We start from the raw sequence: 110,699 nt of genomic DNA on the forward strand, positions 1-110,699 counted from the left end.
GTGTGATTTGAGTCGTACCGTGATGAATACCGTGATGATGTGCATTTTATGTGCATTGTGATGATCGATTGAGTGAGTAATGGTGAGATCCGTGTGATTGTGAGTCGTACGTGATGAATACCGTGATGATATATCGTACCGTGATGAATCCTGCACAGACGTAAGATATTCGTACATATCTTCGTATATATCCAAACCCATTTCATCCGACTGTGTTGTGGTCGTTGTCTGTTTCTTATCCCCTTCAAATTTGTCTGTCGCGGCCTTGTCCCCAATACCATCCGATGCTAATGTGGCTGCCCTGTTGCCGGACCACCACCGGAAACTGCGATGTTGCCGGATGCCATACTGCCACCGGTCACTGGACACTTTACGGGACGCGGGACATGCTACTGATTGCCCTGTTCGTGCGTCGTGTCCCGCTTCAGTGGGTGTCCTTTTAAGGATGCCGGCGCATAGCTCCGCTTAAATTCCTCGCGGAACGTTAGCGACCTCAGCTGTTACGTCAGGGATCACCGGCCACAGCCTCGTCCGGATTAGAACAAGGGTCTCCGTCGCGGAGGCCGGCTCCTGCCCCCCGAGCTGACGCGCGCCTTATTCCAGGGACTGCGTGGCCCTGCCAGGACCCGTACTGCGCGTGGGACCTGCGCCGCCAGCGCTGCTCCTTTGTGGACCCCGCAGCGGTTACACGGGCCGGAGTTGTGCAGAACGTGCGCGACGGCGCGTCGCGACAGTGCCCCGAAGGTCAGTGGGGCGCAGGCCTCTACAGTACCCCTCCCCCTGTGGATGGCGAGGCTGGATCTTCACAGCCCCACCCCATCCCACTATGGACAGGGTGGGGGGGGGGGGGGGGGGACCAGCGAGTTCTCCATGACAGAGAACAAGCTTGGAAGCTTGGACATGACCGCCTGGACGTTCTGACATCGTCGGCTTGCCCGGATGACGCGGCCTCTGCGCGGACGCTGGTCCGCTTCTTCACCACCCGCGCTGACGGGCAGCGCCGCGTTCTCGCGTCTGGCACCTCGCCGGCGGCGGGCCTGACGCCCGTGACGTCACGGTCCGACGGCTGGTGACGTCACTCAATCACGTCTGCGAGCGGCCCGAAGCGGTGGGCGATCTCATGCAGATCCAATGCCTGTGGAATCGACATTAGCATACAGATTTGTTTGATCTGGGCCCGAGGCTGGAGGATGAGCAGTCTCGTGAATGTGGACTCGCCGGCAGAGCATGACGAGATGAGCTATCTACGGCCTTTGCATAAAATCTTGAGAATGGGGGAATTTGTGCGTAGGGCACTTCATTCGCGTATTTTGCATTTTGATAGGTCGTTTTGCGGTGGAGTGGTTGCCAGGATGGAACGTACTACCGATTGGACGCTGTTTTGAAGGGAAATGGCGACCGCTGGCTAGGTATCTTCCGCCTTATGACTGTGGCGGATGGTCTCGTATTTCTTTCCGCGTTTCTGGAAAACACCGCTCCACTCCCATTTTCTGACAGCGGGCCAGGTGATTGGTTGTAAATATGCGGAGTTGTGTTCATTTCCTGGTGTTCTGTATGCTGTTTCGTGAGATAGATTTCGTCATCGCCGGGCTAGGTGCAGGCAGGGTGACTCGCTATCAGCCATACGCCGCCACCGGGATGTACGTGGGTCAGCATCGGAAGTTTTAGATATAGAACCGCCTGGGGGGGGGGGGGGGGGAGGGGAGGAGGGAGAGGAGAAGGGATGTGGTCGCAATTCCCTTTCCGTGACCCAGATATGGTGTGTTGTTTTTACAGGTCTAATGCTATTTCTTAATTACTAGCCCTGACCCTCACGACCTCCCCTCCATGGACTCTCCAACCGTGATGTGGTCTCTCCTGATAAACTGTGACCACCGAGGGCCAAAACATGGGAGAGCGTGGAGCCCCCAACTGGCAAACGTTCCCCACTGCGGCTCAGGGCACACATCATTTCAGTAGAAGAACCCTCGGAGACATTTCTACGAAGCCCGGCCCCAGGTTATCAGTATGACGATCTGATCATCTGCCGGATAGCCTGTCTGCCCTTCACGCATCTTGAGCTTGATCGTAGAGATTAAATTTTCAGTTGATCGCTCTTCAGGTGACCCACCTAGTTTAGAGCGGAGGCGTTGAACAGTCGCCAAACCCAGTTTAGAGCGGAGGCGTTGAACAGTCGCCAAACCCAGTTTAGAGCGGAGGCGTTGAACAGTCGCCAAACCCAGTTTAGAGCGGAGGCGTTGAACGGTCGCCAAACCCAGTTTAGAGCGGAGGCGTTGAACAGTCGCCAAACCCAGTTTAGAGCGGAGGCGTTGAACAGTCGCCAAACCCAGTTTAGAGCGAGGTCGTTGAACAGTCGCCAAACCCAGTTAGAGGCGGAGGCGTGTTGAACAGTCGCCAAACCCAGTTAGAGCAAAGGCATTCAGAGCGGAGGCGTTGAACAGTCGCCAAACCCAGTTTAGAGCGGAGGCATTCAGAGCGGAGGCTTTGAACAGTCGCCAAACCCAGTTTAGAGCAAAGGCATTGGGACGGAGCCATTGAACAGTCGCCGAACCCAGTTTGGAGCGGAGGCATTGGACACTCTCGTCAGGGAGGAAGTGGCCACGGTACACCATCAGATCACTCGTCGGCGACGGAGTGACCGCGAAACACCATCAGGTCACTCGTCAGAGACGGAGTGGTTACCGTACACCATCAGATCACTCGTCAGCGACGGAATAGCCACGGTACACCATCAGATCGCTCGTCAGGGACGAAGCGGTCACGGGACATCATGAGGTCACTCGTCAGGGACGGATTGACCACGTGACACCATCGGAGGCGTCACCGCCGCGAAAGTGCACCGCCGACAAAAAACCCATCTATGTTGGAGTGGCACCTGGAGAATATTCCGCACGGACGTTCCAAACGAGCAAGGACAACCGATTGTGCAGTGGCAGATGGGAAGCCAAGCCTAGTTGTTGGTTGGGGAACAGGATTGGAGTAGGGGTGGGGGTTGGTTGAAATAAGTTCACTCTTTGCACGGGGCGTTGTGGATCGCAATGTGTAATGTTAGGATTATTGGATGGAGGTATCCTCCCCCTAGTCACCAGGGCAACCGCGTCCGGCGAGCCGAGTGCACGTGCAGGGCAAAGGGCACCGACACCGATCACATTACAGCTCGGAGCCCGACTGCCGCAGGCGAAGTTCGGCCTGCTGACCTTTGTTTGACCCCCGCGTGCTCCTGTCGAGCTGCGACCCCGGCCCCGGCCCCGGCCCCGCCCCCGCCCCGCCCCCCGCAATGGTGACCTTTGACCGCTTTTGTTCGCTGGTATGACGTCATGGACGGAATCCCCGCAGGTTCGAGAGATGTCCCGTCCATTTGGAGCAGAAGTTTGAGTAGTGCCGCATGTGAACGAATCATCGAAAGGTTGAGGCTGGATACATGACGCTAAGAGTGCTACGCTAGGTCTGAGCAGTGATAGTTCTATTAAAAAATCCTTTTGTAGCGTGGGAAGCAAGTTCTGTATTCCAAGCGTTCGTGTCGAGCACATGTGTTCCCGCTTCATATCAGCACAATAACACCTGATGAATGATAGCGATGTGGAAAATCAATGCAATTATTACGAAACGTCTTTGGACTCTTTCCCACTTCGTAGCGTATTTTCATATACTGTGCTTTTGGCGATTGTCCATTCGTATGCCATTGCTTCTGTGGAAGCATTTCCTAGACCAATGTTCGCTATGAGCATAAAAACTCATCCCCTGACCTTATATATCTTGCGAGCTATGTCGGACAGACCTTGTTTCCTATCTTTACTATCCAGTAACACAGATCCCCCCCCCCCCATTATATCATATCTTTAGAGCTGCCGAGCATCAGTGGTGCCTCAATACCAAGCCGCCCGCCGTGTAGCGAAATTGAAACACAGCTGACAATGTTTCATTGGCCGCCAGGCGTTCCCTCACAAATGCCGGCCTTGACCGGCTGGCTGCCACACCGGCGCCGCGGCCTCTGACGCGCCACGTCTGCCGCAGGAGCGACCAAGCGCAGCCGGCTGAGCGTGGAGGACAGGCGCTCCGGGGCGAAGTTCGGCTCCGACCAGCCGCTCTCCTTCCAGTCAGAGCAGGGCAGCCGGCGGCCCGACCGGCCCTCGTCCTCCCATCCCGCTGGCGCCGGACAAGGTCAGCACCGGGCAGAGGTCACCGATGGCACGGCTCAAGTTCGTCACGGATGGGGCACCAGGGTCGAATGGGCCAGAATTCGAAGTAGAAAGGGTTCGAGTGACGAGAGGGTTCAAGGTTCAAACCAGTGTGGGCTATGTTTCAGGGTAGGGGTTCGAGATTACAGGTCAAATCAGTCAGATGTCCGACTTACGTGTGGTCTGGGGTCAAAATAAGAAAGATCAGAGAGGTTTCGAGACTAATTCCAAACGGGCTTGGATTTCGATGTTTCCTGAAGTCAAGTAGCGGTAAGATTGGAGGCAGAGGCGGTGTCGGAGGTCGGAGGTCGGAGGTCGGAGGTCGGAGGTCAGAAGTCGGACTTGTTATGGTGTGATGTGCGGCATGATTCAAAGGCTGGGATTGGTGTGTCCTGTGGCAAAAAAGGTCTGAGTCCCATGCGAGGTATATTCCAAGGTAGGAGGCTCGGGCCAGGCGGTCTAAGATCTATGTCTCAGTGGTGGGACCGGATTGAAGTTAGAACCAGGGAAGACAGAAAGTAGCGGTTACAAGTTGCGGGTGCTCAAGTGTCGGTAGCCACCGTAAATGCTTAACGTCAGGGGCTTGGCAGCCAACGTCTGAAGTCACACCCAACGGGAGGGGTGGGAGAAAATAGCCCAGGCGGCAGCTAGCTGAAATAGCTCATTAGCCTGTGGTCGCTTGCACGACTACTGCAACTGTTAGTGCTCTACAAACAACCTCACGACGAAGAGCGTCCGCCCGGTGGCGGCCTCGCTGAGACGCTGTCCCTCGTGCCGCGTGCCAGGTCCCAGCAGTTCGGAGACAGTCTCGGACGAGCTGTTCACGGCCGGCACGCTGGCACTGGCCGTGCTGATCACGGCCATCTCAGCGCTGGTGCTCGGCTTCGTGGTCGGCCACTACTGCGCGCGCCGCTGCCACAAGGACGACGTCAACATGCCGTACGCCGACACCGACTACACCTACTTCGACCAGCGGCAGAATGTCAACACAAGGTGCGACGAGTGGGTGGTGTTTGATCGGGACTGGTGCGGAGCTTCACCACATGGTGGGATCGGTGGGTGCTGCCCCACCGATATCAATGACAGAAAGTCACCATTCGGCGAGATGCGAACCTCATGCTGAGATCGGCTTACAAGCGAGCTCACCAGTCAGCATGTGGCGCCGGCGTTAATCTCGACCTCACAACTCAGTGGCAACTTGTATGCGTCAACTGTGAATGCCCAGGTTAGTCTTGAGTTAAGCAATCGTTTCGCTGCCCGGAGAGCAAGGTGTGAATGTGTGCCGGAACGCTACGAAGGCGCCTCGCGCCCGGTTCCATCCCGCAACCGCTCTCAGTCTCCGCACCCCTGAGGCGGTCCTGTCCGGACCGCTGACCGTGTCCGCACCCCTGAGGCGGTCCTATCCGGACCGCTGACCGTGTCCGCACCCCTGAGGCGGTCCTGTCCGGACCGCTGACCGTGTCCGCGCCCCTGAGGCGGTCCTGTCCGGACCGCTGACCGTGTCCGCGCCCCTGAGGCGGTTCTGTGGCGACTGCTGGCAGTCTCTGCGCCCCTGAGGCGATCCTGTCCTGAGCGCTGGGAGTCTCTGCGCCCCTGAGGCGATCCTGTCCTGAGCGCTGGGAGTCTCTGCGCCCCTGAGGCGATCCTGTCCTGAGCGCTGGGAGTCTCTGCGCCCCTGAGGCGATCCTGTCCTGAGCGCTGGGAGTCTCTGCGCCCCTGAGGCGATCCTGTCCTGAGCGCTGGGGAGTCTCTGCGCCCCTGAGGCGATCCTGTCCTGAGCGCTGGGAGTCTCTGCGCCCCTGAGGCGATCCTGTCCTGAGCGTGGGAGTCTCTGCGCCCCTGAGGCGATCCTGTCCTGAGCGCTGGGAGTCTCTGCGCCCCTGAGGCGATCCTGTCCTGAGCGCTGGGAGTCTCTGCGCCCCTGAGGCGATCCTGTCCTGAGGGCTGGGAGTCTCTGCGCCCCTGAGACGACCCTGTCCTGACCGCTGGGAGTCTCTGCGCCCCCGAGGCGATCCTGTCCTGACCGCTGGGAGTCTCCGCGCCCCTGAGCCGGCTTTGTCTCGACCGCTGTCAGTCCCCGCGCCCCTGAGACGGTCCTTTCCCGTGCGGCCGCCCCTGGCGCTGAGGCGGTCCGAGTGACCACGAGTGACCGTTCGCCGATGACCTGACCGCTCCGGCAGGCTGGCGCAAGACCCCCACACTTCTGGGCGAGGAGGTCACCTACTCAGAGCCGGTGTGCTCATACCCACAACAGCATGGTCGGCACGCTCTGAAGAAAAAACCAGACGGACGGGCACGCTGCCGCTCCAGTACTCAGGTCAGGTCAGGTTAGGTCAGGGCGCCGGCTCGGCCGGGGACTCCGGCGCAGCCCGTGATGGCCTTCGCGGACAGGGTAGCTCGCACTACAGCATGTTACCAACGGTATACCTGTGTGATATTTGTGGAAAGGGCCACGGCTGAAGAACGCCATGAGATGATGTCTCAGTATTGCCATTTTAATACACATCATGCGCCTGTGCTTTGTGAACATGAAACAAGTTACTCAGACCCCCAGCCCCCCCAGGCTCCTGCCAAGTACGGTTAGCTTTGTTTTCGTTATTTGGCTAGTGATGGTACAAGCGATTCGGTATCCGTATCGCCATCGAAAGAATTCATCCATTCTCTCTCCCCTGTTGTCCACGTTAGTACGAGCCCGGCTGACCCCATCTCACTCCACCTGACCTGAGGTGCCCCTCTGCAGACAAGTACGAGGGTTCGATGCTGCCGCTGCGTGGAGACGTGTACGGCACCCACCATCGGCAGCTGCGCGGCCGCCCCCTCCAGCTGGAGGACGCAGGTACGCACGCAGGCTGGAGCTTGTGGTGTGGGGTACCCTGAACCCTGGACTACTGTACATACTCCGGAGAGGCACGATGTGAGGTGCCCTGGACCATGGACTGCGGTACGTACTTCGGAGAGGTACGATGTGGGGTACCTTAGACCCTGGACTACTGTACGTACCCCGGAGAGATACGGTGTGGGGTACGTTGAACCGTGGACTACTGTACGTACTCCGGAGAGGTGCGGTGTGGGGTACCTTGGACCCTGGACTACTGTACGTACCCCGGAGAGGTACGGTGTGGGGTACCTTGGATCCTGGACTATTGTACGTACCCCGGAGAGGTACGGTGGATCCCAATGCTTCCGAAGATACATGGCATATTCTACCGGAGAAGACACTACCGGTAGCATGGCCATCTTTGCAGTGTGGATAAGGTGGTCGCCTGCACTCCGCCAGTGACATTTTCTCTCTTGCTTGGCGTATCTGTGGACGCAGAATCGAAGCTCGTTGGTACGCTTTGAATGGATCGATATCTTGGAGCTGGAAATAGTCTTGTTTGTGGACAGATGTCCGATAATAACATCATTTACGTTGGTATGGGCTTCGATTAATGACGTTCCAGCAAGCACTTAAACTCCGACCTCATAAATGCAAGTCGACCGAACCTGGTTAATTTGAGAAAACGCGGATGTATCTGCTGCAAATGGCCTGACAGCGGCTGAGTCTTAGCGCCCGAACAGGCGGGCGCCGGAAGGAGGTCAAGGTCACGCCAGCCTCCATCGCTGGGTGACAGGGGTGAGCGGGCGGCGGCGGCGTTCCTCGCCTCCGAGGCGGCGGCGTGAGCATTAAGACCGAGCCCCCGGCGCGGCTGAGCCCCGCGCCGGCGCCTCCGGAGTACCCGACGTCCGTCCCGCCAAATATAGACCCGCGCCCGGTGACTGGTGGCCAAGTTATGGCCGAGTAGCGTGCGGCCCATCCCTGCGCTGAGTGGCGTGCTTGGTGACGGGGTGGCGCTCCCGCTTCGCTGCGCTATTGAATTTCTAACGGGACTATTCTCGGCGACAGCGACTGGTGGTGATTGCAAACGAGCATGCGGACCCATCCTCGTCTGTCCCGTGCCAGTCACGATAACTTGTCGCGTCCGATCACGTGCCACGTGAAGAGGGCCGTGGCGATGACTGAGCGTGCTCTGGCTTGCCACGGGACGTGATGTTATGGGATGTCGTGAGCGGAAGTGTAGGATTGTGTGCGAGTTGGGGAGAGGAGCTCAAGGCCTAGGAAATAGTAGTTCAGCCCCCTTCCCCCAACTTCATGTGCAGCTTTCCTAACCCTCCACATTGTTCATCTTGTTCACGAGAAATATAGCAATGTAAACCGAATGATATGTGTAAGATATTTGTACACCCTCCGAATGACAAAATAAAAAAACCGAATCCGAGGCAAAAACATGATTTGCTGGTACTTTAAATTGAACGGTTAAGCGCGGAGTCCTGAATCTGCCTGGCCAGATTACACCCTTGATTAAAGGTTTAAGCTGATGCGTTTTTGGTGTGCATATGAGGCAACGACGTAATTCGCTGCTACTGATGACGTCACACGTAGTTACTGCACACGGGATATCAGTGTTATACAGTGCGCTGACGGGACCTGAGCGTGCTGCAATGGCGCCGCCTGGGAAATAATGGGAAAACGCTGCCTCGCCTTGAGCCATGGAGAACCAGAGTCAGCCCCAGCAGGTCCAATGCATTCGAACGTTCCGGGGTCATTATCCTTCACCGTGGGATAACCCGTTCGAGGGTAAATGGCATGCATACGCTGTGTTGTGGGTAATGTGTCGCGATCCCTGATGCTGACTGATAATGCCGCGGTTTGACGTGTGGCATAGCGTGACGCGCCTGTTGTCTTTCCTCAGGGATGGCCGAAGAGCTGCCGTACCGGCGAGACATGACCAGTCGCCACGAGCCGCCGATGAGCGACGGCTACGCCACCACGCGGAGCGTCCGCAGGGTCTACCTGTAGGGGCCGCCCACAGATGGCAGGCGCTTCGAGCCCGGGACTTTGCAAATTTTATAGTGGCTAACGTGTCAGGCCGTGCCTGATGCTGCTGGACTTCTCAGTGGACTCTGGTGTGCTGCTGCTGATTCGACATGCCACCACACGATGTGGCACGGACTCGGATCCGCGGACCACCTGAGAGGATGCTGAGCTCGCAACACCGACAGGTTGAGTGCATGCGTCCGTATGTGCAAGTGTGCGTGCGTGCCGTTTTCCTTCTTCATTGATCTCAGAGATGCGGCAGGTTCGCCGACCACGCCGACCACATCACTGTGGAAGTCGGTCCGCGAACGGCCGCGAGGCGACGTGTGTGGCAGCGCCGCCCAGCGGCCGGTTGGACAACTTCAAGTGCCAAGACGCACAACTAGGCGCCGTCGCCGATAGTTTGTCGGTGGATTAGAAGTGGACTGGTCTGTACGCGCTAGAGCGGAGTGTCCGTCTTTGCCCTGCAGTCGACGTTTCGTGTGTCAGCGCTCCCGTCTGCCCGAGCTCCATACACAAATCGAGTATACTATGTACATACGTGGTGGGGGAGGGGGAGGGGCTGGGCGACTCGGCGCGCGCCACCGATTCCGACGCACCCCCCGCCATTCTTGACTCGAGGGAACGATGTCTTAACAGCCCACAGTGGTGACATATCGGGTCGCCTTGGTGTATTATTATGTACATAAGCCGCTGAGCGGATTTTTATGCACTGCTTTTGCGTTCCCTTCGTGAGATGGGAGGCTTGACAATGTTTTCCTGTTCGCGATATGTTGTCGAAGTACAAAGTGGCCTATGGAAACTGGTGACACCGCAATCCTAGTAATTTTTTAATGACGTGTCCATTTTGTTTTCATTTATTCCTTGCTCAACCCGTTTCATGCTACATTTCTTGTATAACGGTGAGACCTAACTGGCTGCGAGAGCCGACCATTTTGCCAGTTTAGTTTGCTTGTGCAATGTGATTCATTCACCGATCCCTCGCCGATATTACTCAGCCCGACCGAGTTAACTCTCTAGTACAGCCGGGAGCGTGAAGCCGGGTGTCCCCCTGACAAAGCTGCTGTCAGCCTGGCCGTGCTGCCCAGTAGGAGCCCGTCCGACAGGCGGCAGTCTCGAGCGGCCACCGGCACCATCAGCCTCGCCGTGCTGCCCAGTATGAGCCCAGTCTGGCAGGCCGGCAGTCTCGAGCGGCCACCGGCACCGTCAGCCTCGCCGTGCTGCCCAGTAGGAGCCCGTCCGACAGGCGGCAGTCTCGAGCGGCCACCGGCACCGTCAGCCTCGCCGTGCTGCCCAGTATGAGCCCAGTCTGGCAGGCCGGCAGTCTCGAGCGGCCACCGGCACCGTCAACCTGGCCGTGCTGCCCAGTAGGAGCCCAGTCCGGCGGGCTCGCAGTCTCGAGCGGCCACCGGCGCCGTCAGCCTCGCCGTGCTGCCCAGTAGGAGCCCAGTCCGGCAGACCCGCAGTCTCGAGCGGCCACCGGCACGGTCGTCAGCGGTCGTGTTCTGCCGATCCCCCCCCCCCCCCCTCCATTTTTCCTCCCTCTGGTACCGTTGGGGATCGAGGGTGTACTCCGCGTGGTCGACCCATGTAGTCCCCTCACTCAATAGCCCTCCGCCCTACCTGTACCCTACCCTGGTTAGCTGGGCCTGCCCTCTGCCTGCCTTCGGTCTGCTTCTGCCCGTTCCGGTGCCCATCTCTAATCTGTTTCTGTCGGTCGTGTTGCCCACCTCTAAGGTGATCCCGTCAGCCCTGGTGCCCACCTCTAGGATGGTTCCATCAGTCCTGGTGCCCACCTCTAGGATGGTTCCGTCAGTCCTGGTGCTGACCTCTTCTCGGTGTCGGTGTCTGCCCCTTATTGAACGGTTTCCTGCCTAGCTGCCGTCTCCACCTGCGGTTCTCTGTCTGTGATGACATATACACCGAACCCGCTCCAACAACTCCTTTGGCTCCCAATCAGAGCCTCTCTCACCTCCCATCTACCTTCACCCCGCGGCACCCTTTACTCTCACTCCGCTCACTCCACTCTTCGTCACCGTGCCGGTCAGAGCGTGACAAGTCTTCCAGACCGGCCCCCTCCCTCCGCCGCCGCGTTCCACCGCCCCCCCCCCCCTCCGTGGGTCTAGCGCGTACAGTCGCATCCCTGTGTTTGTCTTGTCGCCTGTGATATTAGCGTTGGTATTGTGGTACCTGTCCATAAGCAGCGTCTCGTGCGGCCGGCGCCGTCGCCTGAGGCGCCATTGCATTCGAATGGTACTTGCCTAGTGATACAATATATACATATATAAATGGGGCAATTTTGGTGAGGTGAGACGAAGCTTCGGCACTTCGAGTGACAGCTTTTGATTGAATCTGGGAAGTCTGCATTTTCTGTATTGTGCGTGGGATTTATGACTCATCTGCGTGCGAGCGGGGTTGTGATCACTACACGAAGTAACAAATTGTATAACGCAAACATCCTAGAAAAAACCTTGTTCCTATGGAGGACGGAGTACATACTAGCTCCAGCAGGTTAGAAATTCGGCAATTCATTATCACATGCCAGCTCCCTTAAAAGTGTCTTTACAATATCAGCATGTGAGGAGTTTGCTGAAGAGGATGACAGGGCCTTTCAAAATGCGTTTTTGAACAACAATTTCCGAAGTGCACGACATGGGTGCCGCTCGTGATCGGCTTATGGCGAATATATGAGAAGAAAAAAAACGTTCTGACGAGTACAATATGTATCCGTCTGGTTCTGTAGTATGATCGCGTTTCGCCAGCACATCATGTTCGGTTAGCTTGTATAGGTTGGAGTTCGCAACTATACGACGCAATTTTTTGTGCGATTTGTTCATGAACGGATCGATGAAATGAAGCTATGACAGTGGTTCCATGCCCCCAATAATAAGGAAAGAGGACTACCATTTTTATGGTTGATTTTAGGGTAATATACGGCTCATTGGGACTAACACTCAGATGTGTCACACTAGTCCGCCCTCATCTGACGCCCACATACCACGCGTTGTTTGATGCGCTGCTGTGAGCCCGGATGTGGAAGGCCGATTGGTCTGTGAAATGAATAGGCACGTTCACCGGAGTCTGAGCCTCGAAAATCCACGATCCTGGAATCCGCTCCGAGTTTGGCTGCGCTCGGAAGGCCGTGCCGACTAATGCGGCTGTTTGAAAGCGTCGTTGGAGGGACATGTGTGAGCATGCACAACACACGCCGTGCAAAAAAGCGATGCCTTTGCAATTCTTTCGTATGTTCAGAATTAATACAAAGGCAGGCCCAGCTGAGAGACTAAGTATCACTGACTTCAGTAACCACGAATCTCCAGGACTCGAGTGCTGCGGGCATGCCAACCCTCACCACAAACACTACGGCAATAAAGGCTGATGGATTTCCAAGTCATCATCCACCAGAGTATTTCGTTTAAACATGACATTGCGACCCTTTGCTGCAATTTGCGATCATTCGCAGCACCAGTGTTGGGGTGCTGCTGCTGCAGCTGATCCGAGCGGGAGGTCAGCTGACCCGAACGGGAGTTCAACCGAACCTAACGGGGGGTCAGCTAACCTGGGCGGAAGATCAGCTGACCCGAGCGGGAGATCAGCAGATCCGGGCGGGAGGTCAGCTGATCCGGGCGGAAGGCCAACTGACCTGGCGAGAGATCAGCTAACCCGAGCGGGAGGCCAGCTGTCGTGACGGGTTCCAGTTTCACGCGAAAGCCGTCGAACAAAGCTGAACTGGGCCCACGGGTCGGCGCTCCTAGCCATTGCTTAGCTTCACGGGACTGGGTGTGCGGCGAAGCCCGTGCGTTCGGGAGTGAGCTCGCCGTCACGCTGTAGGCGTGAGGTGAGGTTATCTCCGGTGCGCCTGACATCACGTTACCTTTTAATGCAGACGGACACTTTTGCACATCTGAAATTCCCGTTTTGAATGTTATGACTGCTAGGCGAACAAGTCTGTCACTATGTTTACCTGACAGCTGGCGGTTGGCGATCGCGATCGATACGAGCAATGTGAGACGGGCTCCTGCATACGGCCGGGACACTCACCAGCCGGGTACCGGCGTGCACGGAAGCGGCTGCGTCCAGACAGGCCGTGACACTGCGGTGGCGAGCGACACACTAACGAGCCCGCTGGTCTGTCCGAGTGGAAACGTCCGTCCAGACAGGCTGTGACACTGCGGTGGCGAGCGAAACACTAACGAGCCCGCTGGTCTGTTGAGTGGGACCAGCCATCTGCTTGAATCAGCCTGAACGAACACAAAAAGTTGCCTCATGAGCTCCCGGCACGAGCCGGGAGACTGCGACGCCCAGCACCCGGAGACGGCACCGCGGCAAGGGACGCTATCCCTAGGGCACGCGCCTGCCAAGATCCAAGGGCCACATCCTGCCAGGGAGGGACCCACGTGGAAACAATCAGGGGGAGAAAGGGGGGTGGGGCATCAATGCCGGGGCACGACGAAGCCGATAACAACCTTTCCTTTTTCCTACAACCTTCCTTTGCTTTCCTTTCCGTGTCCACGATATCCTTAACCTACTGCGGCGATTCCCCTGGGTAGGGGAGCGTGGGGCTGCCCGCGCCTCTGCCCACGACCAACCAGCTCGTTCCGCACGCACACCCCACCACCCGTCCACGCCAAAGCACCGTGGCACAGTCCGCAGTCACGTGACCCGGCCGGGTACGTGACGGCCGGGTCACGTGACGCGCGGCTGCCGGCGGGAGGTATGTTTATTGTGCGGCGCCGGCGGCCTGGTGACGCGGCGCTCGTTCCCGGCGGGGTCAGAGGTCAGCAGTGCCGAGCAGGACGCCGAGGACTTTGTCCAGCCGCGCACGTGCCATGCAGTGTCCACGGAGCCGGCATCGGTGGCGTGGTGACAGTTGCCAGACGGTTGGATCGGGTCCTGCCCGCAGTTCCGCAGCGGGGGTGGAGCGGGCTTCTTGGAATGCAGACCAGGGATGAACTTGGAAGCGTCGGGCGGCGTGCAATGCTTCTGGAGCGCTCGATATGGCACGGCCTATTTGTTCTCTGAATGCGTGCTGAGATTTTGCTCTATATTGGACAAGATGGGATAAAGGTTGGAGTTGGAACACGAGACGGATGAATTTTGGAATCGGTGGGTTAGACGCAAAGATGCACACACATTCCCCAAGCGTACCGTAATCAGTTGGCTGTTAATACAAGGCCTACTGTCTGTTGAAATGAACCACGTCTCGACTTATTCCAAGAGTAGCAACACGTTTGGGATGAAATGAAATCACACAGGGCGGCGATTCGAACAGCTAGTCGGCTGACTGAAAACTGAGAGTTTGGTCGGGAGACTTAAAAGCGTGCTGGGGACATTTGGACCGTAAAACATCGCACCTTTAGAAAGGGATACATTCGAAAACGTACTGGCAACATTGTGTTCATAGCTAGGAAAATGTGTTAGTTCATAGTTACCATCACGTCCCTTTTTAGAGCAATGCGAAACTGTGCACTTGACTGCATTCAATATCAATTATCAAAAGAATGGAGCTTCCGTAAAGAACAGCGTTCCGTCTTTTCTCATTGACATTGATGACTTTCATTGGGTCGTTAACATGCAAACTAAAATACAGTGATACTTAAAGAATCTATGTTGAATACTCGCCTCTCGTAATCGTTTATATTGAAACTAAAACTCCGTGCAGTGATAAAAGCATGCATCTTAAATTGCCGGCCACGAAATATGCAATCAAACTGGTAGAATGTTGTGCCAGCTCTCACATATTCCATCCAGACCTGATTTTCCGCTGGCGTAACCATTTTAAACATTTCGGCTTCTAAAAGAAAATTGCAACGCGACAAAACGGCAATTCGTGGAGCGTTGGGAAACACACCGTTCCCATCGTTCAATATCCATAATCTGCCGATTGTGATGCTGCTACCCGATATACATTAGTTAGACCACAGAGAAAGCGAAAACCAACGGTGCATGAAATCTGACACAGCTGGCAATGCATGCAATGGGCTTGCTTTTGCAGCCCAGGCTTGTTCCAGACCCTGTCCAGCCACTGAGCTATGGGTTACGGCATTTTCTCGGAGGGTACACACACAGACGTTTTTACAATGGTCGTTTTTTGCTGCTGAGGCATGAAGTCAGTACAGAATGATAGCCCTCGACCCCACAGGTCACGTTGGATAGGTCAATATGTGTAACTGGCAAGCAAGGTTGATGTTATGCTGTGAATTTGTTTTTGCTGACGCTGGCTTGGACCACGTTTGAACCCAAATCTTGATCGGAACAAAGTTGTGTGGCTGCATGTCTTAAAAGAGTCCCGCTGTGCCTCGGAATGTTATGCTTTTTTCCAATCATGTCCAGCCGTTACTCCTTACTGTTTGAGCTAGTCGTAAAGAATGAACGCTTGTTAAAGCCCCAAACGTGAGATTTCGCGCAACCTGAAAGGCTGCTCGCTCATGGAAACTGGTTAAATTCAGCTTCGTCGAAATGCTCAAACAAGAAAGCACCCATCAGTTCGGGTTCTGTGACTGTTCCTCAGCTCCGTCTTTGCCCCCCCGTCCCACTTTCCCTCAACAACCCCTCTTTAGAAATGAGACTGGTTGATCCAGCATTGTGGTGACTGATGACGTAGAACCATACCGACGGAACTCGTGTGTAAATTCGCGGCAGCGAAACCTGAGGCGACTACAACATTTCTTCCAAGCTGCTGTTCGGTGTGGTGCTCGGCGTAGTTTCAGCGACGTTTTGAAGCATGGTTATGATAATGCAGGATTTTGTAGGTAGTCGATATTCTCTGATCTCCAAAGAATTTGAGCAAGATAACGTGGCAAGCTTTGATCCTTATATAACTTTCCCGTTTTTAAGTGGACTTCTTGCGGCTTAAAGCAATGATCTTTGAAAGGCATGTTTGAGACATGCCTGATTTGCACCAGTATCGACCGACTTAGATGTTTTTACTATAGTATTCATTAGCTGCCTGTAACATTAGAAGCTACGGGAAACATAAGTGCAATTATTTACGGCGATCTTCTACAAACGGCCGTCTCCCAAAAGGTAATACGGAAGATACTTAGGTAGAGACTGTTATTCTTGTTCCGTGGTCCATGCGTCCTAAAGCTTGAATAGTCCAGTGTGGATAACCTTTCCACCCGTATTGCCGCCTGGCAACGGCAGGACCTGCATATATGTTAGGATATTACCAACATAAAAAACAGAGTTTAATAATTACTTTTGTAGTGGAAAAAGTTGCCTGGTATCTATAGTTACGCTGGATAGGTAATCATGTATATATATATATATATATATATATATATATATATATATATATATATATATAGCAGACACTATCACTTAAACCAGCTCCATCCTTTGTCACCACATGAAAAGAGAACCTTCGAATTTAAGATCCGTCTCCCTGCTTCCTGTCTTTGTGGATACACTAGAACGTTTGTATACAGGAAGCAGCTCCGCCCCGCCGGACCTGTTCTGCGCCCTGACCAGCTCGGCATTCCTCCCCGGCGTTCGTGTGGCTCGATACCGGTGGCCTCCACCCGGTGTGGCGGACCCGACTGGACGGATACCAGACGGATAACACATGTAGTGGCCCCTCAGCTGCTTTTCTGAGGTAAATCGCCAGCTCGCTGTTCCCAGTCCGAAGCACTTTTGTCACTTGGAGGAGCTTACACTGCAGTGGTTTGTCTGATGTTTATCCGACAAGCGCTGAAATGTTTTCCTCAACAGGAGAGTTTCCAATAGGCGTTTGACTGTTTCTAATATTCTGGAGGGTTGGCGGATTGCTCATTTTCTCTATGTGGGTCGTTCTTAGTGGTGGCCATTCTTTTAGAAACTCTGCGTCTGTCTGCATCCTTGAGATGGCGAGACGTCCTTTGCCCCCCGCGTTTTTGCGAGCACGCAAAATTGCTTGTCTACCTTTGCATTATTTGAACTGACGACTAGGTCTCTTCTTTGGTGTATGCACCCTGTGGCAGCCACCAAAGGTAACAAAGATATAGATAAATAAGAGATACGGGTAAGAATACATTAATCTAGACATTCTCAGGGCAAACGGAAAGGTTCGCCATCTCTCTCAGCTCACCACATGTGGCAGGCAGTGACAGAGAAACGACATAACGAAGTCACAGCGAAATCTGAGAGAGGAGGCAACGACGGAACCACTAAACAAACATCTATGAGCCCGGGGGAGTGACCAAACTCCCATTATATCTCGGGGACTATGACCGCCACGAGGGCCTCCCTTGCCGCATTGGAGCCTCCATACTGGGCTGAGAGGCTACACGGTCGTCGGGACCCTCCTCGCCGTTTTTGTGTGTAATCGCTTGAAAAAGACCTCTTGGTGGTGTCGATGATATGCTGTTTGGAAGCTGTCTTTAGCCCCACCATCCCCTCACACCGATGTTAATCATGGGCTGATCAGAACACCACCCCATAGCGCCCAGACCAAATACCATCCCCTCACACCGGTGTCAATCATGGGCTGACCTGAACACCACCCCATAGAGCCCAGACCAAATGCCATCCCCTCACACCGGTGTTAATCATGGGCTGACCAGAACATAGAGCCCAGACCAAATATTATCATCAAAAGAACGACTCAAATGCATAGTAAAATGGTTGGGCCCAGAGTTCGGCCCCGCCCAGAGCCTTCGGATTTTCCAGAGTTCGGCCCCGCCCAGAGCCTTCGGATTTTCCAGAGTTCGGCCCCGCCCAGGGCCCCCAGATTTTCCGGCAATACGAGCCCCGACATTAGGTCAATTCAAGGCCCAGGGCATCCTGAAAATAATTTGTGGACTACATTATAGATTCCCCGAAGGTGGAACTGCAGAAACAACTGGATAAGTCGCATCAGAACGGAGGTTTTGAATTGTTTATCACATCTATGTGCCTGAAACGTATCGTGAAAATGGCACCCGGACAAACTGTGCGATGGTTATGAGCAGTTACGTGTGATCCTGGATGTCGCAGTGGCTGCCACCACATCATCTCTATGAGGCATGATTTGTTGAAATTGCTATTAGTGAAACCTACAACTTGCAGAATCAATGGCCTGAAACTTGTGGCGGCTAAGAGTAGTCATGACCTACGGCTCGCCAGGTCTTCAACGGGATAACCGAATTATACAATGCTAGATTCATACAATTACACAATACTATATATTATACAATTATACAAATAACCGAATAATACAATTATACATGTGCTATCCTAGTGTTTTTGTTGCACGGCAACTTGCGAGTGATTCGTATAATCATAACCGCAGCGCTAAGAGCTCAAGCATTTGTCATCACTCTGGAATGGCATGATGTCAGCAAATCTGCAATGGGACACACTCTGAATGGATTCCATGTTAGCATGAGCGCTCGTGGCTGATCAGTCCAGCTGCGCCCTGGAAACAGGGCAGGCATGATGACATAGCCCCGGCGTCGCCGTAATCTACAGGCCCGGCCTGGCGGCGCTGTGCTGACGACCACCTTTGGACGGGGCCGGCGCCTGGCGCGACTCTGTTTACGCCGGGCCCCGATGGGGCACCGATGTGTTGCCGGGTGCTGACCTGTCGCCGGTCGGCTGTAGCCGGGCCAACGGCCAGCCTCAGTATGCTATGAGTCAAGACGAGTCAGACAGGGAGCAGCCGTGAGTGTGGCTGGACCCGCCGGGTTCCGTGGCACGCTCGTATCCAGATTAGCCGTGAGCACGGCTGGACCCGTCAGCTCCCGTGGCACGCTCGCATCCGGATTAGCCGTGAGCACGGCTGGACCCGCTTGGTTCCGTGGCACGCTCGTATGCGGATTATCCGTGAGCACGGCTGGACCCGGCGGGTCCCGTGGCACGCTCGTATCCGGATTTGGTGCCCTGAGCGGGCACGCTGTGCAGCTGTTCAGTTTACAGCATGAGAGTACATGCGAGAGACGATATAATCGGGTCTGAGACGGATAATTCAGCCTGCTATTATTGTACCTGAATCAACAGCATTAAGAGAGGCGAGGGCTGAGGAAATGGTGCAAGGTGGCTCTACTACTGACGCTGTTGAGTTGCTTGGGCTGCTACCAGAGTAGCATGCCATTAATCCGTTCTTGTGTTTGCCAGTTTTATGTGCTGCCGACTGGGGGAGGGCCCGATGCGTTACATTATGATATTTCAGGATTGCTATAGAAGGTGTAAAGTGCATGTGATAGGTTGATATATGTAAATATCTTGCAAGTACATTTGCCTAATTAAGAATACATCAAATTGGCACATATCTAGGACATAAAAACTGCGCATGTAACATCATGTAGCACCGAGGTCGGGCCTCAAGGGTCGAAGGAAACCTAAGGACACCGTAAGGCTCCTTAACTATCATGAGTCACTGGAAAATAGCTAGCGGATCCATAAATCATCAAGGTCACGAACTTGATGCATTCGTTACCAAAAATTCAGTGACAAATATCGTGACGTCAGCGACTATATTTCGGAATGAGCACAATTCTGCTGAAAGCAATAACAGCAATCTAGAAGTTAAACAGCATTGACACAAATTAGGGTCAGGGCATGCTGTGTTTCACACGTACATAAGCATACGTTAGGAACACATATTTGGAATGTGCTTTTAGGACTGAATCAGACCCCTGCAACTAGTGCAGACTGGCTAACTGTACATGTAGTGTGGACGAGGTTTGCTCAATACAAAACACATAGCCTTCTCAATATGCCAGTTCCAGATGAAAGCCAGCAATCGCTCGAAAAGCGAACGGCTTTAAGTCATTCAACAAAGGGTATACACACCTGACATTAATTAACAACTCGTGCTCACGTCCTAATAGCATGTAGAAACTCTTGCTTAACCGTGGCAGCAAAGCATGAGTGGTTAAGAGCCCTCACGTAATGTGGCAGAAGGCTGTAGTCGACCGGAGCCCGATAACTAAACTGTCGTTTGCCACTATTCCGACGGGCCGTAGGCAGCCTAATGTCGGGCGCTTGGCAGATGCGGCTTCCCGTGGTGTCGTGCTGAACATATTCGCCAGTGCTGGTGGTTGTCCCACGGTGATAATCTTAAGACGAAAGGTTACGTTGTGGTACTGTATCAGCCGTCTCACATTATGGACGGGGTTTTTGCGATCAAAACTTCCGGCGGCCTGACATTACTTTCGTGCAACAATTCAAAATTGATTGAACCTGTATCATATTTGACTATGCGCTGCAAGTACACAGATATGCAGTTACGAACAATGGAGATGACCAAACTCTGTACTATTGTCCCCACATGTTCACTGGGAAGAGTATGCAACATATGAGACAGGGTCACAAGCAGCTCATTGCAGTGTACTTTCATGCTGGCTTTCATGCAATGAGCGTCGAGAAGGTGAGCTGTCGGTCAAAGGTCGGCCCAAGGTTAAGTGCCGTACCGCTATCCTCGATCATATTGTCGCCGAAGCGGATTGAGACGGGCGGCACGTGCCACGTCTTTTGCTGAGTGCCGATGGCGATAAGCTGGGTTTTGCTAGAATTCAGTTGCAAAGGATGTTGCCCAAACCGTACAGTGTGCAGACCGCTCTTTCCATTTTCGCTGTAAGCTTCGTCAGTTCTAGCTTTCTACCAGCTACGATTATTTGCGCATCGCCCGCGCACTGGACAAAATGGACGCCGCCAAAAGAGAGAGAGAGAGAGAGAGAGAGAGAGAGAGAGAGAGAGAGAGAGAGAGAGAGAGAGAGAGAGAGAGAGAGAGAGAGAGAGAGAGAGAGAGAGAGAGAGAGAGAGAGAGAGAGAGAGAGAGAGAGAGAGAGAGAGAGAGAGAGAGAGAGAGAGAGAGAGAGAGAGAGAGAGAGAGAGAGAGAGAGAGAGGGAAAGAGAGAGAGAGAGAGAGAGAGAGAGAGAGAGAGAGAGAGAGAGAGAGAGAGAGAGAGAGAGAGAGAGAGAGAGAGAGAGAGAGAGAGAGAGAGAGAGAGAGAGAGAGAGAGAGAGAGAGAGAGAGAGAGAGAGAGAGAGAGAGAGAGAGAGAGAGAGAGAGAGAGAGAGAGAGATATATATATATATATATATATATATATATATATATACACAATGACGGCGTCCATGTTGTCCAATCCGTGTGTATGTATGTATGTAATGTATGTATACTCCCATGGTGGGGTGGGGACCATTCGCCCGAGGTATGAACAGCACGCCCTGACCTGGCGTGTCACAGATCACATGCGCTCATTGGTTACTTTCGGCGCACAGTTTACTCAGGAGGGTACTATCCAGTCAAGCGCAAGCTTTTTCCCACATCAGGTGGCCATTATGCTTACACTGTTCAGACAATATTGCTGTTGGATCTGCAACATTCTGCCATGTTGTGGACTGTTCCGTGAACTCAGTCCGGGGGAGTTCGCTTTTGATCCAGTGACATACTTTCATTTGCAATGGAAACAGCAGCGCAGTTTAATCCCACCTTGCGAAAATAAATCCACCCAATATCAATACAGTGAATGACAACTTCACGAGATCATGACTATGGAAGGAGGGAACAGGGGCACTGCTACAGGCACTAAGCAACTACGAATATGAAAAAAACGTAGATATTTTTTAATCGATGTTAAGCCTTCAGGCTCTTGTGTAGCCCACTTGCGTGCGTCTCTAGAAAATGACAACTTGGGTATGGTAATTACTCAGAAACGCTTACTCGGTAACATTGAAGGTAACCAGAACTACAAAACAGCCACTTCAAGGCACTGACATGGCCTACCATCGGCTTACGAGGCTTACGTTTTCGACGAAATTGAGTACAAGAAAGCTGGAAAAAGCGTAATGCCGTCCAAACCTGGTAGACAAAAACAGTCAAAGTATCGTACTACACACGGACACTCGCTGCTGACCAAAGACCATTCCAATGACTGAAAACCCAGAAGTGGTCTCGTGGACGCTTTGTGTAAACTAACCTACCGCAAAGTTTGCTTTTTACCCTCGGACTACGAACACGGGCGGTCTTTGAGCGGCTCTGCGTCGCGTCAGAGATCACACCACCCTGCCCTCCGGTGATGACCTTTGACCTTACGCCGGGCGAGCGACGCCCACCTCCTCGGCATTGTATAAGCTCAGCTGAATAGTGCAGTAATGCGGATAGTGATGACTCTTCGCTGCACCAGTCACAAGGATTATGGTTTTCACATGTGTTTCACCCCAGGAACCACGCAGTGCAATGTTCCGCGGTGTGGTTTGAAATACACTAGTATTTGTCCGATTGTAGACTCGAGGCAAACAGTCAAATACTGATATTTGCGCCATTCGACGACCACGGACGCCTCTGTCAAGTGTGGATGGTAGTATGTGCCACACTGGAGTGCAGACGTGCAGATAAGTTTATTGGGTTTGACACTTGTTTGATGTTCGTCGTTGTCATGCCAACAACCAATGCGTTTTCATGGCACCAACAGCTATCTCCCTGGGACTTCTAGCATAGCAGCAGCGATGGATAGCTCAGTGTCAAATCCAGTGAATTCGTTTAACGTAGACCATAATGTTAACACTGGGGCTCCACACAGGCTCAGGAGATCTGTAAACATCAGTGCAAAGCTAGCAGAGGCGCTCACTTTCGCTACAAATGCCGATTGTGTAATCGTGCAACAGTAGATGTCACATACACGCTCTGGACAGCAAAATCCTAAAACCCATCGATTGATCCATCACTGACTGAGGGAATCATTCTTGCCCTACTGGGGATTTTACAGACGTGAAATGAACTCCCATGCGGGACCCTTAATGAACACTCCATGACTTTTCTGCATCATTCCTGCTATTCTTTACACAGGTTTGAGCATAAGCTAGAGCATTATAGGGGTATTTCCCCAGTAGAAAATTTCCAATGGTTTTCAAGGTTTTAAGATTGATTGCTGGAGAGATCTGATGCAAATAATGTGCACGCATTTTTGATTTGAGGAAACTGGAAGACATACGCTCGTTATTACGCATATCGGTTTGCTTTCACTCCTTTACCTCCAGCTGTTGTATGACAAGTTCTTCACTGGTACTTACCACTTTATTTTCAGGAAAGGAGATTTGTCGTCATAAACAAGAAAAGGCGGGGATATGTTCACCCACTTTGTTGTAATAGTTTAGCCTTAGGCTCATGTTGATGCATGAACATCATTGGTTTCCCAATGTTTGATCCGACAATTTGGTCCATCAATTTTTTTTTTGCTTCTGAACCACGGATGTCCTCCAGAAAACATCCATTCCATAGAGGATCCTACAACTGGAGGGACCTGAGCGTCCTTTTGTCGAATGTCGCTCAAGACCTCAAAATTGAAAACACGCAAGCATATGGTGCCAAACGGCACGTACAGATCATTCCAAAGTTAAAACACGCAGAGTAAATGCATTGCAACATACGCAAAACGGAACCTGTGATCAGCTAAACCGTCCAGCCTATGTCTTTGTCCACTTCGCAGCGTCCCTTGTTCTTGTGATACTTAATCGTCACCAAAGCCATCGGGCGACCTAGCTGGAGTTTGATGAAAGGCCGAACGCACCGTACCAAGCCTTTAAAGAGGGGTCGTAGTTATGCCAACTTCACACGCGTGTGGTGATAAGCTATTTTGGAGTTTGCGCGCTTCTCAATAAATCATTTCAGCTTCGAACCTGGGTTTCTGTTCAGCTTCTGTGCGCCTATTGCCGTGCTATCAGCAGACCGCGACTAAATGTCAAAAGACAATACTACGAAGCCGAAATGCAGAATATATCGGACGCGATCCAAGCATCTACAGCGAGGACCGCTCAATATTGTTCATTGAATCATTTACAGCGAGGATCACCCAATATTGTCCACAATGTCGTTTCTCACATTATTGATAAACAGGACGAGTTGAGGACAATGAACTGTTTTCGGCGCAGACGCTTAGACGATGAGATGAGCTTCATGGACCAAGTAGTCTATTTTTGTGCTCTTGACGGGGATAAAGAGACATAGATGCGTCCTGCTTGTCCACCTGCCTTTCAACTGGACGTAATGCGTTTCTGTAAGCTCTTTCCCCATGGAGAATCATTTGTTAGCAGTATTTGAGACGTTTTATTGGATCTGTGTAGGCATTCGGTTCGGATAAACTATGTTCCAGGAGGTATGCTTTTCAATGACAGCTATCTGGCACATGAAAGTATATTACCTTTACATCCTGGACACACATTACAAGGATACACACATAAAGTATATTACATTTACATCCTGGACACACACACATTACAAGGATGTAAACGTTGTACAATAGGCAAATGGTAGATTTCATCATTTTTTATAAAACGTAAGATGTTATCACATTGAGCATAACGTGTGCAGCCCGGAAGTAAGAAAGCTCAAAAATGTAAAAGCTATAAAAACCGCTTGGGAAGACCCTGAAACATGGTAGTGGAAAAAGTCAGAAAACCGTCAGGAAAAAACCGCATCGGGTAATCCGGTACAATGGCGCAGGCTCAGCTCAAAATCCAAACAGAAATGCGAGGATGTTTGGCAACAGAAATGGGGGTACTGAACCGCCTTTAATGTCATTCATGCAGCTTTGACGGAAACAATTTAAACACAGGTAAAATCACTGGTGCAACTACGCTTCTAAGATTGACGGGCAATCAAGACTGGAGAGGTCGATCTAGAAGCTGGGAGACAGCCTGCCCCGGAAATGACATTTTGAATTGGGGCAAACTGGTCGAGCAAACATTCCAATTGCAAACTTGGAGGGAACAAGTGCATTTTTTGTAAAAAAACGAAACAAAACGAAACACTGGAAACAAATCCCCAGCCACCCCTGCCCAGTTGCTACATACGTGGTTTAAACAAAGTAGTAGGCAGTCAGCTTAGTCATCGTCTCCAAACCGGTCGGCCACCCCTGGCTGACCGTGTAGCCTGGTCCGTCACCCCTGGAACTACCTGCCGCGGCAGCGCCGCCGCGTGCCGCCCACCTGTCCGCCCGCTGACGGCATCGGCTCTGGCTTCGGGCACGGCGCGCTGCCACCTCCCCCGAATCGGCGCCGGCGCCGGTCACGTGACGGCCGCGAAGACCAAAACAAGACGCCAGGAACGCGGTCGCGCGAGTGTGCGAGTGTCGCTGCGGAGGGTTGCGGACCGTCGGAAGTCGAGGTGGGTTTTCTCCCTGGCCGACCGGCCAGCAGTCGCGGTGGCCCCCGTGTTCAGACCTCTGCTGTCCGTGCGCGGTGGAGGGAACTGGCCTGTGGGTGTCGCATCCCTGGGTCCACAGAAACCACCTCACCAGCCGCAGGGCGCAGGCGGCCGTCATAGCAGTGATGGAGGCACTGTGACTGGCGGCGTCCCTCTTCAAACCTATTCAGGCGTTTAGGCACCGGCCTCTTGCCAGCCATCTGAGGCGCTATGGGGTCCACCGAGTCCTTAAGAGGGGCCCCTCCGACCAGAAGCATCCCGCCTAAGGAACCCCGGAATGGGTCCCCTGCGTTCACCTGGACGCGCCCCGCGCTCGGGCCACGTCCGTGGGCCCGTCCCGCGCCGGGGGTCTGACCGAGTCCCTGGCACCCGCCCGCCCGAGGGTCCCGCCAGGGCCCTGGGACCCGCCCGAGGCACGGAGCGTGGCGGGCCGGCGCCTCCGGGGCCTGCGTGCCTGGTGTTGACGCCGCGGGGTCTGTGGCCGGTGCCTGACCCCGGCCCTGACCCCTAGCGCCGGTGGCGCGCCCGGCGCCGGCGGCGGCCGACCGGTGCCGGCCGGCGGCGGGCTCCGGCATCAACCCGCGTCTGACCCGCTCCGTGGAAGCCGCCGAACGGGTCGGCCCCTGCACCGGCCGCCGTGCACCGCCGCTGTGCGAGTCACGCAGAAGCCCGTCCGGTCGGGTTGCGGCACCGGAAGTGACGTCAGGTGGCATTTCCAGTCACAGTGGTCGTAACTGAGATAGATGGTTTATGGTTAAATGTTTCGGCATGCGAGCAGGATTTCTTTCCTTTTTGCTGGCCAAAAGCTATGGACGTGTAAGCTAAAGCACTGGCAGGTTGAAGTAATTTCATGCGCAATCACTGCTTTCCTTTGAAAGGAGCAATTTGCTTCCATGAATGAGCGCATATTACTCTCGGTAACTTAGTTTTCCCAGGTAAACTGGTGTTCGCTGGCAGGCAATAAGCCAGTAAACTCGAAGGTAAGAAAGCACAAAACCTCGAATAGCAAATGTGTACTGGTCATTCGCATGTCTTGTCTTCATCCACCCACCAAAAATGTCGTTGGCTGGCGGCGCCCAAGAACAAAGCAGTATGGGATGGATCATACCAGGGTTGCAGTGAGTGTCCGGGCCGGAGAACTGTCAAGTCTGTGTACATGACATTTGCTAGGTTTGTCTAGAGGCATAGATGAGAACATCAAGTATGTTTCTATGGAAGTTTGCCAAGGTCAACCAGTTTATATCCCTTTTGCTGGAGTTTTCAACGCACATTCCAGTTCATATCAGACTGCATCCATGGTAGCTGTCTGCAGGGCTCGGCGCTCTGCACAGCTGAGCGAGAGCTAGGGCGGCGACCTTGCACAACATGACTGAGCACAGCCTTGCCGGCTGGTTTTTAAGTTACCACCCACATGAAAGCACACTGGACCCGGCGTCCTTGCAGGATGCACCAACGGCGTTTGTGCTGCGTGTGCAGCGGCTTATGGGTGAGTCACACGGAGCAGACAAAAGCGCCGCTGGCGGCCGACATCCGGAGATTTATCGGGAAAATCTCCAGAGGTCGCAGACTTGTAGGGGTCCAAACCTGCCGCTGATCACCAATCAGCACATTTAGCTAAGTACGATACTTCTTGCCAGGTGCGACATTTTCGTGCGTACCTACCAATTTAGTATCGTGACATAGTTGCTCTATGTTACGGAAAGGGCAACGTAGACTGTCATCACTGATTTCATACGAACGAGGGATAGACAACATTAGTGAGAAGTCCAGGTCGTTTAACACACTTTGCTTATATCAGCGTATCTGTAGATGGATGGGTTGGATGGGAAATGTATATTTTCGCCAGCAGCGGTATGATATTGCTTACTAAATCAAGATCACCCGGCACAGGGCCCCAAACCGGCTGCAGGGATTTTTACCGTCGATACTGTAAGCGACCACTCACTCGTGACATACATCCAACCGATCCTGGGCCGTGGTTTGAAGTCTGTGATGAATTCTCAGCTTTCGTGCAGTGGAGGCATGCTTCTACCGAAGAGTGTTGTCTTTTTTGGCCTTTTTTGCCAAAAAAGGCCTGTGACCTTTTTTGGCCTTCATGCACGTTTCAGTGATATGGTACGGGACCGGTAGGAAAATTTTTCTATACCGAGGCCGTTATTGTTTTCCGCCCGAGACTGGATGTCAAGGTAGAAAATTCAGTGCGAATCGTTCGAAACTTCGGAATTCAAGTCACGAAAAATATTTTTGCCAACATATGGTCCGATTTTTACCATATGTCTTACGCGGTTTGTCGTTCGGAGGAGCAAGCACCACATTTCTCAGATGTTCTTTTGCATTTCGCGTAGAAAAGTTACTCATTCACTCCGAACTTTTTTATGTTTTGCTTAGGGCGCGTCTGTTTCTCTGTCCCGTTTTGCATGACGGCGTGCACTGTTCAAACGGCAGGTCGTTGAATGGTAAAATTTGGACAGGACGCGGGGGCGCAACATGGAGATACTCCACCGGTGGATCTCGAGCCGCTGCGGTCCAGGGTTCTGGTGGAACCCGTGGCGGATGGACCGTTTAAGGTCCATTAGTTTTGCACGGGCGGCTCGAAAATGTGACAGGCAACAAAGGCGGCGGGCAGCCGTTTGAGACTGTGGCCACATCTCGGTAGCCAGGCGTCGGAGCGACAAGCAATTCACACGTGGAGGTAGATAATTGGACGGGGTATCGCTTGGTGTCACGCGCGTGGTCGCACGTGCCACGTGGCATGTGCACAGAAGTTGCCAAGATTAACTTGACGGGATTTTACGTTTTGTACTGTATGTTGGCAGCCAGAGCGTGTGGAGACGCGGATGCAATATCAAAGTGTCGGCTGGTAAATTCATGTGCCCACCAGTTTATGCGAGGAACGGTTGCGCCAGAAGTCGTTGCGCAAGCCGGGAATATTGATATTTTGAAAAACAGTGCCGAATACGACACGTTGTCGTCGAAACTTTAGCCAGAGTCGTGACCGAATTTGCATCACCGCGTGCACTAGTTCATCGCCTGTATCTGTCACGCATTGATTTATCGTCATGTGCCCTGTCTTGTTCATAAAGCAACATTGCCTAAACAGTCGCAGTTCCATATTTTCGCGCGGCAAAAATTCCCACGGTTTGATCGCACAGTCGCCGGCGGCCAGTGTTTTAAGTGAAACGACGAAACGCGCACGCGCCGGATGTTGCCGGCGTCCGGCAGCAGTCATTCACTTATTTATTCGTTCGCTGTGGTGAGAAAGGTGCACCATGACCATAGTGACGATCACATGCATTACCCGAGCTCCTTGCTTTGAGAGATACCAGAGAAACTACACACATTGAGTAAAGAATGATCTGCAACGGTTGTGGTAAGTGGAACCACGAAATGCAGTAAGATTTCGGCGAAGTTCACTGCCACAGCAAAACACCCCGATGGGCTCCGCGGGATCTGCTTTTGAATCGCTAGAGAATCTCACAATAAAGAAACATTACGGCACCACTGAGCAAGTGGCAGTGCTAATTATTGAAACCTGGCAATTGCAGTCGTAGGTCGTGCGGATTTCTGGAAATTTTGGAATGCACAACAGCTTAAGTAATAACGATGCCTAACGCACCGACGACAGAAATCTGGAGAGCAAGATTTGGACGTCCGTGGTTGTCAGCACATGACGCATTGTTCTCGTTCCCGTCTGCAGACCGTGCAAACCCTACTTCAGCATGACGCAATGCTGAACTGGACCGGCCCGCTCGTCACGCGTTCTGGAGGCTAATACCTTTGCATCCGCTGGTCTCGAGCCGATGTTGATTTCAGCGACAGCAACGACAAGCTTTTTTCAAAAAAAGGCTGTATTTTACACGTTGTCAGGCATTTGCATGTATGGTTTGTGGCCAAGCCGTTTGTTCTTCAAACATTGCAATGCCGCCACGATCTGATCTCCCCACATTCTATTAACACAGAAAACGTGAAATGGTTTAGTTTAAATTGATTTGGAAAAAAGATGAAAAATGACAATTTTGAGTACTTTTACAAATTTTAATTAACAAAAAACTGCGTCATGTGGACCAAAACTTGTTCACACCTTGATCATCCGGCGTCGCAATCATACCGAGACGAACTGATTTTGATAAAGTAAAAACAGACAGTTGTATCATAGAAGTATGAGCCGATGTGCGCACCTTCGCGCTTTTGTGCGTAAGCCATGGGTGCGAACGTTTGAGGGCACTTCATGTCAGCGCTTGGAGCTATCTGTCAAATAGAGCATATGAAGTGTGAAATGGAGCATATGAAGTGTGAAACGAAATGCACGTTGTGGGAAAGTATACTGTCCGCAATGGCTCAATAATATCAAAACTGTCAGATCCATAAGCGCGTCAGTAAGATACGCTGGGGCGGACAATCCACCCTTTCCGAAAACGACTTTGGGCGCAAGCTGCTCTGGCCTACATGGAGAGAGTTACGACCTTGCAAGTTGCATGGACTTGTAGCTCTGTTCATTTGTGGCCAATGTGCACCCAAAGCACCATTTTGTTAAAAAATTCGCTCGCTTTTGATAAGAGATAAGATGTTGCAAGTTCATCAATTTCGTCAACTCAAACGGCCTAGCCGGGCAGGCTTGAAGCTGGCAACTTTTCAAACAATGTTTATCATCAGTTGGTGCACGGAGCTTGGCATCAGTGGACCTGCCTCCCCTGGTTAAAATTTGCACGAAGGGTGGACTTCTAGGAAAAGTATTGGTATTGGTTTCCGAAGATGTCTGTCTCCTTCGGCTAAGTTTTTAGCATCATCTTCATAACAACGGACAACTCTCGCATCTGTGTGGCATAGCTCATCCCACCCCGTGCGAGGCTTCCCAACGAAAGAATACGCTACATGACAGCAATTAGCGATTAGCGAGAGGATAGCGATTTAGCATCCGGCGTATTTTTGCGATGTGAGAAATTGTGGCTGCTGTCAACGTTTCGAAGCGTTTAAGGAAGTGCTGGAGAATATGCGCGTTACAAGTACGCCGGAATGTGAAGGGGGTTCTCATGAATAGGAAACAGATGGAAGTGGCGGGGTTTGAGAATGTTTCCGTATTTATGTTTGCATCGGCGGCCTGGCCAACTGCATGTAGTGAGCATTGCGGTTGGCCTTTGCTCGTTGCGAAATAGGTACTGCCGAAAAGTTATACAATGAAATTTGCGTAAAAATTGTCCGGAAGATTTGGTATGGTGACAGCATCTGCGTCCGCTTCGAAACAGGCGTTTCTGCACGTAACGTGAAGTTTTGATGTTTCATGATACAAAGAAACCGTACTTTTGCAGATTTTAATGTTGCAGGCGACGCAATTAATCGCAAAACGGCGATAATCCTTAAGATGGCCTGCACCAAACGCTCTGGATATTACAGCGCGCCATAAATGTATGTGATTTTCAGGTTGCAATGTCAGCCTGAACTTTCCGCAGCCATTCTCTTGGTGTGATCGCATGCCTGAGCTATGCTCTACGCCCACAATAGACGCCGCAGTGCATAAACGTGGTGCATTTTCACTGACGCAGGCGTGCCCGAGCCGCCCTCTTCGGCATTCATGTGGTTGCTCCCATTACGACGCGATTCCACGAGCCGCCGTCTTTGACATGCTCATGTGGTTACTCCCGTCCAAGCCCAGTTCCACCAGCCGCCGTCTTTGACATGCTCATGTGGTTATTCCGTCCGGGTGCAATTCCACGTGCCGCCGTGTTTGACATGCCCATGTGGTTACTCCCGACCAAGCCCAGCCCCACGAGCCTGTGCGCGTCACCGATGCGACGCTGACTATCGCGTACCGATCGTCCACTGCGGGCAATGTGACCTCGTTCACAGAGAGATTGGCTCGTACGCCACTGGGCAGGCGCGCGGCGGGACAGCTCGCGCTCCAGGAGATCCCCGATCTGTGTCAGGCGAGGCCGACCGGAAATCCGCGGAACGTGCCTGGAACGGAGGGGTTTCCGAGACGGGGAGGCTGGCCGGAACGTGCCTGGAACGGAGGGGTTTCCGAGGCGGCGCGGCTGGCCGGAACCTGAAAGCGTCTCAAAAGGGAATGAAATTGTTTGCCAAGGAATTGCCTGGCACCTGGAGCTGTCGGGTCAGTCCAGCAATTGAAGCCTTAAAAACAGAAGACATTTTAAACTGGGAATCTTCCGTAATCTGCGAGATCCCACGGTTAGAAGAGACCAGGAAAACTGGTAGCGTACGCTGCTTCGTAGCGTTAGTGTAGAATGAATGAAACGTCCTGGACATCTTTTCCCTCTAATGTGTACAGTAACAAAGTATAATCTTGATGGTTCCGTCAGAAAGTTGACAAAACGAAAAGCACCGATGATGGGCTTCTGTAATCTGAAATATTCTCTAAGAATGCTGGTATCTGTAGGTGATACGTCAAACTCAATTGCCCAGATCCACCAGTGTCGGCGTTGTACCTTTGAATTGCTCCGAACTGTGTTTGTGCCCAATGCTTATTCGGGCCCTTTGAGAATTGCACCAAATCACCAAAAAATTGCGTGAACCTCTGAAACAGCAAAAATACCAAGATAGTGAGAACATTGGGTGTTCGCCCTTCCCTAGTTACTTTCAGGAAGCTGCGGCTATGGCTGATCAGTTTTCAGACTGGCTTTGAGAAGCTTGAGCCATGGATTGTGAAGGGATGCCCGTCAACCTTAATAGTTAGATTTTCTGTAAATATGGGAACTGCCCAGAGCAGTGTGATGACGTCACGTAAGCTCAACACGTGACTTGTCATATATGCACCAGTCATGCGATCATGGTGTTTGAAATTGCAGTGCTTCACGTACTGTCCCAGATTACTCTGAAATCCGAAGTCTGTGGGGATTTTCGCACTTAGCAATCTCATTACTCACGCCGTTTGCGGGGACCTCTTCGTACCAGACCCCGACATACCACAAGAGAAGCCGCAAGATCATATCGCGAAATATCCTGAAACCACAAGAGCCCTGCGCTCGGACGTCCGCTCACCGGCGATCACATCATACACGCGCCTGGCCGATGTAGGCCATTGGTAGCCGGCGCGGACGGGCAAGAAACGACCAACACCTGGCAGCCAGCGCTGGATGACCTCGATGATACGCTGCTGGAGTCTTGGTCGACCGCTCACGTCACTGGCTCGAGCGGCGACGAGCCGACATTACCCCGCACGTGACCCTATAGTGTGCAGCCATTGGTGCAGCTGCGACGGGCCTGACCAATCAGGGGATGAGTATTGGCGTTTATTGTCTCCGACAAACCAAGCAAACTTAAGCAAATCACAAGGACAACCTAGCTCAAACCCTGCGGAGACTGACCCTGTTTGGAATGTTTTGGAAGGCATGTGGTCGCATTTTAATTTGGTCACGGCCAACGCCTCTGTATTAAATACTAAAATCCTGTCGGTCCGTCCAGTGTCCGCACAAGCAGCCGAAGTCGTGCTGCTGGTTCGCGCCGTCTGTCGGCGCATGCGCCGTGCGCCGCCGGTGTGACACGGTTCTGCCGGCGAGCGGCTGCCACGGCGCGGCTTGGCTGGCGGCCGCGTCCACGCCGGTCCGTCACACCTCAAGTGCCGTGGCCTTGATCGGACCTGAGCTCTCTGGGGCGGTGAGGAGACCTGGTGCGGGTCCCGGGACGCTGCTGGGGGCCTAGTGCAGGTCCCGGGACGCTGCTGAACTCCTAGTGCAGGTTCTGGGACGCTGCTGAGGGCATGGCACAGGTCCCGGGACGCTGCTGGAGGCCTGGTGCAGGTCCCGGGACGCTGCTGGAGGCCTGGTGCAGGTCCCGGGACGCTCCTGGAGGGCTGGTGCAGGTCCCGGTACGCTGCTGAAGACTTGACGCAGGTCCCAGGACGCTGCAGGGGACCTGGCGGGGAGCCGCTGGGACCGCATCGGCCTGGCGCGAGGTCCATCGGTGTGCGGACCGGACGCAGTGTCCTCCCGGCACAGGGTCCTCCCGGCACAGGAGATGTATCGAGGACCACGCTGTGGCGGGGGCGCGGTTGGCTCGCTCGGCGTTGTCCAGGAGGCACGATGGATGTCGTAAGGGAGGACCTGCCACGGCTGGTCAGTAGGTCAGTCAGGTCTTCAGTCGGACGAATCCCAGCTGTCCTCCCGTCGTAAGGCTGGAGAGCAGGAGGGCGTCTGCACTCGGCCCACCTGAGGCATTCCTGTGACGACGCAGGAGTGCCCGAGGTTACGTGACGAGAGTCACGTTATTTTTGTAAGTGTGACTGGATCGACTCTGCAATTGTCGGTTGCTGCCTGCATGAGGTTCCAAAAGCCGGTGGTTCCCTATGGTGGCAGCGTGACCTGATGGTCCGTTCCAGGGTGTGCAGCAGCTCGGTGTACAGCCTCGCCAGTCTTTGGTGAACCGACTCGTCTTCTACAAATAGACCGACACGATGCGATGTGTTGAGTTTTGATGGGCTCATAATTGGACCTTATCATACCGTGCTGCTACACTGTCTGACAAATACGGTACGATCGCTCGGCCACACTGAACTAGTCACACAGTTATGGAAGACTGAGCCGGCTACCTGCACACGTCCCGCGAAATGTCGTGTTGGCCGGCTCCTCTTTGACGTTTTGACGCATTCTATCTTGGCGTAGTCGCGCACGGTAGGCATCAGTGCTCCGACGTCGTGCGCATCGACGCAGTCTCCAGCTGATTACTGTACATCAGCAGAAGCGTGCGATTGTCGGGACGGCGTTCTGTCGCCGCGGCGTTCTGTCGGCACGGTGTTCTGTCGGCACGGCGTTCTGTTGGCACGGCGTTCTGTTGGCACGGCGTTCTGTCGGCACAGCGTTCTGCCGGCTCGCTGGTGATAAGGGGAACGCAATCGTGAGCGCGCGGGATTTTCCCGGCCGATCCCCGGTGATACCACGTTACAATCGATGTGGCGCATCCGTGGCCGAGTGCTCTTCGCATTCCAGTCCGCACGACTGGCGTTGTTTGTGTGCTACATTGCACGTGCGGCTCCCTCTTGGGACATCGGCTTATCCTGGATCAAAAACCGGTTTGAAACTGTTGTTTAGCATGTTAGTTATGGGAGCGTCTGAAGTCGTTTGACTGCACCCTCACTTCAGTTCGGTCCGGCTCCTGTGAAGCCGCAGGCTGGTGTTGCAAAGCTCGCTCCGTCGAATCGGGGACACAGCTGGAAAGCTGAGTCCGTGCCGTTTTGAATACCCTGGAGAGTGATGATCAACGAACTCCGTTCCTGTTCCCAGAAACAGCCGGCCACATTGGGACACTTTGCTGGCCTGGTCTGATGTTGTCCAAGTCTGCTTTTACTCACCGTCGTGGGCTGGGACTTTCTTGATGATGACTCCCCGGATGAGGTGCTCAAATAGGGCCACTGAGTCGCCATGTTTTCATTGGATGGGAAGTTTGTCGGGGTGCCTAGGTTTTGCGTTGCTTGCCGTGGTGAGCGGATTGTTGCAGTCCACCAGATCAACTTTCCTTCCGGAATGAACAACTCGCAGCAGCTACCACACCACCCTTTCTTCCCCGAGTGAACAGCTCTCCGCGAATCCCAGATCACATCTCCTTCCGGAGTGAACAACTCGCAGCAGCTACCACACCACCCTTTCTTCCCCGAGTGAACAGCTCTCCGCGAATCCCAGATCACATCTCCTTCCGGAGTGAACAACTTCGACGACTCTCAGATCGCCCTTCCTTCCCCGAGTGAACAGCTCCCCGCGAATCCCTGATCACATTTCCTTCCGGAGTGAACAACTTCGACGACTCTCAGATCGCCCTTTCTTCCCCGAGTGAACAGCTCCAGCTGATCCCAGATCGCCCTTCCTTCCCCGAGTGAACAGCTCCCAGCGGCTCCTCGTTTCTGCTGTGCGTTAAAAGTTCCCAGTTTTCAATTTCTGCTCTAGGTGGGAAGCCCCAAGCGGACCAACACGCCTTGTTTTTTTTCTCCAAAAAGTGCTCCCAGCGATGCGAGCAGCCATCAGTGGACTACCGTTCCCGCTGTGGGTAAACTGTTCAGCTTCTGCCCGGTGCCTCCCGTTCCCGCTATGCGTGACCCTCCCAGTGGCTACCCAGTTTCTGTCCGGCTTCTGCTCAGTTTCTGCCCGGTGTCTCTCCGTTCCCACTGGGCGTGAATCTCCAAATTTCTGCCAGCCTTTTGCCCGGTATCTCTCCGTTCCCGCTGTGCGTGACCCTCCCAGTGGCTGCCCAGTTTCTGCCCGGCGGCTCTCGGCTGCCGTGGTGAGTGAGCAGCTCCCAGCGACGGGCCTGACCGGCCGGCTCGGCCGCCACGTCCGCCCTGCCCGGGACGCCGCGGCCTCCGGCGGGACCGGTTCCGCTGTGTTTATTACGCCACTGCGCCGGGGTCGCGGCGCGCCGGCGCGGGCGACCTGGCTTACCTTCGCCTTCGCTGGCATGTCAGCTCGGCTCGCGTCAAGGCTGCGCGGTCGCCCCGCATCTCTGGTGATCGGGAGACGGGATTTTCCTCGGGCGTGGAGAGTTGGGTGGGCAAGTTCGTGAGCGGTGTTGTAGGCTCCACTACGTCTCGCGCTGTCTTAGGCAGTACAGAGTATGCGATATGTATGTCTCCTTTACGGCGAGTTTAGAAGGAAGATTGGGTTTATGACTTCCGTATTTACAGCGGTATAACGTCTCGTTCCTTGTGGCGTAGTTACACAGAATTAAGCACAATGTCCCGTCAATAATTAGTGTCCAGACTACGCGGCCCAAGCTGCCTCTCTATCGGTCCAGGAGGCGAATTCACTTTCAAAACACCTTGGCCCATGGCTATGTTGGGATGGCTCGTTTTAAATGCGTAGTCTGCCTGTTTCGCGGCCTCGCGTCTTTGCGGTGCAAGCGCTGCAGTGCTTGAACGGTATGAGGTACGTGAGGCCTCATGCAGGTCGCCCGTGTTGCATGGCCAGGTGTTGCACGACGCCCGGTCACGAGGCATACCAGTGTGCCGTCAGTGCATGACCTTGCCGGACCTCGCTTCGAAACATCGCACCAAAGGGACGCCGAGTCATATGCTTCCTCTCGAAGAGCATATGGAGGTGGGGGCGGGGGGGGGGACCTGGAAAGTGTATGGTCTACGGGATGTGGCGGTTCATCCGGCTGGTTCAGTGTGGGAAGAACAGCTGATCAGCTGTCCGTGCTGGCCGCTCGCGGGTGCTGTGCGCTGCTGGTTCGTGAGCGTGTGCTGGTTCGTGAGCGTGCTGTGAAGCCTCTGTCGAGCGTGGTAGTAGGGGCGGCGCCTCGGTCCAAGCCCACCGATCTGCCAGAAGTTCTCAGGCTGGTGTAGCCCAGGCGGTCATGGTACTCAAGCGCAAAATGGCTGTAGCTGTTACGATGACTTCTGTTGTTCTGGTTGTATGCGTTGGACTCGTTTGATTGATTTCTCAGTCTGGACCAGTCGCTCCGGCCGAGCTCGTTAATCTGGCTGGTCATATCGCGCCATTTGGGCCCGTCAACCTTGGACCCGTTACCCTACGAAGACTTATCTCATACAGACATAGTTCTCTGTCTGGACTGAAGCCAAATGTCAGCCCGCCGTCCGGACGACAGTTAGTTGCTTGGTCACCTGTCGTGTCGCTGAAGCCGGCGCTTCCGCGTCCCCTGGACGCTGCCCGTCCGCTCCCAGGTCGTGAGTGGGCGGCGGACGCGGTTCGCCTGGTGGGAACCCGTGAGTCGCGCCGCCTGCTCGTTCCCAGGTCGGCCGAAGGTCACGCTGGGTGATCGCGGTTCCCCACTTCCGTGAACGGTTATTGATGGCGCCGCGGAGACAAGATGACTGTGGTGGTTAGGTCAGGTTTCATGTTCGCCCTCGCGCCGAGTCGCGGCTCTGTGACGCGGGCGCTCGCTTGAGCCCCGTTTGCCCCATGACCTGGTGCTGGGTAAGCTGGATCTACTCGAATGCCATCGTAGACTAGCGCTGTAATGTTGCCGCGATCGCTGAGTGTAGTCACATGCGATGCCGACTTGGCTGTGGTAATCTGCTGCGAAATTTCGACCACTTGCGTACTTGTGAGACTGCCACTTTGTCTCCACTTTCTCGAACTTTAGGATGTGGGATGTGGTAATGTATTTATAGTTTTGTAGGCGGACTGCTATAATAGGAGCAAATCTTCAAGCGCATTTGCTTCTAGTTGTTAAGCTTTCCTTTTTGCTGCCGCCCTTACAATAAAGCTCTCCCCTCGTACATTTAAACATCCAGATGATCCCACTTCTGTCTGTCATTTTTTGGCTACCTCGGGACCATGTCATTCTTAAGCTACCTCGGGACCATGCCATTTTTTGGCTACGCTGGGACCACGTCATTCTTTGGCTACCTCGGGACCATGTCATTCTTTGGCTGCGCTGGGACCAAAACTTTCCCACCACGAACCTTCGTGGCACGGGCCAGAGTGTGACCGTGAGGGGCACCACCCGGTGGCGTCTCAAGGTCCCAGCCCGAGCCCGCAGGGCAGCGGTCGGGGCTCTGGGCTGCACCCCGGCAGCGGCGTCACGTGGCGGCCAGGTGACAGACGTGACGCCGGCGCAGCGCCGCCAGGTGCCGCAGCGCCGCCGCCGCCGAGGTGCAAGGTCAATGCCACGGCGCCTGCCGGAGCCGCCGCACACCGCGCCGCTTGTGCACCGGGCATCTGCCGCGCCTCGGTAATTGGCTGTTTTATTGCTAGCCGCGGGCGAGAAAAACGATGGAGAGAGGCTGTCGTGTGGGCACAAACAGCGCCTGCTGGCGACCACGTCCGGCTCGGAGGCGCCCCCTGGTGCCGCGCGCCACTCAGGCCCTATGCTGGGAGCGCGACTCCTCGAGGCCCGCTCTGCCTGGCACCTAGCATGTCGGCATGTTATGTGTGCTTCGCGTTTTGGTGCCGACGGAGTTGCTACATTGGCTGTTCACTGCGCGCATTGAGTAACGCGATTCTGGTGTCTTCACCTGTATGTCAAATTGTGTATCATTTGTGTGCATTAAATCAAAACTGCTTCTTAAGAGCGGGCTGAGGTCTCCTTCAGAGGCAAGGTGCATCCGTTACTTATCACAGATTTGGCGTAAAGCGAGTCGCACGCATCGAAACGGTAACAATAATTGGTGAAGATGTTTGTTAATGAATTAGCTGCACCAAAACGCGACAAAGGGCTACGTTAATAGCAGAATAACGACCGGTGTTTGGATTTACAGACATAATAGTGAGCGTTTTTTAAAACTATTAGGAAACGGCGATTTTCTGGCGGCCTCTTCTGATAGGTACAAAGTAGACCAAAAATAACCTTTTCACTCCCGACGGTGCTTTTTGGGAAGGCATGGGATGCGCTCATGATATTAAGTCTTGCGTCTTTATCCTGCCTAAAGAGCAAATTCGCATGTCAGGCGATGTATAAGACTCTTGCTACGTCAGCCAACATACGCATGCAATGGTTGGCCTTCCCGCTGGCGCACTGGTTTTCCCCAATAGGCGCGTTTCCCGCCGGCGTCTTTCCCCGTCGGTGCGCAGTGTGCGCTGTTCTGACCCCCTTCCACCGCTGCCATGCAGTCGGAGGTGCCGCTTGCAAATCCGCGCGACCTGGAAATTGATCCTCCGTCGTTGCGCGCCGGGTAATTCCGCTGCGAAATAGACACGCACGCCTAATGGCGGGCAAGTCCAGACCGCAGGTGATATTTGCAGAGGGAATTTCTGAAGAACGCCACGTTGCCTGTGCTTATCCTCTCACCATAGTCGGCGTGTCTGGCGCAAGGCTGGTACGCACCGGGGCTCGACCTTGAGTTGACCTCGCTTGGGGCGGCATACGCCAGCCGCAGATGCGTCGTCGCGCGGGACGGATGTGTGAGCTTGGTGTGCTGTTTGTGTTCCACTGATGGGTGATGAGCAGTCGCTCCGGTAGCCAGCGCGTGAGAAGTAACTTCGTGTGTCCGCGAACGCAGCCAGCTTCCCTACCTTGCGTGAAAAGAACACGTGCGTACCACGTGTGATTCATGTGGGCCTATTCTGCGTGTGTATGCCGCAGCACGGCGTACTTTCCTCACCTTGCGTGAAAAAACACATGCAGAGCTGACAGGTGTTATCGTGTGAGCCCCCCCCCCCCCCCACACTCTGTGGCAGGTTCTAGTCATGAATCTCACCAGTTCAGAGCGGCCGTGTAAGCCACTGCCGAAGTCGAGGCGTTGCATGGAATGGTGCTCCATAAATCACGTTCATCATGCCGCCCGTCTTCAGCGAACCTCTTACGACCAGTTGTGTCTGAATTCTAGAAAACAGGTATCCCGACGTTGGGTTAAAAATCTGCACCCTGGCCAAGGCCAATCAGCTCTGTAGGTGGATTTGGTCTGAGCGCCTGTGCTTGGACGCATATCTCCTGAGCTGGGGGCCCTGCTACCAAGTTTTCGATGTGCGTCAGCGTTGCTGACCCCGCCACCTCCGTCTGTACGCCCCTGACCCAGGATGGTCGGCCATCCTCCAATACACGCGATTTGTTTGGGGAAAGTGATTGATGACAAGCACCGTCTTTTGATGTGATGTCACGAAACTATCGGCCCTTTTTTCACCTGAACATTACAGTGTTCCGTGGCCATGCATTGTCGATGCATGTCTGACATAGCGGTCTGGGTCGGGTTATCCTGTCCTGGCTGAAAACGAGTTAGTGCGGCCTTAGCCTTCAGTTTGTACATAATTCAAGCATGAATCTTGTCAGCAAAGCTAGGTAACTGGATCAAGTGATTGTACGTTCGTTCGTCACGGTTGTACGCCTGCGCGTCACGATGGATAAGTGAGGATGTTCCTAGTTATATCGCATGGAACTAGGCTCAAGCTGCATATTCGGCAAGCGCCTTTACTCACTAGCAGCCAGAGTTCCGAAGGCGATGAAATCTCGGGCTGAGGAATGCAGCACTGCTTGGATGCTGATCACTCGTGCCGTGCAAGCAAAGCCGTGCAGTTCGTGCCTGTGAGGGTCGTTGTTGACGTTAGGATTTACCCATTGCCTTGTTTTGCCTACGAATGGACTGCTGCCTCACCTTGTACGACCTTGCGATTTATCTAACGTGGCGCCTCCGCCCGTTGCAGAGGAGCCGTCGGCGACCTTGAGCGACCTTGCCTGAGGGAACTCCCGCTCCAAGATGGCCGCCACCACCGCCACGGCCAACAGCAGCGTCATCACGGGCACGCGGATCGCCATCAACGTGCACTACGACCAGAGTGATTCAGCGACGACGCCTGTCATTCGCAGCGAGCAGGCCTTCCAGTCTGCGGTGAGACGACTGGCGCCTGTCGGCCGGCTTGTTCAAACGAGGCTACAGCGCGTACAAAGCGGAGCATGCATGATCGTGCCGTGCAGGCGGGTGGTCCGCAACTGCTGCTTTTTGGACTTCGTCTTATTCATCTGTGACTTACTGATGCGAATGTGGACTAAGGAGAGCTGCCGTACTCCGTGTTCTTAGACGGTGCGGGTTGAAGACCGTGCAGGCTGTTTCGCTCTGCGTGACTGGCTGCGGCTGGGGAGTTAGCTCTTCTGACCGGAGTTGGCTGCGGCTGGGGGGGGGGGGGGGGGGGGGGGAGGGGGGAGTTCTTCTGACCGGAGTTGGCTGCGGCTGGGGAGGAACTCTTCTGACCGGAGTTGGCTGCGGCTGGGGGAGCTCTTCTGACCGGAGTTGGCTGCGGCTGGGGACGAGCTCTTCTGACCGGGGTTGGCTGCGGCTGGGGAGGAACTCTTCTGAGCGGAGTTGGCTGCGGCTGAGGAGGAGCTCTTCTGACCGGAGTTGACTGCGACTGGGAAGTTTGCTCTTCTGACCGGAGTTGGCTGCGGCTGGGGGGGGGGGGGGGAGGGGGGAGTTCTTCTGACCGGAGTTGGCTGCGGCTGGGGAGGAACTCTTCTGACCGGAGTTGGCTGCGGCTGGGGGAGCTCTTCTGACCGGAGTTGGCTGCGGCTGGGGACGAGCTCTTCTGACCGGGGTTGGCTGCGGCTGGGGACGAGCTCTTCTGACCGGGGTTGGCTGCGGCTGGGGACGAGCTCTTCTGACCGGAGTTCGCTGCGGCTGGGGAGGAGCTCCTCTGACCGGAGTTCGCTGCGGCTGGGGAGGAGCTGTTCTGAGCGGAGTTGGCTGCGGCTGGGGAGGAGCCCTTCTGAATGGAGTTCGCTCTTCTGTCACCGTTTATCACGCTGTATTATGGCTTATCCAGGGTGACTGAGATGGACGGCTGTTTCGCAAGAAACGAGTGTGGGGCTGGCATTGTCGGTGACGGCTGTTTTTCGCAAACAACGCGAATGGTTTATGCTTTTGCGCCGTGGAGGATCCGAACCGTGTAATTATGCCAGTTGTGTGGTCATTGTTAGCAGTCGGACGCAGAAAAGGCTGCATGGTCTATTGCTCAAGAGAACCCATTCAGCAACGCTCAATATGCACAGATGGTTTGGCATGATGTGCTGTGCGTGACGCGAAGTCTCCATTTCACAATGGTTGGATGTTACGTCTGATTACCCGCACGCCCCTTGGTAACCACGACACGATTCAATTAACTCCTTCACTGTGCATCACGGGTGCAAGAAGTATTACTTTGCTGTCGCGAGATGGCCTGGGGTCCTCCAATTGCATTTGATTTGGTTAATTGGACATGATCGAGCATACCTGACCATGCAGATCGCAACCGCATACCTCGACCATACCAGACCACAACCGACAGAACCAGACCACACCAGACCACAATCGACTGTACCCGACCATACCAGACCACAGCCGATTGAACCCGACCATGCCATACCGCAATCGCAGACCCCGACCATGCCAGACCACAATCGCAGACCCCGACCATACCAGATCACAACCGACAGAACCCGATCATGCCAGACCACAACAGACAGAACCAGGCCATACCAGACCACAACCGATTGAACCCGACCATGCCATACCGCAGCCGCAGACCCCGACCGTACCAGATCATAACCGCAGACCCCGACCGTACCAGATCACAACCGCAGACCCCGACCATACCAGATCACAACCGCAGACCCCGACCGTACCAGATCACAACCGCAGACCCCGACCATACCAGATCACAACCACAGACCCCGACCGTACCAGATCACAACCGCAGACCTCGACCATACCAGATCACAACCGCAGACCCCGACCGTACCAGATCACAACCGCAGACCCCGACCATACCAGATCACAACCGCAGACCCCGACCATACCAGATCACAACCGACAGAACCCGATCATGCCAGACCACAACAGACAGAACCAGGCCATACCAGACCACAACCGATTGAACCCGACCATGCCATACCGCAACCGCAGACCCCGACCGTGCCAGATCACAACCGCAGACCCCGACCATACCAGATCACAACCACAGACCCCGACCATACCGGATCACAACCGCAGACCCCGACCATACCAGATCACAACCACAGACCCCGACCATACCAGATTACAACCACAGACCCCGACCATACCAGATCACAACCGCAGACCCCGACCATACCAGATCACAACCGCGGACCCCGACCATACCAGATCACAACCGCAGACCCCGACCATACCAGATCACAACCGCAGACCCCAACCATGCCAGACCGGAACCGACAGAACCCGATCATACCAGACCACAACAGTCAGAACCAGACCACACCGGACCACAATCGACTGTATCCGACCATATCAGACCACAACCGACAGAACCCGACAATGCCCGACCCCAACCGACAGAACCAGACCCCAACGGGCAGAACCAGTTTTTTCTTAAGCCAAGGCTGGTGAAACCGAAAAAAATTGTGGAGGCGTCACGGGGTGACGGGCACCAACTTCCTGCTACCTCACCTGGTCTTTCCCGACCTTTCCTAGGCTGATGACTTTCTTTCCTGAGCTGACCTGATTTGAGATAATCTGAGCTGCCCTCCCCTGCTCTGCCCTGCCCTCCCTGTCCTGCCCTCCCTGCCCTCCCTGCCCTACCCTGACCCGACCTGGCCTAACCTGACCTGACCTGTCCTTTGGGCCGGCAGAGCCCAAGTGGCACGTCACCTGACTTGACCTGAGCTGACCTCCGGACTTGCGGAACTCCAGTGACTTGTCACCTTGACCGTCACCGTCTCTTGACCTGACCTGGCCTAGCCTGACCTCTTGGCCGGCGGAGCTACAATGACTCGTCACCATCGCCTGACCCGACCTGACCTGACCTGACCTGACCTCTGGGCCGGCAGAGCTCCAGCGGCTCGACGTCGTCGACGCCGTCGAGCGCGGCCAGCACGCCCAGCGCGCACACCAAGTCCACCAGCTCGCCCGGAGAACTGGTGACCCGGCTGGACCAGCAGCTGAAGGAGGCGGTGCGCGCGCGCCGTGACTCGCCCGAGCCCGTGCAGACGGCGCCGCCCGAGCTACCGCCGGCCAATGGCACCCAGTACACGGACGGTACGGCACCGGGCGGTCCGGGGCGGGTGTCGCTCCTCCCGGCGTATGGTGACGTCTTCTCTGACAAGGGTCCGGTTTGATAAAGACTGGAACCGACTGGTTTAGACCAGCTGGCCTTCTCCCCTCTCCAGGGTGAAGCGTTGCCTTGGTGCGTCCTTGGTCCTTGGCGCGTCCTTGACTAGGACCGTTGTGAGTGGGTGGGTGAGAGTGGTAACGAGAGCGGTTGGGTGGGAGTGGTAATGAGGGAGGTTGGGTGGGAGTGGGTGGGTATGAGTGGGAATGAGAGTGGGTGGGTGGATGTGGGAATGATGCTGGGTGGGTGGATGTGGAAATGAGAGTGGGCAGAGGGAAGTGGCAATGAGTCCAGCCCCAGCGCTCTGCACTGCATCGTGCTTGGCGTGTATGATGTCGCCACACATTTCTTAATCTGTATAATTATACACGTATCTGCGTCATAATTGTACAGACTGTCAGTCTGTACGACTGAGCCGGCTTTCCGGTACGCCTTGGCATTGGCCTGTCTCTTGCTATCTCCCGGCCCCGGTTGGTGACGTAAGGCTCCCCTCGGCCGTCTCTTGCTATCTTCCGGCCCCGGTTGGCGTTGTGAAGCTCCCTCCGGGCGTCTCTTGCCATTTCTCGACCCCGATTGGTATCATGAAGCTTCCCTCGGCCGTCTCTTGCTATCTCCCGGCCCGGGCTGGTGTCATCAGGCTTCCCTCGGACGTCTCTTGCTATTGCCTGGCCCCGGTTGGTGTCATAAGGCTTCCCTCGGCCGTCTCTTACTATTTCCCGGTCCCGGTTGGTGTCGTGAGGCTCCCCTCGGACGTCTCTTGCTATCTCTCGACCCCGGTTAGTGTTGTGATGCTCCCTCCGGGCGTCTCTTGCGCTCTCCCGACCCCGGTTGGTGTTGTGAGGCTCCTCTCCGCCCTCTCTCGCGTGCCGGTGGCGCGGTGTCCTGTGATGGCGCGGTCTCGCGCGGTCTCGCGTGCCGGTGGCGCGGTGGCCACCGTGATGGGAGCTGCCGCGGCTGCTGCTGCCACAGGGCTTGGTATCTGGGCTGGCTGCACTGTGTGAACCTGCGCCCAACGTTTACCTTTCCTCGTGAGCCCGCTTTTGCCATAAAGCAAAGTCAAACGTTCATCAGAGCTGGTATGAGTTCGCTAAGGCAGGTTTCCAGCCACGTCTGTGCAGAAAATTACAGCTGATTTGGGTCTCAGGCGTGGGCGGAAAATGCCGTATGGCAAGTGTGGCAGCGACCACACCGTATGCCGTATGGCAAGTGTGACAGCGACCGCACTGATTTGCATTGCAAATGGGCGAGTTGAATGTTTTCTTCTGAAGAATGCTGGTTTTAGTAGGTTTACTGTGCCAGGGTTTCTCAGGATGCCTTACCACTTGGTGTTGCCATTCTATGCGTAATTAACATATTCACGTATCCGTCTATCCGTCACGTATTCCACATGTAAGGTCCACATTCCACATGCCGTCCTTCTCAGTAAGCTTCCATTTCTGGTTGATGAATTACACATAATTTCCGTAGAGAAATCGTGTGTTAGGGCTGTCAGTGCATATGCACGTGATGTTTTATGTTTATGAAACTGATTTGACTTTGTAACTTTGGTACTTATTTTGTTGGCTATATTGCTCCGCCATAGCGTTAAATTCTGAAGCAACAGCTTGTAATAATGTGCGGAAGGACTCCTGGTTCCACCTTCCACAGCTATGCCAACAATTTCTCTTCTGTATCCCTGTGGTGATATGTAGCCTTATCCAAGACTGCAATCTAATGCCTGATAGTTCCCAGCTTGTTCCCCACCGCCCGCAGCCTCAGCAGAAGCATGGCTATTCGAATCTGAAGGGCTGGTGGGTGGTGTTATATTACAATTAGTGCAGGCGACAACCGGACGTTATCGGTGGTCATGGTTCGGTTGACAAGTGATTACATCGATCTATAAAAAGTGGCCGAGTGCAGCTTGTCGGGTCCGGTTTGGCCGGGCGTCGTAAAAGGCAGGGTGAGCTCGCTGCCACGCGAAGAATCCCCGCCAGCACCACGGTTCATGGGCATGCCATGTTGGCTCCGTGAGTGCAAGCATGTCGTCCTTCACATCATCGGTCTGACGGATGGGCGACGCCGGTCGGCATGTGTCTCGGGCTGCGTCTCGGTGTGTGAAAGCTGTCCGTGTAGTCAGCCAGCAGTGTAACAGCCTGTTCCACACAGAGTCTTCGGTTTCGGGGAACGGTCGCCTAACTCGTGGCAGCGTTTTGGCGGCTCGTGCACGGTGTGGAATGTTAAGAATGCCAGCGGGCCGTGATCTTAAGTGCGGGCCTGCTCCTCCCGTTCCACGGCGCGCGTCTGAGTTGGTCCGCTGTCACCTGATGTGGAGGCCCACGTCCACGTATTTCGCTGTGCGAGCGAACGCGTGCAGGACGAGGGCCGCACGCCCGTCGCGTGACACGTGACCACGTCTGCGGTTTCAGGCCCGGACCAGGTCGTCCCTACCGAGAATCTGCAGACGACGGACCGGTTCGGTGCCGTGAAGCTCAAGGTGGGCGCCAAGGGTGCGTCCTCGGCCCCGCCCACTTCCATCCACAGTCTGCTGCGGCGGGCCGCCAACAGGTACGGCCTGCATCGCACTGGCTGCGACTGGCTCGCCTTTTTGCTGTCTTCCGCTAGCTGCAGGCAGGCATTTTCGTGGGAACTCTGTTCGGAATCTGATGGTGTAGGCGCGTGTGTGTTATGCATTGCACGTGGGACAAGTGTCATTGACAGTCTAAGCCGCGGGTGCGCCAGTATCTGAGTCGCGTGCACGCTAATATCTTAAGTACCGGGTACGATAATGTCTTACGTCGTGGATACTTCAATGCCTACGTGGCGCGTCTGACAATGTCTAAGTTGCGGGTACGATATTATCTGAGTACCGGGTATGACAGTAACCGGAAATAAGTAGGCCGTTCTATCATCCGTGTATGTGCCAGGCCAGCAAGCGGGACAGGATGTGCTGCCCTTGACACACTTAATCGCCCGTTCCCAAATGTGGGGTGTTAACCACTGGGCTGGGTAACAAGGAGATATCGGCCATTGAAGTAACAGCAAGGTCACAGCAAGGCTCTCCGAAACGCACTGCTCCTGTGTCAAGTAATAAAGTTCAAGGAGCATAAATGTTCCTCCAATGCCATGCATGCATTGCAGAGATAAGAACCTTCGTGGCTTTGTGGGTTTTCCTTCATGCCCGCACGTAACGGAACGAGAAAGGCAAAAATCACAGTAGCAAAATGTAACGTCACGGGACGGTGTAACCTTCAACAGCCCATAAAGACGCCAGGCCGCACTCCGCGCACGAGCCAAGCCGGCATCCGCAGCGCCACCGAAGGGAATCTGTCAAACGTCGCCCGCGGCAATGCCATTCCTCTTCGGCTACCGCCCGCTCGTGCTAGAGATGAGGCGATTGGGCGGGTCGGATCGCCAGGCGACTAAAAGCCAGCCGATCGCGGGCCTGTTCAGCTGACGACCGGCCGGCTGGTTCCAGGTTCGGCCACCTCACGGCGCTGCGATCGAAGCGGGACGGCGTCTGGCAGAGCCTCACCTACAAGGCTTACCTGGATCAGGTGCAATGCGTGGCACGCGCCTTCATCAAGCTCGGCCTCGAGCCCAAGGGCTCTGTCTGCATCCTGGGCTTCAACAGCACCGAGTGGTTCGTGTCGTCGCTGGCTGCCATCTACGCCGGCGGACTGTCCGCAGGTGAGTGCACCGATAGCACAGACTGTCACAGATAGCCTCGGCAGCATCCAGCTGACAGGAGAAGCTGGACGAAGTGAAGCAGCCTGTACGCAGCTGAAATGTGAAATGCTCATTTTCACACGCCCGCTGTTGTTTGCTGACGCTGTGCTTCACTCGAGTGAAGCATTTTTGAATGTTCGACACCGACCGTGTGCATTTGTAGGCGTTTGCTCGTGTTGTCAGTGCGGAGGCTCCGATCGATCGGAAGAGCTTGCTGATACGTCTCGCTGCACGTCGAGGTGTGCCCGCTGTTCCCTCCCCCCCCCTCCGTTCTCACCGCCCGATGGTCCGCCTCCACCCCCAGGCGTGTACACAACCAACAACACAGAGGCGTGCTTCCACTGCGCCTCCGACTCCCACTGCAACATCTTCGTGGTGGAGGACGAGAAGCAGCTGGCCAAGGTGCAGCAGTTCCGCGCCAAGGTGCCGAGCCTGCGCGCTGTAGTGCAGCTGTTCGGGGAGCCGACCGCGCCCGGTGTGGTCAGCTGGGCTCGCCTGCTGGAGCTGGGAGCTCGCGAGGACGGCGAGGAGCTCGAGCGCCGCATCCGTCAGGTGAGTGGCGGGCGCCTGGGAGGCGACACCTGCGACCGATGGGTAGCACGTGTGCCTGGGAGGTGGCGCGTGTGTCTGGGAGGTGGCGCTGAGAGGCGGCGCGTGTGTCTGGGAGATGGTGCGTGTGCCTGGGAGGGACACGGGCGGTGACACCTCCCACGTGTGCCTGGGAGGTGGCGCGTGTGCCTGGGAGGTGGCGCGTGTGTCTAGGAGGTGGCGCTGAGAGGCGGCGCGTGTGTCTGGGAGATGGTGCGTGTGCCTGGGAGGGACACGGGCGGTGACACCTCCCACGTGTGCCTGGGAGGTGGCGCGTGTGCCTGGGAGGTGGCGCGTGTGCCTGGGAGGTGGCGCGTGTGTCTGGGAGATGGCGCTGGGAGGTGGCGCGTGTGTCTGGGAGATGGTGCGTGTGCTTCGGAGGTGACACGGGCGGTGACACCTCCCACGTGTGGAGGCACCTGCGCTCGATGTGTAGAGCGTGTGCCTGGAGTTGGCGTAGGCTCCGTTCGGCCGTAGCAGGCTTGGTTCCGAGCCAGCTGAAGGCACGAGCAGCTTGTTTCCATGCTGACCCGTAGCAGCGCTGTGGAGACCTGGGTTTGCTCTGCTTGATGTTCAAAATTAATGATAAATGCTGCTTCGTTAGCACTGATGTGATTCGTAATAGTTAGTGGTGCAGTATAAAGCATAATGCATATAGTACTGTGGTATATTCGTAAGAACGCAGTACATGGGCTAGTGTATCATGGTTCATGGGCAACAGAGATGCATATCTCATAACCAAATTTGCATGAAGAGCTCGCTGGCGAAAGACGCCAGTCATCTCACATCTAAGCGGCCAGAATAAGCTTATCTGTTTGAAAACCTGACAGTGATTTTAAGGGACGTGGCATGACTTGCACGACCGATGCCGTGCGGCCGGCGAACCGGTGACTGGAAAGTCCCCCAGTTCTCTTCTCACGCCGCTCCGGCATCTTCAGGTGGCCGTGAACCAGGCGGCCGCCCTGATCTACACGTCCGGCACCACCGGGCCGCCCAAGGGCGTCATGCTCAGCCACGACAACGTCACCTTCACCGCCCTCAACGTGATCGCCCAGTTCGACCTCCGCGAGGGACAGGAGCACCTCGTCTCCTACCTGCCGCTCAGTCACGTGGCCGCCATGATAGCCGACATTTACCTGCCCCTGGCGTGCGGCGGAACCGTCTGGTTCGCTGACAAGAGCGCTCTGAAGGTGAGCTTGGCTGGGCACCTCCGCCGGACGGAGCCGACTTTGTGTGACGTGCTGGGCTGGATCTTGGCTGCGTGACTTGTAATGCTGCTTCTTACGGAGATGTCGCGCGCGGCGTGGTGGGAATCGTTGGGAAATTGACGGCTATGATCCCTGGCGCAATTTGTTGATTTAACTCCTAGGATGGCTGTGTATATTCGCACTCGGTGAAACTGCAAATAATTTGCCACTGCAAATAGTTCTGCTGTTTCCGCAGCACCGCATTAAGACCACCTGGAAGGAGGCGCGGCAGCGTCACTGCGCGGCACCGCCGGCCGTCACTGAGCCGAGCTGGGCCGTCACTGAGCAAAACTGGGCTGTCACTGAGCCGAGCTGGCTTGTTTGCAGGGTACGCTGGGCCAGACTCTGTGCGAGGCTCGTCCGACGGCGTTCATCGGTGTGCCGAGGGTGTTCGAGAAGATCAAGGAGGGCTTTGAGACCAAGGCCGGCCAGTCGAAGGGCCTGCGCCGGTCGCTGCTCGACTGGGCTCTTGAGCGGGGTCGACGCTCTCAGAACAACAGGATCAAGGGGTACGCGCCGCGCGCGAGAGCTCACTGATAAGTGCACTTGTGTGGATATTTTAATTGACGTTGACGAGCATGTGTGTTTTGTGGTGCGTGTGTTATGTATGCTATTTATCTGGCTGGCTAGAATGTATTGCAATGTCAGTATGCGGGTCATCACCCATGCGCACGTTTTAATTTTTGGGCGTTTTCCCGCTCTTTTTTGTTCCGCATCGTGGCCATTTATATTCGGCACCAGTGCGTTTCTAAAGCACAGGCACAGGTGTTTGTGAACCTAGTTTGAATGACGTTGGCTTACATACTCGAGGTCACGCCCCTCAGAGGGCCTACTCGATCTGCTGGCGGTCGTCGCTCACTGCCCCCAGTCCTCGGACTTCACACCGCGCCAGTGTCACCCACCGCCTGACCACGGCGCTTAACTCGTGTGCGCTGGCTCCGGCAGGTTCTCCTCCAAACCTCTCGGGTACGGGCTGGCGCGCCGCCTGGTCCTGGGCAAGATCCACCGGCTGGTGGGTCTGGACCGCGCGCGCATCATATACTCGGCCGCGGCGCCCCTCTCCAAGGAGACGCTCGGATTCTTCCACTCGCTGGACATGCCGCTGCTTCAGGTATGTGAACGGCCTAAGCCACGAGGTGCTCTCTAAAGGCGGCTAAGTGCTACCTGGGTGTAGTTTCTTCTTGTGTGTTTCTTGTGAGTCTCTTGGTGTTGTGAAGCACGAAAGTTATTACGTTATTATTTCCAGCCGTTCGTCTTGCCATATCATGAACAATTTGTCCTTAACAATGTTTTCTTAAGTTCTTAGCCACCACACCGATTTAGTGCACTTAAGCATGCGTACAACAGTTTTCTACCGATGTACACCTTATAACAATGACGTTGACACCATTTTCAGACGGCTTTCTTGCGCCATAGAGCTACCTTCTTTTCACATTATTGTCCTGTTTCATTCTTTAAAATCCGTGTCGATGCCTGCTGGCCGTTGGAAACAAAACTTCATCTTCACTGAGCTGTCGTCCAAGCTAATAGCACACCAGCGCCTCGCGGGATTCGAACCGGCGCCGTGACGCGTCCCCGCTCCGACCGTCAGCTGTACGGGATGAGCGAGTGCACCGGCCCGCACTCCGCCTGTATGCTGGACGCGGACCGGGTCGGCTCTGTGGGCCCGACTGTGGACGGCTACTGCACGCGCCTGGACCGGGTCGACGCAGAGGGCCAGGGCGAGATCTGCATGGGCGGCCGGCACGTGTTCATGGGCTACCTGAACCTGCCCGACAAGACTGAGGAGGCCGTCGACGCCAACGGCTGGCTGCACTCTGGCGATCTGGGCGTCGTCGACGACAGGGGCCTCATCTCTATCACTGGCAGGAGCAAGGTGCGCATGCAGCGGCCAGGGTCGGATCGGCCCGAGTCTGGCGGGGAGGCGTCGTAGGTCTTTGTGTGTTGGGGTGGGGAAGCGGGTTGGATACTTGGTGCGGTCGTGGTTGCGGGTTTAACTTCACGTCCTGGCGGGTGGGGCGGGTTCGTGTGAGGTTGGGATGGGATGAGGTAGGTCGGGGCTGGTTCATGAGAGGCTGGGATAGGATGAGGTAGGTCGAGACTGGTTCGTGTGAGGCTGGGATAGGCTGAGGTAGGTCGGGGCTGGTTCGTGGGAGGCTGGGGTAAGATGAAGTAGGTCGGGGTTGGTTCTTGGGAGGTTTGGGTAAGCTGGGGTAGGTCAGGGCTGGTTCGTGTGAGGCTGGGGTAAGATGAGGTAGGTCGGGGATGGTTTGCGTGAGGCTGAGGTAGGCTGGGGTAGGCCGCGGCTGGTTCTTGGGAAGTTGGGGTAGGCTGGGGTAGGTCGGAGCTGGTTCGTGTGAGGCTGGTGTAGGTTGGGACTGGTTCGTGTGAGGCTGAGGTAGGTCGTGACTGGTTGTGCTGACCTCTGTCGGGCGGCTTCCAGATGAGGTGAGATGGGATTAGAAGATACCAGGATTAAGGGTGATGTCGGGTAGGGGAGACGGGTAGCGAGATACGGCAGATGACAGGACAGGCCAAGTTTTTCATTATTTATCAGTTACAGCGACGTCGGCGCTCGGCCTGACACATTGCCTCCAGGGTGCGGTACTTTGACTTGTTCGGCTATCCGGATTATTCACGTCATGTTTAACTTTCATCAGGAGCTGATCATCACGGCGGGCGGTGAAAACATCCCGCCGGTGCTGATTGAAGATGAGGTGATGAAGGAGCTGCCGATCATCAGCAACTGCTGCCTCATCGGCGACAAGCGCAAGTTCCTCAGCATGCTCCTGACACTGAAGGTGGGCTTGACTCGGCACTGGCTGCACGGGAAACGACTTGCACAATGTGATCAGGGCAAACATCACCTGCTGCCGCACTGTTATACATGGCTGTAACCAGCTTACCGCTAGCGAAACTGTGGGTTTTGGCTAGTTGGTAACATTAATGGACCGTGCGAAATGAAGCGAGTGAAATTCCGTCGCGAAGAATGAGTACGTCTCTGACATCAGTCCATCGTGTATCTGCCCTCTAAGCGTGCATGCGTGAGGCATAATGGGTAGCGCCGATGTTTGTGGCGATGGTTACTTTTCCTGTAGTAATTACCGATCCACCGACCTTGGAACTGCATGCCCGCGCATCACATGAGCCGACTCGCGGGTTCTGTCCACTTAATGTCCCGTGACCTCCTCACCCTCCACTCACTGGCGGGTTCTGCCTACGTGATGCCCCGTGGCACCCTCCCCCTCTACCGACTCGCGGGTTCTGCCCACATGATGCCCCGTGACCCACTCCTCCTCCATTGACCGGCCGTGGATCCATTTGTTGTCCTGTTGTTTCCTGGGACTTCCTTTTAGCCCCCCCCCCCTACACACACGCACGCGCACGCGCACGCGCGCACAACGGACCGTACAACTCGTTATGCGCGCATCGTGCGACGCGTTCCTGATGCCTCACGGCATCCTCAACGCTTCATGGCGCCTCTGCGGAGCTGGTGACGCCCATGACGTCGGTGTACCGCAACGTTGACCCCCGTGCCGCTCTCCAGGTGGTCGTGGACCTGGACACGATGGAGCCGACGGACCAACTCAGCCCGCCGGCCCTGGAGTTCTGCCGGGCGGCGGGCTCCTCTGCCCGCACCGTCCAGGACGTTCTGGAGGGCCCCGACGACAAGGTCAGAACTGAGGTAGCCGTGGGGGAGGGAACACAAAGAAAAAAATGGCCGCTGATAATACACACGTGAAGGCGGAGCAATTATATTAACATCAGGGGGCAGTGTGCGTTAGTTATCTAAGTGTGCAATGTGCGGTGTGTGGTGGCGCTGGGTGGTCTGACCGCTGACGCACGTTTCCCCCGCCAGGTGATGACCGCGATCCAGCGCGGCCTGGACCGGGCCAACAGTCGGGCCGCGTCGGGAGCCCAGCGCGTGCAGAAGTGGACAGTGCTGCCGGTCGACTTCTCCATCCCCGGCGGAGAGATCGGTACGGGTGGCGATGGTGGTGGGAGGGGAGGATGGGGTGGGATTTATCCGGGCATATATATATATATATATATATATATATATATATATATATATATATTAAATGATATATCGTATACATATTTATGTATTGTGATTGTCCACGTGTAGCGCCGATATAACGTTGAGAAGTTCTTCTTTGAGTAGGGTAGGGGCCAGAACGCTCTTTAAGTACAAAACATGTGAACGTCATAGGCCTGACATGACATGATGGAAAGCTTGCGATCCTCCAACCCATTATCTGGTGGACTAATGGTACAGTCGGTGCATTGCAACAGATATGTACAGCATGTTTTTCTCTTACAAAAGGTTGTTTGGCAAAAATGTGACTAAATTGTGAACCATGTAGGTCAATGATGGCGGTCAAGTGACACGCATTAAAAAAATACCATGCACTGCTGCCATGGGTCGTCGAGGTAAACCATCCGAACAAGCTAGATCATGCAGTGCCGCTTTCATCAGGTCCGACGATGAAGATGAAGCGGCCCGTGATCCACAAGAAATACAGCCAGGTGATCGAGCGCCTGTACGCGTAAACGGCCGTCGACTCCCGGCCCCTGCTGGTCACCAACGCGACGCAGGAACTGTCGGCCGTCCCGCGGTCAGCTGTCGGCCGTACCGCGGTCAGCTGTCGGCCGTACCGCGGTCAGCTGTCGGCCGTACCGCGGTCAGCTGTCGACCGTACTGCGATCAGCTGTCGGCCATACCGCGGTCAGCTGTCGGCCGTACCGCGGTCAGCTGTCGGCCGTCCCGCGGTCAGCTGTCGGGCGTACCGCGGTCAGCTGTCGGCCGTACCGCGGTCAGCTGTCGGGCGTACCGCGGTCAGCTGTCGGCTGTCCCGCGGTCAGCTGTCGGTCGTACCGCGGTCAGCTGTCGGCTGTCCCGCGGTCAGCTGTCGGCCGTACCGCGGTCAGCTGTCGGGCGTACCGTGGTCAGCTGTCGGGCGTACCGCGGTCAGCTGTCGGCTGTCCCGCGGTCAGCTGTCGGTCGTACCGCGGTCAGCTGTCGGGCGTACCGCGGTCAGCTGTCGGGCGTACCGCGGTCAGCTGTCGGCTGTCCCGCGGTCAGCTGTCGGCCGTACCGCGGTCAGCTGTCGACCGTCCCGCGGTCAGCTGTCGCGGTGCGGGCGGCGCGGCGCCCGTGCTGTCAGCCATGGCGGCGACGAATCTGCTCATCTCGTACTGATATTTGCTGGTGGAACGAGGTCTGTCACTTATGTGGTGGATGACCAACGGATGAAGCGTGAAATGAAAATGAGACGGATGAATGAAAGTTTATGGTGTGAGAAAAGTTCCCGTAGCTTTTGTGTATCTGTGCGTCTTCGCGATGACTAATATTGGAAAGATCTGCAGCCTGTCTACAGGTTGGCAACGTACTGCATGGCCGTGTGGTGAGAGCGTGAGAGATTTGTGCGCGAAAATGTTGGCAAAGTGTGATCGTCCCTATACAGTGTGGAAACAGCCCATAGTTGGTCCCTCCAACCCGTACTTATTGTATTCCAACTTCCACTGTCTGTGCCGGCAGCCAGTGTAGGGCTGCGGGCGGCAGTTGTGTAGCCTGTTGCGTTTCAACTGCCAGTAGCTGACCGTCAGAAGCGCCGGTTCGGAGCGAGTGAGGCGGCGTGCCACCGAGGCGCGGCCGCGGCAGTGATGTCAATGCAGGGTATCTGGTGCCCACCTCGGCAGGGTTCGGTGCTGTTCGTGACGTGACGTGGGTGGGGGAAGCGCGTCGTAAAGGTGTGTTGCGGCATGCACAGCATGGTCGTGCTGGATTTCGATTGCTACCATTTCTGGAGGAATGCTGCGTCATGGCCGTCGGTAGTTTGGGATTTTTGAATACTTTTGCGCTTTGTCCACCCGCTGGAGATGGTTTTGTTCGATATAGCTCGTCGTGCTGGCAAGACAAGGTGCGAAGTACCAATTGTGCTCACAAACTCGTTGCAAGGCTATGCTGTAAAACGTGGCAACATCGGTTAGCTGACCCGTCCAAACCCGCATCCGACGGCTGCACGCGTCAGCGGGGCCAGCCACGCAGCCGCGCCTCACGCGCTGACGGCCAGTTCGGCCCAGTGAGGGGCTGCGTGTGCAGGTCCCGCTGGGGGTTCGGCCCGGTGAGGGGCTGCGTGTGCAGGTCCCGCTGGGGGTTCGGCCCGGTGAGGGGCTGCGTGTGCAGGTCCCGCTGGGGGTTCGGCCCGGTGAGGGGCTGCGTGTGCAGGTCCCGCTGGGGGTTCGGCCCAGTGAGGGGCTGCGTGTGCGGCCCTGTTGGTGCTGTGCGTGACGCGGCGGCTGGTCTCGCGGCCGGTGTCTTTTTAACGAGCGGATGGCAGCCCCGTCGGGCCGCGGCTGCCAGGCTGGGGCTGCCAGATCGGGGCTGCCAGACCGCGGTTGCTAGACCGCAGCTACCAGGCCGGGGCTGCCAGACCGCAGCTACCAGGCCGGGGTTACCAGACCGCAGCGTTATTGATACGTCCGGTACCCTTATCTCATGTTGTCTGTAATCAGTGGCATTGCTGGTTAAACTAAATAAAAATATCGGCATCGACTCTGAGCTTCTTTGGTGTCGTAGAGCTAAGCGCGTATTGCACTGGACCGTAAACAGCAGTCTTCAACGAGATAATTTGCAGCAGGAACGGTGTGCATAATAATAACTGGGAGTCATAAAATTCGGCGTGGAGTGTCGAGAGCGGTAAACGGGATGAAGCTGCACGTGGAACTGAACACACTTTGATCCAGTTAACATGCGGAGGCCTATGTCGGATGGTCGTAATGCAGATTGGCGTTGGCCCTTTCTTGACACATGGGAACAGCCGGCGCCCAAACGTAAAATAAGCACTTCGCGCCTATATCCGGTAATGACATGACATTGTCGACGTAAATATCCCGGGCATATATTTCACCCTTGCGGTTTTTAGACCAGCTTTAATAACGTATCAGTCTTTACAGCACCACAAAGTGGTGCTCACATCTGGTCGCGGAACTGGAAGAGCAGGGTAAAATTCTAATTCTCATTTTCCATACTGTTGTAATTCTTAAACTGTCCAGATGACATCCTCAAAGCTGGTAACAAGCTTCGCTCAGTAGAGTTCTTGAACTGCATGACTGAATTTTGAAAGACATCTAGAAGCATTATTTCACAATGGGCATCGTTGCGCGCTCGACGCCTGCTCCCTGTCCTTACTTCCAGTGGCCAACGCCGTCCGGTCGTACGAAAACTGCGACCCAAGCCATCTCTATCTTGCTCCCCGAGATTACGGGCGTGACAGTGGGGCTTTATGACGCCTTCGACTGCTGGGGCTATATATATGGCACCACCAGCCTGTCACCCTGGTGGGAAGGGCGGGCACCGTGGGGAATCGAACCCCCCTTGGTTCCCCAGACATAGTGGTTTACGCAGGCGCGTTAACCACACTAGCGGCACCCGGCAGGGAGGCTCGAGCCTGTGAATATTTGTGATGCATAATATATAATTTGGCCGTTATAAATTAATTAATGCATTATTTGTAACGTACAACCTGCATAATGTTATTGGTTTCACTTGTCGATTCTGCAACATAATAAACGTTCTCCGGGAAACATTAGATGGCTGCGCGTGTTTTTAACTAATTTCGTCCCACTCCATTCAACACTAATGAGACCCCTTATTTTTTCCGGTAAAGGGTCTCTCTGAAGTATAACACCACGGGACACATTGTTGTTCACGGTCAGGGGCTGCAGGGTTATTCTGTCCAACCGCGGTGTGTCTTCCGGCCGTCATTCTAGCGACGCAGGGCGGTATCCCCTGGGCGATCCGGAGGCCATTAGAAAGATACATCGTATCCTATTGGTCCGCTCCCTGACACGGGAGGCCTTCGGACCCACCCAGTTGACCTCGGATCGACGTATGTACCGTCATTAACGCGACCATATCTCTGCTCGCCGCAGGTGATCAAATATATAACACATTGACTCCAGTTAGGCTTAACGGATCCACATTGGAATAGGGTTGGAACGTCCACCGTTCGGTACTGGGGACCCTGACTGGCGAAGGACTTTTTTAGTACCTTAATGTGAGCACTCATAAGCTCTTATGTTTCGCTTGATTGTGAGAGGACCCAGACCAACCCAGGGGACCCTCTGGCATTCGGGCTCCCGTCCCCGCCCCTGTTGGGGAAATCTTCCCCTGACCGATTCGAGACCCCTTGTTGACGCAGAATGCCCTGTTAGGCACTGTAGACCCCTGGACGATACAGAAGACCGACCATAGTAAATCGCAGGCGCCGCCTCGTCTCTGCTTGGAAATAGGCCCACAGAGCTGACATGAAAGCGATTGTTCGTTGTCCGTGATCTCTGGTCGAAATACAGGAGCGCTTTGTCTCAGGGGTCGCTATCGGTGCAAGAGCTCATCTTACTGACATTTGAGATTACGGCCTTGTGGACGGAGGCGCTTAATGCGACCTACAGCGAGCCCTTCAGACTCCTCAGCCATCCCATCGGGCCCTCAATCTTAAGTCTCGACAGACCCTTCGGCCGCTCTTCGGGCCCACTCAAACACCGTTCCGACCCGGGGCCACCTGCCGCCAGAGGACCACTGTTCGGCACTGCGGCACGTAACCTAACAGGAGCCCCTTATTGTGTCAGGGACCCTGAGCATTGCAAATCGCTGACCCCGGCCTCGTTTCTGCTTGGGTAATAGGTCTCAGGGGCTCGAGCGAACATGGAGCCGACTGCTCGGTGTTCGTGTTCTGTAACCAACTTATGCACCCGCATTGTCTCAGGGGTTCCTCAAATGTTGTAAGAGGACCGATGACTGATATTTCAGGTCACTACCCTGCAGGCCGCGATTCTTTATGTGACCTACAGCCAGTCCTGCGGTTCATTATGCCATCCAACCTGGCCTTTGATGGTCGGTTCCGGTGGGCCACCCGGGCCCCTCTTCGGGTCCATTAAACACTGCCCTTGATCGGCGCGGGGCTCTATGCGAGCACAGGACCCTCTGTTAGACACTGTGGGCCCCTAACAGACACAACGGCCCGACCAGTGTAAATCACTGGCACCGGCTTTGTGGCTGATTGGTAAGTGGGTCCTCAGGCCCATACCGACACGGATCCGACTGTGCGGTACCGGTAGTGCCTGGCCAACGGACATAGCGACTCAGGGGGTTCTCGATCGGCGCGAAGGGCCCTCTGAACGTTATTTGAGGGTCCGTCTTCGCAGGTCGGGGCCTCTGAATAAGACTCTGACCAGCCTTTTATGCCCTTAGACCCCCAGTCAGGCCCTTGATCGTCGGACCCGTGGACCCCCTAGGCTCTTCTGGCTTCCTCTAACACTGCCTCTGGGCGACTTGGGGCCCCTTGACAGTACAGGGCCCCTGTTAGGCGCTGTAGGGTCCCGAGCAATGTACATCGCTGGCTCCAGCCTTGCTACTGCTTGGGAAGTGGGTGCTCTGGTACATGCCGCCACGGAGCCCACTGTGCGTTACTGGTGGAGTCTGACCGAAATATAGGCCCTCATCGACTCAGTGGACCCCTGATATGCGCGCAGAGCCCTCCGGCTGGCACTGGAGTGCCCAGCCCCAAGGGCCGGGGCTCCCGAAAGAGACCTCCGGCTGACTTTTCAGGCCCTTAATCGCAGGTTCCGGAGACCCGAAGGGCCCCGGAACTTAAGGGGGGGGGACACGTGCCCCTATGCCCCCTGCCTGCGCTGCTGATCTGAAGTCAACTTAGGTCAAATTTATAACTATCTAACTGAAAAAAATTCGAGTGCTCACCGAGACCATGTGACAGGTGCAATACTTTTTTTGTGGTCACAAACACTGTATTGGATATCTACCGATTCTCAAGATCGCATGCCGTTGTCAACATTATGCACAGTCCCTTCGGCGCTTGGCAATGTACCTACTTGCAACAACCTGAAGACAGGTACGTTGATACACGAAATTAGACGTCATCAGCTTCACAACCTCCATAAGGTGGTGGTAACACGCGCCATCTAGCCTCTCCGCCACTGGAAAAATGGGTCGTTGACCTCAGATGACCTCATACGACAATCCATGGTAAATTGTGGCCTCAAAATGCATTATAATTTCATCTCAACACGTATTCGGTGCGGTATCCGCATTCTGTGTTTAAAATTACCTAAAAAGACATATTCTATAAGCTCAGCATGTGTTAAGCAGACCTGAAGGCGTCCATAAAGATAGGTCATGACCTGGGCAAAGGCCATGTGTTCTGTGGTCATATGATGGTTGTGCATGTAAATTGGTGTACTTTTCCCCATATGCAGTATCAAAACTACACAAAAATGCGTACAAACTTCCATTATTTACGAAAATAGCAGCAATTGGCTCGGCATCAGGTCATTGACCCCGCAGTTTCCGAAAATCTGAAACATACAGATCGCACGTTTTGTCATGTTCTATTGTTACACGAAGTTCGAACAACAGCAAATGACCCCACAGCAAGTAATGTGTGGAGAAAGTTTTTTAAAGGTTGACCGCTTTGATCTGACCTAGATTGCGAATCTTGGTAGATCAAAACTTCAATTTTGCACAAAGAATGCCGAATTCATGTAAACACAGGTACCCAAAAACTGCTTGCCACTGCAAGTGCTCCATGTTACCTGTGTCATCGAATTCAACTTCCCCCCCCCCCCTCCTCCCGGCCGGGTAAGTTTTAAGTATCTAATATATCTGGACGCTTAACATAACTTACTTAACTAATGTAGGACGTGATTAATAAAACTGTAATAGATAATTTAGTAATGACACCGAAAAAAACAATCGCTACATGCCTGTCTTATTTATTTTAAGCACAGGACACATGTAATTCTCTTAAACTCTAATCAGCTGACGATCAGCTGAAAATTTCGTGTACGTTGCAAATAGGTGTCCCACACGAGGGAGCAGGGGGCGGCTTTCTACGCTAAGACTTCGGTCGCATAAACGTAAACACGAAGTTGGGGTGGGAGGCGCGGTTGGGCTGTTGCAGTGTGATTTTTTTGTGTCATCGAGTAAGCTTTCATCTTTATTTTCACCGCAGCATGGAAGCCAAATACAACACTAAGAGCCCAGGTAACCTGTCGGCCCGTGCCAAACGCATATTGTCCATTTTCAAGCTTGAGTAATGTGGTGTGAATAGGTATTTTCCTCCTTTTGAATGACGGATTTACTCAATTAAAGCAAGTATATTGAGAATGGCTTGTCTAAGTAAATGGGGATGTAGTCCCCTATTGAGCTGAAATGTCCTTACCCTCCCCCATGACTGCCATATCTCAGCCCCCCTCCCCCCCATAATTTATGTCTGCCACTTCTAAGTGTTAAATGATGGTTGTGTCATCATCTATTTTTATTTGGGGCAATTTCTGTACTGTGAGATGCTTGATGATGGCAGTGTTGTCACCCATTGTTTGTCTGTGGCTCACAGCTTAGAGTATGTTTTCAAACACTTTATTATATGTACCTGTGACTGTGTTTTGCTCACCTTGCTGACAGCCATTGTCACATAAGATTTTCTGAAATATTGAGATGCGAGAAAATTGTATCTGAAAGTAGATAATATGGCTTAAATGTGGCTCTCGTAATTTCCAAAAAAGAAAATTGTGTAGAAAGGTTGTGAAGATCATACTTAAGAAATGTGAGATGGTGTTCACTAACCTTTGTATTTTGTTTGACCAATATCAGGAATCTTGCCTCCTCTGATTTCTGATTATTATGCTATATCATGGGCTGTAATTCGAGTAGTCCTACAGTCTAAAGGTCTGCTAAAAATGCAGGAATCCACAGCACTCAGTTATTATTTCTTTTACAGTTATTCCAAGTTATTGTTCCTTTTGTATATTGATAACTTAAATAAGTTCCCATTGCTTTCATATATTGTTCAGACATATATGACAGTTTCACATGGCTTGCTGCTATGTTCAGGGTATGATAGCTGTAGGACAGTTTAATGTGGCTTGCTGCTATTTGCAGCATTTTCTTGTAATGAATTTTACTTGATTTTTGCCTATTGCACAGGGAACATCATGTTGTAAAAAGGCATCAGCATGGATGTAAAAAAAAATTGAGTGTGGTGGAATGGATGCCCATGAAATCTCTAAATGTCCTGGTTGAGTGGTTAGCAGCCTAATAAATACATTTTTTGTATGGATATAGCTATATCCCCATTATTTGCAATTTGGCATTATATATGTTGTGTTATATATAAATAACAGACTTTGATCCATTAGGCAAGAGAATGAACCTAGCTGCACCACCAACTTTTTGGTTATTTGCTCAAGGCAACTGCAATGTAATTATGAGTCCAAATGTGGTGCACTATATCTAGGTACCAGCAATCTAATAAGAACCAGGGAATGTAACATGTGAAGTTTGTGCTGCTGGTGATGCAACAACACCTGAAATGTTGTTGTGGATCAGCTTTGTTTTGATATAGTTTTCTATGGATGAACACAAGTACATTTGGATGTAGCCATAAGTTACTGTGGTCTGGACTGTACTATCCCTGTGGTGGTTGTGCCCATGTGCACAGCTAATGCTGCTGCCATGTGCTGCTTGGCCTCTAGCTTTTTGTGCCAGTCACCTGCTGTTAGGAAGGACCATGATCAGCATCACAGAGTGTCATCATCATTGGGGTTTTTACGGCACGCTCAGCTGTAGCAGCGTTATAACATCAGGTGCCTTTCACCCCAGCAGGAATGATGGGCATCACAGGGATCTAACTCTGTACTTTTGGTTTTCTGGGCACACTGTTTAACCACTACAATATGGACCTTCATACTACAGCCCATAGTCAGGGGCTCTGGAAGTCGCACAGAGATGGCATTAGAGCCGCCACGTTTCCGATCGCAACACTGCAGCGGTCTGAACGGCGCTGTTGTCCCGGCAGCGGTGAAGCGGCTGATGCGCGAGGCCAAGGAGCTGCACCAGCCGACAGCGGACTACTTCGCCCAGCCGCTGGAGGACAACCTGTTCGAGTGGCACTTCACCGTGCGCGGGCCCGACGACACGGCGTTCGAGGGCGGCGTCTATCACGGCCGCATCCTGCTGCCGGCCGACTACCCGATGAAGCCGCCCAGCATCATCATGCTCACGGTACGATGGCTGGTGTCGTTGCGGTGCTGACTGGACGGCAGCGTCGTGCTGGCTGCGAACTGCCCGTGACGCTGCCGACTGTCGGTGTGCTCGGATACCGTGACACTACTGACTGTCGGTGTGCTCGGATACCGTGACACTGCCGACTGTCGGCGCGCTCGGATACTGTGACACTGCCGACTATCGGTGTGCTCGGATGCCGGGACGCCGCTGACTGTCGGTGTGCTCGGATGCCGGGATGCCGCCGACTGTGGGTGTGCTCGGATACCGTGACGCTGCCGACTGTCGGTGTGCTCGGATGCCGTGACGCTGTCGACTGTCGGTGTGCTCGGATACCGTGACACTGTCGACTGTCGGTGTGCTCGGATGCCGGGATGCCGCCGACTGTCGGTGTGCTCGGATACCGTGACATTGTCGACTGTCGGCGTGCTCGAATGCCGTGACACTGTCGACTGTCGGCGTGCTCGGATACCGTGACGCTGCCGACTGTCGGTGTGCTCGCATGCCGGGATGCCGCCGACCGTCGGTGTGCTCGGATGCCGTGACGCTGTCGACTGTCGGCGTGCTCGGATACCGTCGTGGCGCTGCCGACTGTCGGCGTGCTCGCATGCCGGGATGCCGCCGACTGTCGGTGTGCTCGGATACCGTGACCCTGTCGACTGTCGGTGTGCTCGGATACCGTGACACTGTCGACTGTCAGTGTGCTCGGATACCGTGACGCTGCCGACTGTCGGCGTGCTCGGATACCGTGACGCTGCCGACTGTCGGTGTGCTCGCATGCCGGGATGCCGCCGACTGTCAGTGTGCTCGGATGCCGTGACGCCGTCGACTGTCGGCATGCTCGGATGCCGTGACGCTGCCGACTGTCGGTGTGCTCGGATGCCGTGACGCCGTCGACTGTCCGTGTGCTCGGATGCCGTGACGCCGTCGACTGTCGGCATGCTCGGATGCCGTGACGCTGTACACCGTCACACCGTGAAGATGAGGCGCCGCGCCGCCAGCGTAGTACGGTTGCATCGCTAACGCCAGACATTTTTTCGTCGAGAAAATATGACGCTGTTTGCATGGTGCAGTCATACCCTCAGTGTGATACCTTCACTTTGTAGGCGTTGAGCAGCGTAATGGTACCGCACTGGCGGTTTGGTGGCATCGTGGTGCTGTTATATCTTGGTTGCTGCTAGGCATAGGGGGGGGGGGGGGGGGGGGGCGAGGCTGAACTCCCGGTTTCGAAGAAGAATCTGAAGCCAAAACAATAAGGTGAAGCTGAAGTCGAAGCCATAGCCGGATGATTTTGCGTTTAGGAAGATTGACTTTGAATCCGAGTTTTTGTTTTATTAAGAGTTTGTTTCGGAGCAGGTGCAGAGCAAAACGCAAAAACGCCACATTTTTTGGGTCCGAAGCCGGTGGCTTTGGACTTCTGCAACTTTTTACATGCGAAGGCGGGGTCGAAGTTCGTGCCTCGAGGTCAGGGAGCGCTAAGCCAGAGTTGATCCCATCACTTTAAAATGACGAGGTCGAAGCTGAATCCACGCGAATGCTGTTTTCCGAAATCAAAAGTTTTTCTGCACCTGCTAAAACTGTATGGGACGAAACAATGTAACAAGGATTTGGCGAACTAGTACACGATGTTCAGGACAGTTAGTTACTGGCCGTTTTTGGGTGGTCTACAGGTGGTTCTGAGAAGAATCAGCTTCTTATTTTTAGTCATGTATGCCGCGCATCTTTAAAAGGTCGTGGTGTCATGTCATGTGGATTTGAAAGGTGGCATGTGGAACTGAATGGACGATCGGAACTGTCCTTGGGAGCAAAGTTGCCACTGCAGTAAAAGTATCACCACTTCAAAGCAGCAACCAGCATCTCAAGATCAGATAAAGCCGAGCCTTAGTCGAAGCTGATCGAAGCCAAACCGGAATTTATCTATTAAAAATGTCTCAAAACTTAGTAGAAGCCAAAACCAATCGTTTCCAATACTCCGAGGCTGAAATCCACAATAGAAAATGGTTCCAAGCTAAATTCGAGGGGGTGCCGGGCGTTTTCGGCTGAGGGGCGTGGTGCCGGGGTGAGCCGGCTCATTTGCCTCTGAGCTGCGTCGGTCACCGGGCAGGCGACAACGGTAGGAGGCCCGTTACGGTCCGCCGGTTCGCAGGGGCTGTGACTGACCCGGCACCCCAGTGACAGTGACGGTCGTGTTGTCCTCGCCCCGCCCCACCCCGCCGCCGCTCCTGCCCCGCCCCGCCCCTGACCTCGCCCGCCCTGGCGTGCCCGGCAGCCGAACGGCCGCTTCGAGACGGGCAAGAAGATCTGCCTGTCGATCTCCGGCCACCACCCGGAGTCGTGGCGGCCCAGCTGGTCGATCCGCACCGCGCTCATGGCCATCATCGGGTTCCTGCCGACGCCGGCCGGCGGCGCCATCGCCAGCCTGGAGTACGGCGAGGCGGAGCGGCGCGCGCTGGCGGCCGCCTCGCTGCGCTGGCAGTGCGCCGCCTGCGGGCCGCCGCCGCCGCTGCTGGCCGCCGCCGACGACCGCAGCGGTCACGACAGCCGGCAGCGAGAGGCGCGCCAGCTGGCCGCCGAGGTCAACTTCCAGGTCAGCAGCTGGGAGGGCAGGGCGTGCTTGGACGGGCTAGGCGGTGGATGGCTGCTCATGCCTACTGGGGAATGGGGGAAGGGTATGGGAGGGGGAGTTGGGGGTCAGCCGGTGGCGGAGGTGAACTTTCAGGTTGCGGATTCAGGAGGTGGGACGCAGAAAAGCTACTGGAAGTTTATATTGTAGGCGGGGAAGGAAAAACTACCGGAGAGAAGTTTGGTTCTGGGAGAAGGAAAGTTTTCGTCAAGAACTTAACGGCGTTCCAAAATGTGGCCAGTGACCATGCTGCATAGAAACGCTGCATGGATGTCAATTTGCATGGAGAGACAGGAAAGAATGCGCAGTATTTCATGACTTGAGGTCTTCGCCTATGGCTGGAAAGAAGGCGCAGCATTTCTTGACCCTGAGGCCTTCACCTTAAGCAGGAAAGGAGGCGCAATGTTTCTCGACCCTGAGCCCTTCGTCTGTGGCAGGAAAGGAGCAGCTGGCCGGTATCATGAATACCTCAGATAACATTGATTGCCCCTAAGTGTTCCAGTCACGACTGCAGGTTCCAGTGCTTACCAAATTCGCAACTAAATCTATGGCAGTGTTCGCATTGCGACGTTCCCAGGACTCTGACACAGATTCTGAGCCCGCGATTGTTCTCAGACTGAGATGCCCGTGTTGTTCTCAGGGTGAGAAGCCGAAGGAGGCCAGCCCGGCCGCTGAGAACTCTGCCGATTCCTCGCCGCCGGTCGCCGCTGCCGAACCGGCGCCGCCGGTGGCGCCACCTCCGGAGCGGCGGCGGCAGCCTGAGTCGGCTCGGCCGCCGCCGGCGGCGCTGGCGCCGGCCGGCGAGGACGCGACCTGGGCGAGCGGCACGCTGATCGTGGTGCTGGTGGCGGCGATCGCGGCGCTGCTCTGCCGCCGCCTCTTCCTGCTGGACGCCCAGCGGCTCGACAACCTGCCTGAGTCCATGTGATCGCCGGCTGCAGTCCGCTACGGGTCCCGGTGGGATTCTGGCTGGGGGCCCCGCATGTGACCCCGGCTGCAGTCCACCGGGGTCCCAGCGTGATTCTGAGGAAGGGCCCGGCTTGTGATCCCCGCAATGTGACGACGTCCACGTGATCCTCGCGAGGAGCTGGAACAGTGTGGTGATATGGGCGGTGGAAGTTCGTCGAAGCTGGCAGCGCTACGGTTCGAAGGGGCGGTGGCGCCACTGGCCCGTGAACCCGGCTGGGGTGGGATTGTTGTGTTGTGACGTCATTAGAGCCGGCCGGGGTACCCGTTTCGCTATAGTTCAGTCACTTCTGAAGCCTACTCAAGTGATGTAGGCGTGTTTGGATCGGATCCGGGTCGCCTCACACCGTGACCATAGGGCCCCTTCTGACGACCACAGGTGAACCAACCTGCCATCAACACATTTGAGGGTGCGGTGGGAGGGTCAGCCCACCATCAATGTCAGTATTGCCTCTCTGGTTATGTTATGTAGGCTACAATGGTTGTTCATGGTTGCACTTAACTAATATTGGTGTGGTGGGTTCAGTGCCAGCGGACTGCGGCACCGCTGCAAGGCAGTGACGTCGTTCCACAGGCAGTCCGGCTCAGTTTCGGGTACGGTTCGAGTACCGCCCGGGCGGGGCCCTGAAAAGGTTGTCCCCCTTACTTCATTTCATGAGAGGTCACGGACCCCTGCACCGGCAGCGGCACTGTTGGGCGAAATAGTTCGGCAATCTAAAATTGTCTTTTAAAAAGTATCGCACCGTATCCTGCTCGCCATTTCACGTTGGTGTCCCACCAGAGCCTGCTCTGTCCCTCCTCTCGACCACGGCCGAGCAGCGCCCATGTGTTGACGAACCGTGCTGCTGCGTGCACAAGTAACCGCGTGCTCCCCCTTCCCCCTGCTGCACGGGGCGGGCCCCAGCCGTTCCTGTCCGGACCGGGTGTAAGCCTGGACCGATTTGGACAGAGGACCTTTCGAATCCCAAGTCTGGGCTGTGAACCACTCTCAGCTGTGGGATGTCTGGCTGTTAACGATATGGTCCTTCGTTGGGGTTGTGAGCCGTTCCGGTCCGGTTTTCGAACTTCAGGACCAGCACCATTATGATCGGCTATGGGTAACGCGGATTCTGCTGTTTCTATACGGAGATAGTTACTCAAACAAAACTTCGGTGGATGCCGTTTCTAAATTCCAGCGTGCAGCAACATTACCGAAAACAAGACCATTCTTGACTCTTGTAAGCATCTTGATTTTTAGGTCGCTTAGAATTGAGGCAAAACGGTGAAACGCAAGGGCTTGGCCGTTGTGGTGGTAGAAACTTGTACACTCATGCCTCGCACGCAAACATGCGTAAGATGTAGTGCGACTTAGGGACTCTCGCTCCCGCTCGGGTTTCAGTGAATCTGTGCTGCTCTGAGCTCGCTGAACCTGAACCTTGGATCACCGCTTTTCGGTGCGTGGACCAGGCATGAGTATGAGGTCGGCCTCCGCCACGGCTTCGTCTCTTTCGCATTTGCGGCTTGGCTTTGATGGCTTCGGCTTTGGTTTCGTGCCATTTTAAATGGTTGGCGTCGGCTTGACTTTGCGTCATTTTTAACACCTAGCCGGCTTCGGCCTCGAATCTTTTTTGAATCATGACTCCGGCTTCAGGTATGCCATAGTGATTTTTACACTGTAGATGCGGGCCTACGCCGCAAAAACGGTCTTTCCCATCCTGACACTATTATTCCACCCATTTTCCGAAGCTTAAACGCATGCACAGCTGAAAACCAAAATCAGCTGGCCATTTTCAGCAGCAGTCAGCAGCTGACGACGGCTGCAAAGCTCACTTCTGGAACACTTCATACAGGCACGACGAGGACGTTTACGCGGCAAATGTACACCCCACCAGTAATGCAAACACATTTCGCATTGATTCCGCCATGCCCTGGTATTTGTCCTGATCCTATACGGTATGAGCAGGCGCGAATTTGTTATTGCTTCCGCAAACCAGCGTCGTACGCTAGATACGGCTTCGATCCCGGCCTTGGGATTGTACCGAAAGTTTGGTTTTGGGCTTTGCGTGAGTTTGAAGTTTGAAATTTGAAGTCTCGACTTTGGCTTCGCGTGTGCAAATTTCAAAGCCACCGGCTTCGGATCCGGCTTCAAATTTTAAGAAGCCGAAGCCACTGGGTTCGCCTTCGCCCTGTGTGCTCCAAACTCCGAAGCCAGCGGGTTCGACCTCAGCTTCACGTCATTATGTTGGCTTCGGATTCAGTTCGAAGCCGGCGCCTGGCTTCGTGCCCACCCCTGGTATGGAACGCTAGCCGCCCTGTGCCGTCGCAGGTCCGCGGCCCGCTCCAGGACCGTACAGGCGCGGGGCGACCGTGCCCGCGTGTGGGCCTGCTCAGGCGGCAGCCCGCGGGAGCGCGGCCTGGCCATCGTATAGAGGAGTGGTCACGACAACTGAAGGTGGATGACTTGGTCGCTGAGGAATGTTTCGGCTCGGTTCGTGCCCGACACAGGTCGCGATGACCGGCGAGCGAGAGGGTCGCTGAAGATGTTTCGGTTTGGCTCTTACCCGACGCAGACCGCGATGACCGGCGAGCTGGAGGGTCGCCCAGGAGCGTGTCGGTTGGTGACGTACCCCACGTGTTATGTGATTTGAGCGTCCTAAGATTGAAATATCACCCGTGCATCGCATTACAAGCCGTGAGCGGCGGGTGCATTTGGCAACGTCCGGCGTCGGAGGCGCGCTGCAGCTCGTGGTTCTGGCTGTGCCCTGGGGGTCACGTCGCATCGGGACCGCGCTCTCCGCCCGCGTCCCGGCCGCCAGCGGACCCCGCCGTGCGCGCATGGCTACCCGGGGCCACCCGAGAGACAGGACTTACGAGCGCCAGTCGGCGCCGCGCCGCGGTTGGTCCGCTCTCGCCACTTGCTGTGCTAGATTTGCGCACGGTCTGAAACTCCGTGTTTTGAGCTAAGCCTGTTACGGACGCCTCGGCACCTGTTAGTTGTAGCGGGCGGGGCAGCGGGGCGCGGTCGTGTGACGCGAGCACTTGAGGCAGCCGGCTCGCGGACGTTCTGTTGAGTACACTTCAAGTCATTAGATGTCCGGTCCGGACGCGTGCAGGGTGTTCCGTTACGTGTCGATATTTATTTCATGCCGTTGTGCTGACCGGGGAGGTCCTTCTAAGGGTATATTTAGTTCGTTATCGTAGAAATCAGCTTATATCAGTGACGTCCCAGAATACCCAGTGCTAGAGCGGATGGAGTCGGCGGTGCTTATGCAGAACGAATTATGATCATCACCGTCTGATGCTGTCTAGCAACGCCCGCGTGCGGGCACCTTAAGGCCAGTTATGGATATTTAATGGAAGATGGGCATGGCTGCAAATTTTGACGTTTGGTCTTAACCTGTGTGTGCTCGTTTTCTCGCTCAACATTCCGTGTGTGTGTCGTTTCAAAATACACGGTCTTGGGTGGAAGCTGGTTATATACAACGGGATGGAGCCGGGTCGGAACACGTTATGGTCATATTCTGCCTGTCGGACAAAGGATCGTTTGAGTCGCACGGATGGATGCGCAGGGCTGGCCGACACCAAGAGACGGGTGGGGCGCCGAGCACCTCGTCGCGCACGTGACGGACTCAGCGGACTTCCGGTCTCCCCGCGGGAGGGGCGGGGTCAGGCCAGTCCGGCGCCGGCCTGCCCTGTCGTGACGCTCGACGGCAGCGCGTGCAGAACTCCCCTGGCTCGTCAGCGGGTGGCCGACGTCCGCTTAGCGGGAGCGCCCGCGCCGGGCGACCAGCCTGATCGTTGTCCCGCAGCAGGCCGTCGTTGACAAAGACTTGGCCCCCACTGCCGTCATGACGTTTGCTGGCTGAATTCCCATTCATCAAACGCTCCCCACGAGTGCGTTTGGCGAATCCGTACGACACACTCGGGCGCATAGCTCGGTGTATTGCCAGGTGTCAGCCGACAGGTGCTCGAGTACAGCCGCCCCGCTCCGACTGTCCCGCACGGGTCACGGCAACGGCGTCTGGTCGGATGCTCCGAGTCGGTGGTCCGTCACACTGATTAGCACCAGCATGCGTAACTGCCGCGTCCATCAAGGCTGGCATGGACACGGCGGCCGATGCTACAAAAACACCACTTGGTCTGGATAGGTAGCAAAGCGTAAGCGACCACTCATCCTGTGCCGGCTGGCATTCTATTGATAACGTCGGCGCGTACTTAGATATCGCCAAATCACAACATACCGTACAGGATAGAAGTGACACGTGCTCAGTTTTCGCGATGAAGTGCATGTAATAAAGCATCCCTCACAAATTACTGCGTGTATGCTGAGGTGGCCGCGGACATGACTCCGCTCTACCCCTTGCATTGAAACTATTACCATGCCAGCGGCGCCGTTTGTGGACCGGTGAGGTCCGGGTCAAAGCGCATCGAACAAGCTACGATGCTGCGACTCGGCGTTGGCCGCCGTCACAGGACGGCGCGGCTCTGTGTATCACTCAACCGGCGCTTTGGCCAGGAGATCGCTTCCAAGGAGACAAAACCTCCCACTTAAGTCATCGCCGTTACCAGCGACCTGCTGGCTTCTTGACAACTCGAACGTCTCACAAGTCCCAGAATGACATCCGAAGCATACGTGGATGAGCTAGAACAACCGCGTGCTCCCGCATGCTGCGTGGATGAGGTCCAGTGCACCACGACAGAACGCGAGCCTCCAGACTTCTGGGATTATCGCAAACCACGTTCGGTTGCTGCTGAAGGCTTCCTTCTCACACGTAACGTATGCAGTTATCTTTGAGAGTTCCTTAATGCTACCCAAATCTCTGAGCCTCGCTGGTCCTCAGGCGTCAGCGGTGGGCGGCGAGGCTGCTGATGATGTTGTCCAGCGTAACGGAGCGGATCGAAGAAGTTATACGCTGACGACACATCGGACACTTGGGGTCGTTTTCGCGGACCTCCTGCAGGCATGCCTCGCAGAAGGTGTGTCCGCAGCCGAGCGTGGTGGCTCTCTGCAGCATGTCCAGACAGACCGGACACTGCAGCTCCTCGGCAATGCCCTTCATCTGGCCTCCACCGCTAGCCTGTCCTCCGCTGCCTCTGGCTTTGATCTGGTCTCCACCGCCGGCAGCGCCACGCTGCTGCTCGCGTCTCTGCCGGGGTCCCCCGCCAGCCACAGAACCTCCACCACCCTGAGGACACGCGGACATGTGTGTGTGTGTGTGAGTGTGTGTGAGTGTGTGTGTGAGTGACTGAGTGAGAAAGAGAGGAAGAGAGGAAGAGAGAGGTAGAGAGAGAGAGGGAGAGAGAGATAGAGAGTAGAGAGGTAGTAGAGGTATAGGTAGTAGTAGAGGGGTAGAGAGGGGCGCGAGACAGTGAAAGCGACGGCGATTACTAAACGCATTTAGACAAAACAAAAGAATGTCGCCAGCTCAGCCGAATTCGAAAGATAGCGGCACGGACAAATGCCATCCCTTTGAAGATGGGCGAAACCATGCCTTTCGGGGCCGCTTGAAGCAGGTTCCATGAGCACTCCCAAAGATCGATGAGAGTTTGATACCTGCTCTTGTCGTGCCGGGTACTTCTCACGAAGCAGGCTCAGAATTGCAGCATCACGTAGCTTGGTCACCTTGTGACGACTCAGAACGCTGTTGTTGTGCGTGGTGTGAAGATCATGTCCGAACCTGCACACCGGTCTCGTGCAGTTTCCCGCCAAAAAACGTCTGGAATAGTGGGCGGGATCAGGCAGCCCTACAGGCTGGCGAGAGTCGCCGCGACCATTTCCACCGGTCTCGCGCAGTTTCGCGCCAAAAAAATGTCTGGAATAGCGGGCGGGATCATGCAGCCCTACAGACTGACGAGAGTCGCGGCGATCGGTCTCGTGCAGTTTCGCGCCAAAAACGCCTGGAATAGCGCGCGGAATCAGGCAGCCCTACAGACTGACGGGAGTCGCGGCGACCATTTCCACCGGTCAGCCTCGGCCTTGTGCATGGCGAATTTAGCGCATATGCGGCGTGGTGCGCAAGGTGCGCTGCCGACCGACAGACGAATGGCCCACCTGACGGTTAGAGACACATTGAGGGTATTGATGGGACGGGGGGGGGGGCGACTCTACCCGTGGGCACGGCCGGGTAACGCGCTGAACTGGCTGGCGGCTGGTGACCGGGCAAGGGGCGTAGTTCCACAAAACGAGTTAGGGCTAAACAATGGAAATGACGCGATCTCCACCTAAAATACGCCGATAAGCAGATTTCTCCCGGCATTAAGCCACTTCCGTTCTTTTTGGGGGGATGGGTGGAGCCCTCCCAGCTGAAAAGAAAGCTCCGCCCCCTGCTGACCAGAGGTATTTGTTGTCGGCTGGTGGTGCGCGGGTCTGAGCTGCCCAGGAGAGCGGCGCCCAGCGTGTTCGGTCGCGGGTACACACATGCATTATCGAAGGCAGGGGTCCGGTCCACACACAGCCCCAAACGGACGAACCACTTCCCGTATGCGCGATAGAGACTGCAGTCAGGCCAGAGGCGGCGCGAAAACAACTCCGACGCAACGGCCGGAGCGACAGGGAATGGCTTCTCAGAAGCAGTCATGTGTTTACAAAGACCACTGACCTGGCGTTTTACGATACAACGTGCGATGGCTTAACGGACAACCATTAACTAATAAGCGAGACGGTTAAGCGAACGTTCACAACGCACTGTCATGGTCAGTGCACAGCTAAGACACAACAACGTCAGGTCAGGTCAACGTCAATTTTAAAACCACGCTGTTCATGTTTCCCCATTGTTTCTATGATGGATCCAAAGGGAAGAGGCAATGGGGTCATGAGCCCCACTAGATATCATGAAAAAGTGTTTTTCTAGTTTTGCTGTGGGTGTCACTGAAAATTCGGGTACGACCTCCCAACGCCGGATGTTCAATCCACCCCCACGTGTTTCATCAGCAGTTGCTTCTTGATGTCCAGCATGATATTCTTTGGAGCTACAGTGGTATGTCAAAGCCAAAAAATGCATTGCTTGGTACCGGCAGCACACCAGTTGTGGGATCAAACAGTGCCAAACCACGTGGCAGGGTCTGCTGGTTTTCCTGCCAGCAGAATATATAGGGGCGGATCTAGCTTGGAGTTTTTTATGGGGGGGGGGGGGGGGCAACCGTTCGTCGCCAGCTGGCTGGTGTGGGATCCAAGGTCCAGTACACTTATCAAACACGATGTCTGCGCCGAGTATGACCAAGCCGCGTCAACATGCGGTTTGTTTTGATATTCAAATCGCTGCCAGCTTTTCTTCATGAAGTTTTTTTCCTAAACGAAAAAAAAGTTTGATACCGCACCATCGAAGTTAAAACAGACGGTAAGTAGAGGAAACTTTTATGAAGTTCTGGAAATGTCTTTGGAAGGGGGCAAAACATACTCCCAGTTTTTTTGGGGGGCCATGGCCCCATGCCCCCCCCCCCCAGGATACCCCTGTGAGAATATACTATCTTGTGAGAATATACTATCTTGAATATACTATCTGAGGTTAAAAACGGATGGAATAAACTCTCCCAACTGACTGCTTAGTATTCGTGGTTTGTCATTGTGGTATATGGCAGTTGTTTAGGGCGCCTACGCGCCAGGCAAGCGGCAGTTGCGCGAGAGAGCTGGCCTGGGGTGGGGGTGCGTGGCGGGGGCGCGACATGTTCGGACGCCTCCGACGTTATATTATTGCTATTGTTGTTATTACCGAAGTATTGGGCAAATACTCACGGTAACACCGGACTTAGTGTTTGGGCGGACAGCAAGAGCGGACAGGATACTACAGCCATATCAACTCTGGTTATAAGTTACATCATATCGCATCGATGGATATGGATCATTCACACTACTTAATTTATGCAAATGACAGTCCATGCTATACTTTTTCCGAGCGATTTCTGACCTCCTGCATTTTTTTCTATCATCCTTCCATTATTCCTACTGTAGTTGTAATGATCAATACACCATACTTGTACTGACATTATTGACCTTACATTTCATCCCGTCATTCTGCTATTCCACTTTCCTAAATTGGCTTACAGCATATTTACAGTGCTTCAGCATGTCAGTTTCTGACAGCTTTTATCACCGGTAGTTTCTGACAGCCGGTTTTAATCCGTAGAAATAGGCTGGCAGAAGCTGTTTCAGCCGTCTGCTGTCCACTCCGACAATTCAAACACAAGGACAAAACAACGACATCCGGGCATCACTCTTGAACAACACATTACCTGCAAATGTGAAGTCTGTTGCAAAAATGTCCATCGCACGAATTTTCCGAGCCGGCTTTGAAGCACACCTCCAGGTATTGGTGATAATTTTCATCGGGCATGCGGCCACTTTCTTGAAAAGCAGCGCGCAGCTTTTGAACAGCAGCCGATTCCCGCCTGGTGTCTAGTCCATACCTGCTACACACCACCTGCAGAGCACGGCTCAGAGTTGTAGCCCGGCACAGTGCTCCACACAAAACAGACAACGTTTGCTGATGAAAATAACAGTGGAGGTCTCCGCGCGTCATGTACACATGTACAACACGGACAAACGTCACTTGTACCTTAAGAGATGTTTGGTGTCCTGGTCGCACGAGTGTTTCATGTCTCCCATTATCTCTCCCTTTTGTATAATTTCAACATCGGCGCTTCGGACAACTAAGCGTGCAAAAGTACAAGTCACGTCACAGCGCGTTTCGAAAACCTACGAATTTAATCGTTTCATCAAAAACAGGTTCAGACTGGATAAAGGCACGGGATGAGGCGCGTAACCAACATGTTCCTTGCGGCGCAGGGGCAGACATAAAGCTTTGTCCAACTCCTTCGAATTCGGACTGAAATTTCCCTCGTCCATTCAGTGACACCCGCGAGTCTCTTTCTAAGAGGACAGGAAAGATGCACGAACGTTTGAAAGTTGAAAGTTGACATTCAACAATACCTTATGCTTAACTCTGACATCCTACCCATCGAATCTCCGGCCTAAAGCTAGAAACCTTGATTTCTGTGCAACCTTGATTTCTGTGCACCGGTCGAACAGTCTTGGCGTGCTGTTTCTGAACAGTCTTGGCGTGCTGTTTCTGAACGTAAGCAGTCATTGCCAAAATATTAAACATCGAGTGGCATAATCAAGCGCAATAAGGTTTTCCACTAAATACGGTCTATAAGCGTGTCCCCATAGTGCGACATTTTGACGGATTTTGGATGTACGGAGTATTCTGAGCGACCGCATTGGAAAAATTCGAACATGTTTATTCATTAAAGGGATCTTACGTTTTCCAGCGGTATACATAGCCTGATGCGGTACGTTCGTCGGAAGTTATGCCATGCAATATTCTTATGATACCGACATATTCAAAGGACTCATGGCAGGCGAGAGGCCGGATACCACACACTGTGCGCGAAACAGGCAAAGGCCTCTCTTCTGGCCAGGCATAATCCACATTCGCAACAAAATTGACACAGCAGTAATACAAAAAGGCTATTCCAGCCCTAGAAAGTTCAGTTGTGCTATTCAGAGTGGAATGTTCTAATGCATGTTTGCAAACATCCCAATTTCAAAACCCGATAACACGTCCAGCTCTAAATTCAACGCCATCTCTCACCTGGTTGTGCACTGTGGTCAGCGAGTGGCCGTTGCGACAGGCGTCGCCGAACTTGCAGATGTCCGCCAGGAAGAGATGGCAAATGTGCAGTCGGCGGCAGTTGGCGTCCACGCAGCCCCCGCGCGAGCCGTGGCGGTAGCAGTACTCTGGCAGGCGGGGAGCGACCGGGAGCGGCGCACGCTGCACGGAGGAGCGAACTGCATATGCCTGGGCGAGCTGGTGTCCGCGCGGACGCTGGACAAGCCTCTGCCGCCTCAACAGGGCGGCGGCCTCCAGCCGGCCCAGTCGTTCAGCTTCATATTCTTCTTCGTATAGTGCATGGTCACATCGCGTCTCTCCATCCTCAGCACTGCTCAGCGAATTTCCCATGGAGGACTGAAAATATAGTAGAATGGAAGCGATTTTTCGAACCACAACCATGACACACACACACACACACACACACACACACACACACACACACACACCCCTGTTTGTAAGCCCTCCCAAGTGGGGACCGCGCTGGACTACTACCGAGTGGGGACCACTTACACACCTCTTTAAACATGAGCTAGCGTTACGAAATTAACATCTTAGTGCTGCTGAAAACCCGAGGAGTGCGATGGTAAGCATTTCGTAGGTCTAGCGATAAGGGATCAATATCCGTAGGATGCCGCGAAGCGGGGACCAGCTAATATGACGTCAAAGGTGCGTCATACGCCTTACACTTATCAAGCTAGGGACCGGTCTCCGCATTGTAATGTGTATCTAAATTGTCTTCATTGATGACATGGAAAGAAAGGGAATTTGGGTGACAACGTCGGTTCGGTCACGTTGGCGAACCAACTGGCAGGGAAATGGAACTTGGTTGCTGATGCCTTACCCGCACATTCTTTGTTTTTGAAGGAGCCGTGATATTTATGTTGATCTGTGTTATATTATGTCATACTTGTATTACATTGTATTATATTGCTATATCTGCATTATATTGCATTATATAATGTTATATTTGTATTTTATTGTAATATGTTATGTGATCTTCCCATTATGTTGCATTATGTTGTTATATTTGTATTATATTGTATCATATTATGTTATATTTGACGCATGGCACAAGCTACACGCAACTTTTCGGTTTGCAACAGATGATTTTCACTTCTTATGCCTACCCTTATGCTACATGTTATGCCTTGTTCATTACAGTCCAAAAATTATGTCTCTTCGTCCGTGTTCGAAATTTTTTCCAAGTTGACGCCAAAACTTTGTCAAGACAGGACGCCTAACATTGTGTGCGAATTAAAAGTTGCGGAACTATGTGGGATTACATCACATTTAGGTGGTTGATTTCAAAGCATGAATAATGCGTAAAATGAAAACAGTACACAAATCTGAACCTCCTTGCATTTTTCAACATTCCGAGTTCTTCCGCTGATGTCCTTTCATTACCCCTGTCTTTCGTACCTGGCCGGTACCTGTCCGACGAGCCCACGGCATAGATGAAGAACAATCACAATAACAAATCACTGCCTTGGTTGGAGTCAGGCAACGCCATATGACCTCAGCAGGTGAGTGCGTCGTGAAGCCCCAATGATGACGACGATAACCACGATCAATCGATAGTCCTGGTCGACGATGATCGCCGAGTCCAGATCGACGACGATCTGGAGCAGGTCAGGTCAGTCGGCTATGCAGGTCACAAAATCGGTTTCAAACTTCTTGACATAGGTCACTACTGCAATCTGTAAGGCAATGTTGAGGTCTCCCGACGCGGGCTTTCTGCTATTCATTTTTAGTTTTTGTGTTATTTCCATGTGGGGAGGGCAGCATGAGACAGCAAATCCATCAGTTCCGATCACGGTCCACCACAAACACACTCTTGTGCAAAAGGTTTCTTAGTTTGTTTGCAAACGGGTCAAACAACCTCACCGCAAAGCAGGGGTTGCAACATAACACAACAGAGGATCTAACGTCCGGAGCCTCTCGAGCTTGCAGGTAAAAGAACATTGCCACCACAAGGCAGCGATTGCACACAACGCAGCAGGGGATCTAGACATGCAGCATTCCAAGCTTCCAGCTGAAACTACATTTCCATGGCACACTTGTGCTTCTGGATCACATTGTATGTACAGAACTTAACATCCTTCCAGGAACGCCGGCACGGTGCAGACTCCTCCTTCAGTGCCGCTAGGCAGTCTGCCATTCCTGGGCACTTCAGAGAACCGATAAATGGCTTCATGCGCCTCTGTGTAGCCTCCTTTTCTCTTTCAGTCTACAGCACGACCTTCCTTTTGGTTTTGGGCTTCCTTTTATTAATCCTTGGCCCCCTGGGTGGTCCGTTTTCTGCTTCAGCTTGGGGATCGGATATATAGATCGCAATAATGCTAGTGCTGTCGTTCATGTCGACACTGGGAGCGGGATCACCTTCGACGACATCGTCACTGCTGGGGTCAAGGTCATCCAGGGTCTTTCCTGCGAATCCGCCGATCCCTTTGGCCATCGCGAGTAGTATTTTACTCACTTTGGCAGCATGCACCGTCTTTTCGGGAAGTCTATAGAACTGCCTGCGAACCCGTATGTCATGGCCCATAAAGCGGGCCACGATATCCATTTCATTCTCGCTCAGTCGCAGCAGCTGCAGCATAGTGGCTACATGCTTTCTGTACTTCGTGGCTGTGATGTTGTTGACACGTGCCTTTCGCGCGAATGTCCGCACGCAGCCGCTGCCTCTGAGCGTGCTCGCATCTGGGGCTGCGCTGTTGACGAAAATGTGTGGACAGTCGAGAGGGGCCTCAACGTCTTTCCTCTCTGCGATCAGCTGATCAAGCGTCCCTCGCATTGTGGCTGTTAGCGTGATGGGCACATCGCCTCGTTTTTTGCCCCGAACCACTACATCTCCCAGCGAATGGCATAGCTCTCGCTCTACGGGAGACAGGTGCTGCAGGACATCTTCATTGAGAGTTTGGTCCCTCTCAGTGTATGATCTGACCGTAGGCCTTGACGCTTCTCCCGGCCTTCGCCGGTTAAACAAAATGATGGATGCCCGCGCAGTCTCCGACAATTTAACATAGTTCTTGATAAAGCGTTCCTCTTCCAAGAGCCCCGAGCCTGCACCTCCTTCGTTACACTCTGAACATCCGCATTGAGGGGAAGGTCGACGGGCTTATTCCACTTCTTTTCCTGGAGAGTGGTAAGCGAACGAGAAGACACGTGTAGCTTCCAATCTCGTTGGTAGAGCAGGAGGAAATCGTCCGCAGCCGTCTTCGGGGTGGCGTCTTCGTTGGTGGTCCCGCGCGTTTTCAGTATGCCCGCGCATTCACTGAGGCCATAACCAAGCTTGAGAGCAAGCGATGGGTTATGATATTTGCCCTCCTTCACACCGGCCAGGTTCTTGACCGCGCCTACCACTTCCACGAACTTTGCGGGGTGAATTAACATCTCTAGACCTGATCCTGGGCTTGATACATTCAGCTCCAGCAGCAGTCGTCCCAGCTGCCGCATTTTTTCTCTGATGTGTGCATGTTGGTGGCGCTCGTGGCCCAATCTTGTGTAGAGACGGGCCCCGAACTCCATGATAAGGGCATCATGCCTGCAAGTGGACGGAATACTATCGTCTCACATCTTCGCCATCTGGTTTTCTAAACCAGCCGCGGCATCTCTGTGGCACGGCAGCAAGGACCTTCCCTGGGACTGGACTCCGCCCCCAGAGGCAGTTTTCCCATGGGCGTGGCACCGATGCCGAAAGAGGCTGCGTCTAGAAAAGAAACCGTGAAATTTCCCACATGGCAGCATATCTTCCACGTTGATATTCATATCTTGAGGTGGACGCCTCTTGGGACGATCGTTCCTCGCCCATCTCGGAAAACAGCAGAGATATGTTTGAAATTGCCTTTATGAATGATACCTTCCAGAGTGACTCTCCTCTCCCTTGATCCTCTTGGAAAGGCGAGTGCGTCAAGTACGTCGGGTTCTTGTTTATGCTTCCGGAAAAGATGGCCCGCAAGTTTTGTGTGCAGGGTACCACAATAGGGACAAACGTTCCGCTTTAGGGATAGCTTTCTTGTTTTAGGAGATTTTTCAACAGAGACACTGTGTTCGCCGGAAGCCCTTCTGCTGTTCTTGGCCACTACCTGGGCCTCATCCTGGTCCTCGTCCTCGTTCTCGTCTTTGACTTGCTCCATATCCTAGTTCTCGTCCATATCCTTGAACTAGCCCTTGTCCTCGTCCTCATCCATGTCCCCGTCCATGTCCTGGTCCTCATCCTCATTCGTGTCCGTTGCTGGCCGCGGGTCGGGGAGGTACGTAGGATCTTCATCTTCATTGTCATCAGGAATGAGGCCAGAAGCATCATTATCATGATCTGCGGACAGACCGATCGCCATTGGTTACCTAACGACGAGTATTAAGCAAAAACGAAAACAAAAAACCAGTACGTCGGAAGAAGGATCGTTCGGGTTACTCAACGATGCGCTACAGTGCCAGACCTATCGGAGTTGCGATTCTTTTGCCGAGGGGACCGAGACACAACGCGCCGGTGGTCAGAGGCGAACCAGGGTACTTCGGGCTCCGAAGCCAACGCCTTAGCCAGCTAAGCCACATGGCCAAGTGGCTGTTCAAAGCCACATGGCCACGTGTCCATGCACATGTTCAAATTCTATGAACAGTTTCTTTCATGGACGGAACAAAAATGTTCGTGATGACGGGTATCTTGGCAAGTACAAAAGAACCACTTTATATTTAACTAAAAGCAAGTAAAAAACACTGACGACACGCAAGCTGCAAAACGTTACGAAACAAAGCAATGAGCAAATTTCCCGCGCAGAGCAGTTGGGATTTGCAGCAATGACACACAGTCTGCGCCATGACACGTTATTTTGTTAGGTGGTATGTACCACTGATCAGTTTTAAACCCAAACAGAGCACAATCACCCTTGGTTGCTACACCCACTCTCAAAGGGCACTGTGCCATCTGATGCTCTCGTCTTATGCTGCTGCTCACGTTTCATTCAATACTTTAAGAAACTTTTTTGAACCATGCACCAACCTTTCTTAAAATATAACCGAATTAGGCTTGGGGGCACTCTTTCTCTTGAAACCCATGTAGGAACTCTGAAATAAGTTGAAAAAGTGAGAATGCCCGCCAATTAGGCAAGCAGAAGACTACTAGTGGCCAGGAGTGGCACACGGAAAAACTTGGGGGGCCCTGGAGTGGCCAGAAGGGGCCCTAAGAATAGTCAGAGAATTCTGTACTTGTAAAATCAAGCAAAGAAACGTTGGCTCTTACTCTATACGATCATTTTCTCATGCGCGAGGAAAAAAAGCATTTAGGAGGCCCTGGAACACCCTGGAGACCCGTTTCATTAATTTCATGACGCTATTTTTATCGTACAATCATACCCTCGCCTAACGATCATAACACATCACCATGGAAGACGTCAGGGCTAGTTGCTAGCATCGCCGAAAATCCACGCCTTCCCAGGGCACGCGCATGGGTATACATAGCTCACGTGTCTTTGGTTGCACCACTGTAAGGCATGGGTAAGAGAACCGGGGATGGATAGGGGCAGGGGCTAAAACCTACATGCTTCTGAAAATTTGACATTGGCCCTTTGAGCGTTCACTGCAAAAATAGTCCATTGACTACCATCTTTTGCTTGGTTGGGTAATGGGCCCCTGGGCGCATGGGTCGTAGGGTTTTCCACGGCACGCACATTGGTCATGGGTTTTGTCGAGGTCTTTGAAGAAAAGGGGATCGGACAGCCCGTTTGCCTCCCATCTCGGCACCGCCCATGCTCATTTTCAGGTAAGTATAACAATGCATACATCGGTTTATTCATGCTCTGAAGAGCTATGCCAAGAAACGCATAGACGAAGCACTCAAGTCATTCAGTCTTTCACTGAATGTCTTAAAAATCGGCACACAGCTGTTCAAACGAAACGTAATGCACGAGTGTCATTCACTGAGGTCCTACCAACAAGGATCACTTGTTAGCTCGAGGAGATTGGGACAATGTGTGCTCTTACCTGAAGCCACTATACTTCACCAGTGTAAACATGCCATCTTTGCTAGTGATATGCTGAATAACTTCAAGCGGTATGATCGGTGCCTGTAACAGTAAGCACGAGCATTTGTAAAACACAACACATGTTGGTTGCCTTTTGACTGTACCAAACAGGTAGAGAAACATACGTTAAGCCGCGCGTATAGGAAACCAGACGTACGGGGTTCGATTCGCTGCCTGGTCCAGCCTTCCTGCCAGGGCAGACGCCATAAACTGGGAAGAGAAGGCTGACCACTGAATTGGGATTGTCTGCATCACAAGTCGGTGGGGAGCTAAAGTCGTCCACCGGGAGAGGAAACCAAACCCCTGCAAAAACATGTAATCCAGACATATGCGAGACGCACGTCAAGATTACAAAAGATCAATTACGCAAGACCCGTCAACCCTGTTCACGTGTCTGTTCACAATAAAATGCATGAATACAATATCATCAAGTCTGTTTACCAGAAATCTATCAGTTCCTGGAATGCCACCTTTTTGGCCGCCATGCTTTTTTCCATGAAGTGAATGCCAGTTTTCATCACAAGCTAGCATTACATCACATGGTCAAGGGAATGGTATTAGAAGGGAGCACTTTATTCATCGCAGGTCTCCAAATCCCAAGAGCAAATAATACAGATTTAAGAGGAATGACAAATGAATGGCTTTCTTAAAGATGAGTAGGGGACGGTAATAAAATGATGAGACGTATCCCACATTGCTTGTACTTGCTAAGTATTGCTTGTCGCGTATATCCTGAACCCACCACCAAAGTAGTGACATGTCTGTTTTCATGTCAATCAGACCCACTGACCCTAGTGTTTAGGGCCAGTACACCGGTCATGTCATATCGGTAACACCTGACCAGCCCGAACGAAAGCCAGAAGCTTACTAAGTATGAAACAGAAGGCGTTTTAAATGTTTTACTCGATCAACCCGCACGCTTGCGTATGAAACAGAAGGCGTTTTAAAATGTTTTACTCGATCAACCCGCGCGCTTGCTAAGCAGTCTAGGCCGTTTATTTTACAATTTTGTAAATTGACATGCGGAAAGAATGACCATTCAAAACATCAATAATTATTGGCAAGGTGGTGAAATATTTGCATCTGGCTGTCAAATTTTCATAACTGCTAATGCGTGCTAAGGATGAAATCTTTCTTCAACTTTTGAACAGCACTTTTGAGCAGCACACCGGAACCGACGATCAAAGGCCCGTTTGGAGGGTATAAGGGTCTAAAGAACTGACTGTAGGTCACGCAAAGAATCGCGGACCACAGGGTCGTGACTTAAAATACTATTCGGAGGTCCCCTTGCACCGTTTTAGGATCACCCCCCCCCCCCCCCCTGAGACAATCGGCCCGAGACCACGAACACCGAACAGTCGGCTCCATGCCCGTCTGAGCCCTTGAGACCCATTTCCCAAGCAGAAACAGGGCCGGGGCTCGCGATTTGTAATGTTCGGGGTCCCTGGTACAATGAAGGGCTTCTGTGTCGGTTAGGGGCCACCGTGTCGAACTGTGGCGGCAAGCAGCCCCGAGTCAGAGCGATTTTGAGGGGGCCCAAAGAGGGGCCGAAGGGTCTCTCGAGATCAAATATGGACCAAAGATTAATATAAGAGACCAAATACTAATATAAGATTAGAAGAGTCCGAAGGGCTGGCTGTAGGTCACATTAAGGACCCCCGCTCGTAAGGTCATGATCTCAAATGTCAGTAAGATGATCTTTGGCACCGATGGGGACCCCTGAGACAGAAAACTCCTCTATTTCGGTCAGCGATCGCGAGCAACGAACAGTCAGCTCCGTGTTGGTCTGAGCTCAATAAGAAAAACATGTCTTTAATAACAAATGGGTCATATGAGGCGATTTGGGGGGGGGGGGGATTTTACTATCAGGGTGTGCTCTGTCAATCCTGTGCCCCCCCCCCCCCCCTTATGAAACCTCTGGCTGCGCCCCCTGCTGCTCCCTATTGGTTAAAAGGTACACGTTAAGCTTTCAGTTTGTGATTTATCTAACAGAGTGGACATAATCTCGCCTTATTTTGCTACTTCCTTTGCAGGCTACGCCCTTGATTTAGCTGCTCCCCAGCACCACCACAAATCACTAGTCCACAAATTATGGTAGGTTAAACTATGTTTTGCCTGGAATTGAGAACATAGAGGGTGGAAAGCATATGCAATATGCACATTTTCAACAGATTAATGAGTTGGGCCAGGTATCTAGTATCTACTGTGTTATCTCATGGAAACCGAAATAAAAACAAAAGAATTGCATCTCCAGGCTACAAAAGACTGCTACATCACGCAGCTGTGGAAGGGTCCAAGGAATGCATTGGTCGAAAAGTTGAGTTTTGATGTTTTATTAACTGACAAATCATTCTGACATGACGTGGTGTGAGCAGGCAGGAAAAGCTATTTGCTCCCCATGACGTGGAGGGCCACAAGCAGATCAGTCCGCAGATCACCATGCTTTTATGGCCATGCTGGTCAAAGTTGCATTCATTCTGAAGTGATAAAGCACGCATTAATTGCAGCTTCCAAAAAGCACGGCTGTTCACATCTCGTGTGTTGATCTGCTGGTTGAAGGGCTTTAAGGTTTCCTGCCATCACTACTCGATATCAGGGTTCACGTTTCCTATTCCGTTAGGGAAGGGGGGGGGGGGGTTCTAGGCCCCCCCCCCTCCGAAATCTAGCTACAGCTGTCAACTAAGAAATGAAATAGCGCCAAATTCAGAGAGAAATTGGTTTGTTGATGATCTTTGGGTTAGGCTTCATCATTTCACAAGTTTTGGCAACCCCCCCCCCCCTACTAACTTTATGTACCTACGCCCCCACTCAGTGCATGCAGGTAAGGTGAGAATGGCGCACCCCATTGAGGGGTAAATAGGAACATGAGGTGAAAAGCACGCTGATCCCTCCCCCCTTCCCCCCCCCCCCCCCTCTTCCCGTCGACAGTTACACGGGATGCAACGCTAAGACAGCCACGCAACTCCCAAGTTGGAAGAATTTGCATTGCCCCACATAGCGCTGCGCACCTAATGCTTGCCCCCTTCCTCCTTCATAGCTACAGAGGGTTTAACGGTAAAATTGCCGCACCGTCATCAAGTTGAAAGAATTTTCCCCGTCCCTGACACTGCAGTGCACCCGAGCCCGAGACACTTCATGCACTTAAAAAACAGAGCTTCCAGTACAGAACATCATGCAGCTATCAGTACTCACCACATCGTGACAGCCCACAGGAACACCACTACGTACCACGCAGTTATATCTCACGTCCCTCGATCGCGCAACGCCACACCAGCCGAGCGACGCGACACCTCCACGGCATTCCAACCCGCGGCCAAGGTCTGCCATAACAATCAGTAGTGATGGGTACTATGCATGTGCCCTGCCAAACCACATGATTGTTAATGTTTGCTCATTATTAGACGTCTTAAGGCATATAGAAATAACTGTTGTTTATCATCTAGTTACTTCAGTCAATTCTGTCGTGTGGAATCAACATTACATGGTGCGTTCAAGGTGACAACAAGATCAGCACACCTCTGCTCAAAGATGACGTCACACATTTCAGTCGAAAGGCGAGAAACTTCTCCGGCGGATTTGTGTAAGTCGACCTAAGTCACGTGACCACGAAACATACACTTGACGGACAAAACCTACCATGTGGGGACCTCTAAGGGATTGATACCAGACCAATATCTGGACGAAATTAGCGTTTTCCAAAGGTTTGCAAAATGAGGACCGATTTTCGGCCCCCACCTTGAAAACGGTCCTCACCTTGCGTGAGTGTAGCGGACCTCGGTCCCCACTTAGGAGGGTTTACAAGCACACACACACACACACACACACACACACACACACACACACACACACACACACACACACACACACACACACACACACACACACACACACACACACACGCACGCACGCACGCACGCACGCACGCACGCACGCACGCACGCACGCACGCACGCACGCACGCACACATACGTACGCTCGCACGCACGCTCGCACGCACGCACGCACGTGCCCACGCACACACACACACACACACACACATACACAGGAGGAATACAACGCGCTCCAACGATTTGCCCGTGCATTTTTTTAAATGACAACAGTTCAGGAAAAGGGATCACGACGCTAGGCACGCATAATAGCACGATAAAGTTATTTGAGCACAGGCAGACAGGTGCAAAGCAGCATTTCAGTCTCGACTCACCCTCCCCACCCCGCTCCCGACAACTGACATACTACCACGTCTGCGCGTTGCCTTCGGTCTTAGAGGGATTGTTTTACACTTGTATGGGATTTTGAATTAATATCGCCATTTTAAAGGTCATTTAGTTTTGTTCACAAACTTGCCTGTTTTAACACCTTTAACACCCTGTGGTTTCTGAGCCTGACGCCGTAAGCTCGTGCGGACTAATTCCAGATTAGCCAGGCCCGCATGGCGCCATAGAAACGCCCCGTGAATACTGCCCCTTCACTGGCCAAGAGGTGCACAAGGCCAGGAAAATGTGATGATCGAGTTATACGTGTCTGGCGCTCATCACCATGATGTCTGGTACCAACGGACTTCAACTGTCTCTCTACCAATGACATACATTCTACGCCAGCTGCGAACACGAGTCACGTTTTGTGCCTCTTAATACAAAAAGTTGGACGGTGCCACGAGTTATGTCGAAAAATGGGAGTCGAAGAACTTCAGAGAAGTGCCATGACCCATTGTGTGAATGCATGTAAACAATATAAAATAGCAGATGAATCTGTAAGAACACTACGAGAAAGGACCAAAGCGCGAACACATGACCATATTCGGTTTCGCAAACAAGTTCCAGCAACACACCGTCACCTACCGGCAAGTTAAACCACTAAAAGTGAGGTGGCCTGTCCGCTAAGTGGCAACTTTGACATGATTAGTCTGGCAGCGACCCAACGACATAAAGACGTTTTATGACGTAGTGAAACGACAACGTATTGAGCAACCTATTTGCTAGATAGTGACATTGTGCTGTCGGGAGCGGTCGCCAACAATTCAAAGAAAATTAATGATTGCAAATGGGTTTATTTCATCTACCTGATTGGATAAATATTTTCGGATGTGGAACATTTCCTTTACCACGATCCCGAGTGGGGGTAGAGGCATTTCATCCCCCATGGTGTTTCGGAATGATGTCCGAACGACGCCAGAATACCAGATCGTTTGACATAAAAAGCAAGTGTAACTTGTAAGGTCGCTGACCTATGCCAGCCCAAAGTCAGATAGATCATGGATTTACCAGGCAAGCTTTAGGGAGTCGTTGGTTAGGATCCGGCCTAAAGGTCGAATCAAGGTCAAAACCAACCCGTTTTTTCTCAAAAGCTTGCTGTACTAACGAGTTCCTGGTGCTCATTTTAATTTTGTTATGACAGGGACCACATCATATATCTTCATTGGACTGCTAAAAGGTAAGAATAGGTCACTGACCTAGAATGACCCGGGTCAACGCTTTTATTTTCCGATCATACCACCTAGCGTAATGTTTCACGCTTACTAAAATGCGAAAATCAAAGCAGTCTTGTATGATGTTGGTCATCGTGACTTTCTAAAGGTTAAACAAGGTCACTAACCTTAAGCGAGCACTAGTGAACTTTTGCTACGAATAGGTATTTAGGTTATGACAGTTGCATGAGAAAGTCTGGGGGCGCTTCAGACATCAATCGAGAATTTGACCTTTTTACCTCATTTGACCCGGAGATTACGACCTAAGAACCTCAAATTTTGACACAAGTGAGTTCACATGCAGGCCAATAAACCATGTAAATGCGCTGCGTCTACATTTCTCAGTTTCTGAGATCACAGGTGGTCATCTGACCCCCTCCCCCCTGAGCGAACGGTATTTAATGCCTCGCGCACGGCATCAGATATATTCCTAGCTGCGGAATTTCCTCAGTCACGTCCCGCAGCATTTAGAAAAACGTGTCAGGGCGGGAGAGATTCTCGCTTAAACTGACCGCTTCCTTAAGCGAGAGCATTCGTCTGCACATGACACCATGCATTTAACCGAAAATTCCACTTTTATATGCAATACATGTTCTGCGCTGACTTGGAAAAGTTTCGAATCCTGCTTTTCGTTGATTGCCCATGGCTAAATAGCATGAAATCGCCGTACCCATTAAAAATCATGGTAAAGTTAACGTGATCTGTAGTTCCAGGAGTGACTCGTGTGTCAATGCGTGTGCATCTATATGTTTTGTATTGATTTTTCAGTCGCGTGTGTTAACCCACGGTCACTGGATCTACAGGTTTTGTGAACCTGGCAACCAGTGACATGCTCGCGGGGGACTAGGGACTAGAGACGGCGTTCCATCAGCTAGATTGCTAGGCTAGTCCAGCTTTCCTCAACAACACGGCCTCCTATGAAAAATGAATATAATACAATCCAAAAATTAAGTGTGCGCTGGCTAGGTTGGCTAGCCTTTGCTACTTAAATATACAACGAAAGTAAACCGGAGCAATTTAGTAGATATTTCTACTGTATACCAAACATTTCAGTAGTAATAAATTTGATACCTCTACAAGATCCATTGTTGTTGTTGACCTTGTCATGGTTACGGGCACGAGTCTCTACAATCTCATAGCATGATGTGGGTTTACGGAATAAAGTTTAGGGCGTAAATGCACTAATTTTAGGTTATTCACATCGCTACAGATTTCCTGCTGTGGTGACTGTCGCTGGTGGCTGTCCAAGACAAGTGACCGTCCAAGGCCTTACGAGCCAGGCTTCTTCGAAACATTTAATTGCATGTGGGTTCTGAGCGCGATTTGCAGTTTGAACTACTTCATCCCGCAAAGGACCCTGCACGCGAGCCCTACGTGAACAACGCAAAAGCAAACACTTCCAAGTCAGGGCGACGGTTGAGCTCTGAACTGGCGTTCAGACGTCTGAGTGGCGTACCCTGCTCAGTCGCAAAGACGCCAAAAATATTGACAAGTGCCAATTTCAAGTACGGGTGATAATGCCAAATAAGTAGGTTAAAATGGTAATAGATGAACAAGACATTGGTGGAATTTTGGCCTTGGCCAATACTTTTAGCCCCAAAACTACACCTGTCAAGCTATCAGCATATCTATCAAACCGTCGATAGTCATTTCGGGCCGCCATAATTTAGCTAGCAATTGACAGGCTAATCTAAACTTGGCCAATGTATCTCAAACTACGAAAAGCTAAGTTGAACATACAAAACTTCGCGATATATGCCCAAACGCAGCGTTTTAAAAGGCTTGGGTGCTGGGCTACGAGCACGCATTTTGAGCTCTATCAAAGTGGTCCGCTCTGATTGACCTTGCACTTCAGCCCGAAATGTTTTAGGCAGTCGTGAATGCCTACCTCACTGTTTCAAGTTTTGGAACGCGCAGGCTTAACGTTATTAGCCTAACATTTTTGTTTTGGCCAGATCGTGAGAGTCCTAAATATTGATGTACAACTTGATTTAAAATTACTGCTAGTTTGGCAGGCGTCGCAACACTTGGTTGGGGCTGGGTCAGGCATACCAGAGCGCCCAAGTTCTTGGCGCGCTGCCAGGCCATGCTTGTAATGGGGTAAATCACGGCAAAACGCTACCGAAACGTAGTTACGGATACTCATGCTACCATAAAAACTCTGGACAAATTTCGACGGTTGCATGACTGATAACAGGCCTATATGAGTGCAGGCTACCACATTCGTTTAAAATGAATCGCAAAAAACGACATTTGACCACCACCTGAAATAGCGCATTTCATTTGAGGTGATGCCGCAGTGAGTTCTAAAATTTAGCTAGGTGCGGCTCAAAGTGCCTTAAAAGAAGCGCCGATACTGATTTATTAACGTGTACCCACTTGACCAGCAGTAGCAGTTTTGGGTCGAACGAACTAGCCCCTCACTGTTCCGCTGGTTGGATGGAGGGGGGGGGGACGGGCTGATCATGTTCCCCCTCCCTTCATGCTTCCTGGAGCTGGTGGGCGCGTTTCAGGAACACGTCTTTTTGATACGAAGAAGGCTGGTGGCGCCTTCCCGCTACATCGTGCTACTGTCAGTTGGCCTGGACGCAAAGGCTCAGGCACACCCCGGTGTGTCTTGATGCGGACAGCATGACGCCTTGCTTGTCCACTGCTACGACACTTTTATTACTGCTGCCTCCTCCGCCTCTGGGTTTTTGTAAATATATCATTACCTGGTGTCGTGATGTATATCTGTGTTCTAGTTCTGTTTTGCATGTGCTTTGCATCCGGTACATCACAACGTATGTACTGAAATTATTAGTTTGCACGGAACTGTAATGTTTCTTAAAATGACCCGCAGACATGACATGGGCCGAATGGACAAACATGACAGAATGGGCATGGGCAGAATCGTCGGTTTCCCGGACGAGTTGTTCTTACACCAACCTGCTCACCTAACGTTGATGGTATGTTCGAAATGTCGCATGTCGTCGCCACGCGTTCAATATTCAGCCAGTTCAGGAAGGTTAAGGTGTCAATCATGTTAAAACGACTGCCAAGTTTTCAATTTAAGGTCAAACTTAGTAGGCTTACACAAAAAGGTAACTAATACCGTGACCGAACATCATCTGGCGTTTAGACTAAAATGGCGGGCAACTAAGGAATGCCTTGGTGACCGAACAAAATAAAGGAAAAAAAATCGCATGCAAGAAGTTGAAATATTTCGAACCCAACAAGCACAGTTTCCATTCCCACGCGCAGAACGTCTCGAGAAGGGGGACGTAAGTGTAGGAAAACTGGATGAATATCAGCACAAGAACAACACTAACGCCATCTATAAACCAGGCGCCGGTACTAGTGACATCACCTAGGTGAACGTTACAACGCCTGCGCAAAATGACTTGCAATCCAAAGCCAAAGCACTAAGCTTTAAAAGCATACCTGTTGTGCGGCAGACCACACATTTTGTTTAACGCTGAAAGCCTTTCAGCCGTCTGTACCCTCTCAATCTGCCCAAACGCTGCCTCTGAAAAAGACCCTTTCCTATGGGCTTACAACGCTGTGGTCTGTCCAGGCGCCCCACCGTCACGTCACAACGGGGTTGCCAGATAAACTTTGAGGGGTCCTGTGTTAGCTCTGCATGATGATCATTTTCTTGCCAATATATGAAGCGCTTTGGTTTGAAAACGCTTGCTTAACACGTGCTCAGATGGAAGTCAATTTGACTCTCCGGATGTTTTTCCAGAATGGTTTCCGAACGACACAGCGCAGCCCCCCCCCCCCCCACAACTTTTGCACAGCTTTAGGCAACTGAATAGCAGATTGTTTGGTATCAAAAATTTAGATGCACCTTGTAAGGTCGCTGACCAACGGCAGACCAAAGTCGGGCCATGGGCTCAGCGAAGAAAATTCCTACGGATTCGCTCAATCGTATTTCACAACGGAGTGTTAGAACAAAGCCATACATGTCTGAGGAAGCTTCTTAGGCAACACAATAATTGAATGGACAAGAGCCATTAACCCAGGGTTAGATGTGAAGGTCAGACCAAGGTCACGACCAACCTGCTTTCTTACTCTGCAGCTTCATGCATGGGTAGTTTCTGGTGCTCATGTAGCGGTGGACCATATGTGGCAATAGATCAAGTCCCAGGACAGTCTTAACGTAGGGAAACGGTCACGGCTCAGGGGCAATGCGTTAGACCGTGAACGCGGTGGGGTGGGACGCGGTGGTGCCAGCGAGTCACACGCCGATCGTGTTGCGGGTGGGCTCGAAAGGAGTATAAGAGGTGTTGCTCGGGGCGCGTAGAGCGAGTCTCTCTGTCGGCGCTGCGTGCGGCAGTTCACCATTGTGTGTGGGGTGGTCCAGCCGCGATGTGACTCCGAATACAACCTATTTCGGCCAGAATGCTCGAGACGCTGGCAGCGGCTGCAGGCGGTGTGAAGACGTCCATCACGGCTGGTGGCGTGACGACACCAGCGTCAGCCAGCGGGAGCGCCAGTGTCAACGGGAGCAGGGCCGTCACGCGGGATGAAGGCGGGCCGTTTGACGCCCGGCTCATTCCGGTGTACGATAGATCGTCGTGCTGGACCTACCTAGCGTTCTCGCACGGGCACGGGCCGTGCGCAGCGATGAACGCGTCGCTGTGGCAGCGGCCGTGGCGCGTGCAGGGGCGCCTCCGCGAGCCGACGAGGCGCCCACTGCGATGCTGCTGGACGTGCGGTGAGTCGGGCCACGTCGCCGTCGCCTGCCCGCGGCGTCGGACGCGAAGCGAGTCGGGGGACGCCGCGTCAGCGCGAGCGCCGTCTCCCCGCCATTAAGGGGCGCGCTGCCCATCACCTGGCTAGAGGTGAACGGGCGGATGGTCGGGGCGCTGGTGGACGCGGGCTGCACGGACGCGCTCGTGTACGCTGCCCGCTGCGAACAATGGACACCGAGAATGGTGAGAGTGGCCACGATCGGCGGCCGGGAACTCGGATGCTGCGGGACCGGCAGCATAGCATGGTGGTTGATACCAAGGACCGTCGAGTGACGCTCGAGGCCTTGGTAGAGCCGGACCGACCGCTGGGTCGGTCGCGGCGGTCGCGACGTCGTGCTCGGCATGAGTGGCATCACTGCTCTGGGATGTATCAGCGTGCGGACGCCGACAGACGTGCGGTTCGGTGCGGCGGCAGCTGTAACCCAGGAGGCCTGGAGGTGAATGCAGCCAACTTTACGGCGAGATTTAGCGGCGAGCAGCAGGCGCAGACGGTCGCCTGGAAGTGGACGGACGCCAGCGCCAGTGCTGCAGATGGCGGTGGAGCGGTGGGGCAGCCTCCCGCGGCCGGTGGAGCGACGGGTCGGTCTCCCGCGGCCGGTGGGGCAGCGGCCGGCCACAGCCAGTCGCTGCGTGGCGGAAAAGGCGTGCGAACGCGGTGACCGACGGCTGGGATGACGTCGCGGATGACGAGATCCTGCACGCCCAGATCGGACACGTGTGCGAGCGCCTGTCAGCTGTAGACCCGGCGCGCGGCCGGTGTCGTCGTCGAGACGCCGGACGGGCGGCGTGATGGAAGATGGCTGTTGGCTGCAACCTGAGGGATCTGCCGCAGATCGCGTCAACGGCGACTGGGACGGAACCGGTGGGCGTCCTGGCCTGTCCTGAGCAGCCGGCGGACGAAGTCGCGACGGTGCCGCTGCGACGCAGCCAGCGTGTGCGCCGGCAACCGGGCCAACTTTATGGACAGAGTGTGTCGAGTGATCGGATAGTATGAACGTTGGTGTGAGAGTATGATCTTTGAAGATCAGGGGTGGGCGTAGCGGTGGACCATATGTGGCAATAGATCACGCCTCAGGACAGTGTTAACGTAGGGAAACGGTCACGGCTCACGGGCGATGCGTTAGTCTGTGGACGCGGTGGGGTGGGCTCGAAAGGAGTATAAGAGGTGCTGCTCGGGGCGCGTAGAGCGAGTCTCTCTGTCGGCGTTGCGTGCGGCAGTTCGCCGTTGTGTGTGGGGTGGTCCAGCCGCGATGTGACTTCGAATACAACTTTTTAACACGAACTCGGGTGGAGGGGTCAAATTGACCGCCCAAGATTTTTCCAAAAGTGTTTCAGAGCAGCAAAGCGCAGCCACGCCAATTTTTTTCAATTTTTACAATTTTTTACAATTTGCATAGCTGTAGACAATTGAATAGCGGATCGTTTGGTACTAAAAATTACATGTACCTTGCAAGGTCACTGCCCTACGGCCGGTCAAAGTCAGGCCATGGATTCTGCGAAGTCATTTTCTAGTGAATCGCTCAATGTGATGCGACAACGGAGTGTCAGACGAGACCATACATCTCTGAGATACTTTCTGAGGCAACGCAACACTTGAATGAACAAATTCCATGGCCCTAAGATCGGTTTCAAAAATGAGATCAAGGTCAAGGCCAATCTGTTTTATAACTCTATGGCTTGCTGTGTGGGGTAGTTTCTGATGTTCATTCTGAATTCATTGAGCACAGGAACCGCATTATGCATCTTCCATGCACTTCTCAATTGTCAGAATGGGTCACTGACCTAAAAAGACCCGGATCAGCATTTTTCTTCTGGGAACATAATGCCTAGCGTAATCTTCGTCAGTTATTCAAATGCAAAACTTGAAGTATTCTTGCATGATTTTAGTCAACATGACCTCGGAAGGTCAAAAAGCGTCACTGACCTTAAATGATCATGTAGCCTTTTGGTTAGGACAGGTATATAGGTTCTGGGCGGCACTTTGGAGGCCAGCCTGGAGATCGACCTTGTTTGACCTTACCTGGCCCGAAGCTTATGGCCTAGGAACCTCGAACCTTGACCTAAGTGAGTTCAGGTACAGGCCAACACACCCTGTAAATTTGATGTCTCTAGCCTTCTTAGTTCCTGAGATCTCAGGGGGGTCATACTGACCCGCCAACCGACCGAAGGGTGTCCAGCCGGCCACCCGGGCGCGTGTTTAAGATCAGAATAGGTCACTGGCCTAAAACATCCACCCTAAAATAACTTAACATTTTGTTTTAGGAACAGACTGCTTAGCATAGTCTTTGACGTCCATTCAAACACAAAACTGAATGCAGTCTTATACAACTTTGGTCACCATGACCTGCGAAAGGTCAAACAAGGTCACTGGCCTTAAATGAGGACAATAACTTTTTGCTTGGAACAAGTACCTAGGTTCGGGGTAATCTGCACACCAAACTGGGGTTTGACTTTGACCTTATTTGACCCGAGGGTCGTAACCTAGAAAATTCAAATTTTGACACGAGTGAGTTCACATACAGGTAAACACACCTTGTGAATTTGGTGTCCCTAGTTCTCTTAGTTTTTGAGACCTTGAGAGGTCATATTGACGACCCCCCCCCCCCCCCGCCCCATCTGAGCGAAGGGTACTTGACGAGCCACTCGGGCGCGTGTTGACATGAGGTGTTTCTGTAAGTGTCTCTTGTCAAGGCTTGTGATGATATGCATCGCGAAATGCAGTAATCTATGCATATACAGTATACAGGGATCAACAAAGTACTCTTTGTTTGAAGTTCTTTACTGGAAGGAAATTTACACCCCAGGGTTACAACTGAGCCTACTGCGGCAGCTGGTACCCCTTCCTCATTTTTCAAACTTTGTACCACCTATGCCACTACACAACGCAGCTATGAGTTCCGCAACATGCACTGCGACGGTGGGGCAGACATTTTTTACCCTACGATGGAGACCGAGTTTTTAGCTGTTCTATGTATGTTTTTTTCTGTGAATTAAATCCAACGTGGGGAACACGGGCGATAAAGGCTGAGGAACATGACATCCCCAAGGGCATAAGCCTCATCAGCAACCCCAGCGTTGTCTTCGCTCTGGACGCATCTCAAAATGACAATATAAAGATGAGACAGTATTTATAGCCTTATTTCTCGTATAATAAACATGAGAATGGAGAGATGGATGTGGTATTTCGGCTCCATGCCTTCATCGAAGCGAAATCAGTAGCAAATAATAACCAATTCAAAAACAATTAAGGTTCCACCAAAATTCGTTTCGATAAACGCATGTAGCCGAAAGATCTTGTCTACCCCTCCATCCCCCTGTCTATTCTATGAGGAACAAGGCTGTGACACTGAATCATCTATATGCATGTCACTTACAAATGCACTTACAACTTGTGTAATTTCAAAATCGTGCAACGAAAGGAAGGTCTTCAGCAGCCTGGCATGATTCAAAACCGCATCACATAAGCACCCACATGCAACAGACGAAACAGACGCCAGGGGCGGATCTAGCCTGGAGTTATTGTTTTTTTTGGGGGGGGGGACAACTCTTCGTCGCCAGCTGGCTGGTGTGGGATCGGAGGTCCTGTGCATGGTCCCTCTCGCGAGTACCTAGTAGGCACCATTCAAGCACCGAAATGCTTTTGAATCTCAAACAGAAGTTAAAACAAAACAGTTAAAACAGACGGTAAGTAGACGAAACTTTTATTAAGTTCTGGGAACGTTTTCGGGGGGCCAAAACATACTCTCAGAGTTTTTTTGGGGGGAAGGGCCATGGCCCGTGCCCCCCCCCCCCCCAGGATCCGCCTATGACGGGCGCTCAGTTGAGATTGCTTGAGTTCTGACACCGAGGACCTGGCTTCTATCCCGGTCGAACCCATGACCTCTATCGGTCGACATTCCCACTGCAGCTACGGACGCTCCATGAAAGCTCGCACGGCCTAGTCCACGCAGCCTTAAAAAACGGACAGAAACGAAATAAACAGAACTTACTCGGTACTGCACACTGGCTTTGTTTACGGCGCTGGTGTTTTCCCCGTCGGACCTTCTTACGTTGAAGACCCGCCCGCCTGGTAGTGGATAGACTACACGTGCGTCTCCTCGCAATGGACCGCGGTCAACCAGACGCCGCTGAGCCAGACGGCGCCTATCGCACACAGCACCGGGCCAAACTGCGCCGCAGCCGACGCGACACCCTCATGAAGTCGCTGGCGCCAGCTGACAGGCGCGATCAACATTGTGGAGGCGCGTGTTGCACGGCGCATGCGCGCAACAACCAATGGGGCTGTTCACGGCGGGAACCCGAGTGGGGATGAAGTTATCTTTGTGTTTTGCCAAAAGCAAATTACACCGAAGCACTTGGCACTTGAAACTTTCGAAAGCTGGCGTCCTATTCGGACCATCTCTCACAAAAGCCCACGCCCATGCTGGGGTAACTACGCCCCTGCCCGGCGGCGGCCGTGAGCGTCATGGGGAATTCCTCCCGTCCGCGTATTTATTCCGGTAGATACGAAAATACCACTTCCGACAAATACACGCTGCGGAGCAAGCCGTTGTCATCCCAATGCCTCTATATGTGTTTGCACGATTCAGCCGGGTGACGTCGCCGGGGGTGCACTTTCACGGTCTTTTAAAACTTCCCTCTCAATGAAAGTGAATCTTTTCGTGGTTTTATGAGCATATTCAGTCTCTTCTTATCAACTTCAGTGTTTTTTTTAGTATTGTAGGACTAGTGCTTTTCCATTGAGATTTTGCAGTGAATTATTGGACGTTGCTGTGGGAACCTTCCTGCCACCGTGCTGGGGCGCGCTTGTCGATCAGGAGCCTTGCGCAGATTTTTTCATTCGCCCGAAAGGTTGTGAGCTATAACTGGGTATGTTAACATGTTAACCTGCCGGGATATTCTGGGCTGTTCAGGTGCCCCCCGCGTTAGTCTCGACTGGACCTGCCAACACATTCGTGATATGCTCATGGGCCCTCTACATTGGTCTAGGGCCCTTCCAATTATCTGTCACTTGTTGAGAGGCCCGTACGCTATTGTCGGGCGCCCAGCTATTAGCCTGCTTGGGCACACCCGGTCAGTCCGGGACCCTCCAAATTGGATCTGGAGTACTTTCAATTTTGATGGAGGGTCCTACGCACTTCTCGGAACCCCATGTGTTAACCCGCTCGAGCACACTGAAGTCTGGGGGCCCTGCGCTTTGGGTATTTGAAGGCCGGTTCCTACGCTCCTGTTGGGGGCCATCTGATGACCTGCTCGGGTACACTCGACTTTTCGGGGTCCCTCCACGCTGGATCTTGGGTATCTCTTATTCGAATGGGAGGCCCTCCGCTCTTTTCGGGAGCCCATCTGAAAGCTTGTGTGGGCATATTCAATCGTTTCGAGGCTCGCTATATTGCGTCTTTGGCATTTCCTATTTGAATGGAGATCACCACGCTCTTGTCGGCGGCCCAATCTGTTGGCCTGTTCTGGCGCACTCTACCGCTCAGGGACCTTCTTCATTGCATCGTAAGTATTTCCCATGGGGGTGGAGGGCCCTATGCTTTTGTCGAGGGCACCATCTGTTAACCTTCTCGGGCACACTCGATCGTTCGAGGGCCCTCCATGTTGTGTCATGGGTACTGCTTGTTTAAATGGATGCCCCTATGTTCTTGGTAGGGGTCCCATCTATTAAGCTGCTCAGGCCGGTGGCGAATACAGAGGGGGGATAAGACATGAGGCAATGCTCCCCTTGTGCGCCGTGGGGACCCATATGCTGTGAAGGGGCCCATAATCGGCCGAACAGATGCAGTTTCCTAACACAAAACGGAACAAAATTGGACGTCTTTGGGTTACAGATAACCAAGAGCAGCTGTGAGCGAATTTAAAGAGCCCATGAGCAGACGATGGGCTCTTTGAATCACATCCCTTTCAATCACTGATTGAAAGGGATGTGATTAGGGGATATCTTGAAGCTCAGTACGCTGCCCAGAGACACCTGCTCTATTGCCGAGAGTTCTATATGTCTATTTGCCGGGTCAGTTCGATCGCCAAGGAGCCTTCCATGCTGTCCTTGGAGTCTCTTCGCATTTTCTCGAATGGCCCTTCGCTGCTGTTGGGACGCTACCTGCTTAAATGCTTGGGCACTCTTGTTTGATCAGGTTTTCCTCCATGGATTCTTCTCATTCGCCCGAAAGGCTTTACAAGCTTTTTTCCGGGGCCCTATATGCCAAGGTACAGTTAGTTCCCAGGGACCCTTCACATTGGTCCCGGGTTCTCTCCACCTGCTCGGAGGGCTTTGTGTTGTTGCTGGGGCTCATATAAAGTAAGGTACCGGCCACGCGATGCCGAAGGGAAGGCTTTGAACGAAGGCTTTTTCACTTTCCTCCTAATCTCATTTGCGGAGGCCTTCCACTCCTACCGGGGTTCTTTCTTCTAACTTACCCGGGCACTCTTGGTCGCACAAGGGTATTAATTCATAACATTGGTATTCAGCGATTTCCCTTTGCTGGGAGGGCCCTATGCTCAGGCCGGGGTCCCATATGTCAGCATGTCGGGGCACTACCGATTGCTCAGGGGCCCACCACGTAGTGCAATTAAGTCCTTTAGAGCATTCTTTTACACTTTAAAGGAAACCAAGAGTGAGCATGCATGCAAGTGAGCATGCATCACGCTTACCTTAATTTCTTAAAATGCAGAATGTTCTCTTTAAGACGGCAGGCTTCACATTTAAAGATAGTGATGCAAGCACCATATGTTATGAAATAAGCTGACTTATAACTATTGGTTTACGTTTAAGAGGAAAAGACCGCTCAAGACATGACAATTTCTCTGTGTAGCAGATATGCCACTCAAATATGCGTATATATATACACACACACATTATATATATATATATATATATATATATATATATGCGTATATACATATATGCGTATAATATACAAATATGCGTCATTGTTTTAATATGTCATCGTACCTTGCACAACATCGATTGAGAACCAACTGACGGCCATCATATCTGAAAATGGTGCTCACGGACGCTAGATATGAACGAATCGACAGTGATATTTGTCTTCGCCATGACCGCCGCATGGTAAATGAAATGGCTGGATTTGAATGGCTTATGATAGCGTCAAAGATGCCTGGGTGACCTTGAAATAGTCTCCCCGAGATGGTCTGCGTAACGTCACGGGCGTTCAGCTCAGAAAGTAGAGTAGTTTGGGGCTTAAGAAAGGCAGCGCTGTGAACTGGACCGAATGCTGTTCAAGATGGTTAATTCAGTTCATGCCCTATAAAACACTTCTTTTAACACCAGAAAACTCAAGTGTGGAAATGGTGGTACTCCCTGCTTATACGTGGAGACTGACACAAATGGAGAAGGAAGCAGATCAAGGTCAGTGTTTGTCATGGTGTTTGATGGGGCGATTCCCTCTGACATACTCCAAACACGAGTAAGTCAATGTTATATTTGTCCAACCCTGAACACAGTATGGCCATTGAGGAGGCGGAAGTTGCCCGGCGCATTTATGACGTCCCAACTCTCTGGGTGTCTTCAAAATAGACGGCACAAAATAGCCTGCACAAATTTGTGTGGGCCTAGGCTAGAAGCGAGTGGATTTCAAGTTGGCAAAACTATCAACAGGAGAAATTACTTTGAAAACGGCTATCACATTTAAAAACCTCCAACTAACTTTAAACAGTTCTTTTAAGAAGTTGAGGTGGACGATGAAAACCCCAATCACTCGCCATCGTGACAATACCCAACAATTTTCAACCTAGCCTCCCCTCTTTAGTCGTCCCAGCAGTCTGCCCTCTCCCACCAATGTAGAATGCTGGTGAAGCAGTGCCTTCAGGTGGCTCCGAAAAGCAACCAGGCTTTCCAGGACTTTGGTTCGGCCAGGTGTTCGTGCTAGTCCTTTTTCCTGGACCAAAATCTGCATGGACCTGCGGGCTTAATACGGTTTCTAAAAAGCGGAATACTTTTGAAATATCCCTTCTTACAAGGATCAATTGATATCAAAGGTTGAAACTGTGTTTGCTGAAATATTATGCCGATAAGGAGCTAATAAGATTGATAGGTTGATATGGGCTTATAAATGCTTAGGTTAGTATTCGACGTAACTGATAGGTCATCATTAGGCTGTACCGAGGAAGAGGCTTCCTGCTCTAACAAGGTGCATCCAATTTAGGAAAGTGACCTCCTGATCCAGAAATGGCTTCCGGAACCGAACCTCTGGACCTGCGGAAGATCAATTGAGTCATACAAACTAGCCGCCCTTATTCAGGAAAGTACTCCTAACCCAGAACAGGACGTCCCCACAGATGAGGGAGTCTCCAGATCGAGGAAATTGGCTGCGTTATCCTGAGTCAGGCCTTCAGCATAAACATCTGGCTCCATGGTCAACCAACATATCACTGTCACGTCCGGTACGGGCAGGCCGGTGGGACGACGCTGTACCGGCGGCAGCAGCGTCAATGCGATCACATAGCTATGGCGTGATGCACAGAATGCGGTATCCACGGTAGAGCCTATAGGACAGAGGTGTGCATTGTAATTCTCGGACGTTCAGTGACCTCGCAGACCTCACTGGGGAGTCGAATGGTTTCGGGGGTGTGTTCAGCCGCAATAAAGCGGAGGCAGGAAAACAGACCGTTGTGAACTGTTCTGCGAGCACCAGCCGGCCACATCAAATATTGCCGATGTCGATCCTCTCACGCTCCTAAGACAGACAGGAAGTGGGCAGACCGTCACAGAACGGAGAACACCTCAACAAAGCGCCAACGCCGCTCCTCAGCCGCGCCACGTCACGGCCGTGGAGAGGTCAGTGAAGTGAAAGCGAGCCTACACACTTCTCCGATAAGGCTCTTACTTTTTACTACTGTGGCGACAACTACCAGATGTTTAGACGCGAAAGCAAAAAAAAGTGCGTTAAAAAACCCCACGAATGTTGTGCGAGGAGCAGTGAACGCCTTTATGGCTTCAGTGTGGCTCTACCGCAGCTGATCTGATCGATCCCAACGGGAACTATCATATGCGGGTTATCCGGACAAAGGAAGCTTTATATCACTCATGTCTTAGGGTGTTGCGGGAGACATAAAGCTTTCTGAATTGCTATGTTAGATCAGATTGAAAATTATGTTGAGATGTTGAAACATACCTATCGCACGCGCTCTGCAGAGCAGGTATCTCTGAACATTTCATGAACGTCCGTTTTATATTTACGCTCCCATTGGTAAGGGAGCCAATGTTTTTCGAAAACTTTGTCAGCACTTTCCTGGAGGCCGGTCGCAGCTTTTTACAAGCACGATGTAGACATTTAAGCCATCATGTTCTTCCCGTTGGCTCGGTGTATTGGTTTGCGTTGAAGCTGTCTACCAAAAAAGATGAGAACATCTTCGAGAAACGTGCCAGAAAGTGCAGAGAGAGTGCCATCTTTGAGAGAGTGAGAGTGCCAGAGAGTGAGAGAGAGAAAGTGCCATCTTTAAGGCCTGTTCCAACCTAGATGGCCGGTCACGTTTGGCTCGATGCACGGCCGGCAAACCTGGGTCGGGTGCTGATCATTCAAACTACTCCAAAGTTGCATGTGAATATAGCACTTTCTATCTGAGAAATATTTGCTCTTACACACGACGCGCTGGACGAAGACCGGGTCCAGTGCCGGTTTCGGCCTCGTCACCGGGTGCATTCGATGGCTGACCCCCCACGCCATGCGTTGCCGGGTGCTACTTCTTACCCCCCCCCCCCCACCCCCCACCCCCACCACCACCACCACTAGCCTTGTCATCAGGGCCGGAACCGTTAGGTGATGGTCGCTCGGTGCGACATTCCAGCTCATGGACTTCAGCACATCCTTGTCCACGTACGTTTTGCTTCCAAGCAGAACCTAAAAGCATGCCACTGATATGTGAGCTTTAAACTGATTAACAGTTGACATGTGAAGAACAGTAATTCAATGTGCCGAAGAATGTGGTCAAGATTATATGTGGGTCACCGTTTGGGGACCGTAGTGCCACTGAATGGAACGTGCGGTCCATTCTGAAGCTGAGGGGGCACCAGTATGTCCTGTTCAAACAAACGCATAATGCATTGCACAATTTGCGTACCTTATGATGGCCGACAGAGGTCCCTCGACCGTGACCGTTGCCCGTGGAGGCCGCCTAGAAGACAGTCATGTTTCACCGGTCAAACTGAATTTCACAAAATGGCGGCAGACCGTAATTCACGTTTTTTTAAACCCGACAATTTGCATAAAGCTTGTTATGCAAGTGAGTACGTGCCTGCCCGGCCGTCACTAACGTCTGCTGGCTGGGATTCGGTGATGCAAATAGATATGACACAGCCGACAAAATCCATTAAATATAGGCCAGTTAAAACTTTACTAGGTTCGGTTCTGTCAAGTATTGCGTTGGGCCATTTAACGACGGATTCAGTTATCAAGGCTATCTGCCGTTGCAAACATCAGTTGCCGCGGGGGAAGACGACATGCCACTGGGGTCCGGACTCTGCATCTTTCGGTTCCGAAACGAGAACAATATCAACTCAGCTACGCCGTCCTATCACTCCCTTTTTGTCTAAGCACATACATCCAAATGTAACTTATCTAGATACGCCCAAGGTCTTACCCCAACTATGTGATACGCTGCAGAGCCGTCATGTAGATTTTTTGAAATATCAAAACACGTTTAATTTCCGAGATCGTGGCACACGTTGATAACTCGCCGTGGCCTGCCATTGATGACGTGAACAGCCGAGAACCACAGTTACAGGTGGAAAAACCGATGTGGGAATGCCGCCCCGATCATGAAAGGATTTGCACATCGCCCAAATGTTTCTGAATCACATATGGCGCTCAGCACAATCATCTGAAATTGTGCTGCTTTCAGAACAAAACTTCGGCATTCTATACAACTGGTAACAAACATCAAAGTGATGCCATATTGGCACGAGGTACGGCTGCCTTGGATTGTTTGGTACAGCCATTAGGTTTATTTTGAAACGATATCCAACATCTAGTTATGAATTTAAAAAAACAAACAAACAAACCTCGCCGCCCAAAACCCAACTCCCGGCTCTCAAAAGGCCGCGCCACCTTGGGTGGGGCTGCATGGACTCGGTCTCTCCATCTCAGTCTCGGAACCCGAGGGCATCCACATCGGCGACCTGGACCGCTTTCCGTCGCTGAGGTCGCCACTGCACTTCTATGACACATTTCTGGATTGTTCATGGACATTCTTTTTATGATATCGGTCCCCAATCCCTCGATGATTACTCCGTGGAGACTAACGGGATCCTCTGCTGTGATAGCCAACTATGGGGAAGCTCAAAACATGTAATTTTATATAAAAGTGTAACTTGCCAATGGACCGAGGCATGACCACTAGTGTTCACCCCCTTTACCCTCCAATGCACCAACTACTGCCCACATGGCCGACTCGTGTTGTATGTAGGCATGCATGGTGATATAGGATTTTGCATAGTGCACTCAAGTTAAACAGTGGATAATGCAAACAATGTAGAAGATATTCGTGAATGTGTGGCAGTAATATCATAATCATCCAGCCATTCTCACGAAAATTGCCTGTGTATATCGTGCACGAAACATATGATGTAAGCTTAAGCATTCTACTCGGGGGTAACATTGCTAGGTGATACAATAACTCACTTAATTTTTTCTGACTGTTTCATCCACCTGCTTGTGGAGCCGATCCATTGACACCGAGAGTCCTGGGAAACGCCCCATTGCCCTGCAGGCACTGTACCGTGTGAATTTTCACCATACAATGCAGTCTCTACGCCATCTATAAGGGTGATTTTAAAGTGTTTTGGGGCAGGTCTACATATTTACCCAGATGGCCCAAATCGTGCGTGCGTTCTTGCAGGTAGCAGGGGAGCAATTATACAGAACACTCGACATTTTTGGGACCAACAGCAGTCACGCATGTTTGGTGACCAAATTCAGATGGACTGCCATATTGCATTTATCTTTTCTTCTTCTTTTTGCTGAATTCTGGGTGACTTCCATCATTTTGGTCCAGAATCTTTCATTAATCATAGATCCTTTTGTATAAAGGTCTATGTTGCATTATCTAACTGGGGAAATAAGACCCATCTCAAGTTGAAGCGTGTGTGGTGTGGGGAACTAGCAAGCTTATTGTGATCATTAAGTTTTACCCCCCCCCCCCCCCTCTCTCTCTGTCCACACCTTGAGCATTTTGTATGTGGTTTTGGACGCAGGATTCACAGCATACACATTATGCCAACACTTTATGGATGCTCAAAATATAACAGCTAACTTAGGTGAAGAAACAACAACCTGTAAAACCGCATCATGGGCCTGGTTGTATGTCATACGGTGTTGAAAATTTCTTTCCAAGCCAAAATGAGCAGCCAGGAATGGTGGACACCACCTCCGTCAAAGAGAAGAAGGCTGGAAAGTGGCAGCCAGTCGACTGTGTCCGAATTGACTGGCTTAAAAAGCAGCATGCCAGGCTCATCTGAATCTGGTTGCCTGGAAAAAAGAGCAGCCAGTAGTATTTGTCCGCAACACCGAACTGAAGAAGTAAACATGAAGACCACGCCCCGAGTCACTGGGAAGTCAGCGGCCTTTCCGATTCTTTCGAGTCATCACCAAATCAAAGCAGTGAACAGAGCAGTGAAGAGCAAGGCCATGTATCAGATCGACAGGAAAGTGAGGGTGACAAGAAATATGAATGAGAAGGGGTAGCTTCATGTCGTTGGAAGAGCACCCGCCAGTCAGAGTCATCAGAATTACCAGGACCAGGGAGTGAAGAGGAAGATTGTGTCTGGAATTGCCTAGAAAACAGCAGCCATTCGGAGTCATCTGCATCACCCTAGCATAGAGGTGATAAAGAGAAATGTGTGGGGAATAAACAGGCCTGAAGTCATCCGCAGAGTGGTCAGTCAGATTCGTTAGAATCGCCAGAACAAGGCAGCAGAGAGGATGAAGAAGCCCCACGTCGCCGGGAAAGCAGATCATTATATTCGTTTGAATCATCCAGCCGAAGCAAATACAAGGAATATGACGAGAAAGAAGCAGCCCGAGGCCGCCAGGAAATCAACAGCCCGCCCCGTGCATCGGGATCTTACTGCCTGGGCAGTGAGGGAATTGATGAGCCTTTCCCAGTTCATAAGGAATTCGAGTCGTCTCACCACCAAACCAGCACGGGCGAGTCGGAGGCGTCCGATTCATTGGATTTAGTTCACGTGGAACCAGCGACTGGGCCTTGTGTGGCGGCGGCTCTGCCGCTTTCGCATAGCGCTGGACAAGGGCTGCCGAAGAATTTCGCTAGGCATGACAGAGAGACGTGACCTCTTACGAGTCATCTCTACGCCATCGACCACATGTAAGTCCTAAGACATAAACGACTCTGCAGCATCGGACCCTGTTTGTAAATCATGGAGCTAGGACTACTTTTTTGCTGGTGTGTGGTGTGGCAGCAGTGGGCATAGAAAAACCATATGGAGTGAGAAATATGACATTTGAAAGAGCACTTGGGTCTGAAAATTTGAATCTAAAAAGGGCATTCTGCGTGAAAAAATCTTTAAAAGCTGTAACTGAGTGCTCGTGAAAAGCTGTTGCTCTGAATTTTGTGATAGGAGTGGAAAATTCAGTAAAAATAGTGCAAAAAGGATGCAGGATTATTTCCCACAGTGTAATTCTCCATCCAAAATGGCCGATTCTAGGGTGCTGTTGTAACTTGAATGTCCCTGGATGATCAAGCAAAATAACGGACAAACGACGTGGTTCGAAATTGTTGGCCTTCATCCAACGGTCTTGACTTCAGGTGCAACCCAGAAAAATAGTCGGAGATGGAGTGCGGGCGACCCAGACTGCGGTTCCTGCAAGTGCAAGAGATGCAGCTCTACCAAGTGATAGCTCACACGGTGGGAACGAAGACCATACAAGACAAAACTCTCAGGACATTTTAGGTTTAGTAATAAGCTTTAGTCTGCGGCACGGATTGTAACGTTGCTGTAAGTTGTTTCATTGACCTATTGAACGTTGTGAATAGCAGCGAGTGCGAGATGGTCGGAAGTCGTTATCACCTGATGAAAGCCATTGCCCACAGGCTCAACAGACAGACCATCCACTGTAACTGTATATCCGATGCACACATGGTCCATGTCGACAAAACAGATGACGCCTGCAAAGAGTGTCTCAAACCTTTTTCTCCTAAAAAGGCAAAACGGGCTGTGTGATACTTTCTGTATGCGTCAACTGAAGGACAGGTGAAAGATCTCTTGGAAAGTAGATTTATAGAGGGGCGTTTGGTGAAACTAGTCGATAGGGAACCTGGAGAGCTGCATGGGGAGCTGCACACTGACGTGATTGTCGGAGAGCTGTGCAAATCTCACGGCTTGCTCGGCTGCAATGGCTTGTCGCATCTGTCTCTTACCTGGGGCTTTGACGGCGTTCAGTTGCACGAATCATACGACAAAACTACATTGTGGGTGATCCCACTGTTAGCTACGTGTGATTCACTTGCCAGATGCATGGTTCAGGCTTAACACCAATTGAGTGGTGCGCACGGGTGCGCATGGTGCCACCGAGAAGGTAATGTGGTCCAGCGGGCGGTGGCCTCTGTAGAGCACATCTGTCCGAGCGACATGGGAGCACCCATGGGACATGACATGGGAGCACCCTGTTGAGTGTGGCCCAAAAAAGCATTGGAATATGGAAGGACGAGCTCAACGTTGTTGGTGCATCCATAATTTTACTTTTTCCTTCATAAGTGGAACTGGACGTTGTGAAATCCTTTCCAGTAGATTACATGCACTGTGTGCTCATGGGCGTCACAAAACAGTTCCATAGCCTATGGTTCGACTCGGCGAACTCGCACAAAACTTTCTCCATCCGGAAGCATCAGCCGGGATTGGACGCGATCTGGAGAACATTCGGCTGCCGTCTAATCCCTTCCGGTTATCTCCTGCCTCTAGGACGACGGCCAGCACGTGGACAGCCCCGGACTGGCGAAACTGGCTGCTTTACTACAGCTTGCCACTTTTCAGTGGAAAGCTTCCGGTGTGCTTGCGAAAACGCTGGAATCTCCTGGTATCAGAAGTTTTCAAACTACTGTCGGACAAAGCTTTGGGGAGATCATTTTTGTTGCCGAGAGACAGCTGTAAGAGTTTGTGTCGCGTGAAGAGCGGCTGTAGGGTTGCAGCACATGTAGTACGATTTGCACACACTCCTGCACCTCGCGGACACTGTGCGTCAGTGTGGTTCGCTCCGAACGTGCTCCATGGGTACGATGGAATGGAATAATAAAATAATGGAATGGGTACGATGGAATGGAATAAAAAAAAAATACGATGGAATACCTATGGAACGCGCTCCATGGGTATTCCCATCCGTAGGGTACGACAGGACGCTGTTGAAGTTCTGTACCGAACCAGCCTACGTCGTCGAGCAGATCCTCGACAAGTTCTTCATTTTGCAGATGCTAGGGACAGTTAAAGACGAACGTACACGCGATGGCGATGTGGATCAGCGGGTAGAACAGCTTGTCTCCAAATAGCTAAGTGGCTACGCGCCTTCTGTCACGGCAACTTGTGTGTGTGTGTGTGGAGGGGGGGGGGGGGGGGGGGAGCTGGGGTTGGTCTGAATGCGCTCCGTGTTCGAGACTTAACGGCAGACGAAGCTCAGCTTCTTTCGCTTTCTGGACATTGTGGTCAGTGACAGCCCTAAAGGTGGCTTTTTTGGTCGTGCGATCCTCCACGGGCGGATAACCTGCGCAGCCGAATACAGCAAGGGTAAACAGAACAGCTCCGTCGTCTTCACAAATCAGGGGAGCATGCATCCTTCAGACGGTGGCATTTCTGACAGTAAGAATGTCCATGAAATGCTTTGGATTCTGCTCGAGACGTGAGAACAAACGTGCAGCTCCCCCAGCAAACCAGGTTCTTGAGCACATCCCAAAAAGTGTGGTCGTGGCTCTGGAGCCTTCAGATACCATTGGAAACTGTGTAAACGTGATGGCAAGAAACAGACTTCGCTGCTGTTGTGTACAACCAAACACCATCGAGAATGATTAGCCTGAAAATCCCGCTCGATCATGGATCATAGATCGCAGATCATGTTCGCCGATTCAGCGCCGTGGATGAGTAGGGCGCCGCTCATCCACCCCCTGAGCTCAGCGACGTGGATGAGGAGGGCGCCGACCATCCACTCCCTGAGCTCAGCGACGTGGATGAGGAGGGCGCCGACCATCCACTCCCTGAGCTTAGCGACGTGGATGAGGAGGGCGCCGACCATCCACTCCCTGAGCTCAGCGACGTGGATGAGGAGGGCGCCGACCATCCACTCCCTGACCTTCAGCGACGTGGATGAGGAGGGCGCCGACCATCCACTCCCCGAGCTTAGCGACGTGGATGAGGAGGGCGCCGACCATCCACTCCCCGAGCTTGGCGACGTGGCCGGTCAGCGCGGTCGGGCGGTGCTCCACCACTGACTGCGGGCTCTTGCCAGCTTTCAGGATGGGCGTGATGGTGACCCTGCGCCAGGCGATGGGGCGTGCTGCCAGGTCCGGTTGATCAGGCGCAGCGGGACAGACTTGGCTATGAGGCCGGGGTGGCGCGTACGCCACGCGGAAGTGGTCTTTTCGTGCGCCTCGCGGGAATGTCGAGTTCGTTTGTTTGGGGTACGAACATGTGTCGCGGTGCGTCAAGCACAAACAAGTGATGATCTCATTTTCGACAGCTGTTTTGGTCTACTTGCAATAATAACTCCATGTCTGCTCTAATGTCGAAATGTTGGTAACTTATCAATGATATCAGACTGCATTGTTTTTGTCTCGCGTTTACACACTACGAGCACACTCGTACATGTTGTTACACTCGTTCGTTGTTACACTTGCACATGTTGTTACACTCGTTCATGTTGCATTTGTGTGGTACGTGAAATGTTCAAGCGTTTCTCCAAGGATCGGGTGGAGACTATGGATGGCGATACAGTTTGCAAGTGCGGCCGACAAACCATTCGATATATCCCAGCGAACTTTGGCGTGTGACTCCAGCCTTTATTGTCTACAAGCATGCGAAATTTAAAGTTTTGAGAAATTCCTTGACCTTTGATGTGAATCATCACATGTGCTGCATCTAGTGAGCTTTTTGCCCTTGGGATGCTTTTCTAGCGCACGTAACGTTAAAAAGCCGCCTCAAACCGATTGGAAATAGCGAAATACTCTGAAAACGGACCTGGTCTGAGGTCACTGACTTTGACTTTGACAAAAAATTCTGAGACAAATCTTAGACTTGTCAGCTGTCACCGTCGCTGTAAATTTCAAATCGTTTAATTCAGTCATGTGTCTAAAAGACTTCGCAATGCATTGGACGTTGTTATATTTGACCTGACATGGGTCTGTTAAATAATGTGACATCAAGTTCCAGTTTTTACATCTAATGTACACTACCTTCGAAAATCTTGGGAGGAGCTCTATACCCCTCCCGCCGCAGGGTTCGTGTTAACACCAATCACGAAATTGAACCGCATTGGCCGCATTGCAACCACAAACATCAACCATCAACCCAAACATCAACCACAAACAACAACCATCAACCCAAACATCAACCATCAACCCAAACATCAACCACAAACATCAACCATCAACCCAAACATCAACCACAAACATCAACCACAAACATCAACCATCAACCCAAACATCAACCACAAACATCAACCATCAACCCAAACATCAACCACAAACATGAACCATCAGCCCGAACATCATCAACCATCAGCCCAACAAAAATCACTCTGGGGTAGCAAGACTACGGATATCTTTTTGCATGTTCATGTGTCATTGAATCAATGAGATGTGCTAGATCTCATTCGGCAATCCAATGTCCAACTGGACGGATTGTGCGTCGTCAAGACCTGATCTCTCTCAAGTTCCTACGGACGCTGTTCGCCTCCGCTTACATCGGGGCAGTCCCTGTATCGTCCACGGAAGCTGACTAGGGGCGGATGCAGAGGGAGGTACCATGGTACCGCGGCCCCTTTGGCCTGAAGGGGCACCAAAATCTCATCTCGAAGGGGCATCAATATTTTAATTTTGGGTCCACATAACCTCTGATTTCATGAAAAGCCAAATTCCATGTGCACCAGACATGGTCCTAATCTTCTTCGAGCTTCAACGAAGTCCAGGACTGCAAGGGCAACACATGGGCCCCAAACCTTCATTCTCAAAGGGCACCAAGTTCCGGAGGGGGGGGGGACCACAATGAAGTGTGCCCCATCCCTTGACGTAGCCCTGGATCTGACACTCACTCTCATGTACCGTACTTGACGACGAGGATATGCCAAAAATACGCACAAGACCCTGACCGACCAGACGGACACCACTGAATAGAATGCTCGCGGAAAAAGGTCTCAAATTCGACTAGAAACAAGTTAGCCGCCCGCTCCTCCGTTCCCTAAAACACTATTTCAGTAAGAGGGACAGCTTAGAAATAAACATTGAGAGGTCGTTAAGACCAACAGCGTTCAACGGCATGTCAAGCGACGGAACGGGGATGAGATTGGTGAGTTTTCGTGCTGGTACCTAGTCTGTCTGTCTGTCTGTCTGTCTCATTTTGCTACGGGGATGGACTGTTCCTTACGCGCTGTTGGTGGTTCAAAATGTTGGGCTTTGCGCAGAACCTTTACTGAAAAACTGCACAGAAGTACATATTGATATTATGCGTGATTAAGTTCACCACACAAAAAGGCTTCGGTGCTTGGCACGAAACCTTTTCATGTATTTTGCTTCCTGCTAAATGGTCTAGATCATGTATAATGTACCTTATCATTTTATACTATGTCCCTCATCATGCCCTATGGAATGTGTCACATGCTGCCAAGTCCATGACTATGCGACTTTTGCCGTTGCCCCAATTATCCAGCATACTTTGCTGCTATTCTGTTCAGCTGCGCAGGGCCCACCAGTAGGAATGACCTCTGAGGGAGAGAAAGAGAGAGAGAGAGAGAGAGAGAGAGAGAGAGAGAGAGAGAGAGAGAGGAGAGAGAGAGAGAGAGAGGAGAGAGAGAGAGAGAGAGAGAGAGAGAGAGAGAGAGAGAGAGAGAGAGAGAGAGAGAG

General features: G+C 52.9%; 4 protein-coding genes and 1 long non-coding RNA gene across 5 annotated transcripts in view; 4 read left to right on the forward strand and 1 right to left on the reverse strand.

Annotated features, from left to right (window-relative positions):
• The window catches only part of LOC119095781 (uncharacterized), a 51,053-nt gene extending 45,534 nt beyond the window's left edge, over positions 1-5,519 (forward strand). Inside the window, exons 7-9 of the mRNA XM_037218637.1 lie at positions 604-744; positions 4,015-4,161; positions 4,964-5,519. Of these exons, the coding sequence (XP_037074532.1) occupies positions 604-744; positions 4,015-4,161; positions 4,964-5,301 (626 nt within the window). The 3' untranslated portion in view covers positions 5,302-5,519. The remainder of the gene's footprint in view (positions 1-603; positions 745-4,014; positions 4,162-4,963) is intronic.
• A 929-nt stretch (positions 5,520-6,448) lies between these two features.
• On the forward strand, positions 6,449-9,903 carry LOC119095916 (uncharacterized). The gene is made up of 3 exons (XR_005093952.1): positions 6,449-6,495; positions 6,919-7,014; positions 8,912-9,903. It is a non-coding gene; the product is annotated as an uncharacterized LOC119095916 (long non-coding RNA).
• Positions 9,904-25,027: 15,124 nt separating this feature from the next.
• Positions 25,028-53,926, forward strand: bgm (acyl-CoA synthetase bubblegum family member 1). The gene is made up of 14 exons (XM_037217797.1): positions 25,028-25,105; positions 40,183-40,367; positions 43,316-43,523; positions 46,002-46,140; positions 47,051-47,262; positions 47,606-47,853; positions 48,828-49,079; positions 49,464-49,645; positions 50,082-50,247; positions 50,728-51,012; positions 51,797-51,937; positions 52,684-52,809; positions 52,996-53,116; positions 53,617-53,926. Exons 2-14 carry the CDS (start codon positions 40,236-40,238, stop codon positions 53,688-53,690), a joined length of 2,286 nt encoding a protein of 761 aa, XP_037073692.1. The 5' UTR covers positions 25,028-25,105; positions 40,183-40,235; the 3' UTR covers positions 53,691-53,926.
• Positions 53,927-60,039: 6,113 nt separating this feature from the next.
• On the forward strand, positions 60,040-68,217 carry LOC119095783 (ubiquitin-conjugating enzyme E2 J1). The gene is made up of 5 exons (XM_037218640.1): positions 60,040-60,201; positions 62,015-62,220; positions 64,490-64,807; positions 65,459-65,484; positions 68,133-68,217. The coding sequence occupies exons 1-5, from the start codon at positions 60,171-60,173 to the stop codon at positions 68,215-68,217; spliced, it is 666 nt and encodes a 221-aa protein (XP_037074535.1). The 5' UTR covers positions 60,040-60,170.
• A 1,498-nt stretch (positions 68,218-69,715) lies between these two features.
• LOC119095348 (protein mono-ADP-ribosyltransferase PARP12) lies at positions 69,716-95,780 on the reverse strand. Its single transcript, XM_037218201.1, has 5 exons — positions 95,612-95,780; positions 75,379-75,753; positions 74,018-74,205; positions 71,343-71,505; positions 69,716-70,974 (listed from the first exon to the last, which is right to left on the reverse strand). Exons 2-5 carry the CDS (start codon positions 75,745-75,747, stop codon positions 70,633-70,635), a joined length of 1,062 nt encoding a protein of 353 aa, XP_037074096.1. The 5' UTR covers positions 75,748-75,753; positions 95,612-95,780; the 3' UTR covers positions 69,716-70,632.
• Between the last annotated feature and the right edge of the window lie 14,919 nt (positions 95,781-110,699).

The sequence above is a fragment of the Pollicipes pollicipes genome, unplaced genomic scaffold (genome assembly GCF_011947565.3).
Source record: "Pollicipes pollicipes isolate AB1234 unplaced genomic scaffold, Ppol_2.1 Scaffold_4219;HRSCAF=4965_pilon_pilon_pilon, whole genome shotgun sequence".
Classification (NCBI taxonomy): domain Eukaryota; kingdom Metazoa; phylum Arthropoda; class Thecostraca; order Pollicipedomorpha; family Pollicipedidae; genus Pollicipes; species Pollicipes pollicipes.

Excerpts from the sequence above, each read along its gene's own strand:
- bgm (XM_037217797.1), top strand. The coding sequence starts at position 40,236 with ATGGCCGCCACCACCGCCACGGCCAACAGCAGCGTCATCACGGGCACG. Across the intron at positions 47,854-48,827 it reads TCGAGCGCCGCATCCGTCAG|GTGGCCGTGAACCAGGCGGC; the intron begins GTGAGTGGCGGG and ends CGGCATCTTCAG. Across the intron at positions 51,938-52,683 it reads GCATGCTCCTGACACTGAAG|GTGGTCGTGGACCTGGACAC; the intron begins GTGGGCTTGACT and ends GCCGCTCTCCAG.
- LOC119095783 (XM_037218640.1), top strand. The coding sequence starts at position 60,171 with ATGGAAGCCAAATACAACACTAAGAGCCCAG. Across the intron at positions 62,221-64,489 it reads CCAGCATCATCATGCTCACG|CCGAACGGCCGCTTCGAGAC; the intron begins GTACGATGGCTG and ends CGTGCCCGGCAG. Across the intron at positions 65,485-68,132 it reads ATGCCCGTGTTGTTCTCAGG|GACCGTACAGGCGCGGGGCG; the intron begins GTGAGAAGCCGA and ends GGCCCGCTCCAG.
- LOC119095348 (XM_037218201.1), bottom strand. The coding sequence starts at position 75,747 with ATGGGAAATTCGCTGAGCAGTGCTGAGGATGGAGAGACGCGATGTGAC. Across the intron at positions 74,206-75,378 it reads TGACCACAGTGCACAACCAG|GTGGTGTGTAGCAGGTATGG; the intron begins GTGAGAGATGGC and ends CGTGCTCTGCAG. Across the intron at positions 70,975-71,342 it reads ACCCGGCACGACAAGAGCAG|GGTGGTGGAGGTTCTGTGGC; the intron begins GTATCAAACTCT and ends GCGTGTCCTCAG.